The 124,917-nt window shown below is 38.0% G+C and overlaps 1 protein-coding gene across 4 annotated transcripts; it reads right to left on the bottom strand.

Annotated features, from left to right (window-relative positions):
- Window positions 1-24,433: 24,433 nt before the first annotated feature.
- Window positions 24,434-79,254, bottom strand: SLC38A11 (solute carrier family 38 member 11). Of its 4 annotated transcripts, XM_081581250.1 has the most exons (13): window positions 79,154-79,254; window positions 78,375-78,492; window positions 76,148-76,222; window positions 70,114-70,248; window positions 69,074-69,139; window positions 68,665-68,820; window positions 67,751-67,857; window positions 65,207-65,286; window positions 44,339-44,409; window positions 43,506-43,667; window positions 40,500-40,612; window positions 33,776-33,907; window positions 24,434-24,834 (listed from the first exon to the last, which is right to left on the bottom strand). In XM_081581250.1, the coding sequence occupies exons 1-13, from the start codon at window positions 79,190-79,192 to the stop codon at window positions 24,541-24,543; spliced, it is 1,548 nt and encodes a 515-aa protein (XP_081437376.1). In that variant the 5' UTR covers window positions 79,193-79,254; the 3' UTR covers window positions 24,434-24,540. The 4 variants fall into 4 exon arrangements, with proteins under 4 accessions (XP_081437376.1, XP_081437377.1, XP_081437378.1 ...); XM_081581251.1 differs by lacking the exon at window positions 68,665-68,820; XM_081581252.1 differs by lacking the exons at window positions 43,506-43,667; window positions 68,665-68,820.
- Window positions 79,255-124,917: the final 45,663 nt, after the last annotated feature.

The following is a 124,917-nucleotide window of genomic DNA, read 5'->3' as shown; positions in this document are numbered from 1 at the left end:
AGAAGGGGAAGACAGAGGATGAGATGGCTGGATGGCATCACCGACTCGATGGACATGGGTTTGGGTAAACTCTGGGAGTTGGTGATGGACAGAGAGGTCTGGCTGCTGCGATTCATGGGGTCGCAAAGAGTCGGACATGACTGAGTGACTGAACTGAACTGAACTGATACTATCTTAAATAGCTCCAATCTAACAAACTGAAATTGAATCTGATATATATAAACACTGCTTCTCCTACCTTCTATCCCAAACCCTACTGTGAAGTACACAAGTATTAATACAATAGAGGAGAGGTTTATTAATTCACTTATTAATAGTAACTAGTAGAATCCCATGGACGGAGGCGCCTGGTAGGATGCAGTCCATGGGGTCGCTAGGAGTCGGACACGGACACGACTGAGCGACTTCCCTTTCACTTTTCTCTTTCATGAACTGGAAAAGGAAATGGCAACCCACTCCAGTGTTCTTGCCTGGAGAATCCCAGGGACGGGGGAGCCTGATGGGCTGTCCTCTGTGGGGTCGCACAGAGTCAGACACGACTGAAGCAACTTAGCAGCAGTAGCAGCAGCAGCATGCAAGCAAGTGGAGAAGGAAATGGCAACCCACTCCAGTGTTCTGCCTGGAGAATCCCAGAGACAGCGAGGCCTGGTGGGCTGCCATCTATGGGGTCGCACAGAGTTGAACATGACTGCAGCGACTTAGCAGCAGCAGTAGCACCGGTGGAAAAAAAAAAGGTTTTATTTTTACACTTCTCTTTTTTTTTCTAAAATAAGCAGCTATTATCTTTCCAACAAAAATCTAAGCACCATTTACAATTGTCATGGGACTTCCCTGGTGATGCAGTGGATAAGTATTGCCTACCAATGCAGAGGACACAGGTTCGACTTTCCTGGTCCAGGAAGTTTCCACATGCCCTGGGGAAACTAAGCCGGTGTGCCACAACTACTGAGCCCAAGCTCTAGAGTCTGGGAGCAGCACCACCCAGCCCACGTGCTACAACTACTGAAGACTTTGCACCCTAGAGTCTGTGCTCTGCAACAAGAGAAGCCACCATAATGAGAAGCCTGCACACCGCAACGAACAGTAGACCCCTGCTTGCCACAGCTAGAGAAAGCCTGTGCACAGCAAGGAAGACCCAGGGCAGCCAAAATAAATAAATAAATGAATACATTGATTCCATGAATGTTCTATCATTATCTAGCCAGGAAAACAGAAACTACCCTCGATCTCTCAAACAGAGGGAATTAATACAGAGAAGCTAGACAAGGGGTGGTGCAGGCACCTTGGAGAAACTCTGATCATCACTCTCAGACTGGAAGGACAATAGATAAATGTGTGTGGTTCCCAGACACCAGAAGTTAGACTCAGGCTACAGCTAGACATCACATGATGAGAGGTGGACCAGTGATCACTGGGCTGAGGATGCTACTTGTTGTTGTTGTTTAGTTGCTAAGTTGTATCCAACTCTTTGGGGCCCCATGGACTGTAACCCACCAGGCTCTTCTGTCCATGGAATTTTCCAGACAAGAGCTCTGGAGTGAGTTGTCATTTCCTTCTCCAGGGGATCACCCAACCCAGGGATCAAATCCACATCTCCTGTATTGCAGATGGATTCTTTACCACTGAGCCACCTGGGAAGCCCCAGAGATGACTTAGAGGATATTACTAACAGGACTAGAGCCACAGAAGAAACATAGACACCGTTAGAGATTCTTCAGGATGCCCGGAGAGAAGGGAAGAAATACCCTAACTTCTCCCCATAGGGAAAACCCTGTTAGGATAACAAAACCTTGCTTGTGTCTTTTAAAGACTCCCATGTTTTGACTCCAAGGGCAGGAATCAGCTGTGGACAAAACTGAATTCTGTTCAATAAAGACATTCATAGTACTGCAAGATCAGAGCCAGTGAGTAGAAGGACTAGCTCATCATAGATCAGTTAATATTTACCAGTGGGGTAAAGCAAGGCTGTCTTTTTGTCCTTCTCTTTAGAACAACTGAAAGACTGACTTATGCCCACCCATTTGCCATTCTATAGGACAGAAAGTAGAAAGTTAATAATATTAGCTGTATTTATTTGTACTGTCTATGTGCAAAACTCCATTCTAAGAACTTTATTAGTGCTTAATTCTCAAAGTAATCTCATAGACAAAAGTCCTACTATTGGCCCGTTTCGTGGAAGAGGAAGTTGAGGCATAGACAGGTTAGCTAGCGGACACATGGTGACACAGAGATGACGCAGTTGTACTTTGGGATGTTTGAAGTGGCCTTTGTGATAAGCTCTGCTATGTGATTTTTACCACGAAGAAGGTCATCAGATAAACTCCTGTAAACTGGAACACTGTTTCCTTATAATATCACCTACTTGTCAGTACCTTAAACCAAGCCGCATCTTTTCTTCCCTGTATGACCACAGTGGACCCTGGATTCATCTCCTTACCTTCACCCTTGACCTATTCCATCTGTATTCTGTATAGCAGCCAGAATAATCTTTTAAAAACACATCTCCTCTTCTCAAAGCCCTTCGGTGGTTTTCCCACTGTTAGTAAAGTCTTACATTACTTTAAAATCCCATGGGGTTTTAGTGGGCAGGCATAATTTGAAATGCTGTTGCTTTCCTGGTGTGACTAGGCAGCCATTTATTTACCAATCTGTCTCCTCTTGAAGGGACATCATCTTTACCTCTGTTATACTCAGAAGCCATGGGCAAGCTCTGTAAATGAGTCAGAAAAATCATCCTGAAATCATCGTCAGCCCCTGCCTATGAGAAGAGCATTGATCCATAGGCAGCAGAGAGCTCCAGAAAGCCCAGGGATTTGTGTGTTAGACTCAACTCACTCCTGGAAACCCCCTGGGGGTCGTGAGTCTGCTGGAGCTCCTGGCAAAGTGACAGACATTTAGTAATGTCTGTCAATGGTGCTATTCGTTTTGGCCTTTTCTGGGCAAATTTGGTGGGCAGCCAGGGCAACAAAGGGCACTCCTCAGACTAGAGTTGGAGAAGGCAAGCTGGGGTGAATCTCTAAGTAGCAGGGAAGGGTGTAGGGCAAAGGAAACTGCCTAAGAACAAATATGAGGTAAACTCACTACTTGCTTATGTACTTGCTTACTATACTGAACAAACAGCAAAAGCTAAAAGAATGCTGCAACGGGCCTTAACATGCTGGGAGAAGTGCTTGGTCCCCAGGGTGCTCTACAGTTCATCCATGGGGCAATGGACCATGCCAGGATTCTAGCCTAAGTGTGGCTCTTAATCAGCAAAATTTCTTAGGTGTTTCATATGTGTGTGTGATTAATACTTAAATAAGAAACAGTGTGAAAGTCTTGGCACTGTCTTTGACCTGTTTTGTTGCATTCACATTACTGAGAACTAAAGAAGAAGATTAATTGATATGCAAATATTAGGGATGTGCACTGGATGATAAGTAAAGGGCATGAAAATATATCTTTTAAAAATCTGTGTTCTCAAACACTAGTTATAGCTGATCAAAATTACTAGAATAACTCTAGAAAAAATGTCTGGCTTTGTTTCTAATTTTTTGACAAAGTTGGAGAAGGTGGGCTGTGTATGATGACTACAACAAGAAAAATGTTTTTACTAGTTGTTAGATTTTAATCTAAATAAGTTGCTGTGATTCTTCCCAAGACTTCACTGGTTACGAATTATATTGAGTCGCATGGGTTCTGTAAAAGAACTTTGAAACCTCTCTCATTGCTTCAGACTTTATTCAGCCAAAATAATTACTGAGGACAGTTCAGCCTGCCTTTTTTCAATTCAAAGGTCGTTCACACTGACTTTTCTTACTTTGAGTTCATGCAAGGCATCATTAACCACATGCGCTCTTAAAATGTTAACTCTCCAAATACTTCATTAATGTACATGTGTATGTAACTATTTATATATTTTTATCTGCACCAATGAAAAACCTCTTAGGTGAAGAAAAAACTTATTTTCTTGCACCTTGAATTATAAGGCATCACAATCTTGTACCTCATAAATATTTTTCCTTCTTAAATCATTGCCTGGAAAGTAAGTTTGTGTCACTTTTCCCATAAAGCTAAAGCTGTAGAGGTCAAATTCTGTAGATGACACAAAAGAGTTTCTCCTCCATGAATAATCACAAGCTCATGCTATTGGAAAGGTCAAAGTGATTTCCCAAAGTGACCGAACTCACAGTGACTCAGTTCAGCCTGAGTCCAGATGGGTCCACTACACACACAGTTATTTTATTTTGCAGACCCCCTGAGCCAGACTATCCAGAGCCTCTTGCTATGGTAGCATAGCTGTCTCATGTTAATCATCCTTTTTTTTAATTTTGGTTGGTTGTTCTATGAGGCTTTATCTGATGTCTAATTTCTGTTCCTAAGAATTATGCCCATTTTTGCTATGGTTTTGCTCTTGGCAGACAGAATGGCTGGAAAAAAGAAATGCCATGACAGAGATTACTGAATGAAAATTGAATGGGAGCTAAAGTTTGGTGATATTTTACTATTTTAGATGCTTTAATGCATTTTGAGTGTTGATATAGAGATGTCACATATTTAATGTATTTGAAACAAGTTTATGGGAAGAATCATTGTGGAAACACCTATAAATGACTGAAATTGTTACATCAAACTAAGTCATATTTTTATCTAATCTTGATATGAGAGAACTCTTTTCTCATAGGAGTGCTCTGTTTCTTAAATTAGCTCCCTAAATCTTCACATTCTTTCCAACGGATTAAGACAAGTTCACATTTAAAGTGTGAAAATTCTGAAATTGAAGTTGAAGGTACTCAACAGTATATAATGTACTTTTTAGACGAAAGCCTTTCCTTAGAACTCTGATATTAAAAGCAGTGATTAAATATATAAAATGATAACCAGAATACCAATAAGTGTACATTTCAAACACAAATCATTACTCTGCATTTAGGGAAGACAAATATTAAATTCTTGCATCTTGCTCTGTTTCCTGTTCAATCTGCTTATGTTAGTAGATGTTCTTGTTTTGATTAAGGGTTTTTACATGTGAATATGAATTCTGAATCTCTGCATGTTATATAAGCACCAAAAAAACCTGCCTCATCATAGTGATGCTTATTGTGAAATACCTTGCTTAATCAATTAATGAACACAATAAAAGTTAATTTTTTTATCACCAAACATCATTTATTTAGCAAACATGAATTGTGCTCTAAAATTAAGTAATCTTGTAGGTGGAGAAAGCATAGCATGTGATTTTCAATACAAAAAACCATGATCTGGAACTTTTTCTTCATGGGTTAACATGTAGATGTCTTTAAAAATCTATAAAAATGATGTGAGCTTACATATTTTAGGAAGTTATGCTTTTTAAACATTTCTATTTTCTTTTATTGTTCATTTGTACTTCACATTTATCACTATGAAAATAAATATTCCCATGATAATTATTTCAAAAAGAAGGACAAGCAGAAAAAAGGAAAACATCCTAACATAAATATAATATTTTGGTTTATTTCCTTCCAGATTATTTATACACAGTAAAAAAAAAATGTTTATACTGTATTATATTCATAATTGATAAAAATTGGAAAAAATAAAATTAAGGTGAATTTATTCACCATAAAAATATGTGTTCATTAATAGGGTTTTCATGTATTTGAAAATGTTTTGTAATATTAAAAAATACTCTAAAAATTTGACATTAAGTGAAAAATACAAATTATGAATTATTCTATATACGTTTGTGGTGGTGCGTGCTCAATCATGTATAATTTTTTGTGACTCCATGGATTGTAGCCCACCAGGCTCCTCTGTCCATGAAATTTTCCAGGCAAGAATATGGAAGCAGGTTGCCATTTCCTCCTACAGGGGATCTTCCTGACCCAAGGATCAAACCAGCGTCTCTTGCATCTCCTACATTGGCAGGAGGATTCTTTATCACTGTGCCACCTGGGAAGCCAGTACATACATGGCTTAAATATTACATAATAAACTTGGAAATGTGGCAAAGTTTGATTTATAGCCCAAATTGACTGTAATGATTTCTGGAACTGATTGCATTTTTGAGCCATGTGTTATAAAAGAAAATAATCTAAAATATTTGGTAGCAAAGATATAGGACAAGAGATTGTATTCAGGTTACTATATGGATAAACTAAATCCATCCCTTTTCTGTTTCATTTATACCAAAAAAAAAAAAAACCTCACATAGGGAAACTTTGGGGGAACTTTGTTTACAAAGGTAAATTTTGATTTTTAAAAATATGAAATTGAACACTAGTTTTTTTTTTTCCAAGCCTTTACCCAAGAAATTAATACAATATAAAGAATTAGCAGGGTATGGTTTGTTTGCTTGTTTGTTTTTGGCTGCATCGCTCATCTTGTGGGATCTTAGTTGAATTCATGCCCTCGGTAGTGAAAGTGCAGAGTCCTAACCACTGGACTGCCAGGGAATTCCCTAGCATAATTTTATCTCTAGATTTTTTTTGTGGGGGGGAGCTAGAATGGAGGTACAAACTTCTTCCTCTCAAATTCTGGTAAATCTGGGATGATCAGAATTCAGGGGATTGTTTGTAATTAAACGTTGGTATGATCATGGCATGGACCCAGTTTGAATTTTCTTTTTTTTTTTTTTTTTATAAATTTATTTATTTTAGTTGGGCGCTAATGAATTTTCTTGAAGCTGATCTTGTGATGAGGATTTGGATTCACGTATCAACATTTGAGACTTACTAAGTGTTCCTGGGAGACGCAGGAAAGGAAGTGGAGGAAGCAGGACTGAAAATGGGGAAGAAGACAAGCAAGAGAGAAATTTCCGATGATTGCTGAGTCTCAGATTCCACAGGATACTCCAGATCATGAATTACATCTTAGAATTGTCCCACTTTGAGGCAAAGAATGGACTATCAAACTTCCACATAAGTCAGTACCTAGCTATAGGTTTTCCCAGGAACGCAGTACCTCTAGCGCACTTCTGCTTCTCTGTACAAAGAACAAAGTTGGTTTTGGAAGAGAGTGTCCGAGGGAATCTGAATATCCCCAAGGCTGTGCTCTACACATGGCTATCACAAATCTGCCTTGTCTGCATTTAAGTTGCGAAATGTGATTCCCCATGTTTTTCTGGGTCAAAGAGTTCAACTGTGAGGCAGAGTTTACAAGTCTAAGGATGCATTTAGAGCCTGCACATTTTTGTAGAAACTTCCATTAGAACTTGGCCTGGAGAGTGGTGGTGGGGAACGCTCAGGTGTGTGTGATCAGGAGTGGAAAGAAGAGGATAATACAAGTTTAAAAAATTTTGAAGCATATGAAGGAGAGAGGGGAAAAAAAGTAAAACAATTATGAGGAAGCCTGGGATATACTTACTATGGGAGGATGATTGTTGTTGTTGTTCAGTCACTCAGTCGTGTCCGACTCTTTGCAATCCCATGGACTGTAGCATGCCAGGTTTCCCCATCCTTCACTGTCTCCTGGAGCTTGCTCAAACTCATGTCCATTGAGTCGATGAGGCCATCCAACCATCTCATCCTCTGTTGCCCTCTTCTCCTCCTGCCGTCAATCTTACCCAGCATCTAGGTCTTTTCCAATGAACTGGCTCTTTGTATGAGGTGGCTGAAGAATTGGAGCTTCAGCTTCAACATTAGTCCTTCCAATGAATATTCAGGGTTGATTTCCTTTAGGATTGGCTAGTTTGATCTCCTTGCAGTCCAAGGGACACTGAAGAGTCTTCTCCAGCATCACAGTTCGAAAGCATCAATTCTTCAGAGCTCAGCCTTCTATATGGTCCAACTCTCACATCTGTACATGACTACTGGAAAAACCATAGACTTCACTAGACAGACCTTTGTTGGCAAAGTGATGTCTCTGCTTTTTAATACACTGTCTAGGCTTGTCATAGCTTTTCTTCCAAGGAGGATGCTTATTCAGGCAAACTGTTGTTGCCCAGACATCAGAGGAAGGTTGGACAGAAAATTCTCAGCTCACATTTGGAGCTATCAGAACAGTTTTCACGTGACTGCAAAAAACTTGACTTGGGCCCCAGGCTGGAAAGGAGTAACACTCAGAGGAGGCCTGGGATGATGGTAAGTCTAGCAAGAAAGGACAGTCACCCTGGGTCAAGACCAAAGGAAGGGCCAGCTGCATCTAAGCGGAATAAAAGTGAAGCCATCTAAGAACAGACTGCTTAAAACTTTAAACCTGTGCCAAGTTTATTGAGGAATGTGAGACTGTGTACTTGCAAATTACCTCAACACTGCTGCTGCTGCTGCTAAGTCACTTCAGTCATTTCCGACTCTGTGCGACCCCATAGACGGCAGCCCACCAGGCTCCGCCGTCCCTAGGATTCTCCAGGCAAGAATAATGGAGTGGGTTGCCATTTCCTTCTCCACTGCATGAAAGGGAAAAGTGAAAGTGAAGTTGCTCAGTCGTGTCCGCCTCTTAGCGACCCCACAGACTGTAGCCTATCAGGCTCCTCCGTCCATGGGATTTTCCAGGCAAGAGTACTGGAGTGGGGTGCCATTGCCTTCTCCGACCTCAACACTATATCATCTGTATTCTGAAAATTTCTCACACTGCAGTAGAGACTTAGAGCTTTTCAAACATTTTTTGGTCTGTGATTCTGCGATCCTAAGTGAGTTGTGTAAGCTATGCACTCTGTAGGTGCTGTGTTCCTGTGGACATCACCAGGATTCAGTATTGCTGAGAAGAGGGAAAATGGAAAAATCAGTGATCTTTCATGTGTGGTCTTGGGGGGAACTATTTTGCATTGTGATTACCCAGAAACTTGTCCAAAGCAAGTGTTCAAAGGAACCTACCAAGGAGAGACTTATTCATGCCTTAAATTTGAATGCCCCATCTGGAAACTCTCTGTCTTTTAGTCACATTTGCATGCTGGAAAACTATATTTTTAAAAAATCACAGCAGATAATAATTATAAACCTCTAAAAATTTTTATTTATTTATTTATTTTTACTGTGCTGGGTCTGCCTTGCTGCTCTGGCTTATTTTTCTAGCTGTGGCTAGTGGGGGTCATTCTCTAGTTGTGGTGTGTGGGCTTTTCACTGTGGTGGCCTGTCTTGTTGCAGAGCACAGGCTCTAGGACACACAGGTCTCAGTAGCTGTAACACATGGGCTCAGTATTTGTGACTCCTGGGCTCTAGAACACAGGCTCAATAGTTGTGGCACACGGGGTTAGCTGCTCCTTGGCATGTGGGATCTTTCCTGATCAGGGATCGAACCTGCATCTCCTGCATTGGCAGGTGGATTATTTATCACTGAGCCACCAGGGAAGGCCAATGATTATAAATCTTAAACGCAATTAGAGGATAAGCTTGCTTTGTCTATATTCTAGCCAACTACATTCATGACAAAAAAATAACAGAAAACCAAGAAAAAATATGAATACTTGATGATAATTTTTTCACAAAAAGGAAAATAAAGTATTACTAATGAATATTATTTGAGTTCCAGAAGCTAACTCTTATCATCTCATACTAAATATTCTTTAAGTTGGGTACAGATAAAACTTCTTTCATAAGCACCAGAAGATTATGAGCTCACACATTTTTTTCCTTAATACTAAAAAAATAAAATAAAAGTTCCCAAATAGGTACTATTATGTATAAAATAAGCTACAAAGATATATTGTACAATACAGGAAACAGAACCAATGCTTTACAACAATACAAGATTTATTTTAAATCACTGCTATTATTATCTTGATTGATGCTCTTATCATTCTGTCTTTGATCAATGGAAACAAACCTCTTCACGCTGATTTTCATGTTTTTTTGATGGTTTTGCTTCTTTGTCTTTTGTCATCCATTTTTATCTTGCACCAATTTCTGTTTCACTTCTGCATGGAGCCATTCCTTTAAAGACCCTTGATTCCTTTTATTGGAAGGTACTTGTAGAGTACAGTTTTTGCACTGCTTTGTTCAATACGTTATGCATTGATTATTGTTTCTAGGCCTTTGCTGTGAACAGAGCTAGAAAATAAGTTTTTAATTCTTTTTAGATAAAATACTTTTTGAGTTCATACAGATATTCTCAATTTCAGTTTTAGGACTACAGAAATTTTACAAAATTTTATTGATATTATATCTGTACCGCATGTCCAAAATCCTGATCTTTAAGGGCATCAATATAATTAAGCATCTGCCTTGAACCACAATATCCACTGAAGAGCCTTGAAATAACAATGCCCACACTACCACAAATACCATCAATAAAATATAAAACAATGTGATTAATATTCTTTTTTGTTTTTAAAGTGTATCATTGTAGGGAGGTACAGTCAAAATAGTGCATTTTAAAAGTCATTTAGAATAGATCCTCTCTTATGGTTAATATGTTTAAAAGATAATAAAAGTGAAAAGTGAAAGTGTAATTTGCTCAGTCATGTCTGACTCTTTGTGACCTATGGACTGTTATCCCACCAGGCTCCTCTGTCTGTGGGATTTCCCAGGCAAGACTGCTGGAGTGGGTAGCCATTCTTTTCTCCAGGGGATCGTCCTGACCAAGGAATGATTATATTCATTAAATGATAATAGATAGTGTAATGTGTGGCAAAATAGACCTTTTTGTATACTCGTGAAATTTTAGTTTATCTATATTTCAATTCTGTAGGAAAAAAGGTGCCTTAAAATTTTTCATATTATTCAATAATTGAATAATTATTCAATAATTCTATTCCTAGAAATTTATCTTAAGGATATAATAAAATATGGTGCAAAGTTTCACATTAAAGAATGTTCATTAATGTTATTTATAACAAAAATGAGAAATATCCTGAAAAGAGAACAGGAGAATGATTATGGAACATATGAAACACTTAATATTATAAAGCTGTTAAAAATCATATTTACCATGAAGACTTTTGATAACAAAGAAAAATACTCATCATATATTTAAAAAATTGGACCCCAAACTTTCTGAGCTTTTTATATGATATCACAACTTTTCTTTAGTCATCAAATATGTGGACTTTTTTCCTTCACACTGAGGGATTCTCTGATGCCAGATGGTGTCCTACATTTTGATTCAGTTCTGACACTATCCATCTGGAGGTGGTATCAGTTCAGTTCAGTTCAGTTCAGTCGTTCAGTCGTGCCCAACTCTTTGCAACCCCACGGACTGCAGCACGCCAGGCCTCCCTGTTCATCACCAACTCCTGGAGTTTACTCAAACTCATGTCCATTGAGTCGGTGATGCCATCTAACCATCTCATCCTCTGTCATCTCCTTCTCCTCCCACTTTCAATCTTTCCCAGCGTCAGGGTCTTTCCAAATGAGTCAGTTCTTCGCATCAGGGGGCCAAAGTAGTGGAGTTTCAGCTTCAACATCAATCATTCCAATGAATACTCAGGACTGATTTCCTTTAGGATGGACTGGTTGGATCCCCTTGCAGATGGTATCAGATCCCACAAATTAAGGGCTCAGTCCCATAAGATCACTCCTGCTTTAGATGCCAGTCATGAGTCCAGACGTCTAGTGTTTCTGATTAAGCCTCTGTATATCAGGAGCTCCTACAATCCCCTCCTCAGTTTAGACAGTTTGCTAGAATGGCTCACAGAACTCAGGAAAGCAACCTACTCACTATTTCTGATTTATCATGAAGGATACAAGTCAGGGGAGATGTACAGGGCAAGGTATTGGGGCTGGTTGGCTGCACAAAGCTTCCGTGCTCTCTCCACACAGGCCACCCTCCCAGAAGGATGATCTCCCAACCCTGTTGTCTTTGGGAAGTTCCATTACTTAAGATTAATTAAATCATCGACCATTGGTGATTAAATTTATCTCCATTCCATCTCCCCTTCTCCACAGGTTGCAGGTGGGAATAAAAGTTTAAACTTCTAATCATGCCCTTTTGTATGCTAATGAGAAGAAATGCCACCAGTCCCCTCATTAGCATACAAAAGGACATTCCTCTTTCTAGAGATTCCAAGGGTCTTAAAAGCTCTGGTAAAAGGAATCTGTGTCAAAGACCCATTGACTATTAGGACAAAAGATGCTCTAAGCACACTATTGTTTAGGAAATTGCAAGGGTTTTAGGAGCTCTGTGTCAGGAACTGGAATAGAAACTAAATATATATTTCTTGTTAGGTCACAATATCATTATCTCAAGTTTGGAAAAAATATACACAGAAAAATAGCTATATGGTAGTAAACCAAAATATTAACAGTGTGGTGATCTTTGTTTTCCATTTGTGCTGTTAATTCCATTTTAAGGGGCTTCCCAGGTGAAGAACCTGACTGCCAATGTGGGGGACTTAAGAGAATTTGATCCCTGGGTCAGGAAGATCTCCTGGCATAGGAAATGGTAACCTGCTCCAGTATTCTTGCCTGGGAAATCCCATGGACAGAGGAGTCTGGCGAGCTACAGTCTACGGGGCCACAAAGAGTTGGACATGACTGAGTGCACACACAAACACACACATACATTTCATTTTAATTTACAATTTGTACTTTATAATTTCATAATAAAGGATATGAGTGAATTGAAGCTAATTCAAAGCTAGAAGATTGGTGTGAGGAATTATCTACAGATCTTCCTCTACTATATGCCTGGGCTTAAGTCCTAATAAATCCATCATAAGTTGAAAATGGTATATGTCGAAATGCATTCAATACACCACTGAACATCATAGCTGAGCCTAGCCTACATTTAATGTACTCAGAACACTTACATTAGCCTACAGTTGGGCAAAATCATTTAACACAAAGCCTATTTTATAATAAAGAGTTGAATATCTCATGTACTTTATTGAATACTGCACTGGAAGTGAATAACAGCATGCTCATATGGCTATAGAAAACTTGCAAATGTGTCTATATTTACCCTCCTGGTGGCGTGGCTGACTTGGAGCTGCTGCCACGCCCAGCATCACCAGAGAGGAAAGCAATGCATATGCTAGCTTGAGAATAGATCACAATTCACAACTCGAATTACAGTTTCTACTGAATCCGTATTGCTTTTGCCTAATCATAAAGGCAAGAAATTGTAAGTCAGAACCAGTCCGTCTGTACTCTTATGTGCAAGAACAACTTTTACAAATACTATTGAAAAAAATCTTAAAAATATATATATTTGGCTATGTAAAATAAAAACTTCATCAGGTAAAATAATCAATAACAATATTAAAAGATAAATAACAAATATTTTTAAGTTAATACATTATTCATAAAGGCGTGATATCATTAATTCATCAAGAAAAAAACAAATGGGAGAAAATAAGTACATGTAATACAGTACATGGGCTTCCCAAGTGGCTCAGTGTAAAGAACCTGCCTGCAATGCAGAAGATATGAGTTTCATCCCTGGGTTGGAAAGATCCCCTGGAGAAGAAAATGGCAACCCACTCTAGGACTCTTGCCAGAAAAATCCCATGGACAGAGGAGCCTGCCAGGCTACAGTCCATGGAGTTGCAAAAGAGTCAGATATGACTGACTGAGCACCAGCAAGCAATATAGTACATAGTAATTCAAATTATCAATAAATTTAGGGAAAACTCTCACAGAAACCTAGGATATTATGATTTCTTCACTTTACAGATGAGGGGAATGGTTTAAAAGATTAGATCCCTTGCTTGTGAGAATAAGGACAAAGTTGAGACTCATTCTTCTGATTTTGGACTCAGATCTCAAGCCCTGTCACGTGGTGACTGAGGAAACCCAGTCTCCCTCACCTAGATAGGACTTTTTGTGGCTCACCCTCATAGTCATTTGGAGAAGGAAATGGCAACCCACTCCAGTGTTCTTGCCTGGAGAATTCCAGGGATGGGGGAGACTGGTGGGCTGCCGTCTATGGGGTTGCACAGAGTCAAACACAACTGAAGCAACTTAGCAGTGGCAGCAGCAGCAGCAGCAGCAGCAGCAGCAGCAGCTCATAGTCAAGGGTTCTTGACATTAGAATGAGGAATACTCTCCCTTCTCTGGATATCAAACCCTCACAAAACTTAAATTGTATGACTTAGCTTTTGCTTAATTCTTCTTACCCCCCCAAATTTATTTATTTATTTATTTTTGGTTGCGCTGAGTCTTCATTGCTGTGCTTAGGTTTTCTCTAGTTGTGGCAAGCAGGGACTATTCTTCATTGCAGTGTGTAGGTTTCTCGTTGCAGTGGTGTCTCTTGTTGCTGAGCACAGGATCTAGGTGCATGGGCTCAATAGCTGCAGCACTCGGGCTAAGTAGTTGTGGCACATGAGCTTAGTTGCCCCTCGGCATGTGGAATCTTCTCGGCCCAGGGATTGAATCGGTGTCCCCTGCTACCCATGGTGCCACCAGGGAAGTCCCTGCTTAGTTCTAAATAGAGCATGCGTGTGTGCTCAGTCACTCAGTCGTGTCTGACTCTTTGCCACCCCATGGACTGTAGCCCACCAGGCTCCTCTTTCCATGGGATTTTCCAGTCAAGCATATTGGAGTGGGTTGCCACTTCCTACTCTAGGGGATCTCCCGGGCCGGTAGTGACCCAAGGAGGAAAGAGCAGATAAAACCAAGGAGGGTCTTGGAATGCAGGAACAGAAAAACCAGACCCTTATCCTTCCCTCCCCCAAGTTGTAACTATTAATGGATTTTCAGTCCTCCTGAGCAGTATAATCTGTCTCCCCTCCTACCCCATAGGGAGAAGGTATTTGCCTTACTCTTCCCTCCACCCAGAATACCTGCCTCATCCAATCAGCAAATGACCTGCAAGACCCCTGTCCCATTCCTTGTACCCTGGGTATAAAAGTAGACTAAGGACCCCTGTTCGATGTCGGTTCTTCCTTGAGCTGGCCCGCTTTTCTAACAGAGTCTCCCACTCTAATAAACTTTATTTCCCTCCCATTTTGTCTCATGTCTGGAAATTCTTTTCCAACCCTAGCATGGACCATGACATGGCCCCGGGATCAAACCTGTGTTTCCTGCATTGGCAGGCAGGTTCTTTACAATTGAGCTACGTGGGAAGCCCAAATAAAGCATACACCTTTCATTACGTTTTTAATATTAACAAAGTAATGACAGGTTAATCTTCATTAAAGTAAAACGTATTTTAAGCTGCTCTTCAGTCTAAAGAGCATATATCTTATGACAGTGAATATTTTGCTTAATCACCTACTTACTTAATCTATAAGCAAAGGAAAGAGAATTTTGGTCACTTTCATACATTAATCTATTAAGATATCCTCTTTATACATTTAAATATAAACACTATGCTCAGAGTTTAAATATGCATTGGCAAGATATTCCTGACTCCACACCCACCCCTGCTGTTTGTCTATGACAGATAAAATCATAAACTCAAGGCATGTTTCCACGCTAAAAACTTTCTGACTTATTCATTTGGCCTCTTTACATACAAACTAGAAATCAACAGGAAACCTTGTTTTCCTCATTTGTAGCATTGCTTCTACCACAGTTACAAAAAAAAAAAAACCTGCCATTATGATCCAAAGAAAATATATGGTCAACATGTTTCAATTTTAGACAATGTTGGAAAAAATCATTTTTTAAATGCATGATTGTTCCAGAAAGAAAAACACAATGGACAGAAATGGACTTAATTGTTATTGCCATAAATCAATGATTTACAGTTGTTTTTCCTCCCTAAATTCCCAGGAATGTGTTATCACACATTCTCATCAGTAACAAAAGCCCTTTATGTGAATGTAATAGACTCTCCAGGAGGTGGTTTCTTATTTAACTAAGATTCCTAGCTGATTCTGGGAAGTCCCTTCCCAAAGAACAGGGCCACCTGCACATTGGTGCTTTTCAAATTTGAAGGTGAACAACCTGGGGCTCTTGTTTTTATGCAGATTCTGGCCCATTGATTTGGAGTGGGGCCTTGAAATCTGCATTTCCAAAGAGCTCCCGAGGTGATGCCGGTGCTGTTGGTTCATGGACTCTACTTTTCAGGCAGACAGTATAACTACCTCCCAGCTCTTAATCATCAACAGATGCTGCACGTTTGTGAATCCAGATATGGGTATGATGCATTTGTCTTTATTTGGTCTGTGATTGGGTTCTCTTTGGCTTTTAGAGAATTTCCTCCAGTCAAAGGGAGGAATTAAATAATTTATGGATCTATTCGACACAATTATTAAAAAATTCCTGCAAATACCTTCCCAGTAAATAGAAAATCAGGTATGATGATGACAATGAGCACTGGTCTCACATGCGGGTCAGCAATGGCAGCAATAACTTCTGCACAGATGAAATGGTAGAACAAATGAACTTGTTGAAGGATCCCTCAAGCACCCATTCTATGGGACCTAATCCCTAGACATCTGGTGCTTGGTGATGCTGCTTTATTTTCTCCAGGTTGTTCTCCCGTCCCTTTCTTAACCTCTCTCCCAAATCAACTTTCATGGCTCAATCCTTCCTTTTTTTGATCATTTACTCTGTGCAAGGCAATCTAAACACTGAAAAAATATGAATGACTACGGGTTTTAAGCTGTTTAATATTTATTTAGAAAAAAAATGGCATGCAAAAATAAGTGATTAAGCAATTCCATAACAGCTGGGCTTGCTCTAATCTGATTCTGAACAGCCAGTTTTATCTGGTGTGCAGAGAAAGTAGGCAAACACACAGCTGTTTTTTGGAGAATAGTACAGGTGTTGAGGTGAGAAACGACACTGGTTGGAGACACACAGGAGGGGCCTGTGGGAACACAGCTTTAAGCCATGCGGGTTCACTGTGTTGGGAAACCACAGTGGGAGCTGGTCAACCTTCTGTTACCCATTTGAATGAAACTATTCCTGTTTAAAGCCATGAACCCAAGTTTTAATTTTTTTTTTTTTTGCAAGCAGAAGTCTTCTGGGCCTCTCTTTTTATGAAAAGTGAAGCCACCAGAAGTGCAATTCAGAATATAAATGATGGTGTACATGTTTGTCAGGAAATGGAAAAACATGAAGGTGCTGACAGCTTCCACCTGAACTCTTCCTAGGAAGAGAATGGAATTTGTGTTGACAAAATACAATGACAAGGTACGGAGTGAAGTGGAATTGGGGTCTTCTAGAGGCTTGGAGGTACTAGGACCTCACTGAGGAAGTCACAGTGAAATAGGTGCTGGTTAATCTGAAAGGAGATGAAAAATGGGTAGAGGAGGAGCTTAGGAGGTGAAGCCTATGTGACCCCTCCTCCTAAGCACTCTAAATTTTCAACAGATGCAACAACAACACAGAATATACACAATGCCTACAGAGCCAACTCTTGAGAAAAGACCCTGATGCTGGGGAAGACTGAAGGCAAAAGGAGAAGGGAGAGTCAAAGAATGAGATGGTTGGATAGCATCACCGACTCAGTGGACACGAATTTGAGCCAACTCAGGGAGATAGGACAGGGAAGCCTGGCAAGCTGCCATCCAAGGGGTTGCAAAGAGTCAGATACGATTTAGCCACTGAACAACAAAAACAAATGATGTGAATAGGTTTTTATGGAAATTGTTGAAGGGACTGTGTTTTGCCTCTGGAGTGTCATGGACTTTTACAGGTACGGAGCAAAAGAACACTGGTTTATGGTTTCAGAGAGAAGCATAAGAATGTAAGCCAGGATAATTTACCAAAATTAAGGAGTAGGCTCCTGAGTGTGGGATGGGGTTTAGGATCAAGTTTAACCAGTTCACTTGGGGGTGAGGAGTCCTCAGCTGGCATTTAGATTATACATTTAAAATCATTTGTTCTGAGAAAATTTTTCCACCTGAAGCTAATATTTTAAAATTTCTTAGTCTTGTTTAAAATGTCTACTTGGAAAGGTCAGAATGTCTTCTAGCATTTCGCATTAGGTTTGTACAATCAATTACCCCCTTCTACAAAACCCAAGGGTTTTCTAAGCCCTATTTTTAAAAAATATTTTTATTGTTAACTGCTTCCCTGTCTATTCTTATTGTTTTTTTAAACAAATTTAAATTTATTATGAAATGCTTTGAAACACAGAGCACATAAAACCCAAGGTCATATCACTCAACTTCCAGTTCGTCTATGTCTTGCACACAGAGAAACAACAGTTAAAAGGGTTAAGGTAACTTAGAAAATTCATTTTAAGACTTTACAAGAATGCAAAGTTGCATAAGAAATGTCAGAAGTCACCCAAAGGCTGTCATTCTGGGGTACAATAATTTTGCTTTTTTTCTTAGAAGATGTTTTCTTCCAGAACCTAAAGAACTAATGAACACTACTGTTATGAGAGGGACCTAACTGTAAGAAGCCTGGAATGGATTTGTTTTTCTGGAACTAGCCCTGTTGTCCTCTGGCAAAACAAAATTAAAAGATAATAAACACACAGCTGCCACTGTGCCTTGGAAATAAAATTTTTCAAAGCCTTTCAAATTCTAAACTGCAAAATCTTTTGTTGCCTCAGGTGTTTTCCCTAAATTGTTGCGCATGTTCCTAAACCACCTCTTCTTTTTGGTGTTCTATCAAATTACTAAGCTGTCAGATGAGATTAAACAAGGTGATAATTGCATGCTTTAAAGTTTTGACTGTTTGTTTCTTTAGGAACAATAATAAATGAAGAAATTAAGGTCAGTTTTTCTTGCAAATGATAAATTTTACTTAAATACCTCTGAATAAGGTAAATTCAAGTTATTCAATGTTTATCCAAGTATCTTGAGTGAGTAAGATATATGAGTACATATTGGCAAAAAATACTAAGCATGACATGGTCTTATGCCCGAGGAGCTTGCAAATAAGAAAGAGACAAGAAAATTTTTATTTAGCAGTCAAAATGAACAAAAAGATATGTGCTGATTGGTATGCACTTGCAGAATTCTTTAAAGAATATTCTAAACAGCTTCTGTGAAGCTTCTGTGTTTAATGAAGCGAAACAAGGACCTCAATTTAACTACCTAAACCAACTTGTTAGATGAATGACTGCATCACATTAACTTGCTACTTCACTGAATGACAATCATTATAGTTGGAAATGTGCAATTAAAATAATATGTATGGCTGTAAGTACAATCAACCATTTTCCCTTTTTATAGTATCAATCTCACTTCTAATACTTAGGTATTTACTATGTTCAAGACACCATGTTATGGACTATGAAGAATAAGAAGAGACTTTAAAATACACTGTCCTCAACTTTTGGTCTGGTTGGCTGGACATGGTTTCTTCATATAACAAAACTGCAAGACAAAGAATTCCAAAGGAGGTAGAATTACCTTGCAGCTAGAGTTGTCAGGAATGGCATGGGGAGAAGACTGGAGGACTAATAGAATGTGATGAGGTTGGGAAAGGAGGGCTTGGATATTTCAGATGAGGAAATGGAAAGAATTCAAGAGCAATGGCAATAGAACAGAAAGCAATTTTGGTACAAAGCAATGCTTTAGTTAGTCCAGAAAAAAGAGTTCCTTCCTGCTGTCATGGAAGATGAGGCCAGAACAACAGGTTGAGGCCATATTATAAAAGCTTTGAATACAGGCTTCAGAGTTTGTACCTTATCCTGTAAGCAGAAGAGTTTATCATGGAAAGCTTTTGAACAAGCATTTGGTTTTATGAAAGCATTCATTTAATGAAATGATTTGGAGTGATGCACAAATAATCTTGAAGGGAGGAGAGCCTGGAAGCAGAATGCTCAGGTAAGAGGCCGTGGCATTAGTCTGGGTGTGAGTTGGTAAGAACCAGAATCAGGTAGGTGTTAGGAATGAAGGACAGGCTAAATCTCTATGTGCTTTTTTAAAAAAAATGAAACATTTAGCATAGCACTATAAATGAACAATATAGTAAAAAATTCCAAAATTAAATTTATTGATAACTTCATTTTCAATGAGCAGACTTTAGTGGAATGATCCTTTAAAGACAGCTACATGCATTCTTTATCTGCATGATGTTATTATGAGTACAGCCCAGTTTTACTCATGTTCCAAAGAAGATTTTTTTTTCCAAGTAAGACATTTGGTTTAGTCCTAGGAAAACTTGGTGTATTTTTGAGGAAACCGTATATTTTCTTCCTTCTCATAATAAGAGCTATGGAGCTCACACAATCTTCCCTGAATGCCTGTAGGTTCCAAACCAGGCTTTCAGCTTAACACAGCAGCTGTGTTGTCTTTAGACGGTAATCTGTTTCCTTCTTTGTTCGCTCTCCTCCCTTCCCTTGTCATTACTCTTCACTAATCTTCCTGTCTGGGTTTCTCTTCTCCCCTCCATGAGTTTCTCCAAATGAGTTTTCAAAGAGACAAAGGAAAAGTACAGTTACTCTGCCAAGAGCTCCCTCTCCTGTCTCCACTCTCAGTTCCCTTCTGAACTCCAGCCTGGCATTTCACACGCTGCTTGTCTTCTGCTCAGCCTCTGAACCAATGGCCCCATCTGGCATCTCTCTTTTGTCCAACCTCCATCCTTATTCAAATATGGTTTTTGAATCACAGCAGTTGCCTCACCTGGGAACTTTGAACAAATGCAAATTCTCGGGCCTCACTCCAGAACAAGAAACTCTGTTGGTGGGGCCCAGCAACCTGTATTTTAACATGCCCTCCAATGATTCTGGGGCTCCCGTAGTGGCTCAGATGGTAAAGAACCTGCCTGCAATGCAGGAGACCTGGGTTCCATCCCTGGAATGGGAAGAGCCCCTAGAGAAAGGAATGGCTACCCACACCAGTATTCTTGCCTGGAGAATTCCATAGACAGAGGAGCCAGGTGGACTACAGTCCATAGGGTTGCAAAGAATCAGACATGACTGAGCAACTAACACTTTCACTTTCTTTTCAATGATTCTGATACGTGTTGACGTTTGTGAAGCACGGCTCTAGAGGATGACTGTACTGTTTTCTTTCTCTCCCAGTCTTCTGTTCTTCTGCTCATGGTACCTCTCATTCACCCTGCATGTCTACTCTGTTATCTGGCCAAATCCTTTCTACACTTTTTAGAATAATTGCAAATTCTTCGAGGAGCTTATTTAATTGCTGCAGCTAATTATTACCTCCATTAATGTCAGTTAGGAGAGGGCAATGGCACCCCACTCCAGTACTCTTGCCTGGAAAATCCCATGGACAGGGGAGCCTGGTAGGCTGCAGTCCATGGGGTCGCTAAGAGTCGGACACGACTGAGCGACTTCACTTTCACTTTTCCCTTTCATGCACTGCAGAAGGAAATGGCAACCCACTCCAGTATTCTTGCCTGGAGAATCCCAGGGATGGTGGAGCCTGGTGGGCTGCCGTCTATGGGGTCGCACAGAGTCGGACACGACTGAAGCGACTTAGCAGCAATGTCAGTTAAGCATTTATGGGTCCCTCATCTCATGGTCACTTGCTGGTCCATGCTTAAGAATAGCTGACCACCTGGCCCTGTCAGTGGCCAGCTCTACTAAAAAACAGACTAGCACTGCTTCCCTGAGAAGATCACAGCAGATAAACCAGGAGGCCTGCTCCTTTCCAATAAATTAATCTTTAATGAAGATTATGTGTGCTGGACAGTATGACTCCAGGGGATGACTAGTTGAGATTTTCCTGGTTGGATACCCTGAATTTCAGAGTCCTTTTAGGAAAGACAAGAGAAAACAATTATTGCTTGATACCACTGTAGCCGGTCAGAGGCAAAGCAATCTGCCTGTTTTGATATTGGAAGTTAGGGTTGAGATTAGAGATCCTATTGTAAGTTACAGGTACAAGGATCCAATTAGTAAGTTTTACAGATGCCATCCAGTCTATAGCCTTTAAAGGAAGTATAGTGCTCTATGTGTGCATTAGTGTGTAATGATACTATTCCCTCTCCTCCTTTTTTAAATTAAGAAGAACTTTATAAGGTCAAATAAGCCACGGCGCAAAACTGGATTAAATATTCAAGTTGTTTTGTTAGGGGTAAGAGGTAGCTTCCCTGGTGGCTCAGAGGTTAAACCGTCTGCCCACAATGCGGGAGACCCGGGTTTGATCCCTGGGTCTGGAAGAGCCCCTGGAGAAGGAAATGACAACCCATTCCAGTATTCTTGCCTGGAGAATCCCATGGATGGAGGAGCCTGGAAGGCTATAGTCCACGGGGTCGCAAAGAGTCAGACATGACTGAGCAACTTCACTTAAGAGGTAGCAGGTGCTGGGAATAAGTTTCAGTGGAAACCTCATTAATTTAAGGCAGAACATAGAAGGGGTGGTTCTCGAAGTTCTGAATGCTGGCAAAATATCAATAAGTATTCTTGTGAAATAGATGTGTTTCTAACACTTATTCGACCATAATTTGAAAGATGTTGGTAAACTTTGCAGCTAATAACTTGGTCCAAGGTAGTCTTTTTCTACAGTTGATTTGGAAAACATAAAACCAAAACAAATATTTGTTAGGCATCAACGCAACACTCGGTTCCTATCTGGAACTTTCACCAACTTGAGCCAAGGTTAATGTATCTGAAGCAATAGCAAAAGTACAAGATAATAGAAGGTTAAGTACCAAATTACGTTATCCTTGATGTACTTTTCTTTGTATACCCTTGGAAATCTCAGCTCCTATGACTTTATCTAATAACTATGTAGGTCAGTGTTTCTCAGTCCTGAGTAATGTAGGGATGAACTGCTGCAGAATTTTCTCACATTCTCTCAGTTAGGAATGAAAGCATTTTTATTAGCATTTTTTAGCATTTATATTAGTATTTTTATTAGTATTTCACCAAAACATGTTCCAATATAAAAATGGATATAAATCACCTAAATTTATGATTCTTAACCAACTACAAAAACCAACTGTATAAATGAAATACAGAAAAGCTATATAGCCAAAAGAATTTGTATTAATTTAGTGGCATGGATGATGTTTTGTTGAAGTGAATACTACCACTCAAAGCCTGAGCGTGGCCCTGCTGGCTAAGGGGCAGTTTTCTTTCCTTTCAATAGGCCTTTCTTATTATAAGTCACATGACAACTCAGCTTTCACCACTTATGTATTCAAACTGCTGTGAAACTATTCATTATATACTCCCTATGGGTTTTTTTTTTTTGGCTGTGATTTGTACAAACACATCAGGTGTGTATTAACTCTGCCATAGTTTCTCACTATTCGACAACAACTAATATAATACTATATATAGACTGTCAACTTGATAACTTGACTGAAATACAGATGAAAAGGTGAGAAATGAAATCATGGGTGATACATGACTTAAGCTAGCCATCCAAATGGGCCCAAATTTTCTTGTTTTTTTAAAAGATTGTAATGGGTATGAAAACATGAAATATTCATTGAGATATAAAAAAATTCTCATTAAAAACTGAGGCCAGCTGTGATGAACACAGATTTCCCCCCACCCTCCCACCCACCTGCAAGGAAGCATTGGTGACCCAGCCATCAGCCAACCACCTCCAGCTCTCAGTTCCTTCAGGGTTTGCTCAGCTGCAAAAAGCTGCCATGTGCAAGGACTAATGGAGGTAGGGGTGTTCACACTTGGCTATTTCATTCGAATTGAGACAACTCTGATGGGCCATATATGCTCCAGATTCCTTGTGGACCTGGCTGAGGTTCTGTCAGCCTGCACTACAGGTCCATTTAGCCTGCCTGATCTTGCTTTCCCTCTCTCTTCCATTAGTTATGTGTGTTAGTCACTCAGTCATGTCCGACTCTTTGAGACCCCTATGGACTGTAGCCCACCAGGCTCCTCTGTCCATGGAATTCTCCAGGCAAGAATACTGAAGTGGGTTGCCATCTCCTTCTCCAGGGAATCTTCCTGACTCAGGGATCGAATCCAAGTCTCCTGCATTGCAGGCAAATTCTGAGCCTGCAGGGAAGCCGAATAAATACCCCACATGGCACACTCCATCTTTCTGTCTCCTTCTGGAGAATCTAGTCAACAAGAGCATCCAAGAGTCTCTCCGAGGAACTCCAGAGTAATGAGAATACCTCTTGTGTAGCCCTGATTCTTCTCTTGAGGTTCTAGTCTGAAAATTCAGCCTCCCACCTGCTCTTCACATTCAACAGCTCCAAAGCTGATGCAGAACTGATCCCTTGAGCTTGTGCCTCAGAAGAACTTGTGGTTTTTCCCCAGTTTATACTTTATTTAATGGCACTACCATTATATTCTCACAGGATCAAAACCTGGGAGGTAATTTTGATTCCTCACACACCTTGCTCTGTACGCCCAGTCTATGAGTTATGCTTCCTAACATGGACAGGACTTTACTCATTACTCCAGGGAGTCACTTCCCGCTCAACAAGGGATGCTACTGAAATGATAATGGAGAGCTTCACTTAGCTCCTGGGATATCTAGTCTCTTTAATAGTCTTGAGTTTTCCTTAGACTTTAAAAAACGAAAAGCCCTCTGTTTTTCTTAAAGGACACACACAAACTTTAAACCCACAATCATCTACTCATTTTAGAGCACAATATATTGGTTTAAAAAGAGAAAAGTGCTCTGAGAGGATGGCAGCAGATGTCAAAGGCCTCACTTTTCCTTCTGCCTTTAAGATTTGTGCAGTACAGTCATTAAAACATTTATATTTTCCCCAGTTTAAGATAAAATACATTCAACTTTCTTTTCCTTTTTATCTTTTACATTGGACTAAAGAGTAAAGAAACCAAGTCCTAATAAATGCCAAAGTAATACTTTTATAATATGGATATTAAAACATGTGTGAATGTTATCATGCAGTTTAGAAATCTATAAAAATGCATATTTTTTTTAAAGGAGGCAACTCACTGAAAGATACTGACATTTAAAGTTGAAAGTTGTGTTGTCAGTTGAAAATGAGAAATTGAAATGTTTGTGAGGGAGAAATTGTCCGAGGAGCAATAGAACATTTCCTGTCCGTGGCTGCAGTCTTGAGGACTGGTGACTGCCATGACGAATCCAACAGCCATCACCACAGCACCAATGGGAAGCATGACACAGGACATAATCTTATCTGAGTGTGTCCTTGGTTCTTCAGACAGTTTCAGATAACATGCCGATGGAATGATAAAAATTAAGGGAGCTGCACAGAGCACGCCCTGCATATTGAAAACAAGAAATAAGAATGTTACTGAGTGGAGCCTTTCTGGGACAGTTTGGAAAAAACACCTAGAAAATCTATCTGTCATCGTGCATGTTACAAGTTTGACAGCTTCAGGTAAATCAAACAAAGGAAAGAAAAATAATGCCAAGAAAGACTTTCCTTTTCTGACGGTATATTTACAGATGAGAAAAGTAAAATAATATAACAGTATATCAGGCTTAAGAAATAATAATCAGAAAATAATATAAAAAATAAAGCAGATGGTATGGCTGATTCCTGGCAAACTTTTAAAAGTTCCCTTAGTTTCAGTCACATCATATTTCCTTATACTCTTCATCTCAAATTGCTGTGTACCTACTCTGCCATTTAAAACTGAGAGGTCTATTTGTCAACTGTGTACAAAAGGGGAATATTTGGAGGTGTACAAGGGGCATGCGTCTTATCTCTCCTCTTTTCTTGACCTTGTAAGAAAGTAGGTGCCTGTCTGTATGAGAAAGGAAAACTGTACCCCTCAGGGTACTTAGCATGAAATAGCATGTCTAAATCCTCTTTCAAGTAAAACTACTCACATTAATTACCCTAGAAAATTAACAACAGAACTAAATAGCTATGACTCATCCTCCCTCCCTCACATTAGTTTATAGATAAGTCCAATCTGAGGGGGAATGTCAGATTGAAAATTGCAGGGAGTATTGCTATTATAAAAAGACCACAAGTTACTGACTTCAAAGGAAAGAGACTTTCCATTTGAGGAGGCCAAATCTGTAAGGAATTCTGCAAATGAAATAATGTTAAAATTAAATGCATTTTAGGTAATATATTTTTTGATTATGTTAAAAATTATTTATATATTAAATAAAAGAAACATATTATTAAAATATATTAAATATAATCATATGACAAATGGTACTTTCTTAAGTCATAAAACACAAGTGTTGTGTTTTTTTTTTAAACAGGCACTCAGTAAATATGGTAAGGTTAAGAATAAACAAGAAGCATTCCACAAAATATATATTTTCCAAACTTGAAAAGTTATTATGGAAATTCGTAAATATACAGAAAAGTAGAAAGAATCATATAACAAACCCCTATATACCTATCACCTACAGTTTGAAAGCTTTTTGACATTATTTTGGTAAAGTAACCCCAGGGGAAAATCATAGAAAACTGATTTTGAAATTGGATGATATAAAAGAACAGATTATACCTTAAAATATTTTTAAAAGAAAGATTTTTTCAGTATCACCTTTTACTGAATTTACTTTGCTTTATACTAAGTACTACTCTCATACCAAAAATATACAACATCATATGATTTCAAAAATACAAGTTTTTAACAAAAACAGCAAGTCAGGAGAAATATCAATTAAGAGGAACACATGAAGTCAGACTAGCCAGGCAGCAGCTAAAAATTGGGGGAAGAATAGGAGGAACCACACTTCATGGAAAATATTTCTATAGTCACAGACATAAGCATGAGAAAATACTAAGAGATGTCATCTTCTAATTTGAAATATATGAACAACATAATTTTGCTATTCATAGTACCTGGATACAGATGAAGACCTACAAAAGTACACAACATATAAAGGATTAATTTTCATATGGCTAGAATTGAATGAATTATGTATTTCTTAGGCTCCATTATGACATTTGAAACTGATGTTTTTTGAATTATAAAAAATACTTAACTCAATCCATGCTTATAATGATTATCCTTTGATTTCTATGAAATAATTTTTTAAAGTAAAAAATACAAACACAGGAGTCCCCTAGTGGCTCAGTAGTAGAGAGTCCACCTGCCAGTGCAGGAGACCTGGGTTCGATCCTTGGCTCGGATAGATCCCCTGAAGAAGGGAATGGCTACCCACTCCAGTATTCTTGCCTGGAGAATCCCATGGCCAGAGGCTCCTGGCAGGCTATAGTCCATGGGGTCACAAAAGAGTCGGACACAACTTAGTGATTAAACAACAACATGTTTGTGTGTGCATGCATGTGTGAGTATGTGCACGTGCGTGTGTGTGTCTGTGTGTGTGTAGAGAAAGAGTGATAAAAGGCCGTTCATAGGAATATGTGAAGCAACTTCATCAGGAACTGTGGAGTGTGAAAGTGCTATCCAGATGGAAACTGCAACCAGCTGCTGCTCAGAAGCTGTCATCAGTCAGCATTTTGGGACTCTTCCAAACCCAACTTGCTGGGCAGCGCAAAGCAATGGGTGTTCTGTTTATGTCATAATTCTTAAAGGTTGAGAAAGTAGCAATTAGTGGGAAAACTTTATAGCTGATGTTTGTACTGGAAGAAGTCCAGTTGAGTATCTTGTCTAGATAGCAGTTACTTCCCTAATATTTGAAAGCTCCGTCTTGGTAGAGATTGTTGCTAGGACCCAAGATTATCAGTAAAATGATAAAAACATCTGCTCGATTCCCTACAAATTGTGTGTATGTGTGTGCTCAGTTGCTCAGTCATGTCTGACTCTTTGAGACCCCATGGACTGTAGACTGCCAGGAGCCTCTGGCCATGGGATTTCCCAGTGAAGAATACTGGACTGGGTTGCCATTTCCTCCTCCAGGGGATCTTTCCAACCCAGGGATCAAACCTACATCTCCTGTGTCTCCTGCATTGGCAGGAGGATTCTTTACCACTGAGCCACCTGGGAAGCCCATTCTCTATAAATTAGTCCAACTAATTTCATCTATCTAATATAGCCTTGTCGGAGGATACACCACTGGCTTAGTGATAATTTTCAAAATTTCCTGACAGCACATAAATGCCATAACTGTTTATCAAGAGACAAGAAAATATATAGCCTATTTATAAAAGGGGAAAGCACTATCCTTTGATAAAAAAACACTACTGATGCCAGGGCATTTTGCAGTTTGCAGGTGGGGAATAACAGAAGGTGTTGAATATTTTTACTGGCAGTACAGATTGGAAAAGTATTTGAATTCTCCTACCTGAACAGAAACCTCTCGTCTGATGCAAAGAGGCTGAAAACTAAAGAAAAGAGTGCTTAAACATCCTTAAAATTTCTATTTTGTAATCAATCTGGACTCATGAAATGTGTTCCTATACCTTAAAGAGAAACTCTAGCTCAGAGGTCTTTGGCAACTTGGACTATGGCTCGCTCACTCTCCATGTGCTCCTGCTGGGTAATAGGTTTGCTTTCTTCCCTCCACTGTATGCTGCACACAGTGCTTGCTGGGCTGGTTAGCCTGGCCACAGGCACCAGCTGCTTCATCTTTTCTCTTTGTTCTGCTGCAAGTAGAAACCCAAAGGACCCAATTACTGCAGACGCCTCCTTTCTCTGACAGCAGCACTAGTGCCAAGATGTTGGATTCTTATTAACAAGAATGGAACTTACTTTGTTTCTAAAATGAATCCTTTAAAATTGAGGGTGCATTTGCCTTGGAAAATAAGTCATTTTGTTCTGCGGCTATGAAAACAATAAAATAAAAAAGAAGCTAAGTTCTAAATGGGGTTTTGCATCTTATTAAATACCTAATATAAGCCTGAATAATTTTATTCTATATTATTTTAGTTATACTAAGTAATATCATTTCCTTAACTTTGCAAATTGAAGGTCTGATTTTATTATATCATCATCTGTAAAGATCCTTACTCTACTTAATGATGATTCAGAAGCCACAATAGGAAAAGAATTTCAAAGGTACTACCTTATTAACTAAGGTAAAAGCTATTAGCTAAACCTTATCAGCTTAGGTGAAAAACTTTTAATTTCATTTTTTTATATTTAACCCTTTATTAAAGTCTATCTATGTATATTCTGAATTACTCTTAACCTCACTTACAGGTAAACTCAATGCATAGATTTTTAACTTAAAAAATGGAAGGAGACATGAATACATTTATTTTGCATGATTTAAAACCTTATACTTAGGAAATCTCTGACTAGCATAATGGTTAAAAACATGGGCAACAGGGTTTGAAAGCTTGTGTTCACTTTCTACCACTTAAAACTAGTGTGACCTATTTAAGTGTCTATTGACAGATGAATGAAAAAAGATGTGGTATATGTACACATACACACATATGCACTGGAATACTACTCAGTCAAAAAAGAATGAAATTCTGCCATCGCCAGCAATGTGGATGGACCAAGAGAACGTTATGATTAGTGAAATAAGTCAGACAGACAAATACTGAATGATCACTTCTAAGTAGAATCTAAAAAACAAAACAAACTAGGGAATATAACAAAAAAGAAACAAACTCACAGATATAGAGAACAAACTAGTGGCTACAGTGGAGAGAGAGTAAGGTAGGAAGGATAGGATAAGGGAAGGAGATTAAGAGATATGAACTACTATGTATAAGATAGATGGGCTACAAGGATGTATTGTATAGCATAGGAAAATACAGCCATTGCTTCATATTAATAATAACTTTAAATGGAGTATAATCTATAAAAATATTGAATCACTAAGTTGTATGTCTGAAAATAATATAATGTTATAAATAACTATGCATGAGTGGGTGCTAAGTCGCTTCAGTTGTGTCCAACCCTTTGAGACTCCATGGACTGTAACCCGCCAGGTTCCTCTGTCCATGGGATTCTCCAGACAAGAATACTGGAGTGGGTTGCCATGTCCTCCTCCAGGGGATCTTCCCGATGGACTCGTGTCTCTTCTGTCTCCTGCATTGGCAGGTGGGTTCTTTACTACTAGGGCCACCTGAGAAGCCCATATAGATGAACTATACTTCAATTAAAAAAAACCAGTGTGACCTGTTAATGGCACCAATCGCTCTGTGTCTCAGTATCTTCATATGTGAAATTTTATTAAGGATGATAATATATGCAAAACATTTGACTCAGAGTAAATGCTCCTTACGTGTTAGCTCACACTGTTGTTTGGAGGGGAAACATCACATGCTTTAGTTGCTTCTAAAGTGCTGTGTGACCTGCTACTTGATCTGATGTTATAAAACATAACAAATACCCACACAAAACGAAGTTGATCAAAGACCTGACTGTGACATTGCACTTACAAAAAGACTTTCACTGATTAAAAAATACGCACAATCAGATGGTCTGGAAGAGAATGAAGATCTCAGATTTCTTAAAACTAGCATAACTGAGTTCTTAGATCATGATAATTTGGCACTCTTCTTAAATGTCTATATAGCCAGGTTTTTCTTTTTCTTTTTTTAAATCTAAGGATCTAGAATCATGTTTTAAATTTTTAAAAATAGTCCTCAAACTCAGCTCAGATCTTGACTTCATAACAGATTTTCATGAAATATTATTATTTTATTACAACACCAGAATTCTGTCTTAACCACAAAGAATTTCAACACAGGCACAACTGGGAATATTTAATGTGACTGTGCTCAGTTGCTCAGTCATTTCTGACTCTTTGCAAGCCCATGGACTGTAGCCCACCAATATGTGCTTATAATTTTGTTGTGCAAAGTGTCAGGGAGATTTGGAATTAATAAAAGTAATGGTCAAATTTACATAAATATATCATTCTTTAAAAATAAACAACATGTGTATGCTTAACTTAAAGGGAACAAAAACTGTTAGGCTATCAAAATAGTGAGTAGTAAGGCAGTTGATAAACATATGTTCTCTCATATCACAATCCTACAATATTCAAACAAACATGCGACCTCAAATGAGACATCACCAAACAAGAAATAACAGAGCTGGGGACTGTGCTGGTCATCTCCTTGGCATAATTAAAGGATTACTATTACTGCTGGCCCCAACAATTTTTTGTAACACTTAATTGCTTGATGCCACAACTAGAGAATGGGCTTCTCAGGTGGCTCAGTGGTAAAGAATCCACCTGCCAATGCAGGAGATGCAGGAGATGTGGGCTCAGCCCCTGGGTTAGGAGGATCCCCTGGAGTAGAAAATGGCAACCCAGTCCAGTATTCTTCACTGGGAAATCCCACGGACAGAGGAGCCTGGCGGGCTATAGCCCGTAGGTCACAAAGAGTCAGATAGGACGGATCACGCACACTAAAGAATGCCTTCTGTGTCCAGGAGTGTTTGTAGACATAGGTCCTCCACTGCGCTCCCAGTGGACAGTGGCCCATGCAGTAATTTGAGCACTGTGTTCTTAGCACTGTGCTACATATACTGTGGGGGATGGAGAAGGCAATTAAGTACCATTCTTGTCTCCCAAGAACTTGTACTTTGATAGCAAAGGCAAGCTTATGGACAGTCCAGACAATACATGATATAAGGTAGTACTTAAATCAAGTTACGTTTAGGTTGCAGTCACCCATTTACATAGATCAAGGTTGGAACATGAAATGACTTTCAGTGAACCTACTAGCCTTTAGCCTATGCAAAATGAGGAAGTAGGTAAAAGTTACCTTGGATAATTGTCCATGTTTCCTATGAACTTTCTTTCCATTGCTGGTGGAACAGATGTTTCCCTAGTCACCTGAGGGTTGGGGGAGTTGCCTACTCACTACTTTCCACATGATCTGATACAGGAAAACTCCCAACAGTGTGTTCCTGACTGAATCTTCCACTACCTTTGTCTGGGATTTCAAATCCAAATGGCACCTGGAAGGAATAATACCTTCACTTTCCCCTTAACTCTCAATGGAGTAAGTAAAACATAATTTGATATTCTATCTATAAAAACCCACCCTCCCTGTGGGACATGATTGATCAATGCTAAGTGGTGTGGTTCTGAGTAGAAATTCCAGAAGGATTGTAGAAGGGGAAGAGGAAAGACTCTAAAGCAGTAGAATCACTTCTCATGTTTCACCAAATGATCTCATTTTCCTACTTTCACAAAGTAGAATCAAGGAGTCACTTTTTTTTGATCACTTTTAAAAATTGAAATACAGTTGACATATGATATTATGTGAGTTTTAGGTGCACTAAATAGTGATCTGACATTTACATACATTATGAAATGATCATCAGAACAACTTTAGTAACAATCTGTCCCCATACAAATTATTACAATTTATAGATATTCCTTATGCTGTATATTACATACACGTGACTTATTTATCATATACCTGGAAATTTGTATCTCAGTTTCCTTGACCAATTTCACCCCTGCCCCTCCTCTCTGGCAACCACTCATTTGTTCTCTGTATCTATGAGTCTGTTTCCATTTTGTTCTGTTTAATCTTTTTTAGATTCCACATATTAATATAAGTAAGATAATACAGTATTTGTCTTTCTTTGTGTGACTTATTTCACTTTAGCATAACATCCTCAGTATCCAACCATGATGCTGCAAATGGAAAGATTTTATTTTTTATGCCTGAGTAGTGTTTTATTGTATATACATACCACATATTCTTTATTCATTCATCTCTTGATGGATACTTAGGTTGCTTCTGTATCTTGGCTGTTGAAATCATGTTGTCAAGAACTTCACAGTACATACACATTTTCAAATTAGTGTTTTTGTTTTCTTTGGATAAATACCCAGAAGAGGAATTGCTGGGTCCCTAGAAGTCATTCTTGATGCGCCCCTCTACCCCCCTGACCTCCCAATTGAATTGGTTACCAAATTGTGTCAATCTTTTCTAAAAAGTGTCTTTTAGGAGTCCACCCACATCCTTTTCTCTTCTTCACTGCCTATATAGTAGCTGAACTTTTAAGTTTCCTTGTGAGATCGTAAGCTCCATGAAAGCACCGATCCTTTCTGATTTCCTCCCATCCTTGTATCTCTGCTTTTGTGGCATAGTGTATCATTGAACCTTGAATAACGTGGGAGTTGGGGGTTACTGAGCAGTTGGAAGCTCATATATAACACATACAATTCTGCATACTCTGTTTCTCCATATCTGCAGGTTCAACCAACTGAGGTTCATGTAGTACATATTTATTGAAAAGTATCTGTGTGTGTTTCAAACCCATGTTGTTCAAAGCTCAATTGTAATTATTTAATATATATCTGATCAACAAATAAACAAATTAAAGCTGCACTAGACTTTAAATCTTTGTAAGATTTAGAGAGAAATGAAAGAAAATAATAATTATAGGAAAGAATAAACATAAGCCAAAGGATAAAAGAAAGAATTAATATGGGTTACTCATGGGTCAAAAATAAGATCAACTAGAGCTGTGGGTAGATTTTGGGAAGTTAATGGTAAATAACTTTCCATAGATACCTTGGGGTCAGATGATAAAGCCAACAGATTTTATGCTTGTTGAGAAAAACGTAGAGTTTTTAAGCAGGATGGTGATAAATTGGAAGCAGAACTTAAATATGTGCTAGTTGAAGCAAAACCCCAATAGTAATTCAAATGTGATATGATGAGGACATAGATTTGGAAATCAGCAGTAGAGATTACAAAGGAAATTTGAGAGAGAGAGGGAGAGAGAAAGAGAGAAATAGTTAGAGAAAATGCGCCAGGGTAAGTGACTGTGGGGTGTGGATATAACTTCCTTCATTACATATTTTAATGAGTCTCTCTAGACCTATCTTTACTCTGCAAAGGAATTTCCCCTAGATTTGTTTAATTTATAGTTATTTTCAATTGTATCTATGCACTATAGAAAATAAAATATGGGAAAACTGCTTAAACCAGTATTTCAGTTCCAGCACTATTGACATTTTGGATTACATAATTCGTTGTGGTAAGGATTACCCTGCACATCGTGAGATGTTTAGCCACGTTCCTGTCCTCTACCCACTAGATACCACTAGCATCAGCCTACCCAGTTGTGGCAACTAAAAACGTTTGTAGACATGCTAAGTGTCCTCTGAGGGTGGGGATAGAAGGGCATTTCTCCCATTGAAGAACCACTGCTCTAAAAATATAGAGTCCTGACAACCACATAATATCATCTATACAAATATTTACTATAATATAACAAGCACATTTTCATTCCAGTTCAAAAAATGACACCTTTATTAAGGAAAAATACATCTCATGTTAAATGCAAACATAATTTTAAGAGAGATTTTTAGAACTTCAAATGTACTTACATTGAGCTCTAAAACTATTCCAAGGCAATCAATCAGCAGTGACACAAGTGTGGCCAGGGTAATGATAACCACAGTTATGATAATGTGGAAAACTGATGAAAGATTCCCACCAAAAAACACATTGGCAATTACCTGCCAAATATAAACATATCATTTAGAGAGGGACTCTCAGAGTTGCGCAGGAGTTTTAAAAGAGAATTTTATATTATAGTAGTTGGGAATATATAAAATACAGTAAGGCAATCAATCAAATCTTAAGTCATATGAATGAATGTTGTATCTTTTCCAAACTATTTACATACAGACAAACACACACATCAATAACAAGTATTCTTTGTTGAACTATTAGACAGGCAGTGGCTTACATTCCACACTCAGAACATGGCATACTACTGAGGGAACAAACATATTTCTGAAGTGTAAGAGAGACCTTGAGAAGTTACCTTATTCTTCTTCCTTGAGTCCAATAAGGTTACCATTGACACAAACTATGGATGCTATTTAGATTATCTGAAGGACCTCTAAGGAAAAAGTTAGCACAATATCCTCTAATAATAATGCATGTTTAATATCCTTTACTAACAGGAAACTAACATCATATAATCTAAATCCTATCTGGTACAAGTTAAGTCTATTTTATCTTGCCTTTCCTTAACAAAAACAGAGAAGAATTGATTACCATTTTCCACTGATACTCAGATTAGGAAATCACTCAACAGTTACCTATTTTTGTGTATGCTAAGTCTCTTTAGTCATGTCTGACTCTTTGAGACCCCATGGACTGTAGTCCACCAGGATCCTCTGTCCATGGGATTCCCCAGGCAAGAAAGCTGGAGTGGGTTGTCATGCCCTCCTCCAGGGCATCTTTCTGACCTGAGGATCAAACCTGTGTCTCTTACATCTCCTGCATTGGCATGTGACTTCCTTACCACCAGCACCACTTGGTAAGCACAGTTATCTATTTAATACCTATTTAATGTGTCCTACACTGTATTATGCTAAGAGAAAATGTCTAGGAGATGATTCCTATTCTTAGGAATTAATATCCTAATTAGAGAGATTCAAACAATCCAATGAAACAAATAGTCATCAATTTTTGACAGGATAGAAAAGATCAAATACGATTTAGAACTAGACAGTGCCACCCAAGATGGAGGGGACATGGTGGAGAGGTCAGACAGAATGCGGTCCACTGGAGAAGGGAATGCAAACCACTTCAGCATTCTTGCGTTTAGAACCCTGTGAACAGTAAGAAAAGGCAAAAAGATAGGGCACTGAAAGATGAACTCCCCTGGTTGGTAGGTGCCCAATATGCTAATGGAGATCAGTGGAAGTATAACTCCAGAAAAAATGAAGGGTTAGAGCCAAAGCAAAAACAATACCCAGTTGTGGATGTGACAGGTGATGTAAGCAAAATTCGATGTTGTAAACAGCAATATTGCACAGGAACCTAGAATGTTAGGTCCATGAATAAAGGCAGATTGGAAGTGGTCAAACAGGAGATGGCAAGAGTGAACGTTGACATTCTAGGAATCAGCGAACTAACATGGACTAGAATGGGTGAATTTAACTCAGATGACCATTATATCAACTCCTGTGGGCAAGAATCCCTTAGAAGAAATGGAATAGCCATTATAGTCAACAAAAGAGTCGAAATGCAGTACTTGGATGCAATCTGAAAAACGACATAATGATCTCTGTTCGTTTCCAAGGCAAACCATTCAATATCACGGTAATCCAAGTCTATGCCCTGACCAGTAACGCTGAAGAAGCTGAACTTGAATGGTTCTATGAAGACCTACAAGACCTTTTAGAACTAACACCCAAAAAAGATGCTGTTTTCATTATAGGGGACTGGAATGCAAAAGTAGGAAGTCAAGAAATATCTGGAGTAACAGGCAAATTTGGCCGAGGAGTACAGAATGAAGCACGGTAAAGGTTAATAGAGTTTTGCCAAGAGAACGCACTGGTCATAGCAAACACTCTCTTCCAACAACACAAGAGAAGACTCTACACATGGACATCACCAGATGGTCAATAATGAAATCAGATTGATTATATTCTTTGCAGCCAAAGATGGAGAAGCTCTATACAGTCAGCAAAAACAAGACTGGGAGATGGCTGTGGCTCAGATCATGAACTCCTTATTGCCAAATTATGGCTGAAATTGAAGAAAGTGGGGAAAACCACTAGACTATTCAGGTATGACCTAATCAAATCCCTAATGATTATACAGTGGAAGTGAGAAATAGATTTAAGGGACTAGATCTGATAGACAGAGTGCCTGAATAACTATGGACAGAGGTTCATGACATTGTACAGGAGACAGGGATCAAGACCATCCTCGTGGAAAAGAAATGCAAAAAGCAAAATGGCTGTCTGAGGAGGCCTTACAAATAGCTGTGAAAAGAAGAGAAGCAAAAAGCAAAGGAGAAAAGGAAAGATATACCCATTTGAATGCAGAGTTCCAAAGAATAGCAAGGAGAGATAAGAAAGCCTTCCTCAGAGATCAATGCAAAAAAATAGAGGAAAACAATAGAATAGGAAAGACTACAGATTTCTTCAAGAAAATTAGAGATACCAGGGGAACATTTCATGCAAAGATGGGCTCGATAAAGGACAGAGATGGTATGGACCTAATAGAAGCAGAAGATATTAAGAAGAGGTGGCAAGAATACACAGAAGAACTACACAAAAATGATCTTCATGACCCTGATAATCACGATGGTGTGATCACTCACCTAGAGCCAGACATCCTGGAATGTGAAGTCAAGTGGGCCTTAGGAAGTATCACTACAAACAAAGCTAGCGGAGGTGATGGAATTTCAGTTGAGCTACTTCAAATCCTGAAAGATGATGCTGTGAAAGTGCTGCACTCTATGTCAGCAAATTTGGAAAGCTCAGCAGTGGCCACAGGACTGGAAAAGGTTAGTTTTCATTCCAATCCCAAAGAAAGGCAATGTCAAAGAATGTTCAAACTACTGCACAATTGCACTCATCTCACATGCTAGTCAAGTAATGCTCAAAATTCTCCAAGCCAGGCTTCAGCAATACGTGAACCGTGAACTTCCAGATGTTCAAGCTGGTTTTAGAAAAGGCAGAGGAACCAGAGATCAAATTGCCAACATCCGCTGGATCATTGAAAAAGCAAGAGAGTTCCAGAAAAACATTTATTTCTGCTTTATTGACTATGCCAAAGCCATTGACTGTGTGGATCACAATAAACTGTGGAAAATTCTGAAAGAGATGGGAATACCAGACCATCTGACCTGTCTCTTGAGAAACCTGTATGCAGGTCAGGAAGCAACAGTTAGAACTGGACATGGAACAACAGACTGTTTCCAAATAGGAAAAGCAGAACGTCAAGGCTGTATATTGTCACCCTGCTTATTTAACTTATATGCAGAGTACATCATGAGAAACGCTGGGCTGGAAGAAACACAAGCTGGAATCAAGATTGCCGGGAGAAATATCAATAACCTCAGATATGCAGATGACACCACCCTTATGGCAGAAAGCAAAGAAGAACTAAAGAGACTCTTGATGAAAGTGAAAGAAGAGAGTGAAAAAGTTGGCTTAAAGCTCAACATTCAGAAAACTAGGATCATGGCATCTGGTCCCATCACTTCAAGGCAAATAGATGGGGAAACAGTGGAAACAGTGTCAGACTTTATTTTTTTGGGCTCCACAATCACTGCAGATGGTGACTGCAGCCATAAAATTAAAAGACTCTTGCTCCTTGGAAGGAAAGTCATGACCAACCTAGATAGCATATTAAAAAGCAGAGAGATTAGTTTGTCAACAAAGGTCCGTCTAGTCAATGCTATGGTTTTTCCAGTAGTCATGTATGGATGTGAGAGTTGGACTAGAAAGAAAGCTGAGCACTGAAGAATTGATGCTTTTGAACTGTGGTGTTGGAGAAGACTCTTGAGAGTCCCTTGGACTGCAAGGAGATCCTACCAGTCCATCCTAAAGGAAATCAGTCCTGAGTGTTCATTGGAAGGACTGATGTTGAAACTGAAACTCCAATACTTTGGCCACCTGATGCGAAGAGCTGACTCATTTGAAAAGACTCTGATGCTGGGAAAGATTGAGGGCAGGAGGAGAAGGAGACAACAAAGGATTAGATGGTTAGATGGCATCACCGTCTCAATGGACATGAGTTTGGGTAAACTCCGGGAGTTGGTGATGGACATGGAGGCCTGGTGTGCTGCGGTTCATGGGGTCACAAAAAGTCAGACACAACCGTACGACTGAACTGAACTGAACTCAGCTGTCTGATTCTGTCTCCATGAGAGTAACTAGCTTTATTGTATTCCTAAAATGTGCTTGTCTTACTTTGGCTTGAGGGGGAGCTTGAAACACAGATGGGATTTAGAGTAGAATTATAGACCAAGGCAACAGTGTGAAAAAGAGCAAAGAGAACAGGAAAGATACATATGGGGGACAAGGAGGGGACAAGGAGGCGACAGTCTAAACAGGGTGGTAACTGTGCAAAAGAACCACGAGAAAAGAGTTGGAAATGGTAGGACAGGATCTGATGCTGGGGACCTTAAGAAAGTCAATTCCCTAAGCTGCGATAAGTAACATTTCTAGGTAAGTAACAGTGCCCCATTGAGTGGATACTGCCATAACTCTGCTAATAGTTAAATGGAGATACTAATCACTGGGCTTCCCTTTTAGGTCAGCTGGTAAAGAACCCACCTGCAATGCAGGAGACCCTGGTTCAATTCCTAGGTTGGGATGATCCGCTGGAGAAGGGATAGGCTACCCACTCTAGTATTCTTGTACTTCCCTTGTGGCTCAGCTCGTAAAGAATCTGCCCACAGTGCGGGAGACCTGGGTTCAATTCCTGGGTTGGGAAGATTCCCTGGAGAAGGGAAAGGCTACCCACTCCCGTATTCTGGCCTGAAGAATTCCATGGACTCTCTAGTCCATGGGGTCACAAACAGTCGGACACGACTGAGCGACTTTCACTTTCACTAATCACTTTTACTCATTTTGGTTTTTGGTAATTCGTAGTGTCCTTCCAAATATTATCTCATTTCCAGTGCTTTCTTAAGGATGAAGTTTACTCAGTGGGGCAAACTAGTGACAGATATTTATTAGGGGTAGACTGGTTTTGTGGCACCCTTGGACATAGCCAGCTACTTTACCTGTGAGTAGAAATCACTTTGATTATATTAATATAAATCATATATTTGCGTGTGTGTGTGCGTGTGCGTGTGTGTGTGTGTGTGTGTGTGCAGAAAGGCGAGAAAGAAAAAGGAAGTGAATGGGTGAGGAATATACAAAGTTCCTCTGCCCACTATTTGCTATCATGGCAGAGATCTTGATTTAGTTCTGTCTTCCTGTCATGGCAGCTAGAAAGGAAACACAAGTCTCAAGTACTGAAGACACAAGCTGTGCAGGTGGAGTGACTCAGAAGGCCACAAGCAGCTCACCAGAAACCACATGAGAATATACCATCTGTCACTGCTGATCTAGAGATCAGATGTGAACCTAAAAGTATTCAGTGGAAACTAAAACAAAACCATTTCCTGCATCCAACAATAGTTAGCTCTTTGATTTAAATTTTTTCATCAAGTTCAATCTACTGTTCCCTGTATTCAAGGAGGTGAGCTGGCCTGTGGGTTATATATTTGTAAGTGAGGACAAGTGCTAACTCTAAGGGACATACATAGTGCTGACCATGTCTTCATTCCTTTTCCCTGTGCTGTTCCTTACCCAGAATCAGCATAAGGCAAGCACTGGTCTGCCTCTAGAAGCCTACTCATTAGTTAGTGTATTTGAAGCTTTGCAGGCATTTCACTTTACACATTAGATCCATTGACAGTGTACTGTGTAAACAGCCTCTAGGAATAGATCCTAAGACTAAGCCTTTTCAGTGTGATTCCTGAAAGAACCACTATGAAACAGGATCATGTTTTTCTGCTAAATGGTACAGTGGATTTTTAGCTTACTGTATAAGGGATTCCTGACAAAGCCACATTATCCAACTTTCTGCAAAAGGAATTAGTTCTCTTTTACCTAATCTTCCTCTACGAATCCAGGTAGATGATATAATATAACTTGGAGATGACTTTATAAGTGAAATATATCAATATACTGATATAGCTAAAAACTCATAATAAACATATTTATAAATTTATGAATAAATGTTTATTTTATATTTATATAAAATAAATATAAACTTAGTAAATATATAAATAAAATTATCTCTAAAACTAATGATTTAAAATAAATTTTAAGTTTTCATGAAAGATAAAATATTTTAGTCTTTTAAAAGATAATACAATTGATCATATCTGTCCTATGGTGCCTTTAATACATATTGACTTATAAAACATTTTAGCCAAAAGACAATTTTGTAAAACATGTTTTAAACCTTTGTGCTTAATTTGTTTGTAAGATGAGTAAACGAAAATCTTGGTTTGACTCTATTAAAGGCTGACATTCATTTTGGAATGCAGTTGTATAAATATTTATACTTATGGTAATATAAACTAAATCACCAAACATGATTTTCAAAACCAACTTTTGAAAAACCATCTCGTAAACATTTGAATATGAATTATCTTTAAACTGGTTAAAAGAGAAAATTTCATGAATTATATTGTTTGTCATGCACTTGGGAATTTGCAGAATCAAACGATGTATAAATTGTACTAAATTAATGTAGTAGAGAAATGACCTAGCTAAAGTGTTGAAAGAGACTACTTACCTCTCTAGTCACAAAGCATTCAATCGGGTACGTCAAAATGACAGTGACTCCATAACAAAACCTTCCAAATGTTACCAAGTCATCATTTCTGCAATAATTTTCAAACAAGTCTCCTAGAGAACAATTTAAAATCGATTTACTTAATAGATACTGAATATTTGAGATAAATACCTAATAAATGAGATATTGCATATTTATTATATAAGTAAAGGTACATAAACATCATTAAATTTAATTAATACAACAGACAGCTAAGTCTAAATATAAATTTTGCATTCAAAAGCTACATAATTACTGCTGGGTATTAAAACTAGCACATGCTCCTCTTGCAAGCAAATTTATCACTAATGGTTTTTCTCTTACTCTCATTGTTTGTTTTTAGAAGATTAGCCTTAAATTTGTATCAACATCTGAAAAATACTTTTATCCATTGTCTTCTTATACCAGAATCAACTCCCTAAATTCTTGTGCACTGGTTTTATAAACTTGCTTCTGGTCTTTGTTTCTAGTAAGTAAGTGACTTCATTATTAAAAAAAAAAAAAAAAAACCCTGTTAAAATAAACAAATTTCCTTTTGAAATGTTATTCTTAGATCAAGGACAGTCCTGAAAGGAACAGTAGACTAGTACATGTAAGGAGCTGAATTTCCTGTATATCACTCTATAGAGTTTAATCACAAACTCAGGGCTACAGCAAGGAATTCCAAACACACTATCTTTCATGGTATCTGATAAGCCCAAGTATAAATGCACTGATTGAAAATGGTGAAAATATGGTTAGTTCCCAGGCAAAGTATTATATTTAATTAGTTCCAAACTAAATGATGGACCATATATACCTTGAACCAATTCTTATTTAGAGACTATTTTCTTAGGCACATGTGAAGAAATACAGAATCTAATGAGAGCACAGATTATGTCAGCAAAAAGTTTCCCAATATAGAAACAAATATTTGGGACTGTTTATTTCCTAAATAAAACATTTACATTTTAAAATGTTTGTCACAGTTTTCAATTAAACTGAATAGAAAATTAGATAAAAGTCACACACTACCACACTGTTTATATGTAAAAAAAATTAATAATAATCTTCTGTGTACTTCTTTTTCATTAAAAGACTAAATGACTTGCTTCTTCCTAGACTTATTTAAGTGACTCTTTTCCCCTCCTTCCTTTTAACCGGAGTAAATGTACATTACTTTCTAGTGTCCCTTTTGGGTAGAAGGAGATTAAATCACAAAGCAAGAGTAGCAGAAGTGGTTAGTTCAAAGTTGACAGAAAAGATTCCAACACTCTAGGAAAAAGGACCCAAGCTCCCTGTTCCTAACTTCCACTAAAATATGGGCCCTGCACTTTTTCAAAAGTCACTGGAAAATTGAAGAACAATGTAGAGTTCTCACTGCCTCACAAGCTGGAGTTTGTGTAATGAAAGAGAAAAGAAGCCTGCAGTGTGCACAAACAAGACTGGATTTGCCTAAGGCAAAATGGCCTAAAGAAACAACGTCAGCTTATTCTAGCTTGACTGTAAATGTGTTTTAGGGAATTATAGCTAGAAAAGGAAAAAAAACAAAAGACCAAAATCAACCTGTCAGCTTTGTTATGTAAAGACTTAATTATATCTGAACAATTACTATTGATAAAAACACCAGGAAGGTGTGACTAAGAGAAAGGGTTTATGTCTTAGAGAAAAGGCATTTTGAAGCCAAGATTCTGTGGAGATTAGAGCCTAAAGGCCATTTGTCTTTCAAACTGTGCCGCTTTAGTGATATATGGCAATGTTTTGAAACAATTTTTATCAAGACTTTCAAGGTCACTTCATTATTATACTCTAATGGCACACACAGGTATTATATTTTTGATAGCAATGGGATTATGGTATTAATCACTCTTTTTTGAAGTCATCTTTCTTTGTTTCTTGAGAAATCTCTCCTTATAATCATAGTCACCTGTAACCTAAATTTGGAACAATGCACCATTCACCCAAGAGTACCTAATGTCATCTGAAAAGTAAGCCAAGAAGAACTAGAGGCTAAGAGACAGCTATTAGTGGGTCATATGTGACCAAAATGGGGTAGACAGCAAGACAGAATGAAAAGAAAATGGGACTGAAAGTCAGGAGACCTGTTTTCCACTTTGTCACCAGCCAGCTTGGGCAAGTTACTCTGTCGCTTTGTGTTCTAAGCAGGGGGTAAAACTAGTTATTCCACTTACCTTCCTAGGGTTGTCTGAAGGTCAAATGCAATAATAGACCTGCAAAAGCCGTGGAATGCATGAATCACGGCATTTAGCAGGCTGTCAGACTACCCTAACTAGCACACTACATAGATGAGTGAATGTAAGAGTCAAGGACGCAGAAGAGATGACCACTCGGTTGCTGGAGGAACAGAAGAAAAGAAGTGAATTCAGTGTCCTGGGGTGAGAGCGGAGGTGGGGAGGAAGCGGGCTGGTTTTGTGGGAAAGGTGATGTTTTGCATTTAAAGCAAGAGTAGAACAACTAAGTAGAAATGTCCTTGGTTGTTAGATGAACAGAAGAAAAGAAGAAGAGGTAGGATTTGAAAGCAAAGAGGAAGCACTCAGAGGGAAAAAAAAATACATGAAGGGAGGGAATGATGATATGATTGGGCTCTTTTCTCTACAAGGAGTCCTCAGAACTTTAAAGTAATTCAGAGAGGTCCATGAAAATCAGAACTGAGAAGACTGTTAGCCTTGAAGAGGTGAGAGGATACTGTTGTCTTTGAAAGTGAAACTGCAGTGGACTAGTAGAGAGGAAAGCCAGAATTCATGTGCTTTGAAGTGAACCCATCAAAGGAGGGAGAATGGACTACAGAAAAAGCTTAGCAGTTTAAAAAGGAGAAAATTAGGAAAATTAGGAAAGGGAGAAAGGTAGAGGAGAGAATGTGTTCTACTTTGAAGTAGAGCATTGGGTATAATAATACTTAAAATGAGAAGTGATAGCACCATTCCATATGAACACCAAAATACATTAAGATAGAATTTGTTTTTTTACCTTGGGTGTAGCCAGTAAATGTCAAGTATCCACATGTAGCAAAGAGAATACTGATAAATACAGAAATCAAGGTGGACACATGGATGATGTGAGACCATTTAGCTACTGTAGGTTCTTCCAAAGAACCATAAACTAAGAAGCAGTTATGGTGGCAAATAAATGCTGCAATACAAGGGAGGGAAAAAAAAGCATTATTAAAGCAAATCACATAGTTCTCCTTTTCCCTTGGAAAATTCAGAGACACGTGCTACTTTGAAATACTAATGAATTGAAGTTCAAATATACTAATTTACTAGAAATGCCAGAAATAATCTTTGTAACAGCTGTTGGAATGAGAAATTTCATTTGTATTAGGCTTATGTGATCTTTTCATGTCACTCTTGATATAAACCAGGCCTATCCAACTTTCTCTCCCATTTCCTAGTGGCCTTTCCAATCTTAAAGGAAATCTAAACAACACCATATTTTCAGTCCAGGGCTTCCTTTCCCATCTGGGATATAACAGAGTCACTCTAGACGCCTGGCCAATTCACAATACTTTGTGTGCAAGGAAGAAGTCTGTTAACACTTGCTAGATTTTCAAGTTAAGAAACAAGAAGACTTTAATGAGTTTCTGCATGAGGAAAAGACTTGTTAAAATTGAAGCAAATTTTAGTGATGAGTGAGAATGGATTGTGTCTAATTTTATGTTGGCACAAACTGGATCATACGCTGCTAATAGGAAGTCTAAAACTTAGGACATCTGCTTTCTAGTCACAAATATGGGGCAAAGCACTTTTTCGTGGTACAGAAGACCCCACATTGAGAAAGGACCTTGGAAACCATGTACTCACCAAATGACATCACACCAACAGCTTGAATGGCATTGGGCTTTGCAAATATCCAAGTATCTTCTGATTTTGGTCTAGAAGAGAATCGGTTAATTTGAAGAATGATTAAGCAAACACAGGCATCAGCATACAAGAAAACAAGAAATGATGTCACACTATAAACTGAACATCTTTAAATCAGAAATTTATAAGGAGTCCTCATTCATCTTTTTAAATTGTAAGTAAATTCCCCAGGAATATTGATGTAATCTGTTAACGTTGCTCCTTGAAAATGTATGCCAAATATACTTAGAAAGAATCTAGTGTTACATATTTAAAATAGATTACTTAATACTGTCACTTTATTTGCTTGTCAATTTAATAAGAAACATTTATTATGCACGTTTGAGATACTCAGTGAGGAAGATAACATTAATAAAGCAAAATTCTTTCTCAATTAATCATTGCTGCCCTTCATTTCCTTCTGACTCATTCTTCCAGGTTCATCCTACCCAAAGGAAATTCACAGTTGGCACTACACTTTATCGAGAAAGGTGGACTGAACTAATATTAATTGAAAAGGTCTTTAACGATGTTCCAGGAACTATCCTATGCTATCTCAATCTTCACAGTAACACCGAAGTATTCTTATCACCATTTAAAGCATTAGGAAAATCAAGCTCTGGATGATGACACATCTGGTCAAGCTTCTATAGTCAGTAAAGAAGCTGAGATTTGTCTCTTTGGTCTGTCCATCTCTTCCTTACTGAGCTGTCAGTCACCTCCAATTCCCACCTGTGTATACACTTCTCAAAGAGATTTTAGAAATATACGCACTTGAAACTGCCTGAATAACCCTCTTTCCTGGTGGTGTTAAAGTATCTGCCAATCTGTCTATAGCCACAGATTGGTCTCCCTGATGAGCAGTGAAGAACACTGTGTTGATCTTCCGGCCTTATCTACTTATTAGTGATCTTAGACAAAGTACTTAACCTTTCTGTGCTTCAGCTTTGTTTTTTTTTAATTTAGTTACTAATTTATTTATTTGCCTGTGTCAGCGCTTTAGTCGCAGCACGCAGGATCTTTCGTTGCGGTGCACCAACTCTTTGCTGGGGTACCTGAGCTCAGTAGTTGTGGTGCTTGGGCTCAGCCCCTCTGCAACATGTGGGATCTTAGCTCTTCGACCAGGGATTGAACCCACGTCCTCTGCATTGCAAGGTGGATTCTTAACCACTGGACCACCAGGGAAGTCCCTGTGCTTCAGTTTTGATATCTATAAAGTGCGGATAATAATAATAATGCCTAATTCATGGAGTTATTATAAAATTAAATGAGAAAAATATGTAAAATCTGGGAGAGAACCTAGCATACAGTAAGTATTCCATAAATGGTTAATAGTATTATCAGCTTATGTCTGAACATTGTTACTATTATACAGTGTCATTTAATAGAAGGTAGCAAAGGACCAAAAGTATAGCCAGCTTCCCTGAAAAGGAAAGCCTTGAGTGAGACCCCCAAAATGCATAAAGACGGAAGAGGAGGACAGGAAAGAAGGGTCCTAGAAAGTAGAAAGGCACCAGGTGTAAAACCATCTATTTTGTAAGTTTGTGATTCATTCTCAACGTAGACACAAAAAATGTCTCATTTGTTTGGTCAGAGTTAGTGGGATTTATGTATTACGCCACTGCTTTACATATTTGAAATGAGCAGTTACAAACTCAAATGAACTAAGTAGCATACAAGGGAGGCCTCCTGCTGTTACAAGGCTTGCTCAGAGGCTCAGAGATGTTTGAGTGGGAGCTGCTGCCACCTGCTGCCTCCACTGCTCTTATTGCAGTGAACATTACCCACAGCAGCCTACCTGTCAAATTCCCACGTTAATGTGGAAAAATATAAACTTGGCTCAGAGTCCTTAAAAAAATTTTTTTTAGAAAAGGCGGCATTAATAATTGTAGAAGCTTGAAGATTTTTAACTTTCTAATATTTTAAATGATCAACTTCTCTTGTTAGGGTTTCTGCATGTTAGTAATATCAATTTTTCCTCTCAGTACAGATTGTGGTGGTACCCTATTTTTTGACTCTTATAAGAGTAATAAAAAAGTAGAAGTTTTATTTTTCTTCATTCATTAAAGTTTAAAATGCTTTTCCTAGTCCATATGGTTCCTTGAAATTCCTACATAAGATGGAGAAATAGTAACTACAATAATTTTGGATTCTCTGTGTTCATCTTAACCATGCTGATTTCACAAGAGGAAAAATACCAAAAACATGTTACATATAGGGAAAAACGTGTCCAAATCTAGAAAGAGAAGGAGACACTGAATATGGTTTTCCAATCTTTTATAAATTAGCCTGGGATTGAGTTCCAGAAAAATGTGTGTGTTAGTTGCTCAGTCATGTCCGATTCTTTGTGACCCCACGGACTGTAGCCCACCAGGCTTCTCTGTCCATAGGATTCTCCAGGCAAGAATATTGGAGTGGATTGCCATCCCTTCTCTAGAGGATCTTCCCGACCGAGGTGTCAAACCCTGGTCTCCTGCACTGCAGGCAGATTCTTTACCATTTGAGCCATGGGAAGTCCAGAAAAATGGTTCCATAAAAAAAAAAAAGAGAAAGTTTCCTGATATATTTTGTGATATCTTGATACCCAATGTGGATAAGAATGTAAAGCATAGATAGCTCTGATTTTAGATGCTGAAAATGGAAGATGAAATATTATCACATGCAATCAAGCAATGTATAAGAGAAAGGATCATGTCTAAGAGGAGTTTTTCCAATAAGTGCAAGAGTAGTTCAGTAATAGAAAAATCTATTAGTATAATTCATCACATTAACAGATTAATGGACAATAAAAAGCTTATGACTGACCATTTCAAAACATGTAGAAAAGCCCACAATCTAGTATTTATTTTGACAAGTATATTAAGCAAGCTATTATTACAGCAGAACTTTCTTGACCTAATAAAGAATGTATACCAAAACCTACAGCAAATGACATATTTAAAAGTGAGAAGTTAGAAATATTACAATTAAAGGCAGGCACTAGATGATGTTCACTATCACTGCTTCCAGAACATACTACTGGATTTCCTAGCTTATGCAATAAAATAACACATAGAGATAAGATATGTAATCACTGGAAAGTTATAAATTATTTGGATACAATATAATTATGCACACAGAAAATTTAGGGGAATCTACTGACAAGCAATTGGAATTAATAAAAACATTCATCAATTTCACTGGACACAAGCTGAATATACGAAAATCAATAGGATTGATGTACACAAACAAAACCTAGTTAAAATGTTTTTTTTAAATGGCAATGATAAACTGAAAAATATGCATAATATTAATAATATGATATAATTTTATTGAAAGACAAACAAATGGAGAGATATACTATATTTATGAATGGGAAGACTCAACTGACATCATGTAATGTCAATTCTCTCCAAGCTAATATTTAATTTCAAAGAACAAAACATAATATTGATGGAACAGAGATTGTTTTAAATATATAAAAGCAAAAACCATAAAGATAAAAATTGATAAACCTGGTTAAATTAATAGAAGGTAAATATAAAATGTATAGGGGCTTCCCAGGTGGCGCTAATGGTAAAGAATCTGCCTGCCAATGCAGGAGACGCAAGAGAGGTGGGTTTGATCCCTAGGTCAGAAAGATCCCCTGGAGAAGGAAATGGCAATCTGCTCCAGTATTCTTGCCTGGAAAAGCCCATGGACAGAGCAGTCTGACAGGCTACAAGAAGCTGCAGGGAGTTGGACACAACTGAGGGACTGAGCACACATCCAGAACATGCATAAAATGTATAGTAAAATAACCCGTATTCAAAGTTAAAAAATAAAGAAAAGCTAAAAACTGAGAGATGAAATTTGTCTTGCATATAGCCAACAAAGGGTTATTATTCAGTGTACATTAATGCTCCCGCATATCATAAGGAAAAATGTTCCAGTGAGCAATAGACGACTGTTAATTGACAGAAAAGAAATTGAGAATGGCAACAAATGTGCTATATGTTGCTCACCCTCCTTAATTATTAGAGAAACTCAAATGAAATACACTTAAAAAAAATCATTTTACACCTAGTTCAATAATAGCCATGTTAAGAAATTGATAGGAAAGAACAAGATACAATTATTACGGAAGGAACCAAAAACTGTAAACACTATGGAGATGAACTTGGCAATATCCAGTAGAGTTGAAGGCAATCAAAGCTTATAAGCAGACAATTTAAATTCCTAAAGCATCAGATTGTGTGCTATAGAGCAATTAAAAAGAATCACCCAATGCTAATTTTATCAAAATGGAAATATTGGGTTGGCCAAAAAGTTCATTCAGAGATTCCTGTAACATCTAATGGAAAAACCCGAACAAATGTTTTGGCCAGCCCAATATACTGAATACAATATTGAGGAGAAAATAATGATTATGCTAGAGAATGTACATTTTTTCTTACCATCGTGATTATTTATGTATATTTTACAAACATTCTAATCAAAAAGTAAATACTATTGACAATACAGAAATGCATAGCATAAGCACAAAAGCATGAACAGGAATGATTCAAACCAACTTAAGAATAATAGTTATGTCTGGGGAAAGGGAAATAAATTGACTTTTAAATATGATAGTTCATTGCTGATAAAGACTGGAATCAAATATAGAAAACTGTTTCAAAAAGATCTAGCCCAATTTACTGCTTTCTGAATTTTATATAATTATACAATATTTTCTGATGAAAGCTTTTCTAGTTTTTAACCTTAAATTTCCACAGTCTATGACTGAAATTATGTTCCTCCTGCTGGAAAGTCATTCTATTCATTCAATTTTCAACAAATATTAATTTGCTGAACACTACTAATGTGGCAATCACTGTTATGATCACTGGAAATGCTGCAGGGAAAAAGACAAAACAAAGAGGTCAAATATTTTTTATTCTATATGATAATCTAGAATTGCATCATACAATGCATGTTGGGGAGGAAGAAAATATCCTCCACTCTTCTAGGTTCTTCTGGCTGCTCTAATAATTAAATTGACAGGAGATAGACTAACAGGAGAAAATTAAGCAAAAGATTAATGACAGCTATACATAGGAGAGACTCAGGGGAAATTGCCCAAATGGCCAAAAACCTCACCTTAAATACCATCTTCAGTTAAAGATAAAAGAGGATGCTGGGGGCAGTGGTTTGGGACTTCAAAAGTGAGGAAGGCAATTCACATGGAGATGGAAAAGTAAATGTTTGGTAAACAAATGTTTGCTGGGCCTTGAGGAGAGGCACACACAGTGGCCTCTGATCTCTAGCCCCTGCACAGTTTCTCCTCCACACCTACTACATACTCTTTGCTGCTATCTCTGGTGATGGCTCTATTTCAGGGATGTCCCTCTATCTAAATTCTCTTAAGCAGTGAGGAAGAAGGTCAAAGGCACTTCCTGAGTCTTTCAGGTCTTGATTGTTTTCAGCTTGAAATAATCCGCTAGCCAAAGAAACATATTTTGGGGTGGCAAATTTTGCTCCCTTACAATTGCTTTCTATGCTGATAGAAATGTTCTACATCTGTGCTGTCCAACATGATGACCACTAGACAAATGTGGCTGCTGAGCATTTAAAATTATGGCTAGGGCAAACTAATTTTTAATTTTATTTAATTTTATCTAAACAGTCACATGTAAGGGGAGATAAATTAGGAGTCTGGGATTAACATATACACTTCCATATATAAAATAGTAAACAACAAGGACCCACTGCATAGCACAGGGAAGTCTACTCAGTATACTTATAATAACCTACCATGGAAAAGAGTCTGAAAGAGAACACACACACACACACACACATACACACAGACACACACACACACACACACACACACACATATATATACACAGACATTTATATATAAAACTGAATCACTTTGCTGTACACCTGCACCTAACATAACACTGTAAATCAATTATATTTCAATAAAAAAATCATAAAATAAAAAAAAATAGTCACATGTGGCTGTTTGCTACTGTGTTGGACAACAGAGATCTAAATGGAGTTCTATAGGTATTTTCTGTTGCAGAAAACATAATTACCTTCTAATGGTCTGAAAGAGTTAAAGAAATTACTTCAAGAGGGGTCATTTTTCCTGTAGTGTAGCTTACGTCATAAGTTTCAGCCACGTGAACTTTCTGAGAGGCAAGTAGAAAAATGTAGGAGATGAATGTAACAATAAGCAAGAATATCTTGTTAACTTATAAAGAACCATGGCTACTAAAAAATTTGAAAAAAAAAAGGCAAAAAGAATACTGAGAAACAAATCAAAATTGTCATTATGAATAGAGACAGAGGGAAAACACAGCACATAGTAGTCATATTGAAATCAAGTGAAGACAATCTGTTTTTACAAAGTGATTAGATTATAGGATGAGCACTTCCCTTTTTTTAATTTTAAAGAATAATTCACAATAAGTTACCTGTAAAGTAGAAATTGTTTTCAAATGATTTTTGAAAATCAAATTAACATTAATTAACATACAACTCTTCAGGAGTATTTCTTTTGCACAAAGAGAGGTTAATTTTCTTCTGAAGAAACCTCCAAATACAACTGCTCTCTGATTTCTTTTTGGTTTAGATTCTTCTGTTGGTGCCGTAAAGGTTCATTTCCTTGAGAGCTGAAACCAACTACATTTATTGGTGAGTTTCTAGAGTCTGCAAATGGAAGCCAACAGCTTTGAAATTAGTCCACTGACGTCAACAGTGTCTTTTCAGCAAGTGTCAGTGTTACCTAATGATGAATAAACTAGCTTTTAATCCCCATTTGGCTCCTGCCTGCTTCTTTCATTTAATGTGATTCCTGCTGGCTATAGATAAAACTGTGGTTAATATTATCAATAAGGGACAACTAGAACAATAGTGAACTTAATTCCCATTGTGAAAAAACTTTCTCTTGACTAAGAAAAAACGTAACTACAGCAAGCTGAAATGGAAAAAAAAAAATAATGAGCTTTGGGGTCAGACAGACTTGGATTTAAATTTTACCTTTATGATATACTAGCAGGCTGACTCTCAGCAGATTACTTAATTACACGGGTGTCAGTTTTCTCTGCTGTAGAACAGAGACAGTATTAATTCTGTTTTATATACCTGACTTCTCTAGTGGTCCAGCAGTTAAGAATCCACCTTTCAGTGCAGGGGACTTGGGTTTAATCCCTGGTTGGGGACCTAAGATTCCACATGCCACAGGGCAACTAAGTCCATGCACCACAACTAAGACCTCATGCAGCCCACTAAATAAGTATTTTTTAAAAGGGCTATGAGAAAATGAATGAAAGTATGGTATATAGTGGACAACCAGCGTTAGATGGGGCTCCTTCTGCTCTTTTTCACTTTCCTCATGTTGCCACTAAAGTAATAATACATGTCTTTAGTCCGGGTGTAAGGACCTGCAAGTACATGAAATGTAATGTTTACCATGGTATTCATACTCTTGTAGAAAATGAAGGGACTATGAGAAAGGCAAGTGATTCTTATTTTAAATAAGTGAATGATTAATCTTGGTAACAGATGATATATCTGTAACTGGTTTTGATAATGATGAAAAAGATGAAAGGTTCATTTATGCTTTGGATATTAACAGTAAATATTCAGTATTCTCTCTCACCCACCATACCCCAAACAATTTTCTGCACAACCGGGTCTGCCAAATTAGTGCAACTCCAGTGTTCTTGCCTGGAGAGTCCCAGGGACGGGGGAGCCTGGTGGGCTGCCGTCTATGGGGTTGCACAGAGTCGGACATGAATGAAGCAACTTAGCAGCAGCAGCAGCCGGCTGCAGAAAGCCACTCAAGTTCAGGGTACTCGGAGTTGCTCACCTCATTGCAGGGTTTATACCTTAGCTCCAGTGTCAGTTTCCCAAGCTAAGCTGGGGAGCTGCTCTGTAGTGATATAAATTTTGCTACAGTGGTGTGGAGACTACCACCAGTGGAAGATAATTAAACATTTGAATAAAAGAGGGCACTCTTTGAACCTTAAGATATTTGACATATAAAATGGATAGAGAGACAAATTGCAAGATTATTTAATCACCACTTGGATAACATCTTAGACTAATCATTTGAGAGGAAAAAAAGTATAACACTAACTTTAAAATTTTTAAGATTCTATCTATATATACATGCACACATAAATTAAGGGTTATTCTTATTTTTTTGTTATATAATTTTCTGATTATAGAAAGCATTTTATTCTGTCCATGTTACAAAAGTAAAATGTTTTCTTTTGTATTTCATCATGGGGAAACACTATGAAAGAATATTTATGCATTTCATCATCAGCATCATTAAATATATAAATAAGTACAGGGACATTTAAGTTCATTTCTTGAACTCTTAACACTACCTTTTCATAGAGAGATCTTGCTACATTAGGAAACTGAAAGTTTCACTTTCAGGAATTACTTGGAGGTCCTATGTTTCATTCCAATAAGGTGATATGGCCTTGCACATATTATAAAATCTTCAGTTGTGTGTTGAACAGTCTTTGGAAGCAATTGAAAATTAATCTTTACCAAATTGAAGATGCAGTAACTTCACTGAATGCACAAATAACAGGCAGAGGTAATTGATTCCCAGTTTTGTAGGGGAGGGGCTAAAGAAATATTTAGCAAAGTAATATAAAATCTTTTTTTAGTCCTTTTTTTACACAGAAATCTGTTCCCAAAACTTTCAATTAAGTGCTAATACAGGTAGTTCTTCTCCCCTCCCCGCAATTTCTCTGTCTGCTGTTTTTCATGGCACAGTGCAAGTCTCACAAACATTGGAATAACTTTCCTAAAGAGGAAAATGTATTTTAAATTAAATGCTTGGATTTATACTTAAATCTTTAGGCAAATTAATAATCAAGTGTTAAACTTGGACATCCAATTAAACTCAATGGATGGGACACATGAACTTAACTTTTTGTCTCAGACCTCACTAGAATGATACTGAAGGAATTTAAATGGAAGACAAATCCTCAGGGGAGGGGATGGTAAAAGAAGAGACATCACTAAAAGAAGACATTTTGAAAGAAAGGAAGTGGATGCTTACAATGTCACTCATAACTGCTGAGAATGGAAGAAGGAACAACACAGAGGGAGCTAATGATGTGAGAGAGCTGATTCTCTTTGCTAAAGCCGTGTGTGTGCAGGACTCAGACACACCAGGAAGCTACTCAGGATACTCTAGCAAAAGGCCAAAACAAAGAAAAAAGAAAGATTTGAGAAACTGAATGTAGGGTGTCTAATACAAAACAGAGATGAAAGGAAGTCCTAGAAAGACAGTGGGTCAGCAAACTGAGAAATTATCTAGAAAAGAAAGAGGACAAAGGTTCTGAAAGGAGGTCTCTAGTAAAAATAACAAGATTGGCAGATGATCTTATATGTTTGAGAGTTTGGAAAAGCAATAACAAAATTAAGCCAAATCAAAAGCTAAACGAGGAGGAAATATTTTTAAAAGACATCTCACAAAGGACTCATTATCTCCAAAATATACAAAGAACACGTAAAACTCAACAATAAGAACACAAACAACCCAATTTAAAAACGGCCAAAGATCCCCTGATCCCCTAACAGACACCTCATCAAAGAAGATATCTTGAGAGCAAACAGGCATATGCAAAGATGCTCCAAACCATATGTCACCAGGGAAATGCCAATTAAAACAACAGTGAGATACCACTGTACCCCTTACAAGAAAAAAAAAAAGTACATCTATTAGTCCGGCCAGAAACTAGAACACTGACAACTCCAAATGTTGGTGAGAATGTGTAGCAATAGGAACTCTCATTCATTGTCAGTGGAAATGCAAACTGGTACTGCTACTTTGGGAGACAGTTTGATGGTTGCTAACAAAACTAAACATTTTCTTACCATAGGATCCAGCAATCACATTGCTTAGTATTTACCCAAAGAATCTGAAAACATATTCTACACACAAACCTGCCACACCAATACAGTACAGCTTTATTCCTAATTGCCAAACATGGAAACAACCAAGATAATCCTTCAATAGGTTGATGGATAAACTCTGGTATATCCAGATGATAGAATATTACTCAGTACGAGAAAGAGATGAGCTATCAAGCCACGAATAAACATGAACAAACCTTACATGCATATTACTTGAACAAGAAGCCATTTTGAAAAGGCTACTTAGTCTATGACTTCAACTGTAGTTGAAAAGGCAACTGGAAAAGGCAAAACTATAGAGATAGTAAAAAGATTAGTAGTTTCCAGTGGTTAGGGGTGGAGGAAAGGGGTGAATAGAGGAAACACACAGGAATTTTGGGGAAGTGAAATACACTGCATGTTTATATAATGATGGATACATGTCATCATACATGACATTATACATGTCATTATACATTATACATTATACATTCATCCAAACCTACAGAATGTGCAATACCAAGAGTGAACTCTAATGTAAACTATGGATTTTGGATAATTATTAGATTCATCAATTGTAACCCATGTACCATCCTAGTAGAAGATGTTGATAATGGGAGAGGCTATGCATGTGTGAGAGTGGAGGGTTTGTGAGAAATCTCTGTACCTTCTTCTTAACTTTGTTGTAACCTAAAAACTGCTTAAAAAAAATAAAAAAAATTTTTAAAAGCTAAACTGGACATGCAATGAAACATGATTCAAAACAGAACCAAAAGCAAGTCTTGATTCTAGAAAAAAAAAATACAAGAAAAGAAATCAGTTCAGTTCAGTTGCTCAGTTGTGTCTGACTCTTTGCGACCCCATGAACCACAGCACACCAGGCCTCCCTGTCCATCACCAACTCCCAGAGTCTACCAAACCTATGTCCATTGAGTCTGTGATGCCATCCAACCATCTCATCCTCTGTCATCACCTTCTCCTCCTGCCCTCAATCTTTCCCAGCATCAGAGTCTTTTCCAATGAGTCAGCTCTTCACATCAGGTGGCCAAAATATTGGAGTTTAAGATTCAACATCGGTCCTTCCAATGAACAACCAGGACTGATCTCCTTTAGGATGGACTGGTTGGATCTCCTAGCAATCCAAGGGACTCTCAAGAGTCTTCTCCAACACCACAGTTCAAAAGCATCAGTTCTTCGGTGCTCAGCTTTCTTTCTAGTCCAACTCTCACATCCATACATGACTACTGGAAAAACCATAGCCTTGACTAGATGGACCTTTGATGACAAAGTAATGTCTCTGCTTTTTAATATGCTGTCTAGGTTGGTCATAACTTTCCTTCCAAGGAGTAAGTGTCTTTTAATTTCATGGCTGCAATCACCATCTACAGTGATTTTGGAGCCCCAGAAAATAAAGTCAGCCACTGTTTCCACTGTTTCCCCATCTATTTGCCATGAAGTGATGGGACCAGATGCCATGATCTTAGTTTTCTGAATGTTGAGCTTTAAGCCAACTTTTTCACTCTCCTCTTTCACTTTCATCAAGAGGCTCTTTAGTTCTTCTTCACTTTCTGCCATAAGGGTGGTGTCATCCGCATATCTGAGGTTATTGATATTTCTCCTGGCAGTCTTGATTCCAGCTTGTGCTTCATCCAGTCCAGCGTTTCTCATGATGTACTCTGCATATAAGTTAAATAAGCAGGGTGACAATATACAGCCTTGATGTTCTCCTTTTCCTATTTGGAACCAGTCTGTTGCTCCATGTCCAGTTCTAACTGTTGCTTCCTGACCTGCATACAGGTTTCTCAAGAGGCAGGTCAGGTGGTCTGGTATTCCCATCTCTTTCAGAATTTTCCAGTTTATTGTGATCCACACAGTCAAAGGCTTTGGCATAGTCAATAAAGCAGAAATAGATGTTTTTCTGAAACTCTCTTGCTTTTTTAATTTTGAAAATTTTGTTGTTTTCACACATTATGATATGGTAGAAGAAGAAAAATTATTCAAAAGAGCTCAGTCCTCATCTACTATAGGACAACAGTGAGAATCCTTAAATAGCGGTTACAAGCAAGTTAGTAGAAGTAAAAATGTAAACGCCCAAAGAACAGCTGAAATAGGAAAGAATTTGGTAGGAAGCAGCTATTTAATTAAAAGCAATTTATAATATTTGATGTTGTAAAACTATGTGAATATTCTTTTGGGAAAAATAATCCAAATGAAAGCAATATTGGGAAGAGGCAAGTTTTAAAACATCTTACAAAGCTTCAAATACATCATGGCAACATAATGAAGGCTTATTATAAGGTTCAGATTGTTTAAGGAGCAGTACTTCTAGTGTTTTAACATATTTTAATACTAACAGAAATAGAGACTCGCTTGTAGCAGTTTGTAAATACTTTTACAAGAATGACTGTTTCTCTTAGTCTGAAAAATCCAGACAGATGTTACAAAGTTTTTAGAAGCCTTTTCTTTCTGTGTGCCATGTGGGGTGGTTTGGGGTTGGGGGGCTAAATTCATTCTGCAAAATTATCTCAGTTTGGATTCTTGGATTCAAGCTTTGCACCCTATTTTAAAAGACATACTTGTCCTTATCTTTATAGCAGCTGAAGAATAATAAGGTAAAGCAGTAGACGGCAAGCCTTACCGAATACATCTCTAGTCTTCAAAGATAGGAGAAAACAAGCTGCAGAGGGACTGCTTCTGCACCAGAACATCAGACCTCCAATCAGGAGGGTGGGACATCACATGTTGTACCTGCAAAAACCCTTGTCAGCTAAACACAGGCACCTTCCAAATCATACAATCTCAGCCGAGCCTGCGTTTTTAAGAGAGCCTTACATATTAACCTCTTCAACCAGACACATCCGGGAGTTAAGTGCTCTGGCTGGCACACAAACAAAGGCTCCATGTTTCCTGTCACACCACAAGCTATTAGTGACATAAGCAGTCCTGCCCACTTCCCCAGCTCCGCATCAGCTGACAGCACTTTGCCATTTCCTTGCTCCCAAGCTCACTTTTCTTCTGAGTCAGTCCTACAGACAACTGCAGTCTGCATGAACACACAGCTGTTCAGAAACATTCTTCTCGGGTATCACTTGAACCATCAAAACTTATTCTTTTGTTTTTAAATGCATGTGCTCAAGGTTTCCATTAAAATAAATGTAATTTCAGATGTGTGAGCTCCAGATTATGACATCTGACCTTTGAACAATGCAAAGCTTAGGGGCATTGACCCTCAGAGCAGTCAAAAATCCAGGTATAACTTATAGTTAGTTGATCCTCCCTATCTGAGTTCTGTGTTCTTGGATTCGACCAATTGTGATCCTGTAGTATTATTTCCTACTGAAAGAACTTTTTATATAAATGGACCCAAGCAATTCAAACCTGTGTTGTTCAAGGGTCAACTGTGTTTACCTCTGGGGTTCTACATGGGTCATACCTCTCTTCACCTTATTGTTATGTGCTGTCTCTATACAATCTTGTCTCTATACAATCTCCCTAAACACCAGACTTGCATTTCCAAAACTTCTTCTTCCTTCCTCTCCACCCCAACAGTTACTCAAAATTGATATTAAAAAACAAACAAACAAAAAACTTCTGTGTTTTTCCAGACTTGTTTCCTTTTTTATCCTGGTTGACAACTTAAAATAAGCTAGGGTTTTTCTTCCATGTTCCCATCAGCACCCTGCTCTTAATTCTGTCAGTCTATTGAGGTTATCTTTTACATGTTTATCCACCCCACCGCACCACCAATAAGTATAAGAGACTTGCAGAAAGGGACCGGGCAATACTGATCTTCACAGCCCCAGCACCTAGAAAAGTGACTGACCCAATAAGCATTTAGTAAATGGTTACTGACTGAACAGACTCTTCCATTTTCTTCTTTTGGTAGTGAGTTCTGCCATGTGGTTGTCCAAATTGAAAACCTTGGCAATACCCTCCTCTTTTTCCTCCTCTTTCCTATCAGCCTTGTCTCTATACTATTCCAGATGCCTTTTGCCTGGATGCCTTTGCTATAGATAGCCTCCTCTCAGGTCTTTATACTGCATCTATCCTCACTTCTGCTGCAAGAGAAGTTCAGCATGGAGACTTGCTCTGGTTACTGCTCTGCTGAAGAACTTTAACTGCCCCATCATTAAAGAACAAATCCTACCTTCTCAGCACTACATGTAAAGCTTTCCTTCCATGTTGGTCTCTATCAACCTCTCTATGATCATTTCCTTGTACACTCTAGCCAGCCTTTCAGAATCACCAAATACAGAAGCTGTACAGTGGCTGGGATGGGAGAACAGAGGTCAGTAGACTGGGAAAGTAACATACTTGGTAGTTTTCCAAGAGATGATATGGAGACATGACCATTGTTAAACCTATGATAAAATACATATTTCAGGAAAAACATAAAATAAAGACAGAGTTTTTGAGAAAATTCTCAAGAGAGGCAACTTTATTTTATTTGCTTGCTCCCCTAACCATGGCAGTGTCCTTCCAGTGTACCTCCTAATATTAGAAATTTAGGTCACAAACCTAGAGGAGTGGGAGATGGGGGGAGGTTCCTGAGGGAGGGAACATATGTGTACCTATGGATGATTCATGTTGCTGTATGGCAGAAACCAACACAACACTGTAAAGCAATTATGCTCCGATTAAAAATAAATAAATTTAAAAAGCTTTTGGTGACTATATACATCACACCTCTGGGCCACACTCACTTCTGCCAGCATTAGCTTCCTTCCCCTCTCTCCTCTCCTCTTTTGACCCAAGTAATTGTTTTAAAGGCAGATGATCACACACTGCCTTATCTTGACATATTTCCTGCCTGCCCAGGTTGGGCTAAGGGCCCTTCCTGTTTCCATTGCACTGTGTAATAATTCTATTAAATATTATATTAAGATTAAATGCCTGTTCTCCCCATCCACAAACTATAAATATCTGGGGTCAGGGACAGTGCTTTCTCATCTTTGTAGCCTCAATACCTAGAAGAGTGACTGGTATCAGTTACGATATTTAATAAATGTTTATTAAGTGAAAGAACAGGCTATTCTTTTTTGGCTCTTTGGTTGTTGATCTATACCAGAGACCAGTCTGGGTTCTAATTGGAAATAATGCACAGGGGCAAGCTTCCCTAAGGCAGCCATTTATAAAAAACAATTGATAGTGAATAGAATGAGTTCTTAATATTGACCAGCCAAGACTGCTCCTCCAGCTCCACTGTGACAGGGACTAGAATCATCTTCTCTGAGAATATATAGCCTTGCAGCTGTCTTTTTTTCTATTTTCACGCAGACTCAAGTCAAATGATGGTTCTATTCATTGCTTCACGTTGGCATTTGGTCTGAGAACGCTTAACACTTGTGCTCCAGAACTTGGAGTCAAATGGTATTTTAACAAATGAGTGAGCACATTTGGCTAGTATGGAAGTAGCCTTAGGAAAATTTTCTTGGCCAGAAAATATTTTCGTATGAAATTTTTATTGTCCCAAGATCATTTTTATTATCCCACTACTTCCATCTTCTCCAAGGATCACTTTATATTATGAGTTCCAACTTTTCAAGATCTCCTGGGGAACTCTGGCTCCATCTTTTGGCTTGGTCTATAACATGTTCAATATCTCCTATGGTAAAAACATATTTTTTAGACTTCTTGATAATTTAAGTCACTGGTTTGTCAGCAGATTTTCATACATTGATGTTCTTAAAAGACAAAAGGTTTTGTCTTTTGACAAATTAACTTATATCTTAATTTTCTCTAAGTTAGCTTCCACTTATATCATTTGATTGAAACTCCTACTAGTAACCTTCTACAACTTAAAGTGAACATCTATAGTTTGCACTATGCAAAGGCTACTCTTTCTTAAGAAAATTATTTATTTATTTATCTGGCTGCCTTGAGTCTTAGTTGTGGCATGTGGGATCTTCCATTGTGGCATGGACTCTCTAGTTATGGTGCATGAGCTTAGTTGCTCTGCAGCATGTGGGATCTTAATTCCCCAGCCAGGGATCAAACCCACAGATTTTTAACCACTGGACCACCAGAGAAGCCCCAAGACTACTCTTCTGGAGTCATTGCCTTTATTTCCTTTGGGGAACTTTTTCCTCTGCCCATAGCCTATGTGCTCTAGTTGAGCTGATCCTATCCTTAGTTTCAAGGGTAGGTACATAACATAAACATTAGCAGCTCAACACAGGGCATGATCATCATGGGTTCTCATTAGAACAAATTCGCACTAATACTTGAAGTGAGGTTTGAGGTAAAAAAAAAAAAGAGAAAGCTCGTTTTCTTTTTATGAGGTTGGACTTGAATAGATGTAGGCTAAGACTGACAGTGCCATCTTGTCACAAGGAGGGGAAATTCTTCAGAAACTAGAGCCAAAGTCGGAAACAAAGTCAAAAGATGAAAAAAGAAAAACTATGATTCTATTGATTGAGCTCCTAGATACAACGAAATCTAACAACAGAAACAGTGTTGAACTTTATAGCTATGTGAGGGGATAAATTCTCTTTTGCTTCAACCAGTTCTATGGTTTTTCATTTGCAACAAAAAAGGCAATAATTTATGCATCATCAAAAAAAATCAGTGGTATTTGCCAGAACGAATCATTTCCTTTTCAAATATGCACTATTCTGTCTTTATGATTTTTTTCTGATCCTTCTTTAATTCTCCCCTGTAATTCCTCTTTATATGCAGCTTTAATTGTGGAATTTCAGGGTTAGAATGAATAAGGGGTTAACAAAACTAAAGTGTATTGAGATCCTTGGAAAAGACATATTTTATATGCATAAATACCTACTAAAAGTGTATATACATTTTTAGGAAATTATGTTTGGAACACTGCACTATTGATTAAACTGTTGTAAAAGAGATGTTTTATGAAGAGAAAATAGATGTAAATTTGGCCTGCATACTATTCTTCCATCCTGAATGTAAAGAATTGAATATTAGTGAGGCACAGAATGAAGGTTTTCACAGTGATAATGCTTCTGATTGTAGTTTGGAAAAAAAATGGGAAAACTGTGTTATTGCATTTTGATACTAGCTCACTTTCTGGAAAGCAATTAAATTGCCTTGGCACCTCAGTTTTTAGAAAGCAAAAGGTTAGAAAATACAATAAAACTGAACATTATTTCCAAAAAGAACCGAAAGCCGTTGGACTGTGAGATATTTGAAATCATATCAAAAAGCAGAATTTATGACCCTATGAGTTATGAGAAAGGAAATTGAATTGTGTGTTTTATTTTTAAAACACGACCACTAAAAAGGTGTTTCCATAGTAACAAGGTCAATAGCACTAGCCACTGCAGACCTTCCTCTTTTTCTGATAGCAGGTTTAAAGATCTTTTTCAAATACCACTTTAAAAGCCCTATGAAAAAGTACAGCATTTCTGATCATTCATCTGAACAAAAATGAGGAAAAACACACATGGAGTATTGAATTTCTCATGTTTTATGGATTATAGGCATTCTAGGCTGTCACATTTTCAGAAAGAAGCCTGCCTGACTAGCTACTATGCCAGCCCCTAAACACAGGGTTTGATTAGCCTGACTGTAAATCTGGACAAACAGAAGTTGTTTGCAGTAGTATTTAAACAGAAATAAAAGGCAGCACAGTATTAAAAACACACTTCTTTAACATCTAAATATTGGAATAGTTAAGTAAATAATCCCTGTTATTAGGAAAATTTCAAAGACTCAGAAAAAATATGATATTAGCACTAGAGGAAGGTTAAAATATACAGGTCACATATTGCTTACAACAGAAATAAATAGCTCTTTGGCCATAAAAAAATCAATTCATTTAGTGACACCAGGAAGTGGCTTCTCCTTCCTCTTTCCTTTCTATCAAGATACAATGCACATATGACAGTTATTTCATCATCTTATTTCTCCCACTAAACTGTGAGTCCCTCAGAGCAGAGAGATTTTCTCTTTGTGTTCACAACAGTATCTCAACACATTGTGTATGGAGAAGAAAATGAAAAAAAATAAGTGAAGGATGAATCATGAAAAATAATGACACAACAGTCACTAAAATAAACAACACAAAATCTCTGGTCTATTTTTAGAAACATGTCAGTTAAAATGTGTACTAGTGATTTTCATCTCTTCAACTCAAGAAAGCTCTAGATCTTCATTCACAGACTCACAATCATTAAGGAATAAACCCAATTGCGTGGCCCTACGTCAATTTCTTCAGAATCTCTGCAAGTGGGGGTCTGGCATCAGCATTTTTTAAAGCTACTCAAGTAATTCTAATATGAAGCAGAATTGAACATCATTGTTTTAAAATGTTCTGCTGGGGCTCAACTATGACATTTATTTACTTCCACCTTTTAGCTACTTGTTTTTTTCCCCTTCAATATTGTCCTGTAGTACTCTATTTATCAAATCTAGAACACCTTTTATTATAACTCAATTTATTCTCTAGAATTCCTTTTCATGATAAAAGCTTCAATTAAAATAGCTGTCTTATACAATTTAACATTTTAACCAAAAATTATTATTGTATTCTGTTCGATATTGCTATTAGCCTTTTATGGCTCTGAATTCAGCTTTTGAAAACCAGAGCCCAGTACAGTATCAATATAATAGATGTTATGGGCTTCCCTGGTGGCTCAGTTGGTAACAAATCTACCTGCAATGCAGGAAACTGCCTGCAAAGCATAAGATGTGGGTTTGATCCCAGGGCTAGGAAGATACCCTGGAGGAGGAAATGATAGCCCACTCCAGTATCCTTGCCTGGGAATTCCCATGGACAGAGGAGCTTGACAGGCTACAGTGCATGGGGTTGCAAAAGAGTTGGACACAACTTAGTGACTAAACAGCTGCAACCACAAATAACAGACGCTAAGTGTATCTAGTAGAATTTAATATGTGCTTTTGGCAAACCACTCCAGTGTCCTTGCCTGGGGAACCCCATGGATGGAGGAGCCTGGGAGGCTACCACCCACAGCACCGCAAAGAGTCGGACACGACTGAGCGACTTCACTTCACTTCACTTTGTGCTTTTATGCTTACATTTCCAAGGCCTGTAATTCCTTTTATACTCTTCTCTATCTGGAAAATTCAGATTCCTCTTTCAAAACTCCCAGATCATATTTTTCTTTCTCTAGGAAGCCTTCCTTAATTCGAACTATTAAGGACTCGCCAGCACTGCCACTGCCCCTCATTCATGCTTCCATTTTTCACTCCTAATACTGCACTGTCATTTCTTCTTCTTTTTAAAATAAATCCCTTCTCCATAGTTGATCATGAACAACATGCAGTAGGCACGGTACAGCAAAACAGAAGCAATAGGCACTCAAAAAGTGCTTACTAGATGAAAGAATATATGGCCACACTGAAGTGAACCAGGTACATTTCAAAAACACTTTTGCTATGGACTGAATTGTGTCCCCCACAAAATCGTATGCAGAAGCCCTAACCTCCAGTGCGATGGTGTCTGAGGATGAGGGACTTAGGGAGATAACTAGGTTTAGAATTAGTGCCTTTATAAGAGGAGACCCCAGAGAGCTTGCTGTCTCTCTCACGGTCTGCCACGGAGGACACAGCAGGCAGGCAGGCGTCTGCAAGTCAGGAAGAACCCAACAAGCTGCCAGTCTCCAGAAATAGGGGGGAACAAGTATCTGCTATTCAAGTTACCCAGTCTATAGCATTTTGTTCTAGCAGCCCAAAGTGACTAACACAACTATGACCTGGGACTAAGTTATTTGAAGAGGAGATTAATATAAGTATTATAGATATTTATACTCTTCCCTTTTATTGAAATCCTTAAAAAATAAATGCTTTTTGTAAATACCATGTGAAATAAAGTTAATTCAGATATTTCATACTTTTTTCAAATAAATTTAAGGCATAATTTTTGGTATTTTCCTGGTAAATTAAGACGCCTGACATAAGCACATATAGTGGAAAATGAAGTGATTTTGCAGAACAACGATCAGTAGGAAAAAAATGTTACCTTGGGGATGGCATTATCAATTATAGCTATTCACTAGGTTTTTTTCTTAATAGATAACATTAATTGAAGACCCAGCATGTTCCTTGCACTGTGTTAGACATTATGTCTTAAATTTATTTTGTCTTATTTAGGATAAAGAAAATATTTAAGGTGTCATGGCAACTCCATAACGTATTATTTACTAATTTATTCAACAAATATTTATTGTGCATGTGGGAACCCAATTTTGTGTTTAAAGCCAATTTAAGCTAGTTTCATTCTAGCATTCTCTTGGGACTACAGACATAAATTATCCAGTTCTCATCTGATAAATCTATTCTATAATCAAAGCATAAAAACTGTGGTTTAGAACAGTAGAACTTATACTTCAAATTTTACTGATAAGTAACATTTTTAAAATTTGAGGAACCAATGCCAAGTTGCCAGCATTTTATTTGGCCAAATAATATGAAAAAACAAATATTACTACCAAGTATCACTATCAGTTCACAAATGATAAAGCGTTTTAATACAAGAAAAGAACACAATCTGAGCAGAGAAAAAAGTGATTTTCAAGGTGACTATGTTTCATTTAACAGAGAAAACTTCCACTATCTTCTTTATCATTCTCATTTCAGCCTAGATTGGTGAAAATTTTGTTAAGAACAGATTCAACTCTGGGCTAGACACAGAAATTTCTACCCTCTACCAATCTTCCCTCCCTCTGCTATCTACCACTGCACTATCTTGTTCCTATTTCTCACTATTCAAAATCCCTTCCTTATTTTAATTTTTTGAGCAGGTTATTAAAATGATAAGTAAACATGGTTTAATCTCATCAGCCATGCAGGGTCCAAGGGAAAATGTAGGTCTACTTTAATGTAATCGTTCTTGCATTTCATCAAATACTAAAGATAAATGATACTTCTTGTACTATCATAACTTTGTATTTCTGCATTTATAGTATATCATCTGAAAGCCTAGATGATGGGTATAAATCAAATATCAACCAATAAAGCAAGGAAACTTACATGTGCGGACCCAGTGAAACTACCCTTGCGACTACAATTCCAAGAATCAGAGTTGTTAAAACTGTAGAAATAAGAGAGATCTGCAAAAGAAAATGTAAAGATATAGCATCAGTTCAGAATAGAGACAATTTAATTGAAAATATTAGGTGATTTACTTTTTACTTGACTAAATTTATGTAGCTTTTAGAATACAATTCTTTAATAGTTTATTCTTACCAATTGTTGTTGATAATCTCAGGCATGTAAATTTTTCTCAGATCATACTCTTAGCGGAGAAGGCAATGGCATCCCACTCCAGTACTCTTGCCTGGAAAATCCCGTGGACGGAGGAGCCTGGTAGGCTACAGTCCATGGGGTCGCTAAGAGTCGGACACGACTGAGCGACTTCACTTTCACTTTTCCCTTTCATGCACTGGAGAAGGAAATGGCAACCCACTCCAATATTCTTGCCTGGAGAATCCCAGGGACGGGAGCCTGGTGGGCTGCCGTCTATGGGGTCGCACAGAGTCGGACACGACTGAAGCGACTTAGCAGCAGCAGCAGCATACTCTTAGTTTTTTTCCCACAAATAGAACAAGTACCAAATATGACTATTTCATAAAGTTAAGTTACATTTTCACTTTTTGTCGGGTTTTTAGTGTTGACTTGTGCTTTTTTTCTATCTATAATTGCTTCTTGCTACTGGCTTTATCTTACCCTGGCCCTTCCTACACAACATCCTCCCACACCCACCCACTCACACACATTTTGGGATGCCTCTGTTTCTTCCTTTCTTCCAGCTCTATTAGTCCATTTTTCCTGTGCAGTTTTGCCCTTTGGTCTGTCCCAGTGGCTCAGTGGTAAAGAATCCACTTGCAATGCAGGAGACTCATGAGACATGGGTTCAACTCACACCAGTATTCTCGTCGGGAAAATCCCATGGACAGAGGAGCCTGGCAGGCTACAGTTTGTGGGGTCGCAATGAGTTGGACATGACTGAGTAGCAGCAGCTGTGCTTCCAGAGTCTTCTTTGCTACTTTCTCTAACTTCTGTGACTATTTCAACAGGTTAAAATATAAACTGGCCTGTGTGTGTATGTGTTCTGTTCTCTCATTACATTAAATCTGTGTTTCACTCAATTTTTTATAATGAATAAACACATTTTAGAATTTTTTATCTGATAAGAAAAATATAAAATTGCTTTTATTTCATTTGATTGTCATTAATCTTATTTCTTGGGTTGTTAGTTTTAAACTAGAGCAGGTTTTATTACGAGTCCTCTGATCCACTGAGATATTAAGAAAAAAATCCCAAGGTCACACAGCAAGAAAGTGGCCGAAGGGGAATTCAGATACGCAGCCTGACTCCAGATGAGTGTTCCTAACTACTCTGCTTTGCATTGGGAGGTCTATTTAGATACTTCAGTATGACATTTGTAAGGGACATTTTGGGACAAAATGTTCAAGTGTTATCAATATGAAAGGATATCAGCATTCTTCTCGTAAATGCCTTGCCTTTTGCTCTCAGAAGAAAGCATTTATGTCTATACTGAACATGAGAAATGGGAAATAGTTCATATATTTCAGATAATTCACCCAAAAAGTCCCTTTTAATACGTTTTTATTTATTTCTGGATCCCTGTTATGTAAAGAAGACAGCATGGGCAGAAAACTGGAATATCATCCCCACTCTCAGCTCTGCCTGGAAGGAGGGGCTTCACCACTGTGTATACACACCAACATCACAGTGAAAAGTAAAATTAATCAACTATTGGATTTTTCAAAATAGATTGTAAAAATACATGACTCACTCTTTAAAAAAATTTTTTTTTCCTCAGAATGCTTGGCATAATGTAGATGCAACCCCAGTGACATTTTGGGTAAAATACAAACATTTTATGAGAGTGAGGGAGAAAAATATAGCCAGATAAAGGCTAATGTATAGAGATAAGCCTATGTGGTGAGTTGAATACTTATTTGATTGATTTCATTACAAATAAATCACCATTTTTTCTTTAGCAATAAGAATCATAAATATTGGCCAGATTCTTAATCAATCAATATACTGATATTTAAATTCACTGGATAAAAAATGGGCAGAACAGACATTGTAATTTAAAAAAAATAATTAAGCCATTTACAAAGCCAATTTACAACAAAAAAATTAACTGATTCATTCTTACTTCATTAAAGTTAATTTACTTTTAAATTGTCTAAACTATCTACAAAAAATGATAGATTTTTTTTTCAGTAAATAGACTTGGTTTAAATACAGTTCTTCATATTTTCTAAAATTAAAGTGTTCTGTCTGATATCAGAATATCTGCCTTAAAAAAGGAAAAAGAAAGGGACCTATTCATTTCATATTCATCAAGTATTTAACTATCAGTTCTCCCAAATAAGATAAACTATCAAACAAAGTTTACTCTAATACAAGTATAAGTAAACTAAAAGAAACTAAAGATGAATACTGTAATTAAGAATTTGGTCATATGGGCAGTAGTTTTACAAAGTTAATGAAGGTAACGTAATGCATCTCTTTGCCTATTTAAAATGTAAAAATTACCTTTCCAAGCTTCGCTATATCTCGATACAAGGACAAAGGCAGAGTAAAGACAATCGTGGAAAGCACAATAATGAAATGGCGACCAATAAGCAAGTTTTCAGGATCAACTGAAATACAATAATTATTATATAGTGTTTATAGATATGAGTAACACCAGTGACCCAAGTAGTCAAATATTTAATTATAAAAATGACAATTACTATAAAGTAATACATAAATGACAATTTTGAATAAGTTTCATGGTTCTATGAAATAATAACATCAAAGATTAACTTATAACTCAAATAATGTTATAGTATTTTGCATTCACGCTATTTTAGTAGCCTCCAAATCAGGTTTCCTGCTTCTATCTTCCTTTGTCCCTTTAGGGTGTATTTCCTACTGGAGATTATGTGGTTTAGAAGAAGAACTTCCAAAACAAAAAGACTCACAATCTCTAAATTACTCAGATAGCCATAATATGGTGAAAGGATGAACGGGGAGTGGAGCTGCAGCAAATTTTGGAAAGGTCTGCTAAAATATTCACAGAGGCTTTTTCATAATCAAGTCAAAGAGAAAACAACCCAAATGCCCCTCAACTGAATGACAGATAAACTGTCTGTATCTATATAACAGAAAACGCCTCAGCAAAAAAAAAAAAAAAGAGTACATCACTAACAAACCCCCAAACAAATTTAATATACTAAGTGAAAGAGGTCAGACCCCTAAAGGCTAGCTACTACAAGATGCCTTTTCTTTGGCATTCTGGGAAAAGGAAAAGCAGGACAAGAAGTCAGATCAGTAGTTCCCAACTGCTGGAGATGAGGGAAAGTTTGACAACAAAGGGGAATGAGGAAAATTTGGGGAGATGATGGAATTGTTCTGTATTTTGATTATGACTGTGGTTGTTTATGGAGAAGGCAATGGCAACTCACTCCAGTATTCTTGCCTGGAAAATCCCATGGACGGAGGATCCTGGTAGGCTACAGTGCATAGAGTGGTGAAGAGTCGACACGACTGAGCGACTTCACTTTCACTTTTCACTTTCATGCATTGGAGAAGGAAATGGCAACCCACTCCAGTATTCCTGCCTGGAAAATCCCATGGACAGAGGAGGCTGGTGGGCTGCCGTCTATGGGGTCGCACAGAGTCAGACACGACTGAAGCGACTTAGCAGCAGCAGCAGCAGCATACATAAAAGTGGGTTAATACTTTAGAATCAGATTGGATCATAGATATCACTGGATATCTGAAGTCATCAAATTCCTCCACTTGCAAATATTTTACTTTCAAATTATTATGATTAATTATGAATAACTATATAAAATAAATATATTGACGTACCTCCAGGGATTCTTTGGAAAACTTTGCTCAAAGTATCTCCAGTTATTATGTTGTAACTTATCATAGCTAAAAGCATAATTAAAACAACAGTCACTAATAAGTCATCATATATTTCACCTTGAATATTTTGAAAGTAATCAGTTATCACTTCTCTAATATTGGCATAAACTTACTTTCAAATATTTGTTTTGATTACAAATATGTAAGACTTTAAAAATAACTAGACAGCAGATTTGTGGGAGAATATCAATTTGCATTACAAAGATTTTCACTTTGATTCTTTTCAGAACATCTTTAAATAATAGTGAGTTTTGGTAGGCATTTAAAATGCAATTTGTTGTGTTATTAAAGTTCAGTGTCCAAATACTCTTTAGGAACACATGTATTGCTCAAAGTGAGGAAAAATAATAGAAAATCGTGAAGACTTCAAAAGCAATATTTGGGGGAAATACATTCTTAGCCTTCTGTAGAGACATAAAGAACTTGTGGTTTGAATAACAGCTTCTATGTTATTAATTTTTAAAATGAAGTCAATTCAGCCATTGGTGAATGTTGACACATTACTTATTTTAGAAGTATAGGGTGCAAACTTTAAGTAGCATTTTGGCCCTTGACATGACTTTCACAAATCCTTAGCTTTTCAAAAAAATTTCGCTTAGAAGAAATCTATTATTTTTCTCATTTACTTTTATTCCCAGATCATTCTATAGGGTTGGTCAAAAACGTTTGTTTGGGTTTTTCTATAATAGTTTATGGAAAAATCCAAATGAATTTTTTGGCCAACCTAATATTCTTCACCAAACTAGCGAATCACAAACATTAATCCAGTGAAAATCACCCTCACTTTATTTCAGTGAAATACTTAGAAAACAGACCAAAAGGAACAGAAAACAATGGAAAAATAGCTAAATACTCAGTGTGGAAAATATTTCAACTATTAGTATTCTTTAATGACTAACAACTATTAAAATTATTTTATTCAGAAATGGTTGTGCATTTATGAAAGTAATTATAATATTCATGTTCATATTCATCCTTACCAATGAAAGGATACAAAAATTGTAGAACAGAGAGTAAGAGATATCCTGGAAAGCCAAAAGTTCTATTGACCAAAGACTGGTAAGTGTCTGTTCCAGAAAGGGCAGCTCCTTTTATTAATAAAATGAGGGAAAAATCTGTGGCAAAAATAACCATTAAACAAATGTCAGATTAGATTTAATATAAAGGTTTTTAAAAAATATTTTGACTTAAAGAAAAATACAAGCTTCAAAGAAGAGTTCAGTGCTAAAGTAAATTACCATGGCAAGGCTTATTTTATTTTCATAAAACATTATCGTTCATGAAACTGTACTGCTTCCAGTTACATATTTTTTAATCAAGATGCAAACAGACTTAACATATCTATGCCATGAACTAGACAGAAGAGGGTATGCAGACTAAAGTTAAAGCTTCATTTTTCTACTTCACTTTCCTAACATAACCAGTGCAACAACTATTAATAGGTTGTGGCTCAAACGTGCAAGCAACAGAAGGTAGATTATCCAATATTTCACAGACATTCAAAGAGTGAAGACTGAGAATAAAACATGCTGTTAAACATTCAGAAAAAAAATAGATTGAGGAGAATCAGATAACTTGTTTTATAACAGAGTACAGTTAGTATCTTTATTTTATAGTTATTATGGTTAACAGGCTAAGAATTTTTTTGAAATTTACTGTTTAGAGATTTAAGTTCCAATTTTAGAGTTGAAATTGAAGATACACATATATAGAAAAATGTATAATGAAAAGTTAGTCTCTCTCTCATTTAACTCAATGCTTTTTGAATACCTAGAGAACAACACTGCAGCTGTACTAGGTACACAAAAAGTATGCAGAAAGTATGATTCTTACTTTTTATTCTTGCTCATGTTTCTATTACAAGTGATTTTTTTGTCTTATAAGTTATTCAGAAATGTATTAGAGTACAAATAAGAAAATATAAATCATCGCAATATCATTTCCACCTTGATTCTCTCACATCTTTGAAATTTCTATTAACAAGTTCATCAATGAGCTCCAAGTTGATAAATCCAATCAAAACATCTTAAATATTAATTGTATTTGCCTTTTCAGTAGCATTTTCCTTTCTGACACCAGTTTCTCTTGGATTTCCTCCTACCTTTTGAGCCACTTATACTTAGTTTTTTCACCAGTTTCTTTAACTTTTCCAAATCCTGGATTCTGGGATTGTTTTTCCCCCTCACTGGTCCAGATGTCCTACTGTGATCTTATTCATGGCCATGGCTTCAATTTTCACACAGATGTTAGTAACTCCTGAGTTTGTATCTCCATTCAGGACTTTCCCAAAACTCCAGATTTCTGTATCTAGCTGTCTAGTAAATATTTTACCTTGAAGATCTTGTAGGCATCTTGATTTAGTTGTCCAAATTCTAATTTATATATTTGTTATGGAGCCTGCTTCTGCATTCATGTTTCTCCATACTGTGAATAGTATCGAGAGAAACTTGAGAGTCACACTGTATTTCTCATTATCCACCACCTTCTATTTTCCTTTGGTCACTAAATCCGTTAACTACTGCATCATAAATTATTCAACTATATCGCCTCATGTCTAATCTCTAACCTGCTTTAAGGGTTTACACCTCTATTACTTTTTGCCTAGATTACTGCAAAAACTCCTAATAGTTCTCTCATTCACCATCCTCTCCTTACCAGTACTTTTCAGACATTTTCTCTCTTACCAAATGAATATGACCATAGCATAAATTCGACCATGTCTTCTGCTTAAAATCCTCCAGGAAAACCCTCTAATGATTTAGAAAAAAAAATCAACTCTTTTTCATAATTTTTCTGAAAAAATGTTTATTAGCTGTGGGATCTTTAATTAAAGTCTGAGTCTCATCTGAAAAGTAAGGCAATACCCCAATCTTGAAGAGTCTATGAGGATGATGTGATGATGTTTAAATGCCTACCACAATGCCTGGCATGCTACAGATGCTAAAGGAATGAAAACTTGTGCTATTTTTAGTTATTTTCTATAGGCTGCATGTGATATTAGGAAAAGCATTGCATTTGGAATCTGATGAGAATGACAGTAATGATGATAACTACAAAAACACTAGCAAATACTTAACAACACTTTCTGTGGGTAAGCCTTTTCCTAAATGCTTTATATTTATTGACATGTTTAACAATCACTAAAACCCTACGTAGGTGCTATTACAATCCTCCATTTGACAGATGAGAAGAGTGAGGCACAGAAGCTTAAGCAAACTGCTAAACGACACAGGGCTCATAAGGAAGAGACAGGATTCAGACCCTGGTAGTCTAGCCCCAGAATCCATACATGCATTTAATCAAAATCTCAACTCTGTTGCCAGCAACTGCTGACCTTAGGCAAATCATTTTAACCTGCCAAAGTCTCAATTTCTACCTTCATAAAAGGTAGAACATGCATACCTACTTCATGGAGTCAGAAAGATTAACTATAGTGGCTGCATCATGCTTAGTATCCAGCCAGTCATCAGGAAATGGTAATGATTATCATTACAAGGGAGCCTTCACAAATGCCTCTGCAAACCTCTCTAACTTTGTATATTCCGTCTTACCAACATCAACCCTATACTTTAGCCAGACAGAATGACTTACACGTTCTCTTTTGCATTTCCACATTTCCATCAGCTTACAGCATCCTTCTATTTTCTTTGCTCACTCACGTTTTTTCATAAGAAGTCAGTGAGGGGGTCTTTTCCTCCCCAAAACATGCCTGCTCCTTCAAGGCTAGGTTAAATGCCAGAATCCTTATTGTCATGCACATATTTATATTGTGGTATTTTTTATGAAGTATTACAACTATGTGCTTTTCTTTCTGCCTAACATACTACATTGTGAGCTTCATGTGGCAGGAAAAATGTTCTTTATTGCTATAATGGCAGCAGTGTTAGTAAAACTCTATTGAATGAATCAATGATCAGCAAAGCAGGATTGCTAGATGTCTACATATCTGATAGAAATTTAATGATAAGTGACTTAATAAATAAATTTTAAAATATTCAACAAGCACAAATGACATTGTAATTCATCCTATATCCTTTGTTTAACAGTAGGAAAAGCTTCACATAAGAGTCGAGTAGTGTCCTGAAGGATAAACAGGCTTTTACCAGGTAGAGAAGAAAAAATAATGTCAAGCAGGGGGACTATCCATAGGTAGTCAGTGTGAAGGCATAGTCTATATGTAGGTAGTGGAATCATAAAGAATGGCTAAAATCCAAGTCCCACACAAGGCAATGACAGTGACAGGGTGAAAGAGGTCAGATTAGTAGGGGTGGAGACTAAAAGTGCAGACTGTGCTGAACATGAAAAAATTTAAATGAATTTTTTTTCCTATGGTCATAACAAAGTCTTAGAACATATTGACTTAGGAAATAACAGATCAGGCTGAGGTTTTATAAAGTTAACTCTTGCAGTAATACGAAAGAGAGACCAGAAAGTTAAAGATATAGGCTAAAGGCAGGAAAATTGGACAGCAACTCACTGGCCAAGGAAGAGAATCAGTGAGGACTGGTAATAGGAGGTAACCAGTTTCACAGATGCTGTGAAGTTTTGATGAAGAACTGTGTGCTTGAAATGAGACTGCTGAATTTTACAAAAGTTCAAAATGTATTGCTTAAAAGTAACAACTTGCTAAGAATTTAGTCAATAATAAATGCTTTCATCTACATGTAAAATACAGGCTATAAATAAATCTCTCAAAAGTTTTAGGAATCTCAAATATCAATCATTATAACATTTCCTTTCATTATAACATTTTAATCTTGCTTTAAATATATTATATGCAAATCACAGATAAACCATGAATGAATCTATGTTATTCAACAGGTGAATTTTCTTTTACATCTTTACATAGGCTTAGACAATAAAAATTATTTTACTCTAATCAACAAATATGAGAACCTTAAAGCAAATTAAAAATCATTTGTTGTAAATATTTACAATTCTTTCTTTTTCCCCAACATTTCATAAACATGAAAACAGAACTTAGAAACACCATTTGTTGAACTGGACATTATCTCATTAAAAAGACAAAGGCCTTAAAAGGACAAAAGAATAATTGTAGAGACAAACAATTGTATAATTACAGTGTCAATTTAAAGAACAACTCAATATTATAACCCATAACCCTATTTGTAGATTTTGCTCTTAAAATCCTAATTAAGAAACAAAAAAGAATCATAGTCTACAATTTTTTTTTTGCTTCTGCATGGTCATCCTTTATGTATCAAAACTATGCAAGGATTTTCATCATGCAACTAAATTAATAAGAGTAATTTCCACTGATTAGTAATTTCATAATATATGACTTTGGAAAGGCCTGCTCATAGACACTGCTGTAGGTTTATATACAGCATCAGTTCAAAAACATTCACATCATGATCTGTGTAGGTATAATGTGACTTTGCTTTAAGAAACTATTCATGCTCCTCAAGTGTTGGTTGAGATTTTAGGTGATATATATTTAAAAAATTTTTTCTACCTTCTGGTTTACGATCTGTGCAAATGTTCACAGTGCACTTAAATAAGCCATGGTTATTATGCCTGGGAGGAAATTAATTATTTGTTCATAATGATTGACTGGGAAACAGGAAATTAAAAACCAAAGAGGTAAATCTTTGAATGGGATTTTTTTAGTGTGCTGAATGTTCTTTTGAATAAAATAAAAATTAAACACCAGCAACTCTGAATAAGCACCAAGTTACAGATTTCCTATTACTTAAGCTACAAATTAAGAGCTGTAGAAGCTAAAAGCAGCTTAGGTTTGGGGGCTGGGGGTAATGAGAAGACAGCAGGGAGGAAGGGAGTATAGGCTCTGCAGCAATCTTCACTTTATTCCTCAGCCTCAGGAAAGATGGCTGAGTTACAGGCTGGTTTTAGAAGACTGAGATTTTATAGGGGATGGCATCTTAGAGTCTCCAAAAGCAGAGCTAACACAGAGACTCTTGGGCATGGGATTTGAGGGAGTGCTCTCAGGAGATGGAGAGTGAAAAGATAAAGCCAGGGGCATAGCTCAAAAGGACACCGTCTTGGTGGAGACCGGAGGCAGCCCAGCCCTGCGGGGGTGGTGCTCTGAAGCTCCAACTGCACTGCACATGTGTTCCTCCTGGAGGCAAGGAGGCCAGCTTTGGTGTTTCTAGCAGTCATTTGGGGAAATGATGGCTGGGATTCATGGAGCCTCACAGGAAAGTGACACTCTTCAGGCCCGGGTTGCCACTCCGCCGAAGGGGACCGCTGAGGTGTTTTGCATCACCTGGTAAAAGGCAGCTAGGTGATCACACATAGCAGCCCACAGCAGCCACCACTGCAGAGGTGGGGAGGATTGTCTGTGTCACAGAGCTCCTAAGGCAGAGGAAAGCCTTTGTGTTTGTCATGAGAGGTGTTGGGGGGATGACAGGGCAGGGGTGCAAACAACAGTAAGGTAAGATGACTAGTTGTTAAGCCTGTACTTAGATGGGGAAGTGGCCAAACATATGTGTAAATGAACTTATTACATGAAAAGTGGGAAGCAGGACAAAAGTGATACAGAAGTGCCTTACTGCTGCCCTTGAAGACTGGCAGGGGTGGTGGTGGTGGTGTGGGGACCCCCGCTGGCTGAGAACCTGGGCTTTTGGGTGCCACCTGCACGAACAGAGCTTGAAAAGGTTGTTCATTCATGTGCACCTGTCCATGTTTTTTGTGGGAAAGGAATTCCTGACATCTATATTTTCAGAGTACAGTCTCAGCCTTAATCAGTCTTTAAAATGACTCCTCCACCTACCACTATTGGCAGAAAGTGAAAACGGCACATGAAAAGGATTTAGGCCTGGTAATATGTAACACTCTTCTAATCTGTTCAGAGGATTAGCAAGAAAAGTAAATCTCCTCAGTCATAAATGTCTAAATTCTTTAGGATTCTTTGATGTACTTTTTAGCTAGGAAATTCAATTACAGGGGACGTGTGTGTGTGTGTGTGTTTGTGTAAAACAATCATTGCATAATTTAAGTTGCAGGAATAAGCAATTATATAGTATTTTTTACCTGTAACATATGAAACCCAGAATAAAAGCAATATTCCCAGAGGAAAGCCAGCTTCCTTCATTGAATAAGGTAATCCTGGAAAAAAAATGCGCCACCCATCACATTAATAAAACATACAAATAGAGAGGTTTTTCCCAAGTTACTGTATATAATAGGTTAATAATATTAACATATTTATATGAGATAGTTGTAAAACAGTGCATATGAATACTAAAATTAAATGTTAGTATATTAATACTTGTTGCAGAATAAAATGTTGTAAGTTAAGGACATGTCAACAGAGTGAGTTTCTGATGTAGAAGAATACGATAAGAAAGCATCAAATGAAAAACAGGTGCCAGTTCACACAAATAATGTTCAGTTCAGGGTTTTACCAGAATATGCCTGCAATGTGGGAGACCTGGCTTCAGTCCCTGGGTTGGGAAGATCCTCTGGAGAAGGGAAGGGCTACCCACTCCTGTATTCTGGCCTGGAGAATTCCATGGACTGTATAGTCCATGGGATTGCAAAGAGTCGGACATGATGGAGTGACTTTCACTTTCAGGGTGCGGGGACACATGACCTAGAATATGTGGAGAGTAATGACCCAGAGCTCTCCTTACAGGCTGGCTGGGAAAACAGAGACAATGATGAGTATAGAAGGTTTGGGTGACTTCTCCAACAGTCCAGTGGTTAAGACTTCACCTTTCAATGCAGTGTGGGTTTGATCCCTGGTCAGGGAGCTAAGATTCCACATTCCTCCCAGGCAAAACACCAAAACATAAAACAAAAGCAATACTCTAATGAATTAAATAAAAACTTTAAAAATGGTCCACACCAAAAAAAAATCTTAGGAAAAAAAAAAAAGAGAATAGAAAGGTTATGAGATTTGAGGAAAGACTAACTCTGGGGTCAAGATGGGCAACTCTGTAGGAAAAGAAGAGGAAAATAAGAAGGCAAAGGTATTTTTTATAAAGCCAAAGCAAGTATATGACACTATTTATTTGAACTTTTTTGGGGGGGAAATGGGCAATTTTAGATTATGTACAATGAAACATTTAAAATAAAATGTACATAAACTATTTCCACCTAGAATGCTTTATTCCCTGAAAACCTTCCCCTTTAAAAAAATCTGCTGAGCCTAATTAAGAGGTACTTTTCAAGATTGCTGACATGGATCAGCTTAAAGTATTCATATTAGAAAATAACTCTGGAATTCTGCCTACACCTCCACGGCACATGGAGGCAGAATTTCAAACAAGTCTTTGCCCCTACTTGCTATTACTTTGAGTCAGTTCCTACATTTTATCTACCATACCAAAAAAATTGTCTATATATGAAAAGTAAAATCAAGAAACACACCAATTTGAGAAAGTTAAGAGAAGTAACTCAATCCAGATGACTGTGACTAAGATGTCAAAACTTTATAGGGAAAAAAGTAACAGTCTCAAGGAGCATCTGCAGGATTTTGATTTTTCTCAGCTTTTCCTTAAATTGGATGTTTTCAAATAACAAAAAGAATAATAAGCACTGAAAAAAAAATAGTTGCCTTTATTATTATCATGCAACACACTTAATTTTGCCAGAAATTTACCCCGGCTTCAGACTGGGAAAATATGAACTGCTCATTTCTTTCAATTCTGATTACTTGGCTCCTTTGTTTTAAAAATCCATTTAAAAACAATTTCTATTTATTGATTACAGTTAAAATTACTATATCACAATAAGTTTGTACTTTAAATTTTAATACTATGTAAATGGGTAAGGAACTATTACATGGATTTGATTTTTCACAAGATTGCTATGTTTTCACATTAAACTTTTATATCTGCAATATATCCAAATATCTGGAGGTTTTACACCTCCAAAAGGTTACAGAAAGATGATTCAAGTAACAGTAGACATTCCAGAAACAGGGGAAAAAGTAAACTTGGTAACATTATCAACTGACATACAGCCCATGAAAAAAATTTTTTAGTTATCTTCCATCCGCAGCTTCACCTTAATCTACCACACACAGAGGATAATCTCAAATGTAGAAAGAGTGTGTGAATCACCACCCCATCTTTAAGAGTATAAGAGACTGATGGTGTGCACACTGGAAATCAGGAACACTTTTATGAAAAAAAAAATTACCAACTTTATAATTTAAATTGTTTTTCCTTTAAAAATAATCTGTGAATACTAGCAGCATAATAAATGTGTTAAATTTGGCCTTTTCACTGAAAAATTAAAAAAACCCACTTACCTATTATACCAGACCCTATAATCGAGTTGACAACATTAAAAACGGCAGCAGACTGACGACAAGTTTTCCCTTTGTGCTTATGTTCAGAAACCAGGGTTTCTCTGTCATCTCGATGGCTCTATTACAGTATATAAAAATGTGACTTAGATCAAAAATTTTGAAAATTTTAAGATAAATACGCAATGTAGGACACTAACACGATATTAGTAATAATAACAAGTAATGTCAATAACGGTAAGAAGATGAAGATAATAATAAAAAGTAACAATAATATCTAGTAATTCAGAGCTTGTGAACACACTCCATCCTGAAATGTGCTGATTACAGCTGTGCCATGTTCGTGGACTGCTGCATGAACTCCTAGAGTATCGGATCTCCCAGGGCGCAAATGATGTGATTTTGTGTGTGTGTGTGTGAAATGAAAGGGGTTATATTGAAAAGTACCTGACCAAAAAAAAAAAGAAGAAGAAGAAGATCAAGGCAAATTTTTTCCTCCTGGAGAACCTTGTTGTTCAGTCGCTGTCGTGTCTGACTCTGCCATCCCATGGACAGCAGCAGGCCAGGCTTCCCTGCTCTCCACTATCTCCCGGAGTTTGCTCAAATTCATGTCCATTGAGTGGGTGATGTTATCTAATCATCTCACCCTTTGCCGCTCCCTTCTCCTCCTGCCCTCAATCTTGGTGCCAAATCAAGACCCCGGGTGAAGGCAGCTGAACTTCTGCAGGTGAAGGAAACTTGAACGGTCCTGCCTTCAAAACCTGTCCCATCTCCAGTTTTACCTGCGGTGGGATGACGGGCCGCTGCCCCGGGTAGCCCATGGCTGCATCGGGTCCTCGACTCCTCCGCGACCTCCGAGCCCGGCGTCAGCGCGCCGAGAGAGAGTCGGACTGAGACTGCGGAAGCAATTCGCCCCACCTCCCGCGGGCTGCTGCCCCAGCTCACTTGGCCGCTGCAGTCGAGGCGCTTTCCCTCCGGGTTTGCCCAGACAAATGCACCTTCCTGCTGAGGCGGAGACGCTACAGGGTGTTTGTTTCTGAGGGAGGGTAGCCCTCTCTCCCCGTATTTCGCCCCTCCCTCTTTTTTTTTTTTTTTAACCCTCCCACCCAACCTCCAGTTACAAAGTACAGTTTATTGTGCCCACGCTGACCTGCCCAGATGGCACAAACAGTTAAGATGGCCTCATTATAGTCCATCCCCAAATTAGCTGCTCCTTGGCTGGAATCTGATGCCCAGGTAAGAAGGCACTTATCCTGGCTCCCATGGAGCATCTTTTCTATTGCCACCTTCTCCTGCTCCCTCTACTTCTTTTATGTCAGAGATGACCCATGAAAAGCTAAGAGTTTTAAATGGAAAATAAACAAAAAACTTTTCTAAAGTTTCAGCAAACTTGTTTACTAGGCATGCTTTTGTCAGATGTTGCTGGGTGACTTTTCAGAATAGATGACTTACAGGAAGGAAAGGAAGGTGGAAGGATAGTGGAGTCAGGTAATGAACCATAAAAGGGGGTAAGGAGGAGTGTCAGGGGATAGGAAAGAAAAGGCACTTGGAGTGTCTGAGCCACAAAGAAGCTTAAATGACCCTCTGTTCACCCCTCTTACCTTAAGATGAGGAAACAGGCCCAAAGAATATTCAATCACAAAGAGAATATGTAGAGAACAGTTTCAGGGACAGTAAGAATGGTAATATAACATCTACTTATCAAATAATTGAAGAGGTTCTTTTTCATAAATACTTATTTAAAACTATGAAACATTTTAAAAACATAGAAAAACCTAAAGAGAATTATAAACTTCATATATTCTCCACTATCAAAGTAACAAGCTTTAATATTTTGTCATATTTTTTCAAATTGCAAAAATAAGCATTTAATGCCACAATAGGCGTCCCTTTGCCCTTCCTCATTCTTTTCCCTTCATTGCTAGACTCAACTAATTCATGAAGCTTGTGTGCATCTTTTGTAGCCATGCTTTATATTTTAATTTATTCATTTGCAGCCATAAACAATATATGAAGTGAAGTGGAAGTTGCTCAGTTGTATCTGACTTTTTGTGACCCCATGGAATTCTCCAGGCCAGAATACTGTAGTGGTTAGCCTTTCCTTCTCCAGGTGATCTTCCCAACCCAGGAATCGAACCCGGGTCTCCCGCATTGCAGGTGGATTCTTCACCAGCTGAGCCACCAGGGAAGCCCAAACAATATATAACAATATGCATATTTTCAAGATTTACAAAGATAGTCCCATACTGCACTGTTTTCCTGTTAGCATTATTGTTTGTCTACCCAGTATACTGTTTTCAATATTATTATGTTATATGTAGATACAGCGTATTCATTTTATCTGTCTCACCAGTTCAGTTAGCCATCCTCCTGTGTTGTGTACTTATTCACTCAGTTGTGTCCGTCTCTTTGTGGCTTTATGGACTATGGCCCACCAGGCTCCTCTGTCTGTAGGGATTCTCCAGGCAAGAATACTGGAGTGGTTTGCTATGCCCTCCTCCAGGGGCCATCCCAACCCAAGGATCAAACCCAGGTCTCCTGCATTGCAGATGAATTCTTTATCATCTTGTCACCAGGGAAGCCCTTAAGATAACTTCTAATTTTGTACTCTTGTGGAGCATATTAAATGACCATTTCTCTAGAAGTAGAGTTGTTAGGAAGTAGTTCTTGCATATATTTAACTTCGCTAAATATTTCCAAACTGCTCTAGAAACTGATAGCCCCAATTACACTTGCGCCAGCAGAGATGAAATTCCTGTTCTGCATTGTTAACATCAGGACTCAGTTTCTTTTTAAATTTTTGATGTTCTTGTGAGTTTTAAAATGGTATGTAATTATTGTATAGATTTGTATTATCTTAATATATAGTGATGTGGATCTTTTTATAATGTTTAATTAATATAATTAAATATTTTGGTTGTCCTCTGTTAATCTCATTTTTTAATTCTTTGCCCATTTGATTTTGGTTGTTAGTCTTTTTCTTATTGTGAGAGTTATTTATATACCTGGGATGCCAACAATATTTTGCACGTATCTTCTCCCAGCTTCTTTGTTTTAAAATTGTGGTATTTTTTTAATGCAACATTTTCAGTTTTGAGATATTCAGAATTAGCAATCCTAATTTGTATGTAAGCACATTAAGAGAAAGAAAATTACAGCCTTTCCACTAAAAAATATAGATTCAAAATCCTGAATAAAATATTAGTAAATTGAATCCAACACTGTATGACAAAGTTAACAATATCCTGACCGTGTTGAGTATTCTCCAAGTATGGTACAATGAATGAATGAGAGTTCCTGTGAGTACTTGGAATTGTCTGTGTTCTACATTTTGGCCATTCTAATAGGACACAAATTAGCATATATGATTGAATACATTGTTGCTATTATTATTTTGAGCAAACTGTCATCTGTTAGATCCATTAAGAGTAAAAAAATAAAAGTATTCACTTCTTCTCCAGTGCTCCTCTCTTGTTTGTGCAGATCCAAGTTTCTGACACATCATTTTTCTTCTCCCTAAATAACTAATTTTTAAAAGCTTCTCGAGGCAGGGCTGCTGGTAACAGAATCCTTCCATTTTTGTTTGTCTGAGAATCTTTATTTTTCCTTCATTTTTGAAGGACATTTTTACAGGGTACCGAATTCTAGGTTAGGTTTTTTTTCTCTCAGCACTTTAAAGGTTTCACTTCACTTTCTTCTTGACTGCATTGTCTCTGAGGAGAAGTTGGGTATATTCTTACTTTTTTCCTCCATAGGCTAGGTGTTTTTCCCCCCTCCTGTTTTTTTTTCAGAATTTTTTTATTTATCTTTGATTTTCTGTAGTTTGAAAATGATATTTGTTAAGTGTAGTAGTTTTTTGCATTCATCCTCTTTGGTGTTCTCTGAGCTTCCTGTTTCTGTGATTTGGTGTCTGATATTAATTTGGGGGAAATTTTCAGTCATTTTTTATACAAACATTTCTTCTATTCCTCTTCTTCTCCTTCTATTATTACTACTGTGCATATGTTACACCTTTTGTAGTTGTCCCACTTTTTTAGAGTATTCTATTCTGGGATGAAGTATTTTTTTCAGTCTTTTTTTTTTTTTTTCTTTTCAATTTTGGAGGTTTCTATTTAGATATTCTCAAGCTCAGAGACTCTTTAGCCACATCTGATCTACAAATAAGCCCATCAAGGCATTCTTCATTTCTGTTATATTTTATTTTGGTTCTTTCTTAGAATTTCCATCTGTCTGCTTGCCCATCTGTACTTGCATGTTGTCCACTTTATCCATTAGAATAGTTAGCATCTTAATTGTGGTTTTAAAACCCCTGGTCTGATAATTCCAACATTCCTCCCATATTGGAATCTGGTTCTAATACTTGCTGTTTCTTCAGATTATTTTTTACCCATTAGTATACCTTACAGTTGTTTTTGATAGCTGGGCATGATGTACTGGGTAAAAGGAATTCTTGTAAATAGACATTTAGTGACATGATGGTGAAGATGGGGGAGGTGAAGCATTCTGTGGTGAAGCATTCCTATGAGGAGATCTCAGTCTTTTAGTATACCTCTACCTTTTAGTAGATCTCAGTCTTTCACTATACCTCTGGATTGGGAACTCCACACGCACTTCTTGGTACTTCCCTCCTCCTTAGGGGAAACAGGATGGTTATAGTAGGCTGGAGATATGTATTTTCTTCCCTCAGGTCAGTTAAGCTCTATTAAAACCCTAGCAGTTTAGGCTCTGGTTAAACAGTTTATCTTGACAGCAGACCTGTTAAGAAGATGCTTGGAGTGTTTAATGCTCTGGAATGATTCTTTCTCCCTCCTCCTGCAAGAAGCAAGAGGAAATTTTTCTCCAGTATTTACTATGAGAACTTGGTTAAGTTTCTGGAGGTAAAATTCACAAAAGTGTGGGGGCCCCTGATGACTGGGGTCCTCTGGAATTTTTATCTCTCAGATGCTAGTCCTTCAGAAATGCATCAGTTATAGCTCAGATTTCCCTTCCTGTCACTGGTTCCCAGGGACTTTTGTGATTCCCTGTATATTGGTCTGTCTCATTTCAGGGACAGTGGTTTGCCCTGTGAGCTCACTTCTCTGAAGGTTCTCAGAAAAATTGTTGATTTTTCAATTTGGTTATTTTTTTTCTTTTGAAGACCAAGTGGCATATTCCAGCTTCTCATATGCTGGACTGGAAACTGAAATTTCTTTATACTTATTTTAATGATATTTCCTATAGCCTCTTTTTATTCTAGTTTCAAGAGTATTATTTGTTTAATTTCAAAAATACTATATTATCAGTGAAAAAACCTGAAGAAGAAAGTATAGAATAAAATCACTTGAAATCCCTCCATGCAGAGGTAAACTCAGTTAGTGTTTTAGGACCCTACAGTTTACTCAGATTAGACAGCTTGATGTAGAGGAAAAGTGCATATTCACACGCGTGTAGACAGTTTTTTGAGCCTCTCTTAGCCCCAGATAAAGGCTGTGGGTGTCAGACTTTCAGGAATGTAGAGTGCCTAAATTTGAATTTTTTTATCAAATTGTATAAATATGTAAATAGTATGCTATGCTCATGTAGAATTATTACTTTTCTTCATTATTTGGTTACAGTCCAGACTTCTTGTTATTGTTCAGTTGCTCATTCGTATACAACTCTTTGCGACCCCATGCACTGCAGCACTGACCTCTAAGAGCACCTAGTTCCCTTAGAAATAATCGGAGAATGCTTTATCTTGGCAGAAATCCGAACTTACAAAGCTCTTCCTGATGGCTAACCTGATTTCTTTCTGACATTAAGGTTCAAGTTTAGTTGTGACTAAAGACAATAATTTTCAACCCTCATCTCTAGGGAAGTTACATTTTCCTCAATTTTGGAAAGGAGTCTAGAAGGTGAGTAATTTTTTAAAAAAATAAAAATGGATGCTTGTTTTTTTTTTAATAAAAGTGATTTCCACAGTATTAAATTGTTAACTCTACTAGCATTGGTAGAGACTTAATGTGCAGTCTAAAACAAGATAAACTTTTCTTCTTGCTTTTTAATTTTCCAGAAATGGGGGCACTCAGTCTTTAGAGGTCTGGAAGGACTGCGCAGATACTTTTGGCTAAGTAAACAAAATATGTGTTCTTTTTAAAATAGGATTTATCATCTTCCAAAATAATTCTTACAATTTTATTCTATGATCACCATATTACTCATTATTGAGGAATAGTCGTGTGGTACCTTGTTATTATGAGTTCATAATTAGCATGTTTTGATGCTTTCTAACATAATTCTTAGAATTCCATAAAACCACTAAAATGATATTTTTGGTTTGGAGTCAGATTGGATGAGGTACTCAGGAGTGAGCTAAAATTAGTGTAACTGTAAGACCTGGCTTGCCCAAGATAGTCCTGGTTTAGGCTCCTTGTTTCACTGTAATATGAATAGCATCATTTTCATTCTTCAAAGTCTCTCAGTTTGGAGACTAGGTTACAACATCTTGCTACAAAGGCACCTTGTTGTTGTCATTTTAATTGCTAAGTTGTGTCCGACTCTTTTGCAACCTCATGGTCCATAACCTGCCAGACTCTTCTGTCCATGGGATTTTCCAGGCAAGAATACTGGAGGGGGTTGCCATTTTCTTCTCCCGAGGATCTTCCTGACCCAGGGATCAAACCCGTGTCTCCTGCATGGCAGGTGGATTTTTACCACCTGAGCCATCGGAAAAGCCCACACAGACACAGACAGGCACAGAGGGAAGAGTAAGTGAAGAGTCACAGAGGAAATACCATGTGAAGATGAAGTACTGAGTGATGCATCTACTACTCAAGGAACACCAAAAATTGTCAAGAAACCGCAAAAAGCTAGGAAGAGGCAAGAAGGGATTCCTCTACATGTTTTAGAAAGAACATAACCCTGATGATAATCTTGATTTTGGACTTCTAACCTCCAGAACAGTAAAAATAAGTTTCTTTTGTTTTAAGTTACCCAGTTTATGGCACTTTGTTACAGTAGCTGTAGAAAACTAATAGGCTATTTCATTTAATTCCCATAACCTATTTCATTTAATTCCCATAACCACTGTTATGAAAAGGATGTCCCTTTTTATAAACAAGGAAATCAAGACTTAAAAAGTTAAGCAGCTAGCCAAGATCCCTTGAGCTTTGAATGCCTCCTAGGTTTTGCCAATTCCAGACCCTCGACTCCTAATTTGCTATACTAACTAAAGAATAAACAAGAATTCATGCTTTTTAAAATCTTCCATCCCTCCTCAGCTTGAACACCATTATATAAAAAGTCTACAAAGTGCTATGGGGCACTGCCTTCTCCCCCATGATGTGGGCTAGAAATACTTTTTCTCACCAAGAATGGCATATAGGGTTAAAATCAGGAAGTGGGAACAAAGGGACCAAAAAGAACTTTATGACTAGAGGCAGGATTGCACATAGTATATGGAGCTGGCCAAATATGGAACTTTTCCCAAATCTCTCAATATGATTTCTATCTCCTCTCTGGTCTCAGTTAATTTTATTTATTCTTGAACTACAATATCTAGTCCTTCACTTTGTGCTGTTGGTAATTGTGGACCTATCTATGAGAATGATAAGCTCCTTGAGAGAAAGGATCACATTTATTTTGTTCTGTTGATGATATTGTTTTTCCTTCATTGAACCTAGCACAGTGATTTGTACAATTACTGCTTCTTATTAAAAATGTACCAAATGGAAGGAACAATCTCGAGAGGAATCAGCTTGTAAAAAGCCTTGCTCTTAAATGAGAATAAGTTTAATGTGGCCAGAAATAAGGGCCATCAGGAGAATATTTCAATAATGAGATTATGATGCTCATTAGCCTCGAGGGCCTCTGTGAAACTGAGAAAGGCCTGGCTCATCTCCATTTATTAATGCAACCAGGATATCAGAAAATATAAATAAATTATGGGACAGGGTGACACAAAGTTGTGATGTAGTCTTAAATATTTCTATTTAACAAATTAATGCTTTTTCTTTAACTCCAAAATACAGTGCATTATCATTCTGTGATTCATACAATAATTAGCTGTGTGCATGCTCAGTCATGCCCAACTCTTTGCGACCCCATGGACTGCAGCCTGCCAGCCTCCTCTGTCCATGGGATTTTCCAGGTAAGAATACTGGAATGGGTTGCCATTTCCTTCTCCAAGGGATTTTCCAAACCCAGGGCTCAAACCCACATCTCCTGCATTGGTAGGTGGATTCTTTACCACTGAGCCACCTGTGAAGTAGGTTATATTAAAATACATTCATTCTAATGCATGAAAATGAAGTGTTGTTTTAAACTTTATTGAGTGACATAATTTAACCACTTTGTGTATCTCTGTAGCTGTGTATACAATTTCATTTAGAATTGATGTCTAAATCTGAGAATTTTCAAAAACTGAAAACACAAGCCAAATGACCCTTTCAGCCACCTGTGACAAGTGCCATCTTACAAATGTTCACTAGAAATGTTTTAAATAGATGCAAAACATATCCAAAATACTAGCAGTTGAAAGTAAAAATTATCCACTCATGTTTCAAGAGAATTATACACTCATCCTCCATAATGAGGAGAAATAATGTACAAGTCTCCAATGCATAAGCCCTCTCTGTCACATATATGTAAGCCCATAGGCACTGACCAGATAAACAATGGAAGATCCACTGGATATGCTCAAAATATTAATTTTTTGATCATTATTAGTTACAACTAAAGTTTTTGAGTATAGTACTTGCTGGATACAGAAAATAAGATAAGGCATCTCTGTGCCTTGAAGTCAACCTTCACTAAAGAATAAATAACTTGACTAAGTGGTATAAATGAGGTACCAAGTGAATGAAATAGACATATTTTCTATAGCAGTAAAGAGGATTAAATCATCATAAGTGGCTGGGGTAGGTAGTCAGGTACATTTTTTGAAAAACTGGAAACTGGTAAAATTTTAGCCTAGCAAAGATAAAATTTAACTCATAAATTTAATGTCCTAATCTTGGATCTGAAAACCAACTACATAGGTCCATGGAGGGGGATATGTGAGTTGTCTGAAACTCATTTCAAAATAAGTTTTTAGTGCTATTGGTTAACAATAAATTTAAAATCATTCAACAATGCCATTGAAAATAATCTTAACCAATAGTACTTGAGATATATTACACAGAAAAAGGAAAGTGATAGTCCAGGCCACCCTGTGTTGGTCATACCACACATGGACAGATGTCTTCAGCTATGGAAGTCACAATGTGGGGAACTGAAAAATATGCTGCCACATTTTCAGAAGAGAGTAATCAGAATGATGAATAGTTTCACAAAACTTTAGATAGCTGGAGAATGTAAGATTCAGGGGAATAAAAGTTTACTCAGTATAAGAAATGGCTTTATAACCGAATTACCTAGAAATATACTGGGCTAACTTGAGTGGTAAATTTCTACAGGAAATATTTAAACATGGGCATGACCACTAGGCAGAGATGTTGTATGATGGAGTGCTATGGGGGATGGTCAACACCGAAATCAGATTGATTATATTCTTTGCAGCCAAAGATGGAGAAGCTCTATACAATCAGCAAAAACAAGACCGGGAGCTGACTGTGGCTCAGATCATGAACTCCTTATTGCCAAATTCAGACTTAAATTGAAGAGAGTAGGGAAAACCACTAGAACATTCAGGTATGACCTAAATCAAATCCCTTATGATTATACAGTGGAAGTGACAAATAGATTTAAGGGACTAGATCTGATAGACAGAGTGTCTGATGAACTATGGACAGAGGTTCGTGACATTGTACAGGAGACAGGGATCAAGACCATCCCCATGGAAAAGAAATGCAAAAAAGAAAAATGGCTGTCTGAGGAGGCCTTACAAATAACTGGGAAAAGAAGAGAAGTGAAAAGCAAAGGAGAAAAGGAAAGATATTCCCATCTGAATGCAGAGTTCCAAAGAATAGCAAGGAGAGATAAGAAAGCCTTCCTCAGTGATCAGTGCAAAGAAATAGAGGAAAACAATAGAATGGGAAAGACTAGAGATCTCTTCAAGAAAATTAGAGATACCAAGGTAACATTTCATACAAAGATGGGCTCGATAAAGGACAGAAATGGTATGGACCTAACAGAAGCAGAAGATATTAAGAAGAGGTGGCAAGAATACACAGAAGAACTGTACAAAAAATATCTTCACGACCCAGATAATCACGATGGTGTGATCACTCACCTAGAGCCAGACATCCTGGAATCTGAAGTCAAGTGGGCTTTAGAAAGCATCACTACGAACAAATCTAGTGGAGGTGATGGAATTCCAGTTGAGCTATTTCAAACCCTCAAAGATGATGCAGTGAAAGTGCTGCACTCAATATACCAGCAAATCTGGAAAACTCAGCAATGGCCACAGGACTGGAAAAGGTCAGTTTTCATTCCAATCCCAAAGAAAGGCAATGCCAAAGAATGCTCAAACTACTGCACAATTGCACTCATCTCACACGCTAGTAAAGTAATGCTCAAAATCTGCAAGCCAGGCTTCAGCAATACGTGAACCGTGAACTTCCAGATGTTCATGCTGGTTTTAGAAAAGGCAGAGGAACCAGAGATCAAATTGCCAACATCCGTTGGATCATCGAAAAAGCAAGAGAGTTCCAGAAAAACATCTATTTCTGCTTTAGTGACTATGCCAAAGCCTTTGACTGTGTGGATCACAATAAACTGTGGAAAATTCTGAAAGAGATGGGAATACCAGACCATCTGACCTGTCTCTTGAGAAACCTGTATGCAGGTCAGGAAGCAACAGTTAGAACTGGAAATGGAACAAAGACTGGGTCCAAATAGGAAAAGGAGTACGTCAAGGCTGTACATTGTCACCCTGCTTATTTAACTTATATGCAGAGTACATCATGAGAAATGCTGGGCTGGAAGAAACACAAGCTGGAATCAAGATTGCCAGGAGAAATATCGATAGCCTCCGATATGCAGATGACACCACCCTTATGGCAGAAAGCAAAGAAGAACTAAAGAGCCTCTTGATGAAAGTGAAAGAGGAGAGTGAAAAAGTTGGCTTAAAGCTCAACGTTCAGAAAACTAAGATCATGGCATCCGGTCCCATCACTTCATGGCAAATAGATGGGGAAACAGTGAAAACAGTGTCAGATTTTATTTTTTTGGGCTCCAAAATCACTGCTGATGGTGATTGCAGCCATGAAATTAAAAGACGCTTACTCCTTGGAAGGAAGGTTATGACCAACCTAGACAGCATATTTAAAAGCAGAGACATTGCTTTGCCAACAAAGGTCCGTCTAGTCAAGGCTATGGTTTTTCCAGTGGTCATGTATGGATGTGAGAGTTGAACGGTGAAGAAAGCTGAGCGCTGAAGAATTGATGCTTTTGAACTGTGGTGTTGGAGAAGACTCTTGAGAGTTCCTTGGACTGCAAGAAGATCCAACCAGTCCATCCTAAAGGCGATCAGTCCTGGGTTCATTGGAAGGACTGATGTTGAAGCCTAAACTCCAATACTTTGGCCACCTCATGTGAAGAGTTGACTCACTGGAAAAGATCCTAATTCTGGGAGAGATTAGGGGCAGGCGGAGAAGGAGACGACAGAGGATGAGATGGTTGGATGGCATCATCGACTCAATGGACATGGGTTTGGGTAAACTCCGGGAGTTGGTGATGGACAGGGAGGCCTGGCGTACTGCGATTCATGGGGTCACAAAGAGTCAGACACGACTGAGCGACTGAACTGAAGTGAACTGAACTTTGGGGGATGATGAAGAATAGGAAGGATGTTGGATGTTCTTTGCTTGCAAGTTACAAAAACTTACTTGAGCTTCTTTAGGAATGATGAGAGGTGGTTGTTAGAAGAATTTACACAGTGGATTGAGCACTAGAAAACTTGGTTGTGTTCCAAATAGCCCTGGATGTTTGCTTTCTGTTTATAATAGCCATCATGATCTTTATTTCATGGAATTTTGGCTTCTTTCTGTGGATCTATCCATTCCTCTCTTGCAGCTGACCAGTTAGTCACTCAATTTTCCTGGCATATTTCCAGGTTCAGCTAAATATTTTCACCTCCGTTGAGCATAGCCTTTTGAACCATAACTCCTTTTGGCAAGTTGCCAGCCTAGAGATGAGTTTTCTTTGGGTTAGGTTCCAATCCCTTATCCAGTCAACGGCCAGACCAGCGACCAGCTATTATGGCTTTCTTGCCAAGCACTGGGGAATAGGGCTGAGGAAAACAGTTTGAACTAAAGATGGACCTGGGCCATGGCATGAATCATGATCAGTATACATGGAAACACCACATAGTTTTCAGATTCCTCTGGAGCTTGTAATTTCCCAATTCTATGATGCAAGGTAGAATTGGAGTTGGACATTTATCATTAAAAATAAGATAAGGCTAGGTTATGGCAATATAAGGAATAAGGTGGAAGCATGTATTATTGGAATAAATAATATAAGAAAGAAAAAGGGGTATTTGGAACTAGATAAAAGCAGATTTTAGTTTGTTTTATTATTATTTCTCATTACTTTTCAATTTGATCTTTGGGCCTCCCTGGTGGGTCAGCTGGTAAAGAATCTGCCTGCAATGTGGGATACCTGGGTTTGATCCCTGGGTTGGGAAGGTCCCCTGGAGAAGGGAAAGGCTACCCACTCCAGTATTCTGCCCTGGAGAATTCCATGGACTTTATAGTTCATAGGGTCTCAAAGAGTTGGACATGACCGAACAGCTTTCTCTCACAATATTGATCTTTACTAAATACTTTCCTCCTGTTAACGGTGGAGGTACCATATATATACTGCTAAACAAAAAGTAGAGAAGGTCTGCACTTTGTTAAGATATAAAATATTTTTTAAAAACATGAAGCAATGTGAGTATTTCATAAAGTTAAAAATCACATATTATATTCAGTGGCTTCATCACTACTGGCTGATTTCTCTATATTGAAAGACATATGGGAAAATGAAGTGAAAGCAAGAAGAAACAAAGCATTTTTTTTTAATTGATCTTTTTTTTTTAAGGCACTTCTTTTTAATTTCAGTTCATTTTGCTTTAATTTTCCTTTCCTCAGCTGTGTTTTTTCCTTGCAACTATTCCAACCTATCTCCTTAATTGTAGTTCTTTAGTCACTAATAGTCACTAAGTCATGTCTGACTCTTTTGTGACTCCATGAACTGTAGTCCACCAGGCTTTTCTGTACATGGGATTCTCCAGGCAAGGATACTGGAGTGGGTTGCCATTCCCTTCTCCAGGGCATCTTCCTGACCTAGGGATCGAACTCACATCTCCTGCATTGGCAGGCAGATATGAGACTCTTAAGATGTTTTCTAGAAAAATGTCAGTGTAAACAAAGTAATCTCTTACCACATAGCCAGGCAGGAACTCAGTCCAGTTATAAAAAGTTTTAAAATAGTATGGACAGGAATGATAAGAATTTCTGTATATTTGTTATAAATACTACACCTTCTTCAAATTAATGTCCAAAAGGACCCATATTTCCCTAAGGGCCAGAAAAAGAGCAACACAGAAGGCGGTCACATTCTCACGACCTTGCTTTGCTGGAACCTGACCCAGATGTTGTGAGAAACACACAGGACAGCAAAGTCATTAGTGAATTTTTGTATGTGTGATGCTGCCCTGGGCTTGAATGTCCCCACTACAAAGGTAGAAAAAAATGGTAATTGAATAATGTGAAACATGCTGCAACCAAAATGTGAATTATCTAGGAAGAAGAACCCATGGACTTGTTGATTGAAAATGTGAAATAGTAGCATCAACCAGAGTAAGAAGACCATAAAAAGGCTGTGCATATGTTTTGAAATTTAATGTAAAAATGAGAGAACGTTTTTTGGTATGGAGTGTGTCCTACTAGGAAACCTCTAAATTTTCTCCATTAATGAGTTCTAGGGAAAAATAAGAGCAATCTGATAAGTTTAATGTACCCCTTCTCCCCTCCCCCTCACAAATTAAATGGGGAAACTGAAAATAAATCATGTATACTTTTGCTCTTATTTCCCTTGTGGGCAATTGCCATAACTGCATCTTTATCTTACTTTTAATGATCAAGGTCTAGCTCCAGCCCTACTTTACACTGTGTAATTGGGGAATTACAAGTTCCAGAGGAAACTGAGAACTATGTAGTGTTTCCATTTATACTGATCATGGTTCAGGCCATAGCTCAAGCTCACCTTTAGCTCAAACTGTTTTGCTCAGCCCTGTGCTCCAGTTCTTGGCAGGGAAGCCAGAGTAGCTGGTCACGGACTGGTTGAAGGATTGGAACCTAATCCAGTGGTTATCAGGCACCATAACTCTTCACTGATTCAGCTAGAGGGAAAAACTACATTTATTTATTTGTTCATTTTTCTATACCCTAGTTATAAGATCTATTTCCCTTTTAGAAATTCCTTTTGAAATAATTTTCTATTTTAAGTATTATGTGACTTTACGTACTTGTTTTATTGTGTCTCATTTATATACTTCCCACATATTTATCAGTAAGGATAAGATTAAAAATAATGTTAAAAAATGAAATGTAAAACACAACAAACTCTGAAATTGTTGTCATGCCATATTCCGTTTGTGATAGGTTTCTGTGTTGGTTCATATGATCTCTAGTCACTTTTCTAGTATGCCACCAACTGACATCTTTTTGTGTCTGCTGATAAGATTTGAGAGAGGCAACCTCTTTGCTGATTTCAGTTATAATAAAAATATTCACAGTCAAACATGGTGTTTGGTGGTTAAATTATTCATAATTCATTTTTCAAGATCCAATGATCTAGTCCTCAATGTAGGAGGCATAGGACCTGGAATCGATATTATGGGGATTTCAGATCATCTAGCCTTCTATTAGTCAATTTGGCTACACAGCATCTCTAAAGAGTTGTATTTGGGGTCTAGAGGATGGTACAAACATTTTAAAACTTTTCTCATGTTACCAGCCAGCCCAAATAGAGTCTCTCTCAGGAATCTGGGAATCCCACCTGCCCTTTTTTCCCCCTCTTTTTTTATTTCCAATTTCTTCTCTCTACCAATTCTCTCAATCCATTCTTCCTTCCTCTCTCTTCTCAGAGGATGGACACCAGTCTGGATGTAGTAATATCGAGTCTTGACTGTCTCTGGGCAGAACTTCGGTCCTTCTTTACATTTTGTACACAGTGGAACAAAAAAAGGCTAACTCTCTTAACACTGTCAACTGTTACTTGCAGCGCAAATCATGCACACCATTTCCATATACTCTTATTAAGTTTCTCTCTTTACCATTTTAATTTTTAATAGTTACACACATTTCAAAGAAAGGAACAACAGCATCTGCATTTTAACAAAGTGACTCTATTCTCTGTTATAACTGATGGAAGCTTCAAGATTTTCTAGGCAATCTGATTGGAGCCAGAGAAGAGGAGTTTGGGGGGCAGGGGATGGTTGGTGGTTACCTTGTTTGTTTTGAAGTCACATTGGCATAACAAACACTAATTAAAATACAGCTTTATTTTTATTTCTTGCTTTTCCCCTTAAAATTTATTCGGTAGGAAAATATTCCCTTATTACCAAATGGTATTTGCAACAGCTCTCATGACGATTATAGGTAATAGACTCTTATGGTCTTGATTCAGTAGCTGAAGTTTTCCAGGAGAATGGGTGGGCACTGGAGGTCTAGGAGGCAGAAGGAAGACTTGGTTTCTTCTCTCTTCCTTGACCCCTTTATTCTCTTCATTTTGCCAATGAGATTTTGGTATCTCTGGCATTTGAGAGTCTAAAAAATGTTTCTCTTTCAAGTTCATGACTCGTGTCCTTTAAACAGGCTTCTGCTCTTTAGACTTGAATGATAAAAGCTTTCTCTTTCTCTCATAGGTTGAATTTCATGGGTTCAGAAAATTCCTCTTATCTTACTGGTGGTCTCTCTATTGAAGTTCCTGTAACTTTACCCCAAGGGTTGTTTATTCCTTCAGAAGATCCTGGCAATCTGGCAGTCCATATTTTAAGTGTATGCTCTGAGTTTTGAAAAAGACGTACATCCTTGTAACCATTTTGCCAATCAGGATATAGAATATTCCCATCACCCCAGTGAATTTCCTTGTGCATTTTTACAGTCAATCCTCTTCCACTCCTGAACTCAGGCAACCCCTAATCTGCTTTCCGTCATTATAGGTTAAATTTTCCATTATAAAATTTCATGCAAATAAAATCATATTGTACATATTTATTTGTGTCTGGCTTCACCAACTTAGGATAATGATTTTGAGATTCATTCATGTCAATGAGTATATTATCACTTCATTCCTTTTTACTGCTCAATAGTATTCCACTAATTGATACAACATAATTTGTTTATCAGTTTACTTGTATATTGGTGTTCAGTTTTCAGCTATTATGAGTAAAGCTACTGTAAACACTCATGTACAAGTCTTTGTATGGGCAGTTGTTTTCTCTTGGTGAACACTTAGTAGCATTTTGGGGTAACAAGATAAGTGTATGTTTAGCTTCATAACTGATGCACAATCTTCTCTCCCATCAGCAGTGTATGAATGTTCCAGTTGCTCTACATCCTTCGCAATTCTTGATATAGACAGCTTTAAAATATTAGACAACCTAGTAGATATATATATATAGTGATACCTCATTTTGATTTTGATTTTCATTTTACTGATGGCTAATTCTTGAACATCATGTATCTTATTTTATGAAGTAAATGTAGGAGACACAGGTTCAGTCCCTGGATCAGGAAGATTCCCTGGAGAAGGGAACAAAGACTCACTCCAGTATTCTTGCCTGGAGAATCCCATGGACAGAGAAGCCTGGTGGGCTACAGTCCATAAGGTCGCATAGAGTCAGATATGACTGAAAGGACTTTGCACAAGCACATCTTTTAAAGTAGTTTGTTCAGACACAGTATCCACAATTCAAAAGACCCTCAATAAATTTTTGTTGAGCTTATAATAACTGAATACAGAAAATGTCACTCATTTAAGGAATTGAGTCAAGTTTAAATAATTATCTGGTATTTATGAGTCACTGAGCAAGTTATCAAAGGAGAAGGCTAAAACTAATTCTCAAGGAGTTAAAAGAAATTGTACATTCTCTTCTGCTTATCAAATATCATCTCCAGGCAATTTGCTCATGGCCACATAGCTGTATCAGAACAAACATTGAAAACCACATTTTCTTCATTCTCAATTTAATTATCTTTATGTTTAAATCAGGATAAATTTAAAACATTGGTTTTCTATACCATTTTATTGAATTTGTGTTTTATTCAATTACTGTTTTGCCACTTTATTTCTTCATCACTGTAAACTTTAGGTCTGTGATAAAAATCTTACTATTACTCAGAATTTATTGCCCTTTGTGAAATTTTTTTTTAGATTTCGGATAACTCATTAAAAATGAATCTCTAAACCTATGTATTAGGGAGATTACATAAATCCATGGGATTGCAGAGTTGAACATCACTGAGCAACTGAAGAACACACACACACATTAGGTAGTAACTTTGCTTCCTACTTTATTATTATTTTTAAGCAATTATTTTATGAGCATTTCGGGATGAGTTGCTTAAAAAAGACAGTGCTTTGTGTGTTAGCTCTGAGTTCTGCAATTGCCTTTAAATCAGCTGTATTTGTACTGTGTGTAACTAACTGATGGTGAAGTTGCTCAGTCGTGTCCAACTCTTTGCAACCCCATGGACTGTAGACTGCCAGGATCCTCTGACCGTAGGATTTTCCAGGCAAGGATACTGGAGTGGGTTGCCATTTTCTTCTCCAGGGGGTCTTCCCGACCCAGGGATTGAACCCACGTCTCCCACATTGCAGGCAGTCTCTTTACCATCTGAGCCACCAGGGAAGCCCATAACTAACTGATAGGATGGGACAATCCATTGCACAACCGAGGGCATCAGTCTGTTTCATTGCTTTGTTATCATTAAGTAGCCAGTAAGAAACAATTTGATAAAAGTCCCTGGTTTTACACATAGAAGTTTAGACAAAAAGTTTCCTGAAGCAAGATTCTATTTAGGCAAAGAAAATAGAGCATTATAATAAGACTCAGATGTCAAGAACAGGAAACTCCTGTAAGCATTATTGATTTGGCCATTTTGACGAAATTGTTTTCCCTGAAGCTCCCTCCTTTGTAGTATTCTTTAACAGAAAAAGTGTACTTAGCCCTTAAGGCATATTTTAATTATCATTCCTCTCTAACAGGACACATTACATTGACAGCTCATTTTAAGTCTGAATTTTCCTTATTCTGAAGTACTTGCTTTGTGTATGCTATTTTTTCCACTGAATTATAGTGTAGAAGGAGAAGTGGCCTCTCAAATCACCAGACAGAATATGTGAGCATCAGCTTAATTTGTAGTCAATATTCGTTATTGCTCTAAGATTCCTTACTTTGGTAGTTTAATCACAGCTCTTAACAACTGCCTTGAAATTTAGAGATAAAAATAATGTCTAATTTTGATATTCTTAGAATCTGTCTGCAGACTAAGCTAGATGGGTTAACTTGAGAGTTTTTTCCCATGTTAAATAATACTATGGAATCTGCTTTAAATCCTTTTTGAAAAAAAGTGGAGGTATAAATAAAATCCACATATGGTATTTTATTCTTTAAGCAAAAAGATTGACAAGAGTTTGATTTTTCTTTTAGGCCGGGTTGGCTTGAAGTAGGCTTGAACATATATGAAAGAAATTCAGCATAGTTGAGTAATTTGTCTACAATCACACAGTTTATGGTGGCAACTCTTGGAATAAAGTTCAACTAATGTATTCTTTAGCCACATGTTGTCCGTTAGCTTCTAGTCCTTGGATTTCCTAAGATTAAATTTTAATAGTTTATCTTCATTTAATTGGCAAAGGGACTAATGTTACTACAAAATAGAACTTTTCCTTTTCCTTTCAAGAGACTGTATTTGTGTGTTCTCCTAGTAACTCTTTCTAATTCCAGTTGCTCAGAACCAATAAAGATAAATAAAGTGGACCATTTTTTAAACTCTTAATTGAATTTACTAAGTATTGCTCTTCTTATTTTAATGTTTTGGTATTTTGGCCCCGAGGAATGTGGGAGGTATTTTGCACCCTGACCAGAGCTCGAACTCATACCCCTTGCATTGGGAAGCAAAGTCTCAAGCCTTCTGCCAGGGAAGTTCTAAAGATAAATGAAGAATGATCTATATAATGTTAGTATAATTCTTTAAAGAACTGTAGAAATATCTTGCTTACAGAAACACAGTTATACAAATGTGCATCTTATAATGTTGTTAATGAACAATGAACTCAGGAGTTCATCTAAACCGGAAGTTTTGGGTTAAACATTTAAGCAATACACGCAGTAGCCATTCCCTTGCTGTATAATGTGCCAAAACGACTGAAGCACACACCTTTCACAGGTATATTCTTCAATCTGATTAATTTATCTGTCAGGATAGGCTAGCTAATTCTCTGGTAGAAAAAATAAAAATACATAAACCTCAGTGCTTAAATAACAAGTGTGTATTTCTTGCTCGTCCCGGTGCTCATGCTTGCTCATACTGCCCTTCATGGGTAGGTAGGAAATGTCTACGTATGGTGGTCATTCAGAAACTAATTTTATAGGGCAGCTACTACCTAGAAAATTGCTCATCTGCTGTGGTGAAGAAAAGAGAAAATGGTGGTGGATTTCTCATTAAAGTTAAATACTCTGGTCCAGAGTGGCTTGTCACATCTACTCATCACTATCTTCAGTTGGAATTAGTCACCTAACCCCACCCACTACCAGGGCCGGGGAAGTACAGTCCTACCCTATGCATGTAAGAGAGGAAGAACAATTTCTCTGCCTTCGTAATTTCCTTTATGTTTTTATGTTAACAGAGCCCAAGTTATTCCATTCACAGATTGTTCTTAACTTGGATTTGCTTGACTATTTCCTCATGATTATATTTAGACAGAATATTTTTGGCAAGCATACTAGATAGATGATGATGTATCTTTCTAATACAGACTGTAAAATGTTTAAATTCTGATATTGCCTTTCTTCTAAGAAATGATATCTTTTGGCCAGCGCTCAAGTAAAATAGGAACATGACTTTTTAAATTGAATTTATCCTGTTTTATGCATTTTGAATTTCCTCTCCTGATTTTTTCTAGTTTATTTACTTATTTGCCCGGTAATACAATTAATTATAGTTTTATTAATAAGAAAAGAAAGGGAAAACCCTGATGTAGCTGAAATTACCTTAAGTTACTCATCTTTGGGCTTCCCAGGTGGCTCAGTGGTAAAGAATCTGCCTGCCAATGCAGGGAATGCAAGAGGCTTGAGTTTGATCCCTGGGTCCGGAAGATCCCCTGGAGAAGGACATAGCAGCCCACTTTATTCTTGCCTGGTAAATCCCATGCAGAGGGGACTGGTGGGCTATAGTGTGTGAGGTCACAGAGTCAGATACAACTGAGCACATACTACACTTACTTTGAGGTGTGATATTAATTTTTTTTTCAGCTTAAATCCATTACATATATTCTCCTGGTCTAAATCCACTAACATCAGTTGTTGAAAACAAACTTATTTAACATATCAACTACTTAAAATTTCATTTTATTTCAGTAACCTAGAAAAAAATCCTAAATTAAAAAAAAATTAATATTTTAAAATTGTTTACAGAAGGGCAAACCTACCATTACATCTATCCCTAATGTGACTTCTCATAACAATTTTGAACAGAACTTTACTTTGCATAGTTCAGTTGAAACAGAATAGTTCCTCCCCCTCCTCTACCTTCTCCTTCCCCTTCTTCTTTCTTACATATTTGATGTGTTTGATCTCCTTTCCTCTCAGCCCTAAATAAGTAGCCAGTGGTAGGTGACTGATGACTGATCTGAGGATCAGAAATTCTCTTCCAATGCCTAGGATGCTTCCTAAAAAAAAAAAAATCCCCCCAATAATTGTAATGTCAAAGAAAACCCTTTTTATTTAGCCATCCTCTCTTTATCTTTCCAGTTCTCTTCACTTCAAATTAAATGGTGTTTTCTTTTTCCCTAAATATTGAACTGTAGTTTCTTTGACTTCTTTCAGGTGTTAGTATGTTGATTTAATGCATGTTTTTATGAATAAAGAAGGGAACAAGTTTAATATTTTAGATAGTGCTGGAGTTTCACTCATCTGACCTAAGTTGGGTTCCCAGCAAAACGAGTTCTTAAATATGTTTATTACTGTTTGGCCAAAGGCAGGAAATGGGTTTTCAACTTGCATTCTCTCCAGTGTCTACCCTTCCTTGGTTTCTCCCCTCCTCTCCTCTCTCTATTCTTTCCTTCCTCTCTGCTCGCCTCCCGCTTCCTTCCTTATTTCTAGCATTAGCTTTAAAGAGGAACAGTAACAAAAGAAATCAGAAGATCTCTAGCAGACTTGTCTCTTGTTTCCAAACCACTACTAACAGCAGAATTACTCATCGCTCCCCCACCACCCACCATTCTATTTAAATATCCCTCTTGGGACATATTTTTCCCTAGGTTTTCTTTTCTACTCCATGGTCATGGCTGTGGGGGAAACACTCAAGGCAATGCCTCACACACATGACCACATAAATGTTTATTAGTTTTTTATTTGTATATCTCTCTCCTACGCAATCTATACAGTTTTTCAATGCTGACATCCTTGTTTATCACTGATTTCAGATAAAAGGTCGGTTTGGTAGTTCAGAGATCATACCCTTGCCCTTGTTTTGAATGACAGAGAGCTTAAACCATCACAGGCCAATGAGAATGTGTGCTTTCTTTAAAACATATAAGAGATGTGGCTTTGGCAGTCTCTTTTGTTTATCTTGCACAGGAACCCGTATTAATTGGAAAATATTTAAAACCACCTTAAATCAGCTGATGGGCTATGGTTTCTCTTTTAATTTATATTAGCTTGGTAAATATTTTCTTGAGTGTTTTCTGTGCAGTGGGTGCTGAATCAGATACTAGGGATGAATAGGAAATTGGCCCAGCTACCAAGCTCTTCACCATGTGGCTTCAATTAAACAGAAAACAGTTTTATAGTAAATAGTGGATCCCAATAAAAGCACACTGTGTGCTGGGATTTAAAAGCTTGCATTTGGGTAAATGATTTAATCTCCCTGGATTTCCACTCTCTAAAATGAAGGGGTTGAATTACATGATATTTTACACTATCTAACGTTACAAAATCATTTTGCCAGAGTTGTGCTGGGCCTGATTGCCGTCAGTTCTGTTTGCTCCTCTCCCTTCTGCTCCGGGGGTGCAGGTCATCCCCTGCAGGTGACTTTTCCAGGCTCCAGTGTTAGCTGACTTCTGGTAGGATTAAGTCAAGGGGAGGCAGGCTCAAGTCAATGGTGAAAGACTGGAGGGCAGGGTAACAAGTGGATTTGGAGGCGAAAGAAATCGAGACCACCCCTTGCTCCTCTCAGCTTTGCATGGCTTCTCTAGTCGTTTTTATCTCCTTTGTGGCCCCAGCCTCTACTGTGTCCAGACCCACCCATTTCCGCAGGTGCCGGAGTCCTGCTCCAGCTGGTCCAGGAGTTCCCTCAGGATGGACGGCGTCGGCGAAGGTAAGAGAAGGCACAGCGAGTCTAGGCAGGTGTGAAGCAGCGTCTGAGCTTTATTTTTCTTTTTTTTTTAAATTTTTTTTATTTTATAAATTTATTTATTTTAGTTGGGGGCTAATTACTTTACAATATTGTAATAGTTTTTGCCATACATTGACATGAATCAGCCATGGGTTTACATGTGTTCCCCTTCCTGGACCCCCCACCCACCTCCCTCCCCATCCCATCCCTCTGGGTCATCCCATTGCCCCGGCCCTGAGCCCTTGTCTCATGCATCGAACATGGAATGGTGTTCTGTTTCACATATGATAATATACATGTTTCAATGCTATTATTTTTCAAAGGGAGCTTTATTTTTCAAAGGGAGTTTTTATATCTTAAGTTGCACATAGAGGAAAATGTAAAATGTAGAGTCATGCCAAATCAGCTCAACGGGTCAGCAGTTTTTGACCCCTATCGAAACCAGGATACTTTTTGTATATCTTAATTACAAAAGTCTCATGTTGTTTACATCATCTTCTGGCCTGGAGGCCTGCTAACATCTTATGACTCTTTATTGATAAGGGTTGATCAGCCAGAACACCTTTTCTAAAAGTATTTTTGTGTCAGGCACAGGATGTACCAGCTAGATTAACAATTGCCGTATTATTTTTATATTAGTGCTAAACCTTTATTTATATAAGTCTCTAACTATTATACAGGTTCAACATGTTAGGAGCAAAAACATAGCAAGTAAATATAGATTGAATAACAGTTTTACAGAATAATATTTCTTATGTTTTTCTAATAGGCTTTCTCCCCCTCGAAGGGTTCTGTGCCCTTTGGGACTTTTTATGCGTTCAGGCTCTCAATGCTGTTTATTGTTAAGGAGCAGTCATGCACATTAGCTCTAAAGGCACAGGCACATTTATCAAACAAACTAAGATGCTAACAAGAGGAGTTTAGATTAAAATACTCTCTTTTATGAATAATCTTATAGAGTGCCACTGTTCGGGGGGCATGTTGATTAGAGTTTTAAATTGACCTGGTTAGAAAAGGATCAGGGAAGGCCTTCTGCCTAAGTCACAGAAATTAGGGAGCAGTCTATTATAGCAAGCATCAGAAAGATAGATATCATCTTTAAGGTGAGCACCGAGGCAGCTTATCGAGATCCCTGAGGCCTGAGTTGCCTTGCTCGTCAGGTCTTCTCCTCACCCATATTTACTGTCTCCATAAATCATTGTTGTCCTTCAGAGTTCCCTCTTAAGTGTCCTTGTGATGACATTGTAACTCAAGTTTGTCTCTGGGCTATATATCACATTCCTCAGTTTATTTCATATCTCTTTAAATCCTGTTATCCCCTAGTAACTTAAGTTCATCGTCTCCTAAAAAGGCTTTTAGCTATTAGTATCTCTAAAATTCCTAGTTTCTATAAGCTATAGTAAAATATGCCAACACTACAACATACCTTAAACTTTTAGCTTCTGACTATTCTAAATTATTCCTAACCCCTAAACTCAGCAAACTTCTTTTGCCATAAACATTCCCCTTACAGGCAGGTTTCAGATAACAATGTTTCCCATGGCCTCAAGCTGCAGCTTATGTGCTCATCCTGGAGCATTCTTTGTAAAGATCCTTGAACAAATGTCAATAGTTAACTTTATGGATTATAACATTCTTTCCAGCCAACTCAACCGGAGGAAGGAAAGGACAAGTCAGAATCACAAGACCTAACTCCTTCATCCCGGGACCATGCCTGCGGGATGAGGAGAGGGGGTTGGGGCCGTGCCTCCATTTTGTCAATAATGCCTATCGCGGCTCCCAACACACAGGGTCATCCTGGCCCCTTGGTTCCAGGTATTGCTCATTTTACTGTTGTTCCTACAATTTAAGAATGATAAACCTTCCTGCTGTTGCCCATCGCCGGGGCTAATTACAGTGGCTGTTTAACTCTTAGCCTCACCATTCCCCATGAACCTGTGTATTTTCCATTCCTTCTACTGTGAACACTGGAAATGGTTTCTGTTTTTCTGGTTAGACTGTGACTAATCCACAGTGTTTACTTTCTATTTACTTTATGGCAGTGAAAGTGCTCTTAACAATTGAGGAAGAAAAATATAAACATAGATACATTCACTGAGCTGACCCAAACTAGATCTTACAGTGAATACTGGCATCAAAAGAAATGTTTGTTTTATGTCTTTTTTGGTTAATTATTGAAGGAAATATAGGATCTACTTTTTTATTGAAGTCACCAGGTTGAATCTTTTGAACGTTAATGCCCATGTAAATCAAGTTAGGGGAAACCTTTAAAGAAGTACTACATTAGATTGTGTGCTTCTTGAGTCTTAGGACATAAAAATGACTTTATTATACCCTCTACATCTACAGAGCCTGTCACTTTTCCATCAAGAATATCAACAAAAGATAAAATTATAGTGATAAATGTTTTACGAACCTAAAGTTTTGGTAAAAAGAAAGATGTGAGAAATTGTTTTACAGACTTGGCTAAAGCACTGTGCTTTTCTTGCATTTCTTTTATCTCCACTGTCTTTAGGTTGCTAAGATACTTTCTTTATTTTTGGCAGTTTCACCAGGAAAGGATAAGAATACAAACTGAGGTGATTTTATTTTTAAATGATAATGTAGTTATCTCTTATGGAGATTTTTAAAAATTTAATTTATTCACTCAAAAAGAAAGAGGATATAAATTCACTCTATTTCTCTCCCCCCACCAAACATTGGTTATAAAGAAGGAGAGACTTTCTTTTTTTTTTTTTTTTTTTTTTTTTTTAATAAATTTATTTATTTTAGTTGGGGGCTAATTACTTTACAATATTGTAATAGTTTTTGCCATACATTGACATGAATCAGCCATGGGTTTACATGTGTTCCCCTTCCCGGACCCCCCACCCACCTCCCTCCCCATCCCATCCTTCTGGATCATCCCATTGCCCCGACCCTGAGCCCTTGTCACATGCATCGAACATGGAATGGTGCTCTGTTTCACATACGACAATACACATGTCTCAATGCCATTCTCCCAGAACGTCCCACCCTCACCTTCTCCCTCAGAGTCCATAAAAATTGTTCCATGCATCTGTGTCTCTTATTCTGTCTCGCATATAGGGTTATCGTTACCATCTTTCAAATTCCATATATATGCATTAGTATACTGTATTGTTGTTTTTCTTTCTGGCTTACTTCACTCTGTATAATGGGCTCCAGTTTCATCCATCTCAGTAGAACCGATTCAAATGTATTTTTTTTAATGGCTGAGTAATATTCCATTGTGTATATGTACCACAGCTTCCTTATCCATTCGTCTGCTGATGGACATCTAGGTTGCTTCCATGTCCTGGCTATTGTAAACAGTGCTGCGATGAACATTGGGGTACACGCGTCTCTTTCAATTCTGGTTTCCTCGGTGTATATGCCCAGCAGTGGGATTGCTGGGTCATATGGCAGTTCTATTCCCAGTTTTTTAAGGAATCTCCACACTGTTCTCCATAGTGGCTGTACTAGTTTGCATTCCCACCAACAGTGTAAGAGGGTTCCCTTTTCTCCACACCCTCTCCAGCATTTATTGCTTGTAGACTTTTGGATAGCAGCCATTCTGACTGGTGTGAAATGATACCTCATTGTGGTTTTGATTTGCATTTCTCTAATAATGAGTGATGTTGAGCATCTTTTCATGTGTTTGTTAGCCATCTGTATGTCTTCTTTGGAGAAATGTCTGTTTAGTTCTTTGGCCCATTTTTTGATTGGGTCGTTTATTTTTCTGGAATTCAGCTGCAGAAGTTGCTTGTATATTTTTGAGATTAATTGTTTGTCTGTTGCTTCATTTGCTATTATTTTCTCCCATTCTGAAGGCTGTCTTTTCACCTTGTTTATAGTTTCCTTTGTTGTGCAAAAGCTTTTAATTTTAATTAGGTCCCATTTGTTTATTTTTGCTTTTATTTCCAATATTCTGGGAGGTGGGTCATGGAGGATCCTGCTGTGATTTATGTCGGAGAGTGTTTTGCCTATGTTTTCCTCTAGGAGAAGGAGAGACTTTCATAGTGATTGGGTGACAAGGAAAGTAATAGTATCATTGCTGATACATTGAGAATCTCAAAGAGAGGAATTAGGTGGATATCTGTCAGAAGGTCAGTGTGTTCATTTCCTGTTGCAGGTGACTTAAAGCACACACTTGATAGCTTAAAACAGCATAGATTTATTCCTTCACAATTCTGGAGGCCAGAAGTCTGAAACCAGTATCACTGGACTGATATCAGCAGGGCCACATTCCCTCTGGAAGTCAAAGAGGAGAATTTTTCGTCTTGTCTACCTCTAGTGGCTGCTGGCACTCCTTGGCTTCTGGCCGCGCTGCTTCAATGTCTGCCACTAGGGTCCTATTGCTTTTTTCTATTCTGGAGTAAAATTTCCTTCTAATTCCGTCTTATAAAAACACTTGTGATTGCATTTAAGGTCCACCTGGATAATCCAAGATAAACTTTATATCGCAAGATCTTTTCTCACATCTGCATAAAAGTTCTCACATCAACTTTTGCCACATAAGGTAACATTCACAACTTCAGGAGTCATGATTGGAATGTATTTTGAGAACTTTATTCAGTCTAGTATAGCCAGATAAAGTGTGTAAAGAGACTTTTGTGAGTTTTGTTTAAATGTGGTCTGTAAGAGTCTTATGAGATAGCAACAAAATACTCCTGTCTTCAGGACTAAGATCTTTTAAGGACTGAAGAATATTCTTAACATCCTGAGTTTCACAATGGATGTGAAAAGAATATATTCTATGGGATGGATGAGTAAAAATGCTGCTTTATTAAAACCGATAAAGTCAATTTTAATATTCTGTGAATGTTGTGGAAAAGTGTGTTATATTTTTATTGTGCATTATAACTTTCATTGTTGTTCAGTCACATCTGATTCTTTGTGACTCCATGGACTGCAACATGCAAGACTACCCTGTCCTTCACTATCTCCTGGAGTTTGCTCAAGTTCATGTCCACTGAGTCGGTGATGCTATCTAACCACCTCATCCTCTGTCGCCCTCTTCTCCTTGGCTTTCAGTCTTTCCCAAAACCAGGGTCTTTTCCAATGAGTCAGTTGTTCACATCAGGTGGCCAGAGTATTGGAGCTTCAGCTTCAGCAACAGTACTTCCAATGAATATTCAGAGTTGATTTCCTTTAGGATTGACTGATTTGATCTCCTTTCTGTCCAAGGGACTCTCAAGAATCTTCTCCAGCACCACGGTCCTAAGGCATCAATTCTTCAGCGCTCAGCCTTCTTTATGGTCCAACTCACATCCATGCATGACTATTGGGAAACCATAGCTTTGACTATAGGGACCTTTGTCGGCAAAGTGATGTCTCTGCCTTTTAATATACTATCTAGGTTATCATAGCTCTCTTTCTGAGGGGCAAGCATCTTTTAATTTCATGGCTGCAGTCACCATCTGCAGTGATTTTGGAGCCCAAGAAAATAAATCTGTCACTGTTTCCACTTTTTCCCCTTCTATTTTCCATGAAGTGATGGGACCACATGCCATGATCTTCGTGTTTTGAGTGTTGATTTTTAAGCCAGCTTTTTCACTCTCCTCTTTCACCCTCATCAAGAGGTTCTCTAGTTCCTCTTCGCTTTCTGTCATTTAGAGTGGTATCATCTGTGTATCTGAGGTTGTTGATATTTCTCCTGGCAATCTTGATTCCAGCTTGTACAGCTTGTAACTCATCCAGCCCCCCATTTTGCAGGATGTACTCTGCATATAAGTTAAATAAGCAGGGTAACCATATAAAGCCTTGTCATACACCTTTCCCAATTTTGAACCAGTTAGTTGTTCCATGTCTGGTTCTAACTGTTGCTTGTTGATCTGCATACAGGTTTCTCAAAAGACAGGTAAAGTGGTCTGGTACTCCCATCTCATTAAGAATTTTCCACAGTTTGTTGTGGTCCACACAGTCAAAGGCTTAAGTGTAGTCACTGAAGCAATTGTAGATGTTTTTATGAAATTCCCTTGCTTTTTCTATGATCCAATAGATGTTGGCAATTTGATCTCTGGTTTCTCTGTCTTTTCTAAACCCAGCTTGTATATTCGAAAATTCTTAGTTCATTTATTGCTGAAGCCTGACTTGAAGGATTTTGAACATAACCTTGCTAGCATGTGAAATGAGCCCAATTTGATAGTTTGAACATTCTTTGGTATTGCCCTTCTTTGGGATTGGAATGAAAACTGACCATTTCCAGTCCTGTGGCTACTGCTAAGTTTTCTAAATTTGCTGACATACTATTGAGTGCAGCACTTTGACAGCATCAGCTTTTAGGATTTGAAATAGCTCAGCTGGAATTCCATCACTAGCTTTTTTTCATAGTAATACTTCCTAAGACCCACTTCTCACTCCAGGATGTCTGGCTCTAGGTGGGTGACCATGGCATCGTGGTTATCTGGGTCATTAAGACCTTTTCTTGTGTGTAGTTCTGCTGTGTATTCTTGCCAGCTCTTCTTAATCTCTTCTGCTCTGTCAGGTCCTTATCATTTCTGTCTTTTCTCATGCCCATCCTTGCATTAAATGTTCCCTTGATACCTCCAGTTTTCTTGACGAGATCTCTAGTCTTTCCCATTCTATTTCTTTTCTATTTTTTCTTTGCATGGTTCACTTAAGAAGGCCTTTTTATCTCTTCTTGCTAGTCTCTGGAACCCTGCATTCAGTTGAGTATATCTTTTCCTTTCTCCCTTGCCTTTCATGTCTCTCAGCTATTTTTAGAGCTTCCTTAAACAACCACTTTGCTTTCTTGCATTTCTTTCTCTTTGGAATGGTTTTGGTCACTGCCACCTCTACAATGTTATGAACCTCTATCCATAGTTTTTCAGGCACTCTGTGTACCAGATACGATCCCTTGAATCTATTCATTACCTCCACTGTATAATCATAAGGGATCTGATTTAGGTCATTCCTTAATTGCCTAGTGGTTTTCCCTACTTTCTACAATTTTGCAATAAGGAATGCATGATCTGAGTCACAGTCAGCTCCAGGTCTTATTTTTGCTGATGGTATAGAGCTTTTTCATCTTCAACTGAAAAGAACAGAATCAGTCTTATTTGGTATTGACCATCTGGTGATGTCCATGTGTAGAGTCATCTCTTGTGTTGTTGGAAGAGGGTGTTGGCTATGATCAGTGTGTTCTCTTGACAAAACTGTTAGCCTTTGCCCTGCTTCATTTTGAACTCCAAGGCCAAACTTGCCTGTTACTCCACATATCTGTTGACTTCCTACTTTTGCATTCCAGAGCCCTATGCTGAAAAGGACTTTTTGTTTTTTTTGGTGTTAGTTCTAGAAAGTCTTGTAGGTCTTCACAGAACTATTCAACTTCAGCTTCTTCAGCATTACTGGCTGGCGTATAAACTTGGATTACTGTGATATTGAATGGTGTGCCTTGGAAACGACCAGAGATCATTCTGTTGTTTTTGAGATTGCACCCAAGTACTGCATTTCAGAGTCTTTTGTTGACTATGAGAGCTACCCCATTTCTTCTAAGGGATTTTTGCTCACAGTAGTAGTCGTAATGGTCATCTGAATTAAATTTGCCCATTCCTGTCCCATTTTAGTTCACTGATTCCTAAGATATTGGTGTTCACTCTTGCCATCTCCTGCTTGACTAAGCCCAATTTACCTTGATTCATAGACCTAACATTCCAGGTTCCTGTGCAATATCGTTCTTTACAGCATCGGACTTTACTTTCACCACCAAACACATCCACAACTGAGCATCATTTGCACTTTGGCCCAGCTACTTCTTTCTCCTGAATCTATTAGTAATTGCCCTCTGCTCTTCTCCAGTAGCATATTAGACATCTTCTGACCTGGGTGCTTTATCTTCTGGTATCATATCTTTTTGCCTTTTCATAATCTTCATGGGATTCTTGCAGCTAGAATACTGAAGTGATCTGCCATTCCCTCCTCCAGCGGACCACTTTTTGTCAGAACTCTTCACTATGACCTGTCCATCTTGAGTGGCCCTGCATGGCATGACTCATAGCTTCACTGAGTTACACGAGCCCCTTTGCCATGAGAGGGCTGTGATCCATGAGGGGTCTTCCTACTGTAAAGGAATTCATTTGCTGTTTTTTTCATTTCTATTGGCTTTCTAAATTTGACTCACACATTTTTGCCGTTATGAGCCTATACTGTTAATGATCCCAGATTCTGCTCTTTAGATAGATTTAGTGACTCCAGCCTTTGCAATATAATAATTATAATGAATAGGAATATGTTGCTGATAATATAAATTATAATTTTTAAGGTGTTTCTATGTTTCATCGAGGCATTTGTATAGTAGAGTGTCTTAAAAGCATGGGTCTGGACTCAGACTACTCTGTAGTGCTTTGTTAAATTTGGAACACCTTTTACTCAAAGCTGGCTGTGATTGTATCTGCTGCTAAGAGGGTTAATGAGACTGAAGTTCACTAGACAAAAGACAGATGGCTACTCAGTGAGGTGAGTAAATATAAACACCAGGTGGGCAAATGATCACCAGCTTGGGTTATTTAAAACTCTGTTGCTTGTCTTTGTATCTGAAGGCTTGGTAAGTCATTCTTCAATCTGTACCACTTGGAATTAACTATAATCCACGACTGGAATGATTATATTTGAAATCAGAACCTAGGTGTACTCAGTGTGAATAGGGGTGTTTGAGAGGATGCAATGTTTTCTCATATTTTATAAAATATGAGAAAACATTGCAGTGCGAAGGAAAAAATACACGCTTGTCCTAGGATAGTAATACATTACCAGAGTCATTTTCCCTCCAGTGTTTTCATTGTGGTGAAATACGCGTAACATAAAATTTACCATCTTTACCATTTCAAAGTTTGTAGTTCAGTGGTATTAAGCACATTCATATTGTTCTGAAAACATCACCACCATCCATCTCCAGAGCAGTTTTCATTTTACAAAATGGAAACTCTTACCCTTTAAACAATACCACCCATTTTGCTCTCTACCAGCCCCTGGCAACCACTACTCTTTCTGAGTTTGACTACTCCAGGTTAGTCATATAAGTAGAATCATGTAGTAGCTGTCTTTTTTGTGACTGGCTTATTTCTCTGGGCACAGTGTCCTAAAGTTTCATCCATGTTGCAGCATGTCAGAATTCTCACACTTTTTAAGGCTGAATAATATTCTACTGTATATGTAGATCACATTTTTTAATTCATTCATCCATAGATGGACATTTGAATTGCTTCTACCTGTTTTTTTTTAATAAATTTATTTATCTTAGTTGGGGGCTAATTACTTTACAATATTGTAGTAGTTTTTACCATACATTGACATGAATCAGCCATGGGTTTACATGTGTTCCCCTGCCTGGACCCCTCTCCCACCTTCCTCCCCATCTCATCCCTCTGGGTCATCCCATTGCCCCAGCCCTGAGCATTTGTCTCATGCATCAAACATGGAATGGTGTTCGGTTTCACATATGATAATATACATGTTTCAATGCTATTCTCTCAGAACGTCCCACCCTCACCTTCTCCCTCAGAGTCCATAAGACTGTTCTATGCATCTGTGTCTCTTATTCTGTCTCGCATATAGGGTTATCGTTACCATTTTTCAAATTCCATATATATGCATTAGTATACTGTATTGGTGTTTTTCTTTCTGGCTTACTTCACTCTGTATTATGGGCTCCAGTTTCATCCATCTCAATAGAACCGACTCAAATGTATTTTTTTTTAATGGCTGAGTAATATTCCATTGTGTATATGTACCACAGCTTCCTTATCCATTCGTCTGCTGATGGACATCTAGGTTGCTTCCATGTCCTGACTACTGTAAACAGTGCTGCGTGCACATTGGGGTACATGTGTCTCTTTCAATTCTGATTTCCTCGGTGTGTATGCCCAGCACTGGGATTGCTGGGTCATATGGCAGTTCTATTCCCAGTTTTTTAAGGCATCTCCACACTGTTCTCCATAGTGGCTGTACTAGTTTGCATTCCCACCAACAATGTAAGAGGGTTCCCTTTTCTCCACACCCTCTCCAGCATTTATTGCTTGTAGACTTTTGGATAGCAGCCATTCTGACTGGTGTGAAGTGGTACCTCATTGTGGTTTTGATTTGCATTTCTCTAATAATGAGTGATGTTGAGCATCTTTTCATGTGTTTGTTAGCCATCTGTATGTCTTCTTTGGAGAAATGTCTGTTTAGTTCTTTGGCCAATTTTTTGATTGGGTCATTTATTTTTCTGGAATTCAGCTGCAGGAGTTGCTTGTGTATTTTGGAGATTAATTGTTTGTCTGTTGCTTCGTTTGCTATTATTTTCTCCCATTCTGAAGGCTGTCTTTTCACCTTGCTTATAGTTTCCTTTGTTGTGCAAAAGCTTTTAATTTTAATTAGGTCATTTGTTTATTTTTGCTTTTATTTCCAATATTCTGGGAGGTGGGTCATGGAGGATCCTGCTGTGATTTATGTCGGAGAGTGTTTTGCTTATGTTTTCCTCTAGGAGTTTTATAGTTTCTGGTCTTACATTTAGATCTTTAATCCATTTTGAGTTTATTTTTGTGTATGGTGTTAGGAAGTGTTCTAGTTTCATTCTTTTACAAGTGGTTGACCAGCACCACGTGTTAAAGAGATTGTCTTTTCTCCATTGTATATTCTTGCCTCCTTTGTCGAACATAAGGTGCCCATAGGTGCGTGGGTTTATCTCTGGGCTTTCTATTTTGTTCCATTGATCTATATTTCTATCTTTGTGCCAGTACCATACTGTCTTGATGACTGTGGCTTTGTAGTAGAGCCTGAAGTCAGGCAGGTTGTTTCCTCCAGTTCCATTTTTCTTTATCAAGATTGCTTTGGCTATTCGAGGTTTGTTATATTTCCATACAAATTGTGAAATGATTTGTTCTAGTTCTGTGAAAAATACCATTGGTAGCTTGATAGGGATTGCAATGAATCTATAGATTGCTTTGGGTAGTTTATTCATTTTCGCTATATTAATTCTTCCAATCCATGAGCACGGTATATTTCTCCATCTGTTTGTGTCCTCTTTGATTTCTTTCATCAGTGTTTTATAGTTTTCTATATACAAGTCTTTTGTTTCTTTAGGTAGATATATTCCTAAGTATTTTATTCTTTTTGTTGCAATGGTGAATGGTATTGTTTCCTTAATTTCTCTTTCTGTTTTCTCATTATTGGAGTATAGGAATGCAAGGGATTTCTGTATGTTAATTTTATATCCTGCAACTTTACTATATTCATTGATTAGCTCTAGTAATTTTCTGGTACAATCTTTAGGGTTTTCTATGTAGAGGATCATGTCATCTGCAAACAGTGAGAGTTTTACTTCTTCTTTTCCTATCTGTATTCCTTTTATTTCTTTTTCTGCTCTGATTGCTGTGGCCAAAACTTTCAAAACTATGTTGAATAGTAGTGGTGAAAGTGGGCATCCTTGCCTTGTTCCTGACTTTAGGGGAAATGCTTTCAATTTTTCACCATTGAGGATAATGTTTGCTGTGGGTTTGTCATACATAGCTTTTATTATGTTGAGATATGTTCCTTCTATTCCTGCTTTCTGGAGGGTTTTTATCATAAATGGATGTTGAATTTGTCAAAGGCTTTTTCTGCATCTATTGAGACAATCATATGGTTTTTATCTTTCAATTTGTTAGTGTGGTATATCACATTGATTGATTTGCGGATGTTAAAGAAACCTTGCAGTCCTGGGATAAAGCCCACTTGGTCATGATGTATGACCTTTTTAATATGATGTTGGATTCTGTTTGCTGGAATTTTATTAAGGATTTTTGCATCTATGTTCATCAGTGATATTGGCCTGTGGGTTTCTTTTTTTGTGGCATCTTTGTCTGGTTTTGGAATTAGGGTGATGGTGGCCTCATAGAATGAGTTTGGAAGTTTACCATCTTCTGCAATTTTCTGGAAGAGTTTGAGTAGGATAGGTGTTAGCGCTTCTCTAAATTTTTTGTAGAATTCAGCTGTGAAGCCGACTGGTCCTGGGCTTTTGTTTGCTGGAAGATTTCTGATTACAGTTTCGATTTCCGTGCTTGTGATGGGTCTGTTAAGATCTTCTGTTTCTTCCTGGTTCAGTTTTGGAAAGTTATACTTTTCTAAGAATTTGTCCATTTCTTCCAAGTTATCCATTTTATTGGCATATAGCTGTTGGTAGTAGTCTCTCATGATCCTTTGTATTTCTGTGTAGTCTGTTGTGATCTCTCCATTTTCATTTCTAATTTTGTTGATCTGATTCTTCTCCCTTTGTTTCTTGATGAGTCTGGCTAATGGCTTGTCAATTTTGTTTATCTTCTCGAAAAACCAGCTTTTAGTTTTGTTGATTTTTGCTATGGTCTCTTTTGTTTCTTTTGCATTTATTTCTGCCCTAATTTTTAAGATTTCTTTCCTTCTACTGACCCTGGGGTTCTTCATTTCTTCCTTCTCTAGTTGCTTTAGGTGTAGAGTTAGTTTATTTATTTGATTTTTTCCTTGTTTCTTGAGATACGCCTGTATTGCTATGAACCTTCCCCTTAGCATTGCTTTTGCAGTGTCCCATAGGTTTTGGGTTGTTGTGTTTTCATTTTCATTCGTTTCTATGCATAATTTTATTTCTTTTTTGATTTCTTCTGTGATTTGTTGGTTATTCAGAAGCGTGTTATTTAGCCTCCATATGTTGGAATTTTTAATAGTTTTTCTCCTGTAATTGAGGTCTAATCTTACTGCATTGTGGTCAGAGAAGATGGCTGGGATGATTTCAATTTTTTGGAATTTACCAAGGCTAGATTTATGGCCCAGGATGTGATCTATCCTGGAGAAAGTTCCGTGTGCACTTGAGAAAAAGGTGAAATTGGCTGTTTTGGGGTAGAAAGTCCTGTAAATATCAATTAAATCTAATTTGTCTATTGTATCATTTAAAGTTTGTGTTTCCTTGTTAATTTTCTGTTTAGTTGATCTATCCATATGTGTGAGTGGAGTATTAAAGTCTCCCACTATTATTGTGTTATTGTTAATTTCCCCTTTCATACTTGTTAGTATTTGCCTTACATATTGTGGTGCTCCTATGTTGGGTGCATATATATTTTTAATTGTTACATCTTCTTCTTGGATTGACGCTTTGATCATTATGTAGTGTCCTTCTTTGTCCCTTTTCACAGCCTTTATTTTAAAGTCTATTTTATCTGAAATGAGTATTGCGACTCCTGCTTTCTTTTGGTCTCCGTTCGCATGAAATATGTTTTTCCATCCCTTCACTTTCAGTCTGTATGTGTCCCTAGTTTTGAGGTGGGTCTCTTGTAGACAGCATATATAGGGGTCTTGTTTTTGTATCCATTCAGCCAGTCTTTGTCTTTTGGTTGGGGCATTCAACCCATTTACATTTAAGGTAATTATTGATAAGTATGATCCCGTTGCCATTTACTTTGTTGTTTTGAGTTCGCATTTAAACATCCTTTCTGTGTTTTCTGTTTAGAGAAGATCCTTTAGCATTTGTTGGAGAGCTGGTTTGGTGGTGCTGAATTCCCTCAGCTCTTGCTTGTCTGTAAAGCTTTTGAATTCTCCTTCATATCTGAATGAGATCCTTGCTGGGTACAGTAATCTGGGTTGTAGATTATTCTCTTTCATTACTTTAAGTATGTCCTGCCATTCCCTTCTAGCCTGAAGAATTTCTATTGAAAGATCAGCCGTTATCCTTATGGGGATCCCCTTGTGTGTTATTTGTTGTTTTTCCCTTGCTGCTTTTAATATTTGTTCTTTGTGTTTGATCTTTGTTAATTTGATTAATATGTGTCTTGGGGTGTTTCACCTTGGGTTTATCCTGTTTGGGACTCTCTGGGTTTCTTGGACTTCTGTGACTATTTCCTTCCTCATTTTAGGGAAATTTTCAACTATTATCTCCTCGAGTATTTTTTCATGGCCTTTCCTTTTATCTTCTTCTTCTGGGACTCCTATGATTTGAATGTTGGGGCGTTTCATATTGTCCCAGAGGTCCCTGAGGTTTTCCTCATTTCTTTGGATTCTTTTTTCTTTTTTCCTCTCTGCTTCGTTTATTTCTACCATTCTATCTTCTACCTCACTTATCCTATCTTCTGCCTCCGTTATTCTACTGTTGGTTCCCTTCAGAGTGTCTTTTATCTCCTTTATTTCATTATTCATTATATATTGACTCCTTTTTATTTCTTCTAGGTCCTTGATAAACATTTCTTGCATCTTCTCAATCCTTGTCTCCAGGCTATTTATCTGTAACTCCATTTTGCTTTCAAGATTTTGGATCATTTTTATTATCATTATTCTAAATTCTTTTTCAGATAGATTCCCTATCTCCTCCTCTTTTGTTTGGTTTGGTGGGCATTTCTCATTTTCCTTTACTTGCTGAGTATTTCTCTGCCTTTTCATCTTGTTTAGATTGCTGTGTTTGGGGTGACCTTTCTGTATTCTGGTAGTTTGAGGTTCCTCTTTATTGTGGAGGTTCCTCCCTGTGTGTGGGGTTGGACAGGTGGCTTGTCAAGGTTTCCTGGATGAGGGAGCTTGTGTCGGTGTTCTGGTGGGTGGAGCTGGATTTTTCCTCTCTAGAGTGCAATGGAGTGTCCAGTATTGAGTTTTGAGATGTCTATGGATTTGGTGTGCCTCTGGGCAGCCTGTATATTGATGCTCAGGGCTATGTTCCTGCATTGCTGGAGAATTTGCGTGGTATGTCTAGCTCTGGAACTTATTGGCTCTTGGATGGAGCTTGGTTTCAGTGTATATGTGGAGGCTATTGGATGATCTCTTATTAATTAATGTTTCCCCTGGCTTTCAGTCTTATTCTTGCAGTAGCCTCAAGACTTCTCCATCCATACAGCATCAATAATAAAACTTTTAGGTTAATGGTGAAAAGATTCTCCACAGTGAGGGATACCCAGAAAGGTTCACTGAGTTACATGGAGAGGTGAAGTGGGGGGGTGGGAGTTTGAGGTGACCAGGAGGAGAAGAGGGGGACTCAAACGTGGAGAGAACAGTCTAGCCAGTAAGCACGTCCCTCTGTGCTCTCCACAGTCTGGAACCCTCAGAGCGGTTCACAGAGATACAAAGAGAGGGGGGAGGAAGGTAATAGAGGTGAGCATGAGTAGAAAGGGAGGAATCAAGAGGGGAGAGAGAGATCTGGGCAGTATTCTGTTCCCGAAGTGTTCTCTGGTACCCAGAACACCCTCAGAGATTCACAGAATTGGGTTGAGAAGAGAAGGAGGAGGGTGGGAGATAGAGGTTCCCTGGGGGAGAAGAAAGAGCGTCAATAGGGGGAGAGAGTTATCCAGCCAGTAATCACACTCCTGAGTAAAAATGGGTACTAAAGATTGGATTCTTAAATGTACAAAATTGATATCAAATATGTAAAACAAAGATTAAAAATCTAGAGTAGAGGTTAGACTCTTATAAAACATACAATATAAAAAAAAGAAAACAGTGTAAAAAGAAAAAAAACAGTAAAACAGTAAAAAAAGAAACAGTAAAAAAAAGTAAAACAGGAAAGAAACAGTAAAAAAAAAAGAAAACACAAAAGGTATAAGATATATGTATGCAGTTTGCTTTAAAAATAGGGTGGTTTTTTTTTGTTGCAAGGTAATAGTGGGTTATGAAAATGAAAATTAAAGGTGTAATAGAGGACTTAAAGAAAAAAGAAAGAAAAGAAAAAAAATTTTTTTTAAATTAAAAAAAAAATGGTAATAGTAAAAACATATATCCTGGACTTTCTCTGGGGCTGTTGTGAGCAGTGTGGGGTCTGTTCAGTTTCAGATAGATCCGTGTTCCTGCTTATACTTTTCAAGATCTATAGGCTCCTTTCAATGCAGTCGGTGTTAACTAGAGGGATTTTAATCTGTTGGCCGGTCACTTCCAGCGCGCTTCCCTCTGTTTATTTGGCTTCTGTTTGGAGGTCTCTTCAGTATCTAATTTCCGCCCTGCCACAAAGGGGCGGAGGCGGTCTCTTTAGGTTCGCTTGTTCAGTCGTGCTGTGGGGAGGGAGGAACACTGCAATCCTATATCACTGGCGTGTGTGTGGAGAGCTCGCAGTGTCTCGGCCGCACTGGGTTCGCCCCCGCTCACGGCGCTTTCCCCGTCTACCCTGCTCAGGCTTCAGGTTACTCGGCCGGGGAGTGGGCCCTGAGATGCGTGCACTTCCCGGGTCTAAGCCGCTCAGGTTCAGGTTCCCGGGTACTCCACAAAGCCTCAGACTCAGTTGCGCCCGTGGTTTATGCCGTTCCCGGTCGGAGCTGCTCAGGCGGCCAGGAGTTTGGCGAGCGCACTCTTCCCTGTTGGGGCGGTGCGGCTTATCACCTCCCTGGTCCCCACCTCAGTTTACGGGCGCGCCCGGCTCCGGTGTGCTTTGTGTCGGTTCTGGGGAGCTGGTCTCTGGCTGCGACCCTCCTGGCGGCTGTCAACCCTCTGGGAACTCAGGCAGTCTTTGCTTAGAAACCGGGAGCCTGTTTGCAGTTTGGTAGGGGGTGCCCTCTCTGGGGCCGAGTTTGCCCCTTTCCAGCTCTGGCTGGTCCCGCCTTCCCGCTGTGTCCGGCGGGGGATGGGGCGGTCCGCAGCCGGCTAGCTCTCCTCTGGTATCGCTCAGTCCTTTGTTCTGTGAGTGGGCCGGCAGTGCCTTAGATTTGAGCTTTTCGCGGGATAATTCTCTCTCTCTGGCTGTCCCACAGTTTAGGTTACTATCTCACGTTAGCTCCCTCAGATTGCCCTCAGGGCATTCGGCCCGGTCCTTACCCTAAGCAGTGCTGCCCGCTCCTCTCCGTTCAGCCCCCACTTGCTGGTGGCGGATGTGAGCGTCTGGGGTTCTTTGCTGGGAGTTGCCTTTAGGCACGTAATCTGTGGGTTTTATTTATTTTTTCTCCCAGTTATGTTGCCCTCCGAGATTCGAAATCTTCCCCCAAACCCGCCGGTGAGAAGGTTTCCTGGTGCTTGGAAATTTCTCCTCTTTTACGACTCCCTCCCCGGGACAGGCCTCCGTCTCTAACTCTTTAGTCTCGCCTTTTATCTTTTATAATTTCTCCTACCTGCTTTCGAAGATAATGCGCTGTCTTTCTGGATGCCTGACGTCCTCTGCCAGCGTTCAGAAGTAGTTTTGTGAAGTTTGCTCAGCGTTCAGATGCTCTTTCTATAAATTTGTGGAGGAGAGAGTGGTCTCCCCGTCCTATTCCTCCGCCATCTTAGCCCCCTCCCCTGCTTCTACCTTTTATCTGTTGTGAATAATGCTGCAATGATAGAGACATTTTAAAATGTGGATTTAGAGCATTTTTTTTTTCCTGATGGAAACATGTTGAAGATAAATGGCTCATCATAAGAGCATAAATCATGAATGTTTGTAAATGAGCCAGAACCAGAAGTCCTAGTCTGAAAGCATAAGTTGTAGGAGCTCATGGGATTAAATAATAACCCATTTTTGTCGAAGTGTCACCTACTAAGAAGATCTTATGGTGTAGGAACACCAATTGTTTAGCTATAATAAGTTTGGTCATCATGATGTTGAAGATTAAAACTTTTGTATAATCATCCACAGACTTTTGGGATTCCTGGAGCCAGTCCTTTGTCCAGAAGTCCACTTCATCTTATACATGTCCTGAGCATGAAATTATTCAAGTCCCAAGTGAACACTTGCAGGTCTGAAAAGGAAAAATTGAAGCAACCACTGAGAGTGATGAAAGATATTCATGGCCCAAGCAAAGACTTCCTAAATGAAGTACAAAATGAGCCAATGCAATAACTTTAAGGGAAATGATGGTGACTGTTAAAGGCTGTTTTAAGAGGGCGCCCATTGCTACTAACTTTGGATGAATTCAAGATTGCATAGAGACTGGGCTACACTGAAGTTCTCAGGCAGGGTCAGTCATGTAATCTTTGCTTCTGGGTTTCAGGACCGTTGATGACATAGAACCGAAACTAAATCTAGATCTGTGGTTGACTATGATTTGCATTTTTTTCTCTCTAATCATATTAAATGACTAGGTTTCCCTTCAAGTTATACCGCCAAGGCTTTGCTCGGATCTTAATTATTAGGTGTAAGCTCTTGTATATTCCTGCTTTATCATAGTGTTAGTTCAGTATTATGTGGGTGAATTCAGGGAAGAAGTAAGCAGAGTCTACAACTGTCCTGGCCAATGAAAAAAGAATAGTCCTACTAAAATGTCTTAAACTTTTACCCTGAACCCAGATGAAAACTGCTGTCAATATCCTAAAGGAGTAAAGAGGTGCACTTTTATGAAACATCTCTTAGAGCTCAGGGGACTATATGTGGTCGTTTTCTTAAGCAATTCTGGGAGTGAAAACTGTCATTTTGGAGAATTGTGTGTTTAATTCCCATTTAATACCAATGGAGAAAATGTAGTTGGGAACAGTGTTGAATTTTTAGAGGTCCAAAGATATCTTTATGGAGAATGCATTTGCTCTATTAAATCTCCCGCAGGTAAACTCATATTTTAGAGGAGTGGTAAGAGAAAATTTCTGCAAGTGTTTAAGCCTGGGAAAATGAGAGGGGAGAGATACAAAATGGGGCTCTATGAACTAGGGGTTGTAAGTGAGAGGAGAAGTGAGAACCAAAGAAAATCTCTTAGTGAGTGGAAAAGGTAGGAACTGAAAGGGAACTCTCCTAAAGAAATGCAGATCAGCCAGAATAAAACTGCCAAAAAATCAGTTTCAAGGAAAAGGAAGACATTAGCAGGGCCGAATATTGATTAAAATTGACTGAGATGAAGATGGAGAAAAGGGTACTGGACTCAAGAATTTGGTTATTAGTAACAGTCTTCATGAGCAAGTTTCAAAAGAGTTGTAGGAATGGAAACTAGGGGTTAAACGAACTATGGAAATTTGAGGAAAGACATGAAGAGTCAGTATCTTTGCAAATATAGAATTGGATGAGTAACCTGGGCCAGTCCAGCTTTTTATCAGAGAAAGTTCACTTCCTACAGCTTAGCTTCTAACAGTAAGAATGGGAGACTCTTTTAAAGGGGAAGTTTCAACCTTTATTATTTTTCTCAGAATAGAAATTGTGGTCCAGTGGTGATATCCAATCATGATTATCTTACCTCAAGGTAATCCTCATTAGGACTCTGAGGAGCACATTTTTCTGCTTGATGAAAATGTCAGAAAGCAAGCAATCATGATGTCTAATCTCAGAAGGGTTTTTCACAGGGAAGTTGCCAACATCACCTGATCTCCTTCCTTGTAGTAATATGCACAGTGTGTCTTCTGTGAAGACACTCAAGTGCCTGTAGTAATTTGCTTAAGATTGCTTCTGGTGCATCTATGAGACAGTCAGACTGTATATGGTGCCACTGGATGATCTTTGACTATAGTCAGATTTCCTGAGATATTATTTTAATACTGAGATTAATAACTGCTTATAGAAATTCACAGAATAATTTATGGAGGGATAAATAAAAGTTAAATGTAATTTTAAATTATATTTTGCAGCTTATTACTGTGATGTGCCTGTAATTAATAAATAGCACTTGGCTCTGTGGCATAAAGGAGATAGCTTCCTACTTTGCTGTGTGTGTGTTAGTCACTCAGTCATGTTCAACTCTTTGTGACCCCATGGACAGTAGTCTGCCAGGCTCCTCTGTCCATGGAATTTTCCAGGCAAGAATACTGGAGTGGATTGCCATTCTCTTCTCCAGGGGATCTTCCTGACGTAGAGATTGAACCCGTGTCTGTTACATCTCCTGAACTGGCAGGCTGGTTCTTTACCATCTTAGCCACCAGGGAAGTACCCACCCCACCCCGCCATAACTTATGCCCCTGTTTCCATCTAAAAGCTCAAAGTTCTGTCTTTTATTTTGAGGACTTTCTTGTTCTAGAATGGTTTAGCAGCTTACAATCCATCACATTATAACTAGCTTTTTCTACCAATCTCCTTCAGATGGATTTCTCTGTTTCAAGCTCCTCCAGTTGGATTTCTCTGTCTCAACGTCCTATTTGCTCATCAAATAGGAGAGGTACCTTCTTCTCTGCATATGGAATCCTTGGGTTTTGCTAAGCTGAGATTTAATACAGGAGAAATAGGAAAGCTAGTTTGCCACTCAGAGGGAGGGTGGTGTGTTCAGTTTGCAGACAGGAAGGTTTAGATGGCCTGTAGGCAACTGTGGAGGAATTGAAATTGAGATTTAGGTAGGAGGTTAGGTTTGGGAAGTCAATTGTGTAGTCATAGTAGGAAATGATCATTGGCTTTAGAAGACAGAATCAGTGGCCCAATGGAACATATATGAACTGATATTGGAACTGAAGGCTGAATCTTGTAGCAAAAGTAAGGAGGAAGAGTTATTGAAGGAGATGCAGAAGCCAGATAGAAAAGCAGGACAACCTGTCACATACCTCTCACAGTAGGCATTGTAACTTCAAATTTAGATTTGTGACGTGATTTCTGAGTGAGATCATACCACTGTATTTTGTATGTATTCACACTTAATTTACTGATAGTAGACACTTAAAACACACCAAATTGTTTGGAATATTAAAAAAAGGAAGTGGCTTGGACTTCTACTAACTAATGGTTATATTGGGAGGAAAATCAGGAGGCTCTTCTGGGAACGGGTAATCAAAGATATCAAAAGTGTCAGATGTTGAAGAGACATAAAAGAGAGTAAAGATGGAGAAAGGGTCGTGGTATTCACCAAGACCACTGGAATGCCTTAAGTGAGGGGATCCAAGTATTGTGGTAAAAGGAGGTCAAAGAATTAGTAGATGGTAAGAAAATGGTAGTAGTCTCAAACACGTTTTATAAGAGAGTTGGACAATTAGAATTTTACAGTATGTGTGTGTGAATGCATGTTGCTTGTTTTATATATGGTGTGTGTGGGGGGCCACTTTCCCTTAGTTTGTTCATTTTGCCTCTTATGTCCTATCTCTGCCAACACTTCCTATTCTTTAGGAAAATGGAATCCCAGCTGAAAGGCAAGCCTATCATCCAGCTGTCATTGCGCCTGAGCACAGCATAACATTGAGTTTTTTATTCACACTGTGGTGCTGAAAGTCAGAGGTAGATACTAAAAATTACCCTGGAGTCTACTGTATTAAGTTATCTATAAAAGAGCTTTTCAGAAAATGGGAGTGGTTTCAAACAACCCACTGTGGAGAGGACAAGTGGGGTCTTGTGTGGAGAATCCTGGAGCCAAATGTAAATACCTGCTGTCTACTCTTTCCCCGCTGCCTCCTTTGAGGGCAAGCAGGGGCCATTTAAACAGTGAACTGGGCAGGATATTAACATTATTGTTGTTCAGTTGCTGTCATGTCTGACTCTTTGTGACTCCATAAACTATGTCCCTCTAGGCTCCTCTGTCCACTGGGATTTCCCAGGCAAGAATATTGCAATGCATTGCCATTTCCTTCACCAGGGGATCTTCCCGACCCACTGTTACATGTTATTATATCATAACCACCAATATCAATGACTGTTCACGTATCATCACCTCGGCCAGAACCAGGAACTCAGGGATTGACTTGCTTATGTGCTCAAGTAAGAAGTACAGGAGCCATTGTTTATGACATGTCTACAAAGCTCCCAGGAAGCATTTATTAGACTTGTACATTTAGTTCTACAGTCCACTGAAGAGTATTCCATGAGGGTAGGAGGAACCAGCTCTAATCTTCTCAAGTTTTCTTCTCCTCTGCTTTTGTGCCCAGGCACCTGCATAATCCTTGTAGATCCTACGGAAGGAATAGGCAGAGCCAGTGTCCATTCCTGGTGTCACAGACAGAGTGTAGTAGCTTAATTTAGATTTGTTTTTACCTTTCTGATTTTTTGAAAATATCTGTGCTGCGTAACCTCTGAGCCAATGCAGTGAGCCTTAGAGGCACTGGTGTTTGCACAACGAATAGTATTTTTTTCTCCTCATAAACACAAGTGATGACATATCCATCTGTCCGTTCTCTATTCAATTCTCATTCGTTCATTCATTTGAATATTTATTAGGCTCACCCCAAGTGCCATGCCTATCCAAGGGAACACAAAAGGACTGAAAATATTCCTTGCCAACAGGACACAAGACCTGTACAAATGTTGAATCAAGTCTGACTGGAATTTAGATAAGGGAGAGAACACATTTAGCTGGGAACAAGAAGAGATAGTTTCTGATAAATTTTCTATTGAGCAGTTAGTCTAAATAGGCCTCTATATGATAAGGATTGGACCAGAAGTTAAGATAAGTTGGATTTTAAATCAAATTTTGAGCTCCTTGCAGGAAAAATGTGCATATATGCAGAGTCATGGTAGTTAGAGTGCTGGGCCCTATTTTAAAACACTTTAATCCTGTCTGATTCAGAATTTCATTTCTTGAAGTGTTTACTTGTATCATATCAAGGTGCTCTAGTCCTTTAAATTGCTAACCCCTTTACAATCCGGATACTGCTCTGTACCTAGGCCTTGGCCCCTGTTGAATAATGAGTGCAGAACAATGAGACTTTTCATCAGTTTTGTACATTGACCACTAGAGGGTAGCATTTTACTTCTTTTAAGATTTGCTCCTGCAAAAGGCTGAGCTGTTTCTGGAGGGCTTTGTGGTGTGGAAGATCTTCAGATGTTTGCAGTGAAACCCACCACTCCCTGACGGAGGTGTGAAAAGCAGAAGAAACAATTTTATGTGACTCTTAGGCAGAAAACCAAATCATTTGACCGAGTTGTTAGTCTTTATGGTTGAGAAGTTATCATAACAATTAAAATAGAAATTCATAATTTTACAGAGCCTCATCAGGATGATTTGTTTTCAAAGTACATTTTTCATGTACTTTTTTCCTGGTTTATGTTATCACCCTCTGTGAAACTTACAGTACTTTCAAAATATTTTATTTCTTCTTAAATTGCCCCATCATACCATAGTTAAACACATACACAGCCTTTTGCTAAGAAGATGGAATAGCATACAGGATCCAGTGGTTAGATTCAATAAGTAAATGTATATTGAGCATCAGTGGAGTACCAATTAGGCATTGTGATTTATTTAAAAAAAATAAGTCAGTCTTATAAATAAAAAGCAGAGCACTTGCCTTGGCAAGAGCCAAGTGCCTTTTGCAAGGCTGGCTTCTTCTTAATCCTAATGGATGAAATGTCATTTTCCAGACAGGCCATTCCTGACCAGCTAATCTACATAATGAACCCTTTCCCTGATTACTCTGTTTTACAGCACTCTGTCGGAGAGGGCGATGGCACCCTACTCCAGTACTCTTGCCTGGAAAACCCCACGGACGGAGGGGCCTGATAGGCTGCAGTCCATGGGGTCGCTAGGAGTCGGACACGACTGAAGCGACTTAGCAGTAGCAGCAGCACTTCGTATTTGTAATTGTATACTCACCTCTTTGTTTACTTGATCGATGTCTGTCTTACTCACAGATAATGAACCCCATGAAGGCAGCAATCAAACCTATTCTGGAGCATGTCCAGTATCTAGGGGAGATCCTGGGAAATGGGATACATTCAGTAAATATTTGTGAAGTGGATGTTTACATTTCTTGTTCTATGCATGAAAACCTTGTTAGGTGAATCAGTTAAATTTTGTTAGTATTATTTATGTCAAATAATATTATGAAACCATATCCATTAGCAGCTGTTCTTAGTGACAACCAAAATGTTTGTCAAAAATGGTTCTTTAGTAGGAAATTGGATTTAGCCTGGTATGGGATTTTCAAATAAAATATTCTAATCCTTTTAAAGATGTAATGTGTCAGCATATTTAAGATTTATCAGGTCTGAGGTCCAAGAGGGAGGGGGCATATGCATACATACAGCTGATCCACTTCCTTGTACAGCAGAAACTAACATGACATTGTAAAGCAATTATATTCCAATTCAAAAAAAATTAAGTAAGTCTGATATTTCTGTTTCTGACAAATGTTCCCACCTGGACTGCTGGCATCTGTTTTGCCTGGGCTGGTGTCTGAGGGCTGACTGTTCAAGGCTGTGTTATACATACTGATAAATATTTTGAACATCACCTTTGTCTTTTATCTTTTGACAACACAGATAACTTCACTTTTCTAGAGGAGTATTGATATTTAAATTAACTTATTGGAATTTTAGCATAGTATACACTAGAGAAAATGTGTGTGTG

Source organism: Giraffa tippelskirchi, chromosome 3 (assembly GCF_054371585.1).
Source record: "Giraffa tippelskirchi isolate mGirTip1 chromosome 3, T2T-mGirTip1v1.2.pri, whole genome shotgun sequence".
NCBI classification, from domain to species: domain Eukaryota; kingdom Metazoa; phylum Chordata; class Mammalia; order Artiodactyla; family Giraffidae; genus Giraffa; species Giraffa tippelskirchi.
The sequence above is the reverse complement of the archived record's forward strand: the minus strand, read 5'-3'. Positions and strand labels throughout refer to the sequence as shown.

What these genes read in the sequence shown, in the direction of transcription:
- SLC38A11 (XM_081581250.1), bottom strand. Translation starts at nt 79,192, where the DNA reads ATGGGCTACCCGGGGCAGCGGCCCGTCATCCCACCGCAG. An exon ending in ATATAGCGAAGCTTGGAAAG is followed by an intron (nt 65,287 to 67,750) that starts GTAATTTTTACA and finishes TTTCTTTTGCAG; the next exon opens with ATCTCTCTTATTTCTACAGT. An exon ending in TGTTGGTGTGATGTCATTTG is followed by an intron (nt 43,668 to 44,338) that starts GTGAGTACATGG and finishes CTTGTATTGCAG; the next exon opens with CATTTATTTGCCACCATAAC.